The sequence below is a fragment of the Coptis chinensis genome, chromosome 6, assembly GCF_015680905.1.
Source record: "Coptis chinensis isolate HL-2020 chromosome 6, ASM1568090v1, whole genome shotgun sequence".
Classification (NCBI taxonomy): Eukaryota; Viridiplantae; Streptophyta; class Magnoliopsida; order Ranunculales; family Ranunculaceae; genus Coptis; species Coptis chinensis.
Window position 1 is genome coordinate 98,365,482 of NC_141461.1, and position 144,179 is coordinate 98,509,660.

Below are 144,179 nucleotides of genomic sequence, written 5' to 3' on the forward strand. Positions count from 1 at the left end.
ATTATTTCTACCTTGACACACATGACATGAAGTACAAATGCAATGATGCCAACGCCTTTGTAGATTTTTGAACTATAACTACAATAAGCATAAAGTAAATAGAATTGGAATCATGAAACAAATTTGGAAATTCCTACAATCCCTCTTATCATATCTATAGTATTCAAGTTTCCAAATTATTCGATCAAAAAGATATTGTTAAAGTGCTTCTTTGAACACTGCAATGAACTCGAAATTTACCAATGAACCTAATATATGGTGAGAGTCATACATATTTACAGTGATGAATTGTTAATGTAATGAAAATTGAACACTGCAATGAACACATACAAAAAGAAAGAACCAAAAAAAAAAAAAAAACAGACAAAGATGTAAGAGCATCAACAAAACTTACCACATGGTCTAAACATTATCATCGCCCACATGTCGTCCTTCTTCTCCTTCTACTTCCCCTTCTCCATGGTCTCCTCCTTCTCCTTGTCCGTCTCCAACTACAACTTCATCTTCATCTCCCTCTCCTTCACCCAACAATCTTTTACAGTTGCTATAAACTGATTTTTTCCCTGAGGTTGAGTTGAATTCCTGAATTTTCCCCAAGCTTTCCATTTTTTTGTCTTATAAAATGGATGTTCATTAGGATTAACACCCTCCATTGCTTATCGAAACAAACCATAAAGCTCTAGTTCTTCTTCAACCATAATAAGCCACTTCATTGAATCCTTCAGCTCTAATTCTGCTTCTTCCTTACTCATTGTTCCAATGGACTTCTAAGCCTCCCACTCCCTTCTCTTAAAAAACCAAGGTCTTGGTTTATTTGTACAACAACCCCAGAAATTTGCTTAAGAAGAGCATACAGTTTTATCTCATGGCATTTAGACATTTCAAAAAGTACTTTAACGATCTCTTTTTGATCGAATAATTGGAAATTCTTAAAAGCTTCGAAGCGGTTGGTTGAGAATAAGAAAACAACGCTTCTTTGATGGCCCAAAGACTAAGAGTTTAAGGAGTCCATCCACGACTTTTCTATTTATTTTCTCATAAATGTCCAACTAACAACTAATCACATGAGTGTAGATAAAACAACAATTAAATTTAATGCCCACAATACCCTTTAAAAAACTTTTTGAAATAAATGGTCACACATGATTGTTGGTCTATTCATAAACTAACAATGGTGGATTTTTATTCTGCATTTCTATCATAAATGTTTCTCGCATCTTCAAACATTTTTTATAATAAATTATAAAGAAAGGTAGAGACTAACAATATATTGTCATTTCTATCATAAATGTTTCTCGCATCTTCAAACATTTTTTTTTATAATAAATTATGAAGAAAGGTAGAGACTAACAATATATTGTCAGGGCAAATCATACAAATATTGAGACTTGCAATTTTGCCCCAAGGTGTAAATTTTTCAAAGTGATAAAACCCAAGATAAATAAATAAAAAGTGAGACAAACCGTAACATAAGTTGAATGAGAGGGTTGAAAACCAAATAAATTTTAATTGGAAAAGCCATAAAAGTAGGGAATGTTATGATGAAAACAGGTTAAGAGGTGTTTAGAAGAAGGTGAAGAAAATATTGGTAAGGAAGATTATGCGAAGTGAGAGCCCTCAAATGTGATGATGCCCTTGGCACTTTTGTTTAGGGATTGTTAAAAAATAAAAAACAACAACAACAACAACTAATCTTTAAAATCCAACTCGCTAGAACTCAAATGATAAATCTCTAAACACAAGTGAGATTTTATTTTTATTTTTTTATTTTTTATTTTATTTTTTATTTTTATTTTTTTCAATGGAGTCACTAGACTCAATCCATACCATTTGATATTGAGTCGTGATGAGGAGAGATTGATCGCTCCATGCCAAGGAGAGATCTAGTCTAATAGCCGTTAGCTAGGAAAATATCATATCTATAAAAGAGCTTCACTAGAAGTTAAAATTGTTTCGTGGGGCCATAATTGACAATATCATAACAAATTAAATAAAAAAACCAAAATAACTGAATGCCTACATGACTACATCTCTTCTAGAATGCCCATGGAAAGCTTCATCTTTTTTTCTATTAACTTTTTATTTGGTAAAAATCTAATGTTGAAGTAGTTCTAATGTTGAAATACTACTTATTAATCTAGCAAACCAAAACCCAATTTAAGAAAGAGGAGTTTGCAAAACAACACTCGAATTTAAAAGCTTATATATTGTGAGAATTGCAATTTTCTCGGATTGTTGATTTGTTACTACTTACTACAAGATTAATTTCTCGCACTTCTTAACGATAGTTGAAACATTTTTTGATGGTATATATAATAACAATAAACATGGAGGGAACTGGTTGTGGTATTGAAAGATATGTGTTTTGTTTAAATGGAGAAAAATACATAGAGGGAAGACTAAGAGCAAGAGACAGTAAAAAGAAGATGATGACGACTCATTGTCTTCGAGATGTGCGTCTATCTTATACCCCATATTAAAGTGCGCTCCATTTGGAGGAGAGATTGATCTCTCCTTATCACCGGCCTTTGATATTATATATAAAAAACTAATCATGTATTGCCAATGTTACTTACCTAAAAACAAGATATCATAATTGGAATTATTTGTACCTTGACACACATATGACATATGGCATGATGCCCACGCCTTTGTAGGTTTTTGTCACTACCAACTCTAAAGATCAACCTCGATATTACCAAATCCATCTCCCACGTGTAATAATCAATGACACAAACCTCGGGATTACCGTCTACTTCAGTGAAAGCTGACACTAACTCACACACACAACAACTGACTCTTTTTTTTTTTTTTCTCTCATCTCTTTTCTTAAAACACAAAAGTCCAAAAAACGGACGATTCGAAGCAGCAGAATAAAAAACTCTTTTCTTTTTCTTTTCTTATAATAAGAAAAAAAAAACGTTTTTTTTATCTCTCTTTGTATCGGAAACGTATCGTGTGTTTTTTTTATGTAGCAGTAATAATCGGAGAAATGAAGAAGTGGGCAATCGAGTGTTGAATCATTTTCAATCAAATTGAGCTTTGAGGTTGTGTTATTTTTATCATAATTTGATTCGATCATGGCAGTTGTTGAGAACACTGTAACCGAAACGGTACCGAAACATGAATCCAATCTTGAAAAAAACGATCTTGATGAGAATTCAGTGGTTGTTGATCATAAGAAAGTTCAAATGAATGGGACAAAGTATGGTTTTGGTAATTATGATGAGAAAGAAAATGGAACAAGAGATGAAATGAAGGATTTAGAAGAATTATTATCGAAATTGAATCCTATGGCTGAAGAATTTATACCAACTTCACTTGTTATGATCAATGGGAATAATAATAATCATGGATCGTTTCTGATGAATGGGAATTTTTATGGAATGCAGAACAAAATGGGCAATGGAAATGCTAATGGATATACTGGAAGAAGGGTATGATTATGAATTCTTTTTGTTTTCTTTTGATTGAATTGTTTTTTGTGTGTTTGTTTATGATTGGGTTTTTGTTTTGTTTTAGAAGAAGGGTAATTTTAATGGAAAGAGGAGGATGAATACTCGAACTAGTCAGGCACAAAGAGAAGATGTTATTAGGAGGACTGTTTATGTTTCTGACATTGATCAACAGGTAAAAATTTATTCTTTTTATTTAAGAATTTGTATTGATTGATTGGCTATTTTTGGAGTTAGGAATGTGCTGCATGTAATGTTATTTTTTATTGTGCTTTTTAGGTTACTGAAGAACAGCTTGCGATGCTTTTCATCAATTGCGGACATGTAATTATTTGTGTTTTATATGTCAAAGTGTTTAAGTGCATCTGGGTTATGCTAACCAGGCTTCACTTTTTTGAACAATTTTGTTTGTATTTTTGATATGAAGGTTGTTGACTGCCGCATTTGTGGAGATCCTAATTCTGTTCTCCGCTTTGCTTTTATCGAGTTCACTGATGAGGGTAAGGTTTGACATCTTAATAGCTTGTTTTAAGGCTGTGCATGGTATAAATGCAAGTTCATCGAATGTTTGTCGTGTAAAATCCCGAACCAAAAAATATTCTTAGGGTTTTGTCTGTGTCATGGTCTGTAATATTGCAATACTTCCCCAACATGTTTATTGACAGTATGGCACCTTGTTCCCAACACCGACATCGGCACGTTCGCCTGATGTTTTCATTGCTTTGTTCGTAATAGCTTGTTTTGAGGTGTGCATGGTATAAATGGAAACTTATCATATGCTTGTTGGGCAACATATGACTACCAAGGGATTTGGTTGTTTTATGGTCTGTAATACTGCAGTACTTCTTCCATTGTTCTCATTGTATGTATCCACAGGATGTGATATAGTCACCGACATTGACATCGACAACTGATACTTTGTGGAAACTTCCTGCATAGTCTTACCTTATATCCTGTTGTGTTTTTGTTCTTTTCTTATTTGTCGTTTTATTCTGAATGCCACATTACGACAATGGTTACCTTAAATACTTTACAGTACCAACTGTTATATTGTGTTCCATATGATTGCAGTATTAAAAAGGCATTAATGAAAATAGTTATCATCCATTTGTTCAGATATTTGTATAAAATCTGTGTCTTAGATTCTTGGAGATGAAGAGTCATATCTGTACAGTAGGGTTTACTTATTTCCTTATCTTGCATTTAGGTTTTGTTAAGTAGTCCTACTACCAAATGCTGTGATTCCACTCACGGCCAACATAGATTTGATCAAATTTTCTTTCCATGCCATGCAATTATTCTGAGATTTTATCCTGGACAGGACCGAAGCCTAAGTCCTCAAATCATGATATTCAACATGATTACGTGTAATTTGCTTTCGAATTTTTTTTTTTATATGAAGCACAAAACTATGGTGTAAATTTATGTTGGGTTTAATTTGATATTGTACTAAAAGTTTTATGAATCTGTTGGTTTTCCGCAATGCAGATGGGGCAAGGAACGCTTTGAGCTTAGCAGGGACAATGCTGGGATATTATCCTGTGAGGGTGCTTCCCTCCAAAACTGCCATTGCACCTGTTAACCCCACATTTTTGCCAAGGGTGAGGGAGTCTTGTTACTAAATATGTTCTTGTGTTTGGTTTATATTGTGACTCTACCTAAACGTCTGTTATGGTCTTCAGTCTGAGGATGAACGCGAGATGTGTGCAAGAACCATCTACTGTACAAATATTGATAAAAAGGTAGTTTCTGAATTCCATTAGAGATCTTAAATTTCGATGCAAGGTCTAAACTGCCTTCTTACGACCACTGTAGGTTACTCAAGCTGATGTGAAACTCTTCTTTGAGTCAGTCTGTGGAGAGGTCAGTGGATTCTTTTCTAACAATTAAACAAAAGCTTTCTCCGAGTTTACAACAGTTTTGAAATGGGTGTGTTGATGTGGAATATTTGGTGTAGGTTTATCGCTTAAGATTGCTGGGGGACTATCATCATTCTACTCGTATTGCCTTTGTCGAGTTTGTAATGGTACTTGCTTCCAACTCCTTATTTAGAATTTTCAACCGATACCATACATTTTATTCTCTTATAGTCAATTATTAATATATGTTTCATTTGGTGACCATCCTTAGACAATGATGGTATTCTGGTACACGTGGGGAAAAGTGAATATTAGTTGGTAACATTGTATATTTATGAAAATGAAAAGTTGGTAACATCTTATACAGTGGAAAGTTATTTAATAGTTTGACAAAATTGGAAATTTTCATGTCAATGATTTATGTGAAAAGTGTTGGAGGATTTCCTTATAATTAGATTTGTAGATAGTGGTAATATTTGTACTATTAACACGATATGTAAAGTATGTTTAGCATGTCAACTTCGAATATTGATATGCCTAATGTCCTTGATAAATAATTAAGTAGAAAAGGTTTTCCTGGGGATTTATCTGATTAGGAAACTATCCATGTAAATGTGATGCTTAACAACATGCTAATATGCTAAAGGAATTTACAACAAGAACATAAACGTAAGAGGAAATCTAAGCTAATTATACACGTCCATTATGAAGTAAGAGCCCTATCTTTAAAGCTCCAAAGAAGGAGGAGATTTGAATAATGAATATAATAATCTCCCTTTTGAAGTTCCTCAGTTGGCTAGTTTGACTTAAGTGTTGGTCAGTCACCAATCATTGCCAGATATTATACTAATAAAACATATGACTTTTTTTATATTGTAAAATCTAGGACACAGTTTCAAACAGTAGTCTCTTATTTAATTGTGCTGTATCGTTTTGGAGACTTCGTTTCTTATTGGAAAATGACGTATTTATGTAGCTTATCTGAGTAACAGAGTCTAACAAAACTTAGCACTTTACCTTTTTTTGCGTGGTGTGCTTCTTTGTAGCAGATTCTTACAGAAGACAATCTTAGGTAAACAATTTTGGGGTCAAACCTTGGATTATAGTCCTGTGTTCTAAAGCTGAGTCGGTAAATCATGTCCTTTTGAGTTGTCCTTTCTCCAGGCAGATTTGGTTGTATTTTGATGAGATCTCTGGATTAGTTTGGGTTAGTCCTGTTCGGGTAGTGGATTTCCTTAGTTATTAGTGTACATGGCCATTCTCTTCCAAAGGCCAATGTAGTTGGAATATGTCTCCGATTGCGATCACGTGGGGGATATGTTTCGAACATAACAGGCGAATTTTTGAGGTAAAGCAACGGATTCACAAAACCTCATCATAGATATAAAGGGCCTTCTTTGTTAGTAGAGTATAGTGTTTGTAGATTGAGAAGCGTCTATTACAGACACTTTGTGTCTAGAGGATGGGATATTATGTACAGAGATTCTTGGTTTGTGGGCTAGTAGTATGTTGTCTTTGAGGATGTCTTGTCTTTATTTTTGTTTATTTATTTATTGCAATTCCAGGTTTTCTCGACTTACTTTTTCGTTTCTAATAAAATGTTACATTATACGGATTTGAAAAAAGAGTTACGGTTCCCCTTATAAGTCATCTTATTATATGACATGAAGGAGTAACACATTGAAAGACACATGTTCATTCGGTGGCAGGGAAAAGAACTAATGGCTAATTCTGGTCAATTTACTCTTCCTGCCATGGACATATTACTTGCCAAAAATCAGATCATTTGAAGATTTCTAACCTTGTCAAAAGAGGATTGGAAATTTGAAACTTTTTTATCTGCTAGATAAGTCCTAAATGTAGAAACTGTTTGACAAAATTAGAAAAATTTGGATGTTATCCAGAAGTTTCGAATTTGTGGGTTCGTTTTGGAGACTGTCTTTTAGTGGAAAATTACATATCTACCTCCCCTCCATGTTAGGAAATCAGTACAAGCAGACCACTCGTTTACTACCTCATATAAATGCACTAGATGATTTTTTGTTAGTTTCTATTTTATGTGCTTGAAGACTCAGTATTCTGTTATTTTCAAATGGGCACTAGGAGTTAATTCTATACCTATTTATCCTTTTTTTTATAAGGATCTTTGAAATGCTATGCTGTATTGTAGTTGGAAAAATGACTTTTCTATTAAAGTCTATTTATAATCTCTTTGCCACGTGCTCGAAATCTCTCCTGACCATGCATGCGTAGCTGACGTCCATTTTTTTTTTCTTTTGGTTTCCTTGCACACCTCACGTTAAAATCTATATCACGAGCTACCCAAAATTCATAACGCTTTTCTAGCCAAATTATTTGGGGTTACAAGGTCCAAGTTTCTTTTTTAATCTGGGGTGGAGTATTAGATCCTGTTCTGACCATTGATAACCCGAGGAAAAGAAAACATATATAGTTTTTGTTAGCTTCTGCCCCATGTATGTCTCATGGTGAGTGTCATATATCTCCATTCATTGTCCTTGCACGTTGCGGGTCTGGTGTCACTTTTGTACAAGTTTTCTTTATTTGTGCATGTTTGGGGAGGGGGTCGGATTTCTAGGATCAGTGAGCGAGGTACTAGCTTCATGGTAGTAAAGGAATAAGATCAGGGGTGGCAGAGTTTAAGGGCAATAAGGAGATGCTGGTCGAAGGAGATGCCAGATACCGCTTGGTTACCTTGCTATCAAATGGGAAACTGTGATGGGCAGGATGCCATAAGTAGGATATTTGTTGTACTTCATGCATTGTCCTGTAACTCTTATCCTTTTGTTTTCCTTAGTATTCTCGGTTATTCTACATATTTTTTTTTTATTGGTTTGATATTTGTACAACTTGTTTAGGTAAACCAATGCCATTTGTGTCAGTAGATACTGAAGTTTTAAAGGGTCAATCGACATGGAAAAACACAGACATCATGAAATATCTTGAGACAATACTATAGTATTGTGAAATATCAGTAGATAACAATCATGATATTCTGCGATGTTTGTCAAAATTTCAATCAAAATTTTGGTATAACTGGGCTGACATCCGATCAAGTTAGAATAATGATTAGGGAGATCTCTGCCACATGTAGTTTGTTGGACCATTTGGATCAAGACGGCATCGGTATCATATTAAATTGGGAATGAGGGGCTTTAGTTTGGATTTTTGCGCAGTTTGAACTTGAATGGGGTTGTTTTGCATGGGTGCTATTTGTTTTTCTTGTTTAGGCTGCTCAATGAATGTTCTCTCTCACTGATACTTGCTATGATAGAAGTTTTGTTGTTTCATATACTTATATCAAGATCTTTCTTGAATATATCACGAGTAGAGTGTTCAGAGACTATGGCTCAATCTATTGCTATGATATCAAGGGCTTTGTTCTCTCACTGACACTTGTCTCATGAAGATTACCAAGATCTTTTTGTGAATATACTGAGTATAGAGAACCCAGCAAAAAAAAATATTGCGTATAATGCATAGAGTGTACATTGTGAATATAGTGCTTAGAGAGTGTACATAAAGTATGGAGTTCTTATGTACATGAGTTCATCTTTTGATCTAGATTGGGTGTTTCATTGTGCATGAATGTGTAGTTGTACATCTTAGCATGTTAGGGTCTTAAAAAGGAACTGCTGGAAATATCCACTCTTGTCCGTTATACACTTCATATTCTTAAAAGAGTCGCATCGACGGACACGTTGTGAATAAGATTTCAGACTAGGGTTTCTTCTATACCCTAAAATCTATCAACATATTTAGAACTCCATGATATGCCATTTTCGTAGTTATATATTTTGAAGGAGGTGTTTTGTAAAGTCTTGAGCACAAGAATTAGGTGTGTAATTAAAAAATAATAAAATTTTCTTTGTAATTAGCTGAGTCCTTGTGTCCAACTTTGTATAGGTTGCCGTGTCGGACAGTCCGTAACTATGTCAATGTGACTTTAGGGTTAGTTGGAAATTTCTGAGCAAATATGTATCTGCTAAAATTTTGTCCAAAAGAGAGTATGGGCATCTTTGACAATGCCTTGTGGTTGACCAGATAGTTCAATATTTCTCTCTTTAGACAAATATTTTGAATGAATCTAGAACAACAAATTATTTGGTGAATGCCCTGAAATTCTTTTTCCGTGCTATATATATGGTTTTCTAATGCTTTATTTTTGTCTTACAGGCAGAAAGTGCAATTGCTGCTCTTAACTGTAGCGGGGTAGTGCTTGGATCCTTGCCCATAAGGTCAGCTTCTTTTGCATCCTTCCGTCCTTTTCAACTATAACTGTTTTGTGTCTTCAAAACCTCTTGTTACTTCTTGGATCATTTGATCAGTTTTATGTGTACTGTTTGTCTGTCCAGGGTGAGCCCGTCAAAGACTCCAGTTCGACCTCGAGCACCTCGGGCTCCAATACAATGAGTTATGATTGGGGGTCTCCCAGACATATATACTCTCCATCTCATATTAGCCTGGGGCCTTTTGTTATAGGGGGATACTTTCTCTAGCATGTAGAGTTGGATGGAACTTTTGAGGCTTTGAAAAAGTTTAAGTTAATTATTAAAGATGAGAACTGTAGGATTGTCGCAAATGGGCACAGTAAATGGATTTAACTGTTTAAGACTCAAAGTACATGCTCAATGACCTGCTGAAAGTGTCTTGATAGTTAATTTATATGTAGTACCTATTTCAGTAGCTTTCTGTTCTCCTGTTTGTTTGATGTCTGTAATTGCTGCTGACGTGAATTAATTTCTAGGCGGTCGTCTAAAAAATTAGAATGTTTAGTATTTATTGATGAGCCCTATTGACGATGGAATTTGCTGGCTAATAGATCAGTCAAAGTTGGGAAGGGTTTGCCCATTTGGTTGATCAAGTGGATAGGAGTACAGAAATTTGCCCCGACCAAGTTGATTGGGGGAGTTCGACAAATCTATTATAGTAGGTAGTCTTGTCATGTAGAAAAGGTGGACTTCCATTCCGCCAGTGCTAAGCTAGATAAAACCTTGTGGCACAACATGGTATTTGCCCATGTGTCACAATACCAACGACCTGAAGCATTTTAAAGCCATTTCATCCACTTACAGAATTGAAGTTGACTTCCCATAATGCTGTCTTGGATACTTATTCTCATATTAGCTGTTATTGTCCTTAAATATTGTTTACTTCATTCTATCTTTTTATTCCGCACAACATAGAATGTCGGTTGCAGGCTAAGTAGTCCTCAAATGCTCAAACTATGACAATGAGGACAACAGAAAAAGGTCGAGAGGTAAAAGTTACACGCCGTAACGACTTCAGTTTGTTGATGTGGACTGTAGATGCTGTAGCAATTTGTTGCTGGGTAGCAGTTTATGGCTTATGCATCTGCACTAGCCACAAAGTAGTAGCCATGTTGGTCACGTCTCGACCAAACCGAACTTCAATTTCTTAGTGGGCCCAGCCTTTGGACTACGGGCTGACTTACAACTATATGGGTTTAAAATCCCGACCCAGCTCTAATTACTTGAAAATGGGCCAAGGCCGGGCCTGAGCCCGGGCCCGAGCCCAAAGGCTTCACAAAACCCACATAAGCGAAAATAAATGGAGATTGCTTATTCTCCAAGTTGCAGCAAGGTCTTCCTTCAAAAGCACAAAAAACCATATTCAAGTAACTCCAAAACTTCCACTCTTTTCGTAATTTTTTTTTCAAAATCTTAAAAATAGAAATGGTATTGGTACTAAGTTCATAAACCCTTTACTTCATAGTTTTTCTACTCGTTCATCTTTAAAACAAAACAAGGAACATGATGTCATGATGATCACATTTGTATAGCCGACATTGAATCAACGACATCAAAGAAGTCCAAGTCTTTGATGTCGTTGATTCGTGGGCTATGGCGTTACTCGTAATGTACAAAAGGCATCAAAATCTTTCCGGACGATGGTAGATGAGTTCCAGGTTCCAGATGCTGATTATGCTTTTGAGGAAGTGGTGAACCTAAAAGCAACAGATGCATACATGTTTCTGTGCTAGATGCATGGTTGGTAGAAAACAGTTACAACCTTGGCAGCAAACATATAAGATTTTGATTGAGAACATGTTGCTTCAGGGAAGTTTTAATGAAGGATTTATACTTCTCGGCTTGATGAGGGGAAGTTTTATCGATCATATCTTCAAGTATTGGACTGGGGTTGATGCTATTGCTATAAAAACATAACTTGGTTTTTAAATATTTATGAAAATGTCAATGCTTGGGTTTGAACCCATGGCCTATTCGTTGAATCCTGGGAGGTGTGTGCCAGAGGCTGTCGGCATCTATATCGGGGAATTTCACCTTCAGGACATTGTAATACCACAAGCCTCAACAATATCATTGCATTTTCTTATTGGTTCTTTGATTCTCTATATCTTACTGCTGCTGGATACCTGGTAACAGAGTATGAGTTTCCAAAGACGTCTAAGAGGTTTCCATGTTCTTCTGTAATTAAACGTATGATCCATGCATTTTTGAAGGCTGGAAGGTGTACTGAGCCAGAGAGTTTCTTCTCAAAGTGTCCAAGTTACATTCGTAACCGAGCTGATGTGGTGAATCTCTTTTGTGGCCATAAACCGCCTGTAAGTGCCTTTGCTACTTCTGTGACAACTTAGGCATGAATGGAACGCTATCTTCTAGCGTGAGGTTTCATCAGGATGACATTATCCGAAACACAAACACAATGTGAGTTGTCATTGACCTGCATTTTGTATCGGGCATTCACTTGCAGCATGATCGATTTTGTCTAGTTCAAGCAATGAATATTATCCCCGGTGTCTTTATGTATAGCATAAGCAAGTACTTAATCAATTGTTATTATTTTTTTTCCATAAAACTTAATCAATTGTTCTTTGCATATACTCATAATGAGTACGTCTTGACTTTTGCATGAACGTCATAAGACCATTTGAGTTTTGAGAAAGCGTGCAGAAATGAGCATGGACAGACTCTATCTGCATACACAGGAGGAGGCACCATCAGGTCAGTGATATATCAAGAATTAAAGGGTATTGAGAGATGTCTGGAAGAATACATTGATACAGGCTATAACAGAGTCATTGTTTCTTCTGATTCTATGAGGTAAGTGCAAATCATCAAGGAGAAAGAAGCTCCACCTTGGAATTATCTCAATATAGTTGCTATCATCAGGAAGGCACATTCGTAGACTAACTGAAATATCATAAAAAAATGCGTATAAGGGAGTAAATCGAGCTGCTGACCATCTAGCAAAATTTTCTAATTCTTTTCCTGGTGATCATTATAGTTTCATTCCCTCCACTATGTAATTCCTTAAATCAAATAGTAAATGAGGATGTAATAGTAACTAATCTAAGAGATTAATACAGGTCCCCCCAATACAGTGAAAAAACACACACGGTCAACCAAATTTGACTTTTTTTTTTATGTGTATTTAGGGGGAACCTGAAAAATGAAGTTTGTACAGTCAAGGTATAGTGGATAAAAAATAAAAATTACAAAGCTTTGAAATGATAATTTATGAGTGGATGCATAATATGAGGAATTTCCACGTCCAGCAATTTGTGGTGGCAGGTGGATAGGAGAAACCTTGATCACTCCAAAGCACTACGGAGCAGAATGCCTGCGCTGCATTACCACCCTCCACACAACAAGAAATGCGAAAATGAAGAAAGTGCAGCAAATTACACATACAGCGACTGCAAGTCCATCTGAAATAGCCAGGACAACATAAGAACCTGTTATAAATGCTACAACCATTGCAAATATGGCGCTTAAGGTGCAAAATGTTGCCACATTAAGCAGGAAAATGATATCTTCTTTCTTCACTAGACGTCTGGTACAAAAATGACACAATACAGCAAAGAGTGAGAACAGCAAGGCAAATGTATTTAATATCACAAATGCTTGGAAAGTTTTTTTTCTTGACAATACTGCTGTGCCACGATGTGGTCCATCACTTATATATCCTCCCGGTACTGTAATTCCTGCTGTGAATGAGACTGTGGCAATGAGGGCACTGACCAACAAGTCAAAATCACTTTGGTCCTTCAGTTCTTTCTCGCCCATTCTATCGCTGAAACCATAAATTCCAGCTTTTGCCTTATCATACTCAAAATTTATCTTCAAAAAAGGGAAAAATATTTTATTAGAATCTCAAAGTAGAACTGACAGAAGTTTGGGTTGTATGCTCATAACGACAGGTCAACAAAATAGCACAGAAAATTAAATCTCGCATATAATAGATTTAACACCGAAAGTAGTCATCAAACAACACTCCCAAAAATAGAATGGACTGTGTTTTGGTGCGCACCAGCCACCAGACCAGCACAATGAACTCCTATTTTTTTTTCATAAAACCAAGTTCAATGCAACCATTGCAAAAGCAATTTGCATCTGACACGGGTTGCCTGCTATTGTTAATTTGAATGCCATATTACAACATAGGTCTTCTGCTAGTAGATAATTTTATTAAATATACTATAACTATAAAGAGCCAGAACGCGCTTACATACTTAACTATTTGCGTTCCAAAATCTTGGTTGTTCGACACACTGTAAAATTAAAATGTGTCTTTTATCTTTTGTGGATATGATCTCCTATGCATGCATATGGATCATCCCCTAAACTATTGGAGAAATCTGAAAATTTCTACCCCATATGTTGGATTTACACAACGTTTATTATAACCATGAAACTCAGGGTACTCTTGGAATGGTAAAATAAACAAAATCCCATAGGGGATGATTCTTAGGGAGATGATCTATATTGACGAGGATTATATTCGAATGATAAAAGTCAGGTCGAAGCTCAAACAGCCTAAAGCAAACTTTTGAGTATACATAAAACTATAAAAGGGAGACGAGTTCTGACCCATATAGAGTAAACAAGCTCTATCATATAGTCACATCAGGACTTCAAAAAAAAAAAAAAAAATCTTGATAGGAGTTGAGATGTAGTTAGTATAAATGACTTACCGCATCTAAAACCTTTTGCCCATGCTTATTCACGGTATTCTTGTCCACTCTAGAATCATATAGAAGACATAACGCCAGGCTTTCGCTCCCACCTAATGCAGCAATATGCAAAGGGGTGTTTCCGTCGTTGTCTTGGACATTCCAAAAACTAGGAGGCACATCTTTTATTCCCAAAACACGCTTCACCACTTTGAGATGTTCTTGCTTAGCAGCAATATGAAGGAAATTCCGGCCTTTATTGTCGACAAGCTCAAAGCAAGATGGGCATAGTAGAATAATATCCCCTATAGCATCTAAATCTCCTTGATATGAAGCATGGTGAAGTAACGTCCACGAGTTGTCGCCTGTGCGTACTTCACTTTGATTTGGTTGCTTCTCTAATAGAAAGTTTCTTATCCCTGAAACATACAAACCAGAAAATATGAGAACTACACATTGGTGGATTAGGTTGGTAAGTCGGACTATATCAATACGTTATCCAATCCATGTTTTCAAATACACAGTCAGGTGCAAAAAAGACAACTAAAGCTGTATCTTCTATTTGTGCTCTCCCATGCAAGTTAGTCAGTTACTAACAAAAAACTATTGAGATTTGCGAAGTACATTACTTGAGTTTCCAGATGATCTGGCATTCTGCAAAGCAATCAGAAGCGGGGTTTCACGAGAACCATTAGGGCGATATTCAACAGAAGGATATGCTTCAATCAGCATTTTCACTGCTTCAAGAGAGTGCATTCTAACGGCCAAGTGCAAAGCGGTGTCCATGTCCTTATTGACAATCTCCGCCAGCTTCTTAGCGGTGTCGTTTCTAATGAACAAGTCCATTATCTCAAGGTTGTCATGTCTCACAGCCAAGTGCAAAGCCGAATCAGTGCTAGAGTCCTTAAACATCATCAACAGCTCTTTATTAGAGTCTCCTTCAATCAACAATTTCAGTATTTCGAAGTTTCCATTTTCTAGAGCCAAGCAGAAAACCTTCTTCTTCTTGTCATTAACCATCCTCAACAACTCCTTATCAGGGTCCGCTTCAATCAACAACCTCATGATCTCAAAGATACCACTCTCACTTTCCACAGCCAAGTGCAATGCAGTCTCCTGGTACTTATTAACCATCTTCAACAGCTCATGATCAACGTCTGCAGCAATCAACAATTTTACTGCCTCAAGGTTCTTTCTAATCACAGCTATGTGCAAAACCGTCTCCGTGGAATTATTAACCATCTTCAACAGCTCATGACCAGGGTCTGCTTCAATCAACAAGTGTACGGCCTCAAGGTTGTTTTTTATGACAGCTATGTGCAAAGCCGTCTCCATGCTCTTATTAACCATCATTAACAGCTTCTTATTAGGTACTACTCTCTCACCCCTTTCGATATCTGTTTCGGCGCCAGCACTAATGAAAAACTTGATCAACTTAACAACCCCATTATATGCACTATGATGTAGTACAGTATTCCCAATATAGCTTTGATGGTATAACAATGAAGGACATCTTTTAAAAATCTCTTTACAACAATCTAAATGATATCCAAATGTAGCAACAGCAAGAAGTGACTCACCATGTTCGTCTGTAGTGTTGATCAGAACATCCATTGGTACTACTTTGAAATAATCTGCATCTCCTGAGCTTGCGCGTCGCCTTGCAATTTCGCTCATGGTTTGTGCTTGATGATTATCAGTTTTTGCGTTTTGGGTAAGATGTGGTTTCCTAACGCAAATGTAACGATGCAATGAAGATATAAGATGTATGTATGTCAACGAAATGGGGAGTTGAAATTTGTATTATAAGATCTATAGGGGGTTGTCGGGTCTATTGTCTAGTGGTGTGGGGTTTTAGACTTTTAGTTTTCATTTTTTTTCTATCATTTGTCTCTTTTATAGATTTAGCACTCTTTTAATACTTACATACAAATTGTCTCCTGATGTCAGCTATCATTTTTTCTATCAAATTGTTTTTCTTTGTTAAGTTAATTGGCAATCTGTATGCATATGAAAAACAAGTTACATACACGAGGTTTGTTTAATTAGGAGTTTGTTTCCTAATTAACTGCTTAGCTTCAAATCTACAACAAGTGACATCAGAAGATTCCCATTTGGATCTCCAAGTGGGTCTGCCTGGACATTACAACTTGATCCTAAGTCCTAACAGGTCAGACTATGACTACGTATAATGTATGGCAGCTTGATCAGCTGCAAAGTTGACTTCACGCCAAGCACTTGACAACACCATCACATAACTTAGTCTAGACTTGTATCTTTTCCCACCTTGGTTGGACTTCCCATGGCACTTCTGAGGTACCAAAAGCCACTGCCATAATTGGTCATCTTAGCTCTTTAAAGGCTAGGCAAATTCCAGATTTAGAAAGGACGTACATGTGCTTGAGGTCGAGGGAGGGGTTTCTTTTTTGGTTACATCTCGAGTCTCAATATTAACAGAAATATAGTAAATGATGTCCAAATGTAGCATTTGCAAGAAGTGACTCACAATCTTGATCTGTAGTGCATAGTGATGAGAACCATAGTACAAAATATTCCGATATATCCCGATATTTGGGGATATCTATCCATATTCCAGAAAAAGATATATAAATATCACGATATGTTTAGAGATATATACGACTGCAAATATCGGTGATATTCAACTATATTTGCGATATTTTACGATATTTGGAGATATTTTACGATATTTGGGGATATTTTGTGTATATAATAATTTTATTTAATATTTATTATTATATTTTAAATAAATATAAATAATGTATCATGATATATCAAGAAATATCCACAATATCCACGATATTTTTCGATATTTTGGATATATCCACGATATTTGCATGTGAAACAATGTTAAATATCCCCAAAGAGGGGGATATATCCACGATACATATCTAGAAATTGAATATCGATAAATACCCATATCCTGATATTTTGTACTATGATGAGAACATCTATAGCTTCTCTACCTTGAAAAATATGTGTCGCCACTCTTGCGCACCGGATTGTGATTTTAGGAACTATTTGCTTGATGATTATCACTTTATGCTTGTTGGAATGTTGGGTACTAGTGAATGCCCGTGCCAGTCGGCACTCTAGACACATTGCTTTTGAACAACACCCCAAGAGACCATCTCTATGGTAGCATTGAATCGATGATATAACCATTTCCTACAGTTTTATACTTCATAATCATTTCATACGCATACTCAAGTGAGCTTAATTATTGCAATTCTATGCATTTCATTTCTCACAAACCAACTCATTACACATACCCTTACACATTCCCTTACACATTCATTAATTCAATACATATCAGAATGAGAATAATGAAAATAAAGGGAGAGAGTCTTCAATTAAGAGCATCATTATTTAAAAAAAAAAAAAAAAAAAAAAAAAATCCAGTAGAGTCTCCTTTGTATTTTCAACATTTCAAAAATCTAAATCCTGTCATAACCTGAAAATCAAACAATACAATTCTCATAGATCAACCATACCAAAATATATAACTTCATATTTATACATAACACAAATTGCTTCTAAAACTAAAAGACAACTCATTAAATATTAAAGAAGACTTTGCATAATTTTTCACCTGGGGCTAATTCTAGTAACGAAAGGAAAAAATAAAATAAAATAAAATAAAAACTCCACACCCACTGCTCAAGTTCTTCATTTCTCTCATTCTCTCCTCTATGCATACTGTTCACATCATTCTACTACCATATGGATAAATGCGCCATGGAGCAAAGACTACAATCATGTCGCTGAAAAATTATGGCAATTTAAATTGGTACCTGCAAACAAACCACATACACATGATTTTTTAGACTTTACACATTTAGCATATTGTTTACAAAAGAGATGGTTCTCAAAATAAAATACTCTCTATTATTATTTTTAAGTATCCATGCTATCATCAAAAAAATAACTATCATAAAAACTTACATAGCATATATATATATACAACATATTCTTTAATTTCTAAACCAATAAAAATAACATTCTTTAATTTCTCACTCACCTTTTCTCATTGGTATCGATGTCCTTAGAGAATAACTTCTGGGTATACGACATTTGTGGTACAATTTCTTGCATTAGGTGGAAGAAAAACGGATATTCTTTTTGAAGAAGTACATCTGGACATGGCCACATAGAGTTGCCCATGACTGAAAACCGGTGTCCTCAAATCAATGCCAACATATTTCACTGACTGGTCTTGCGACTTATTAATTGTCATGGCATAAGCTAGTCGAACAGGGAATTGTCGCCTTGATAGTTTGAAAGGCAACTCTAAATTTGAGGGAGCCAGAGATATTCTTGGGATGAGTAACGGATTTCCAACTTTCTCTCCAGTCAAAATTTTGGCTTGAAGGACTTTACTCGCACATTGAAGCACCATAAGTTGTGTCCCATTGCAAAGGCCATCTTTAGGTGCTATGTTCATGAGCAACATTATAAGGCATCCAGGTTTTAACTTGAGATTGAAAGGTGGTAAGCTAGAAGGGTCGAGGGAGTTCAGAAACTCAGTGGGATAGTGAGCCCCACTTGGATTATCAATATCATCTTCGATGATTTTATCTGCAGCCAAATACTCAAGCGCTTCGCCAGGAAACAAATTTAGTGCAACCTCATTAATTGCACTCACATCATCATTACGGGCAGCAAGAATAGTACGATCAATTAAGAAATTTGGAGACGGTGTGTCCATAACATCCAATTGGGGATAGACAGAGAAGATGAGTTCTTGGATATTGGTACACTTGCGTATTCCATTCGGCAATTGTACGCATTCTTTGGGGTTCGAACCAATCTAAATGAATCAAAGCAAAAAATGAATTCATTAGTTTCTAAAATAGTTCGTTTATATATGAAACTAATGGAGAAAAAAACATTCTAATTAGAAGGCATTAGTAGCACACCTCCAACAAAAAATCGGCGAATTCGACATTCTCGGACTCGCCATTTCAAGCCCGCATGTTTACGTACCAAGTGTAAAACTTCTAAATAACTCCAAAGGAAAGAGCGTCGTAGTGATGCACCAACAAATTGCTCTCTCTGGCCTAACGGTATAACAGGCAGTGTTTGTCTAAAATCACCACCAAGAACTATAGTGATACCACCAAATATCTTCTTGTTCGTTTCCACAAATATCTTGAAGTGTTCTATCCACAGCTTCAACACAGTATCTTTGTTGCATGGGCACCTCGTCCCAAACAATTAGTTTTGTTTATTTAAATAGGTCAGCAAGGTCAGAATGTTTAGTGAAGGTGCAAAAAGTGGTATCCATCACATCAATTGGAATTTTAAATGTAGAATGAGCAGTGCATCCACCAGACAATAACAAAGATGCAATTCCTGATGATGCCACCATGATGACAATAAGACCCATGCTGTGGCAGGCCTTTGCAATTGTATTATACAAAAAAGTTTTCCCTGTACCAGTTGCTCCATTCAAAATGAAAAGTTTGCCTTTGTCACCAAATACTGAATCAGTCACAGCAGTGTAAGTATGAAGTTGTTCGTCATTAAGATGACTCACATCAACTGCAACCTCTTCTCTTATGCCTTCATGCTGAAGTTGGCGTTGCTCCCAAATGAGCCTACTGCCAACAATTTTACTCCAATCCTCTTTTGGCTTTGGCATAGGCGGGAAATTTTCCAATGTCTTCCCATATTCTAAAAGGATTTGTTCCACCAGATATAAGCCGTAATCTGTTATTTGCTCATCAGTTGGATCTGGGATGTCGTGCTTTGTTCGAAGCCAGTGTCCAAGATCATCACATATACTCGATGCAAATTTGCTCCAAAGTAGATTTGGTCATAACAGATGACACTCTAAAAGAATTACACAAAACAACCTCCGCAGTTGATATCCAGTTTTCATTATCGCCGCCTCTTCTAGGCATTGTATCCACTCATCATCAGCTTTCAATAGCCCACGGGCAATACATGCTTCTTTGCATGTGTTGTACACGATATCACCGACTTTATAAAGATATGCAAAGGAGGTAGGCCCTTTTACAACAGTAAGTAGCAAGTGTAGATAAAACCACTCCCCGACATTAGGGCTTGCAAAATACATCCTACCAATGGAAGGTCCCTGAGTCCTAGGAGTCTACTCTTGAGAGTCTTTGTGGAAAACATAGTGTCGTGGAAATTCTTGATAAGTATATGCTCGTGCATCTGGAGCTTCAGCACAACGCTTAAAAAAGCTGTCAGTGTTGAAGTTTGGTCTCTGGCTCGGGCAAGAATTGCATCCATAGGCTCTTTGCTATTGAAAACAACCCAATGCATACCTTCCAAATGAAGCGCCAATCGTTGGACACTTGGAAACTCTTTATGCATTGGATTCTGAAATAAATGCCATGCAGCTTCTGTTGGTCCAATGTACCTTGCATCGATATATTGCTGAATCTCATCATTTGTTCCTGCCGCCACCACTATTGCTTTGTCATAGCCTTTGTAGATGTACTTGTTAATATATTTAATAGCTTGACACGATGCACAAACTTCAACATTGATATGGCAGTCAAACATTTCAGACAGATATGCATTGTAGGGAACAACATCTTTATTATCAACTTTAACCATTTTATTCTTCCTCTTCACAAAATATTTCTTGCCAGTGTCGCGCCTTCAGTAAATGGAGTACCCTTTTTTATCCATAATTGTTTCCTCCACAAATTCTTTTGGATAGCCTTTGGTGCATCGACCATTTTCCATATATGAAGCACTCGGATCTCGATCACCACAGGGGCTATGAACCATGCACTTCTTCACTGTTTCAAACAATACAGGGTGGGTGTCGGAGTCTGGGAATTTAGCACATACAAATTTATCCACTTGCTTACTGTTTCAGATCTTGTCATCATGCGCGAGAAATAAAAGGCAATGCATGTGTGGAAGACCGCGCTTCTGAAATTCAATGGTATAGACATATGCAACCACCCGACCGAAGATATCATTCTTCAAGATTTCTTTCATAATTGCTTTTTCGTTTCAGCTCGAATACCCGTGCAACTATTTCAGGCCGAAGTGTCGAAGTTTGTTGTTCCTTGAGAACATCTTTAATTTTTTGCTAATTAGGGTTTGCAGTCACCGTAAGAAAAATATTTGGGTGCTTATAATGCCAGGTGATAGCCATTGAATCCTGAAAAATCTCATACATGTGCCTTGGACTTCCAACATGCGAGGAAGGCAAAATGAACTGTTGGCCAATTTGATCAGAACTTAATCCCTCAAGTGCAACATCTGTCAAGCACTTGTACACATCCAAACGGATGGTGTCTTGATTTATTCTAATGTATCGCAGACGGTTCTGTTCATATGCAGCCCAAGCATCAACCAAAAATTCATGCAACAATTTACACCCCAGCAAGATGGATGAGTACTCTGTGGGTCGTTCAAACAAACGGTAGGCGTAATACAATAATTGGGTGAGTCTTGCATTGCTTGGAGCATTTCTCTTGACGTCCCACAACTTTAAATCAGGTGACCAACCCAAATCCCCATAAGGAAACATAAGAACATAATGCAAAGGAAAATAAGCGGGATAACATTCACTTATCCGTTCCAACTCATGCCCTCCTCTCAAGCGAAGTACAATATCACGCATGACATCAACCTTACTCCCATCTCCAAGGCAATATCACTGCGATCTCATCAGTTGTCGGAAGATTGTACCTTCGTCTATCCGAACGCGGATCATAATGTAGATGGACCAGAACACTGTTATTCTCAGAAGCATTTTCAGTTAAAACCTCAAATGCTTGCTTCTAGATATCACAAAACTTGTGGGTATGCAGAAGAGTTTCTTGTACAGTTTTCAACACTTCCCTTGACAAATTCGGGTTGCGATTGTGCCAGTGATCCAAAGCAGCTAGGGGATCATAAATATAAAGTTGTGAAAACTTAGGTTCCATCCCCGGATCAGGAAACAATGAACCGATTTGGTGCCACAACTCCCCATGAACAGTGAATGAGGTTGGACCACGTCCATGTAACACACGATCGTTAAATTTGCAACCAAGACTGGTAAAGGCATTACACACATTGTATTGCCGAATCTGCTCACGAAATAATCTTGCACGTTTATTAGATCCTTCGAATAAAGATTTAAGTGTGGTAGTGGAGAAAGAAGTGGTAGCTTAACTTTTCCTTGTAAACAGCAAGTTCCAAATAAAGGTCAGTTGCGCATTGATTTTGATAACTGTTCATCTTTCCAATGAAGGGCCGAACAAAATGGACAGAGAACATCCATCTTTCCCAAAAAGTGGCGGCGATTTGGAATAGGAAGCACATGGCCTCTATGAGGATTAAGAATTTCTTCTTCACATTCATCAAATCCAGTCATATCATGATCACTGCAAAAATAGACTTATGATATATCACGCTTTACGGTATGTTGAAACCTAACATAAGAGTGAGAATTTAAGCGCTTGATTTACATAGTGTTATCCTCACAACTTTGCATTGTGACATCTTCCGTGATAGATGAAGAGGACCCAACTTTGTACGTTGACCTCATCTTCTTAAAGGAATCTGAAATATAATTAGATATAATGTCTTTTTCCCTCCGTCTTCGATTTTGTTGTGCTATAGTCCTTTGATCGATATTTTTTTCTCTTCGAAGACGTTGTGCAATAGATCTCCGATTAGGAGGTGCAATAGAGCTTTGACTGGGAGATATAATAGATAAGAGATTGGGAGGCGCAGTAGATCTTCGATGATGAGAAATAACAGATAACACATTAATTAGGAGCCGCGGGAGATCATCGATTAGGAGGCACAACAGATAACCTATTAAGAGCCGCGGGAGATCTTCGATTAGGAGGCACGACAGATAACCTATTAAGAGTCGTGGGAGATTTTTGATTAGGATGCACAACAGATAACCTATTAGGACCCGCATATTAGATCTTCGATTATGAGGCACAACAATAGATAATCTATTCGAAGCCGCATTGGATATTCGATTAGGAGGCACAACAAATAAAATATTGGGAGTCGCAGTTGATCTTCGATTAGGAGGCACATATAGATTAGGAGACACAACATTTCTTCGATGTGGAGGCACATATACCAAATTGGGAGATTCAATAGGATGACGTGCTATGGAATTAACTGGGTGAACTAACGATTCCCTTCCTCTCTCTTCCATGCGCTCTTTAACCATGATTGTCTAGGAAGCATCAATTCGCAAAAATTTGGAAACATACAAAGTTAAATAATCAAAACGGAGCTCTAATCAAAGAGCACAGCGAAGACTCAAAGTAGTAAATTGTTGGATACCTAGTTAAAAAGCATCGAGATACAGTTATATAATTAAATGCAAATTATTCAAAAGATTAAATTCAACGTAAATAGAATGGTATGAAGAAGTTAAGGAAGACATAAAAACTCGAAATAAATAGCAAACTTACGGAATTGAAGAATCTTATCAAATTTAAAATCACGCATCATATTTAAACTGGAATGGAGAAAAAGATGAAATAGAATTTAGCAACGTGAATTCACATACACTACAAATCTATACAAAGAATCAATTAGAATACCCTATCAATTAGAATCAAACGAATTTAGAAATTTATGAAATTGAACTGTGAGTAAATACCTCAAGCAATAAGATAGGTATTGAACTCTGAGAGAAGTGAAGTTGCGGTAGGCAAGAGTGACCTGATTTTTTATTAAAACACCTAAAACTAAAGTTTCTTGGGGTCGAACCCGCAACCTGATGGAAACAAAGGCCTGAAAAACCAAGCAGAAGCCATTCTTACAATTAAAATCAGCGCACCACGAATCAAAACAATCACTTAACAAATCACAATATGCAAGCAGTACAATGTATCAACTAACACTAAGAAAAACAATCTCAAGTTAACAAATTTCAGATACGGTAGAACATTCTTCTTAATACCAATGCAAATATCCAAACAAAACAACCAAATAATACAACAATAATTCAAACAAAACACCTAAAGATGTAAAATTTCAACCATTTTCAAATAAATCACATCAAAACACCCAAATCTAACAACGAAATAGCAACCAGCTCATTTTAATCCAACCAATCAAACATTAAACAACAAAAACCAAGCTAAATTACAATCCAATCCAAATTTCCAATATCAAATCAAATCCAAAACCATTAAAAATGATATTCAATAGATAGATACTCAAATAGAGATTGTAATCGTACCTCTAAATTCTTTTGATCCTCAATCTGTTAACCTTTTTTCAAGGCAGAGTTTTGAAAACAATGGATGGAAAACAATGTATCGATCTTTTTTCCATTTGCATATATGGAAAACAATGTATTCCCATATATGAGTAGAGTAGTGAAAACTTTGAGGGTGAGGATTTGTGGTGTTGGCTTACTTTCGTCTTTTTTTTGGATAACCTTTGGCTTACTTTGGTTTTTTTTTTGGATAACCTTTGTCTGAGCAATTTAAATTTAAATGAGCGACACTTTAATAAGCTTGAACGCGCGACTTGGTGTAAGAGAAGCAGAAGCCCGTAAAAACCAAGCAGGAGCTGTTTTGTCCCTTTTCAGAAATTAAAATGAAACCCGCATCTCTACCGTTAGATCTTGCTCAAAATGATCTAGCCCTCTTAATACCAAAGCAAATATCCAAACAAAACAACCAAATAATACAACAATAATTCAAACAAAACACCTAAAGATGTAAAATTTCAACCATTTTTAAATAAATCACATCAAAACACCCAAATCTAACAACGAAATAGCAACCAGCTCATTTTAATCCAACCAATCAAACATTAAACAACAAAAACCAAGCTAAATTACAATCCAATCCAAATTTCCAATATCAAATCAGATCCAAAACCATTAAAAATGATATTCAATAGATAGATACTCAAATAGAGATTGTAATCGTACCTCTAAATTCTTTTGATCCTCAATCTGTTAACCTTTTTTCAAGGCAGAGTTTTGAAAACAATGCATGGAAAACAATGTATCGATCTTTTTTCCATTTGCATATATGAAAAACAATGTATTCCCATATATGAGTAGAGTAGTAAAAACTTTGAGGGTGAGGATTTGTGGTGTTGGCTTACTTTCGTCTTTTTTTTTGATAACCTTTGGCTTACTTTGGTTTTTTTTTTGGATAACCTTTGTCTGAGCAGTTTAAATTTAAATGAGCGACACTTTAATAAGCTTGAACGCGCGACTTGGTGTAAGAGAAGCAGAAGCCCGTAAAAACCAAGCGGGAGCTGTTTTGTCCCTTTTCATAAATTAAAATGAAACCCACATCTCTACCGTTAGATCTTGCTCAAAATGATCTAGACCATCCTTTATTATAATTTTGTCTTTTAGTGCTTAAAAAAACCCTATCTTATTATATAGATGGATCAAACTAATTGAAATTTGCACTATAACAGTAAAATCTTAATTCCAAGAACAAATAGTGGCGCGCATATGTGATAACATTTATGAGACATTTCATCCAACATTTCTCTTACAACACTTTTGAAAAACTGCTTAGCTATTAAAGAAGCTTAAAACCCAGAAAAATGTGGTTTCCTAGAGCCAAGGTAATGAAGAAACGAGGTACAAATGGGGAGTTGGAATTTGTATTAGGCAGTGGTCTCTTTCAATAAACTTTCACAGGTGAGACTTTTTCTTCAAGCCATCTATGAATTATATAAATATACTCAAACTACGTGCCATTAGGCAAAAAGTATATAGGGCGCAACAGTTTTGACCAATTTTTTTATTAAGCTCAACTAGAACATGACTCAAATTGTGTTCGACCTTTAGATGGATTATGCCAATAACACAAAATGCTTTCACTAAACAGAAAAGAACGACTCCTCAAATGTCAATAGTTGCTAGACTTCTAATAAACTGAATATAGTATTTTAGACTCAAATTTAGAGAAATATTGATAAGTTCGCGGATAGATTGAGAATGCTCTAATGCAAGAGACGTGGTAATGCCTACAACTAAAAATTACCAAAATAAAAAAAAAAAAAACACCTACAACTAAAGCAGAGGCTGACAAATTAGCTTGGCACATAATAATTTCTTCTCATGTGTTGTCCAAATACAACTAAAGCAGAGGCTGACAAAGTAGCTTGGCACATAATAATTTCTTCTCATGTGTTGTCCAAATATTAGAAATTAGAATAACTTCACTAGCTGAAGAACTACACCAAAGATGTCTTTCAATTCAAAGAAAATAAGTGTTTTCTCTTCCCTATATTATTGGAATTGACATCCATCCTAATTTGTTCACATCTTTCTCTCAATGCTTTGAAATGCCGTATGTGATCCGATACGCAACTTGAAGTTTTATTGCTCTTTGTGACTGCTTGCCTACTTCATTAGCATTTTTGGTGGTGTGTTTGGTACATAATAGTCCCAACCGAGTTCAAGCCTTCTATAGATACTCGAATTACACGCCATGGAAATATGGAATATACAAATGGCACAACATATTTACCTGATTAAATTATTTATATTTATTAAACTAAACCAGATACATGACTCACATTTTTTTTTTCTAAGTTAGTAATTTGTATTCAAATGAAAAGGTGTTACAAGAGTTTGGCTTAATTAGTTAAAATGGAAGACTACTAAATCGGGTCCATGACTCACATTGTGATTCTTCACATGGATCATATCAATACCATAAAAATTAAAAATAGTAATTCCGTAAAGTCTACAAACTCCGGCCTATGGGTCATTGTGAGCATCCCAAATACTTAGTGTGTTCCAAGGAGACTCTAATTCGCAACCGACTAGAAAGCTTAGTAGTGTAGTATATTTTAATCAACTCAGTCAAGTGCTGTTGTGCCTAATCTGAGAATCTCACTAACAGAACACCACTTCTTTGCTAACCACATTACTTCCAACAGAAAAAAATTAAAAAAATCATGACGCGCTCTCTTTTTGCTCTCCTCAAAGATGAGCAACGAAGAACAAACCGGTACCAAGCAAAAAAAGGAACAACAAACCGGTAACCGGTTATCCATACCCACCACCACTGGCTCAATCTAGCAACTACAACTCTAACCATAACCAGGTCCCACAGTGCAAAATAGCAATTACAACACAAAAACGACAAACACTAGTTACCTTTATACTACACCACCAACCAATTGCTACACCTCAAACCCTTATCCTGGGCACCCCCTTTATGCAACCCCAGACCCACATCGGACCACTCCTTTTCGTCGCATGATGATTATGCTAATCTCAATTTTCATATTCGTTGGGGCATTAAGTTTATATATATATATAAGCCTACTCTAATATATTAATAGAATTGACAATTTGACAATTTACACAAGTTCGAGTTTATGGAGAAATTGACATTTAACATAGTATCATAGCATTTGGTTTCTTAGAGGTCCCATTTTATCAAAATACGGGCTAAGTTATTTGCGTTGTCTCGGTCTGTAAATGTCTAATTTTATCCTATGGGATTAATAGGACATTACACCAATGATTTAAAACTTAGCTCTGGTTTTGGGTGAAGGAAAATGATGGTTTTGGTTGATGAAAATAGCTGCTCTTCGTGAGTAAAAGATGCTTACATAGCCAGCATTGTGCATGAGAGTGGAATCAAGAGTGATAGAATCAAGCCAACGTAGTTCTGAGAGTGGTTTTTATAAGCATTGAGGGTGTACATCTAGTAAGACACGTGTGGCCGGTTGTCTGGACAAATGTGCAGATGAGATGAGTAATAAAGTACAATGAGATGCAAAGCATGGAATCATTGTTAATAATGGAATGGTGGTGAATATAAAAGATTTGACGATATTAATTAATATATTTCTAAATAATATGCAATATATGTGGAAAATATGTTCTAGAATATTCTAAACTAGGAAAGATTATGATTTCCTATATTTTATTTTCTAGTCTAGAATATTCTAGAACATATTTTCCATACACCATATATTGTATATTATTTGGCAATATATTAATTGATATATATTGCCAAATTAATCTTTTATATTCTCCACCATTCCATTATTAACAATGATTCTATGCTCCGTATCTTATTGTATACTTAATTAATGAGCACGTGTGTAATAGCTTTAGGCGTTAGGTTGTTTGAGCTTGCATAGGGCGTAATGTCGGTAAGAACACTGTAATGATGGTAAATGGTTGTAATGATTTGAGTATTATAGCGGGTGGAGACCTAATTCTAATGCTAGCAATTATGAGAGTAGTAATTGATGCTTGATGTCACAAGATGAAGTCGAGTAACAAATCATTGATGTTGACGAGTGTGCGAGTCCAGGGCCGGCTCAAGCCAAAATGTGGCCTTAGAAGCCTTTATTTCCTAGGCCATCTATAATCACAAAAAAAAATCACTATATATTCACAATTTTATTATAAATTAATTAAGAGCAAAAATCTAGTATCATGACTCAAAATCGAACGAAAAAACGACAATAACGTAACCAAATAAACGTAAAAACTATAAATAAATAAAATAATAGATTCATATTGAAATTAAAAAAAAAAAATCAAATTTCACAAAAACTATGAATATTAGATGATGAATTGATGATTAACCGTTTAAAACTCAAAAGTAAAATTGACAAATGGTTAAACTTGAAATTGGTGAAATAGAACAAGTGAGAGAGAAAGATTTAATGAGAGAAGTGTAATGATAATTTCTTTAATTAAGACAGTTTAATTAAGAGATGAAGAAAATGCATAGAATGTAGAGATTCTTTCACTAAACGTGGGATTTTCCATTTGTTTTTATTTTTCTAATGAAACAATTTGATTAAATGAGCACACTCCGACAAAAACTGAAGTTACTACGCGTTTGTAGCCATTGGATTCATATTAATACATCGAGATGTCATTTGTGCTGTGGACTATTGGATTGTATACACTCCACATTAATTCACTCCGAAATTTAGTGCGTGGATAGAAAACCCATTTGTAAACAAATTGACTATCACATCTTTTTTTGGTGTTTTTTTTCTTTATAAAATTAGATAATAATAAACAAATATGTGAATAAATTAGGAAATATGAGGCCTTCCAAATATGAGGCCTTAGGCGTCGCTTAATTTCGTGATAAGGGTTGAGGCAAGATTATGCGTGTGGGGAGCAATATCCCCATTAAGGAACATTCTTGGGCATGGCTAATAAAGCGACCTCAAACGATCGACCTCCAAGACCGATCTGATTTAACTCTAACAAGTAGGTGGTGCTTAACAAAGATACTTCAATCACGAACACTTTGAGGAGACGTGGCAGCCCACCGATGTAATCATTGCCAAAATCTTATTTGTATTTCCCACCACCGGAAATAGGGACTACCGCTACCAACTCCCAATCATAGCATGACTTACACCAAAACCACTCCAAAGACTCATTCACGATCTCTACCCTACATTTGTACACAAAGGGTACGCGTTGTGCGAAGGATCTCCACTCCCGAGGAATCCTATAAATACCATCTACCGGAACTACGCTCGGACTGATTCTTCTCTCCCCAAAAAGGAAAAACGAGAAGATCGTGAGGCAGTTCGCTTAAACTAAATGACCTCGGTCCCAACCAAAGTACAAACCCATCTCATCTTCCTCTACTGTAATCAGGAGAAAACTAAAACGCTCCTTTACATTGGCGCCGTCTGTGGTTTCGATTACTGGAGAGCTATTTTAGATCAGTTAACACCTCTCTACCTCTCCAGCCCACGAAGCATGGTTAGCATCGAAGATCAAGTTCAGAACCTTGCCCACCAGTTGGGAATAACGAATGCGAGCATCTCCTTGCTCAGGGAGGAAAATGCTACGTTACGTGCTCAGGTGGATAGTTACCAGCAACAACAAGTCGGCAACGGAGCCGAACACAGCATCAATGACGTGAATCAGCAGCTCAACGAGTTATCCCAAAGGATTGGCCAAACCTCTGCGAAGAAAGACTCGACACAGATCGTGCACAAGATGCTTAAGACGTATCGCGCATCTCCGTTCACCGCAGAGGTCCTCAGTAAATCCTCTCCACACGACTTTATCCAGCCACGATTCCCTATGTACGACGGCAAAGACTACAGTCAAAGATGTGGCTCGCTATATTTGAGTTTGGCACTCTACGAATTTCACCCGAAGTTTGATTATCTCCACCGCAGATTATTTCCCCCACCTCAAGGATGGCGCTCGATGGTTCTTTTCATCGAGTCCGATTCTATAAACACTTTCGAACAACTTTATCGATTTGTTAGCCCAAGCCGATCGTCCAACAACGGCGGAAGAAGGCGATCTTGATTCTCCGTTTCAATTATCATTCAAGGAGGGCTTAAACTATTCGAGAATTCCTAGGGACGGTTCAAGGCGAAGGCTAGCGTGCATGGAAAGTGGCTTGAAAGAATCTTTTGCCACACCGCGGCTTTTTCTAATGCTTGCCGAGTGCTAAACGGCGACCTCGCTAGGTCGTTGATGAAGGAACGCCGGACATTAATCCGAGCTCTACGCCAGCGTGGACAAGTACATCAAGTTGCAGGAAACTTTAAAACTCCATGGTTTAGAAGAGAACCACGAATTATTTGAAGTCTCAGATCGTTCCACCCGGCACGGCCGCGCCTTTACGCTGCGCACCGGCGGCTTCGTGCAGGCAGATAATGCAGAGAATTCATCGTCCCGACATCGTTCCCCATCCACATCTTTGGATAAGATTAAGCGCCTCATTTTTCGGCCAAATATCAGGCAGCCCGCAGATCGACACGGCAAGCCTTTTGTGCATTTCATAAAGCAAAGTGTCATGAAACCGATGCATCTTTGGGGGCTCAAGCATTATCTCCAAGACCGGTGGAAGCCGGTTATATCAAACATTACACTAGCATTCCCGATGGCGACTGCGCCACAAGTTGATGGCTCGTCGGTAGTGCGTAGTCGATCTCCACCTCCCCGATCACCACCACGGGTGCGGACTCGTCCTCACGGTAGAGGGCGGCTCGCGGATCGTTCGCCACGAGAGAAGGCAACACTTCGTCCGATCGTGACAATGCTCGCGACTATTCATGTGATTACCTTTCCAGACGATTCTGTAACCTCTTCCCGAGAGAAAAGACGTCGGGTTGGCGCTCTTCAGGAAGTCTATCATTTTACTTCACAGGCAGCTCACGCCCCGCGTGGTTCAGGTCGCAGCGCAGGCGATATCACTTTCACAGAGGCCGATTTAAGTAAAGTCTGTCTTCCTCATAATGACGCATTGGTCGTTCATGTCAAAATCAGCCGACGGATGATCCGTCTGGCGTCCGATCGACCCCTGGCAGTTCCTGTGACATCTTATTTTACCACACCATGCAAGAGATGAACCTCCCCAAGTCCGTTCTCGTTGACCCAATCGCCCCCCTTTACGGGTTCAATGGCTCCAGAGCCGACCCCATTGGTGACATTATCTTACCAGTATCGGTGGGATCTCGAGAGGATAAGATTACCTGTAATACTCGGTTCTGCGTTTCGTGTTAGAAGTCGCCATACAATGCCATCCTCGGACGACGCTGGATTCATCAGATGCAGGCCGTACCATCTACTTTACATCAAGTTCTCCGTTTCCCAGGACCTCGAGGCATGATGGAGCTTCGAAGCAATCAACTTGAAGCGTACCATTGTAACCAGGTCAAATCAACAGACGCGACCGCCGGAATTGCTTCCCACCATACAGGATCCCTCCAACTACACAATGGCACGTGACTTAGTCGCAGAAGTCCAACCCCGAACTGCCAAGCAGAACGCTGGGGGCTCTTACAAGCAGAAGTTCTCTCCAATGCCGATACCTTTTCGCCCCCGAGTCCCTCGATGCGCCAGTCTTCGGACCTCTAAGCATCGAACCAACGCCGATTACCTTTGTCGCTTAAAGTTTCGAGATCGCCCCAGCTCATATCAAGCCACCACAATTGTCCGCCGCAACCGCTCCATCAATGTGCTTGCAGCCAGGGCCCCCCCTGTGTCGTGGATACCCGGCAGCGTTTGGAAGAAGGTCGCTCCACATTCGGTGACCCGGTCAGTCCCACCAGTGTTCGGGATCTCCTCCGATAGCGAGTCGCTAAGCAGTGCTTCGCCATCAGCTGTAAAGCCTCCAGCGGCAGAAAAAGAAAGAGTGAATCTTGGCACCGAAGACGACCCCAAGTTTGTGTATGTAGGGGCTAACCTCGACCCCACACTCAGATCACAACTTGTAAATTTCTTATCTATGAATAAAGATGTTTTGCTTGGTCGATATCGATGTGCGAATCGATCCTAACTTCGCATGCCACAAATTAAATGTGAACCCCAATGCTAGACCAGTTCGACAACGACCTCGTCAACTATCCCTGCGCTTTCAAAAAGCCATCAATGACGAGGTCGAAAAACTCAAGCAAGTCGGTTTTATCAGAAAGGTAGACTACCCCGAGTGGATTGCCAACATTGTCGCCGTCCCCAAAAAGAATGGCACGCCGCTTTACTTATCGTCGATTTCACAAATGTCAACCAGGCCACGCCTAAAGATAGCTTTCCTTGCCTCGAATTGACCAACTGGTCGACCAAACCTGTGGTCATGAACTCCTCTCCTTTATGGATGCGTACAGTGGGTACAACCAAATCCCACTCGCCGAGGAAGATCAAGAGAAGACTTCGTTCATCACGGAACAAGGGATCTATTGTTACAACGTCCTCCCGTTCGGTCTGAAGAACGCTGGAGCGACATACCAACGCCTGGTCACGGACATGTTCCAAGACATGTTAGGCGACACCATGGAGGTCTACATTGACGACATGGTGGTCAAAAGCAAAAAAGCGGGTGATCACCTCACCCACCTCGAACAAGCGTTCTCCAGACTACGCCGTACGGGCATGAAGCTGAACCCAGAAAAATGCCTCTTTGGGGCGTCCTCCGGCAAGTTTTTAGGGTATCAGGTGTCGCAGCGAGGGATCGAGGCAAATCCTGACCAGATCCGAGCGTTCTTAGATATGCCCGATCCACGCACAAAGAAACAAATACAAAAATTGTCAGGAATGGTCGCGGCGCTCAACCGATTCATATCAAGGGCCTCAGATAAGTGTAGACCGTTCCTACAGCTCCTCAAAAAAGGCGAGCCGTTCTCATGGAGCGATCAATGTCATCATGCATTCGCTACTCTCAAAGAGTATCTCACCACGCCTCCCGTCTTAGCCAAACCAGTACATGGAGAGACACCGGGCTTTATCCGTCAGATCCGATTTCGCCATCAGCTCGGTTCTTTAAAGAGGAGAACAATTCAGAGAAGCCGATCTACTTCACACGAGTAAGACACTCACGCCAGCCGAAAAGAATTACTCCTTCCCGAACGAAATGTACTCGCTTTGTTGTATTCCGCACGGAAATTCAGACCGTACTTCCAAGCACATCCAATCAAAGTTCTCACCGACCTTCCTTTGAAGAAAGTCCTTCATAAAGAAAACAAGACTACTCGAATGGCGGTTTGGGCGAAGAACTTCGGAGAACACCACATAGAGTTCGTCCCCCGCACTTCTCAGAAAGGTCAGGTCGTCGCTGATTTCCTCGCAGATTTCCCAGTCGAGGACCCCAACTGGGAACAAGAAACTGAGCTCCCAAACACGCAAACGCGAGTCAAATCGCCCTGGTCTCTCTTTGTGGATGGTTCGAGTAACCTCGGTGGAAGCGGCATCGGAGTCGTCTTAGTTTCCCCCGACGGAAATATGATTGAAAAGTCGGTTAAGATTGACTTTGCCACTTCCAACAATGAAGCGGAGTACGGCTAATCGGTTAGGGGACTAAGGATGGATTACCGCGGCTCGGTGTCGAAGAGCTCCAAGTCTTTAGTGACTCGCAACTGGTCGTTCGCCAGGTTGCAAAAGAGTACACTACCCACGAAGGTAATCTTTCCAAGTATCTTCAGGTCGTTCATCAGTTATTGCCTTCCTTTAAGCAGGTACATATACATCATTTCTTGCGTGAGGAGAACCGCCACGCAGATAGTTTAGCTTATTTGGCTACCCAGACCCCGAGCTGCGTTCCCCGACAAGTTCTCATTGAGGTAGTCGATCGACCTGCATACCAAGTCGACCACACCTTGATGATAAGCGACCTATTTCCTCTCTCCGCCAGTCAGTTGAGCCAAACATGGATGCAGCCCATCATCGATTATATCCAGCACGGAACGCTCCCTGAGGAGCGTACCAAGGCCCGGCAGGTCTCTTATCAAGCTCGGCGTTATTGTTTAGTCCAAAACAAGTTATTCAGGAAATCCGCTGGTGGCCCACACCTACGATGCATTACCCCAGAACAGGGTCAATTAATTTTTGCAGAAATCCACGAAGGAGAATGTGGAAATCACGCCGGCGGCCGCTCATTAGCTCACAAGGCCATCTCTCAAGGATATTTCTGGCCCCGGATGCAGATCGATGCTAAAGCATACGTCCTCAAATGTCTCAAATGCCAAACGCTCGCCACAATATCATCCAACCTCGCCGCGAATCGGCAAGATAGCGAGCCGGTAGCCATTTCACATGTGGGGCATGGACATTATGGGACCATTCATCGTAAGAAATCGGCTTCCGCTTTGTCCTAGCCGCCACCGACTACTTCACCAAGTGGGTCGAGGCCATTCCCTCGACACGTCAAAGAGTCCCATGTCCGCAGAACTTCATCGGACTCACATTATCACCAGATTTGGTTTACCACATACACTAGTAATGGACAATGGACCTCAATTCAAAGGCGAACACCAAAGAGTTCCTAGCCAAGTGGAAGATCATTCATCGCGTTCTACTCCAGTAAAGACGCATTTCGGAGTAATGGTCAAGGCGAGGAAGCCCGATAACAAAGCAATCTTGGAAAATTTGAAGAAAAAGATTGAGAAGAATAAGAGCCAATGGCCAAATCGGTTGGAAAACATTTTATGGGCTCACCGCGCGTGCTTCGGCTCCAATGCCGTGAAGTCGCCATTCTCCTTATGTTATGGCACGAAGCCGTAATTCCCAACCGAATCGACCGGACAAACAACTCGACGTAACTTGTCGAAGGGGCATAACGACTCCGTGTTATCCGCGAGACGCCGACCTCGCTGAAGAAAAGCGGGACTTAGTCTGCCGAGTCGAATTAAGCCTCTTATCAGCAAACTCTGAAGAACTCCTACAACAAGCGAGTTCATCCTAGGTCTTTTCAACCTGGCGACCTAGTGCTCAAAAAGACACAGGACGACTCCAAGTTAGCACCCGCATGGGAAGGCCCCTACATCGTAGAACGCGTCGTCGGCAATGGAGCATACTGGATACGAACCCAAGAGGGCAAGATGTTGCCTCGACCTTGGAATACTTATCTACTGAAAAATTTTTACCAATAGCGTCATCCATGTTGTATACATTTTGGTTCACATTAATGTCAAACACGTTTCAGGTGATATTTATTACAAGTTACTATCTTTATTTGTATTGGCAAGTCATCCCGTTTACACCGTGATCGCATTTCGGCCAACATGTTTTACTTGGCTCGCCACCCTCCCGAGAAGACATACTCGCCGCTGCGAACGGCTCTACGAGCACCGCGACTGGAGCTCAATGGCTACATAGCCCCTCAATTCTTGTTACGTCGAGGACCTATATTTCTAGGATCGACTACGAGAACGCTCTCCATGAAGCAGCTCTCTCTGAGCTCAATGGCTACATAGCCCCTCCAATTCTTGTTACGTCGAGGACCTATATTTCTAGGATCGACTACACGAGAACGCTCTCCGCGAGCACACAGCTCTCTGGAGCTCAATGGCTACATAGCCCCTCCAATTCTTGTTACGTCGAGGACCTATATTTCTAGGATCGACTACACGAGAACGCCTCTCCATGAGCACCAGCTCTCTACGAGCTCAATGGCTACATAGCCCTCCATTCTTGTTACGCCGAGGACCTATATTTCTAGGATCGACTACGAACGCTCTCTCGCTGGAGCACACACGACTCTACGGAGCTCAATGGCTACATAGCCCCTCCAATTCTTGTTACGCCGAGGGACCTATATTTCTAGGATCGACTACGAGAACGCTCTCATGAGCACCACGGCTCTACGGAGCTCAAATGGCTACATAGCCCTCCATTCTTGTTACGCCGAGGACCTATATTTCTAGGATCGACTACACGAGAATGCTCTCCTCATGAAACACAATAACTCTCCGGAGCTCATCGGCTACATAGCCTCCAATTCTTGTTACGCCGAGGGACCTATATTTCTAGGATCGACTACACGCGAACGCTCTCCGCGAGCACACAGCTCTCTGGAGCTCACTGGCTACATAGCCTCTCCAATTCTTGTTACGTCGAGAACCTCTATTTCTAGGATTCGACTACACGAGAACGCTCTCCAAGAACGCGCTCTCCGGCTCCAGCGGGCACGTAACCCATCCGGTTCCTGTCACATCAACGACCTATATTTCTAGGGTTGACTACTTAACAGGATGCATATTTATAAGATCAAGATGCTAGTTACACACAAATACACAGAAGCATGCATACACATCCAAAACAACGTTACATGACAATACGTCATCACAACTACGCCCACCCGATCCTTTGGGATTACCTGTGAAATCCAGATTGATGATCATTACAAAATTCACCAAGTCTTGAGCGCCACTTTCGTGGAAACCCGGTTCGCCCGAATGAAAATGTCGAATCTTTCGGGTGCAAGCCCGAAAACACAGCTCTATTGTTTGCTCGTGATAAGAGAGAGAAATGTAAAATACACTCACAACTTCAAATTTTAACAAATCCACGACGATCACCTTATCAATTCTCGGTAATGGCGTGCTTGTCTTCGGCTGCGCTTAGTCGAAGCGGTATGCCAAAGGCCGACCTCGGCATCACACGCATATCGGGCTTCTCTTCCTCGCACCGCAATCGTTCTCCTCGGTAGCGTCATACTTTTCGTCGTCCAGGGCGCATATCGATCTGAGGCTTGATTATCGCGCTTCTTCGTTTTTTTAGCCACCGCCGACATTTCTTCGCGATAAGCGATCCGCAGCGACCAATTCCTTTTCCACCTCCGTCATATCCGTCACGATCAAGACCGTTCTCAGCTAGCTACGTTCGGTACTTGGTGGACATATCATCCATTTCTTCTTGTCCACCCCCACGCAGCCGCGATCAACCCAACCTCCCGTCGCGGGTTACCACTAGTCTCGAACGGCTGTACGGCATCTTTCAAATTTTTATCATACCACGCAAGAAACTGCATGAACATAGTTAGAACACCGGACTTCGAAGTCGGAAGTCGGTTTTGCGACTTTAAGCTATCAAGAACTCACCAAACAAGCGGCCATATCCATCGTCCCGGTGAGTGTCCCCATGTCCTCGCCCTCAACTTACGCTTTATCTCCATCTAGCACAATCCCTTCGAGGCGTGAATTATTTATGGGGGCCGAGTGAAAGCTCTGATCCGGCGTTTCACCATCCGCTTCTTCCCCGTCTTTCCGGTAGTAGAATTCGCCTCCCCACATCCTTACATGGTGGGGCGAACTCTCACCAGAATCGGGCGACCTTTGACTTCGTTGCTTATTTCGGTCGGCGAATCATTTCGCCCACTTTCGGCGTGGCGACTCGAATACAATGCCACCGGCCAGGCGACTATCCCTCCTCGGTTGCGCTTATGACCGCCGGTCCTCCATCGGCCAACCTTTCTTCCCCGATCGCCATGAACATGGGGCTCAAACTCCATTTCCTCCATTGATGGGGACGTTTCTCACAAACGCACGGCATCTAGCCATACTACCCTAGCAGCAAAGTTACCACAGCAAAGTTAACGCTTATTCTAGGTATTTCTCAAACTGAATAACACACGTAGAGAAGAAGCCACATACCTGATGAACAAGCGGCGTAGACGGAAAAGCACAGGGCAAGAGCAGAACAAAGATGAGGAAGGAAAGCTTAGGCAAAACAATGACGTAACCTCTTGATGATATGTGAGCGGCGGTTTATATTCCCGAAACGCGTCTTTTCCTAAGTGCCTCATTATCACCTTGAGGGCCAAACGCGCCATCGCGCCATCATTATGTCCCATGAACCGCTTCGTCTCCCTACACGTGTCACGCGACGAACGGAACAACTTTGCGGTTAGGCGACCGGAATCTGAGTAATTCGACTGTGATCTCGAGGCGGACTCCGGTGATCGATGCTCACGCCGTCGGCCGTCGCGCCATAATCTAAAGCACTCAACAGGGGTGACTCCCCTCATTTTTACCAATCATAAGTAAGGAGGTCGCCACCACAATGGGCCTACCACGTTCCATCCTAAGTTGCATCATCCTACGTAACTATGAGTGAGCAAACGACTCAGACATACACACACAACACAACTATTTACCATCGCATGTAAACAAAGGAAGATCTGGTTTAATCGCTTTATCATACAGCTCAATGTTGAGCCGAGTTGCTGAGATTACTCAGGAAATCCAACCCGGCCCCACATGAGTTCGTCACATTCGGCTACCCCGAATCAGCACGAGACACCCACTTGTTCAGGATTACAGTACACAAATATAAGAAAGGCGAATGCCCGGGTGTTACCCTGTGAAAACCGGTTCTATTGTATCCAAAGATATAAGGCGATAAAAGACAAAGAACAAATTTTATGATTTCGTCCTCTCCAAATACGGTAACTACTCCTACACTTCCAAACGCTTCATCGACCTCTTCAAGATCTCTCGATCCCACAATAATCGCTATGCCATCCAACTCTAAGCTTCATCACCGTATCAGCGCAACTTTCATTTCGAGCCACCCCACCAAACGCGCGTAGACGCGAGGAAAATCGCCCCTAATGGCACCCCTCGAACCTCCTCCACCGAGGGGCGGACGCGCGACGGGGCGTGTTCCTCCTTCCATTATAGTCGACCTCGGTTCAACGAAGTCTGCGTCCGGCGCGGTCATAGCCCACGATTAAGCGTCCCGAGCAACCTTCTTGCGTAAAGCAAGGCATAATCGTTCGGCCTCCCAATTTCCGGTAGGCTGCTTTCGACATTATCTTCAACTCCTTCTAGCTTTTTGCCTCAAATTCTTTCGGCTCAGATCTTTCAACATCTTGGCGATTCAACGCTTCATGGCTCTCTTCAAATCTTCCGGTTCCCGTGCATCCATGGAAGGCCCCGGACATTTTTCAGCTCTTCACCAAATTTTCAAAGACCATTTCTATATCGATTCGCGAATCAGGCGATCTCTTTCAACTTCGAATCCACTCACCCACCGCGAACATACGGGGTTAAGACAACAACAATTTGCATAAGCAAGCAAAAGTACCTCGGATGTAGTTATAGCCATACCAAGCATTGCGCAATTTCCATTCGTCTCAAGTTGTCGCTTACCCGCTTCTCATCTAGCTCTCTGCGGTTGCCATCAAGAGCTATTTGTTCTAGCAAACAACCCGCTATCTTATTGGATCAAAAAGCTAGCCGATTAAGCCCGTTTCCGCGGTCATTGCGCCCATTTCGCCCGGATAGACAAAATGTCCTTCCGGATCGTCCCGAGCGACGCCGCTTTTCGCCAGCTTTACGTGGAGCCTTGGCCTTCTTCACGGATTGGGATCGCGATCGGCCCGGCCGAGGCGCTGGACCCACTCCAAAAGTGGCCAAGTCCATGACTGCTTTCGGTCGGGCCCACTACTGGCGAGATACCGCGGCCCGGCCGCACCACCATCAGATCCGCCCGTTGCTAGCAATCCATCTCCACGAGCATGTTGAGCTACTTTTCGCAGCTTCGTCAAGCGCCCCGCTTTCGAGACATCGCGTGGCCTCCTCCAGACCGCCTTTAGCACGAAAGCGATAAAACCATCGGCTCCAACTCTACGGGGAGCCTCGATCGAACCCCATTCGGGCCGACCGCCGATCCTCCAATTTCCCCGAAGCTTCCCCTAACGAGGCGGCGCTGCGCTCCTCGCACCGGCCGCCTCTCCTCTCGTGTTATCGGATCACTTCAGACGCTTCTCCATCACCCTTCGCCGTTCGACTTAGAGCCCGCTCCTTTTGCACCTTCTTCTTCTCTCGGATCGCATAGCCCCCCCTTTTCCTCAAAGAAATGAGCAAACTCACGGAAGCTTAGCTCGCTTTTGTTCCCGACTCAACCCGTCGCGAACCTTTCTATCTCCCCACGATCGGTTCGAAGTCATACGGGAATATCCGCAAACAAAACAAAGAGATGAACCGGTTAAGAAGAGCGTTGGCTCACCCACTAACACAACACGGGGAGACAATCCTACCCACCGGCTAGACTACACATCCTAGTTCGCGAACCTACATCCACTAGCATAGTAGTTGCCCACTAGCAACAACGGCCTCCTCGTCAGGGGCCTCATTGCTTACACCATCAAAGCCAGCAAGTAACGTCGGCATGGTTTGCAAGCTAAAGTTCGGGATTACTGGACCGCCTCATTACGTAATGCTCTATTATGTCCGGACACACCTATGTGGAATTCCGCTCGCGATTCAACGGATCGAACACCTTGAATAATCGCCGGTGTTGCCTAACGACCGACATGGAGACTTCCCACAATAACTTAAGAAGTCACAAACCAATTTCGAGAACGCAATTTGCATGAACGCCTCGGTGACCTTCACATATGATTACTCCACCATTCGAGGCTTGTACCCCTCACTACGAACATTTTCACTTTCGCCTAGGTTCAGTATATTTCCAGATCGGGTACATTAATCCCATACGCTTTCTTGATTCGGAAACGAAATTTGGCGGCCGGCCGATCTGCAGCTCTTAGAGGTCGGTCACTTTCTTGGCGTCGCCCTCCACCGACCGGGGCGTACTAGTCACCTCATTTCTCGACCCGGATCGGCTATTAACCTCCTCTACCCTAACTAACTTCTTCTTCCACTTCTGATCCCGATCATCACCGCCGGCTCAGCGAATCCTCATCATCTTCTTCTTCATACTCTCCCATTTCGGTGAAACCTCCCGTACCTCTTCGGAACGAGTGTCATCGAATCCGACATGGTAATATCACTTTATTCTCGAATCACCAAACCACAAACCCTATAACCTAACACTGACCTACCAACTTAATAAACCCCTTTGGAACGTGAAGAAAGCGAAAATGAAAAGAAAAAAGCAACAACGAAGCACTTCACCGCAAAAGCCCCCGCTTGCCGCTGCGGAAGAAGAAGTTCGGAAATGCCTTTTTGGTTGCCTCAATTTTAATTTTTGCACAACCGCTGTTCGGTTCCAAAAGTTATGATTGCGCCTATGATATAGCCCTGCCACGTGTCCAAGGACTGTCTTTTCATGACTTCGAATACCGCGGCGACCGCGATTCCTTTCCAACCGCTATGATTACATCGCGTGCGGTAGCGGGCAAAAATTTTCTTTCAAAAAACCACCTTTGCTACAAGTTTCCAACTCACCGCATCCCAAGCGGAACAATCTCGAGCTCGCTCATGCTTCACCAAGTGTTGAGTCTTTTCTCAGGCGGATCGCTGCATGAACTCCAAACCATTCTATCGAGGGGGGGTAGGGGAACAATATCCCCATTAAGGAACATTGCGGGCCGAAGCCAAAGCGACCTCAACGATCGACCTCCAAGACCGATCTGCGGCGACTCTAACAAGTAGGTGAATGCGAACAAAGATACTTCAAGATTTAACACTTTGCCGAGGAGACGGCGCGCCCACCGGATGTAATCATTGCCAAAATCTTATTTGTATTTCCCACCACCGGAAATAGGGACTACCAGCGCCAACTCCCAATCATAGCATGACTTACACCAAAACCACTCCAAAGACTCATTCACGATCTCTACCCTACATTTTGTACACAAAAGGTACATGTTGTTCGAAGGATCTCCACTCCTGAATCCTATAAATACCATCTATTTGGAACTACGTCGGACTGATTCTTCTCTCCCAAAAAGGAAAAACGAGAGAAGATCATTAGGCGGTTAAACTTCACAAACGACCTCGGTCCCAACCAAAGTACAAACCCATCTCATCTTCCTCTACTGTAATCAGGAGAAAACTAAAACGCTCCTTTACACTGTGCGAATTATTGAGTTTGACGAATGTTCCTATGTCCTGAGTCATTATGAGTAGGTGGAGTGGTTGTAATCGACTTAGAGTAGAAAGCCCCTTAAGGGTCTTATGTGGGAGAGTTATGGAGTAAGAAAATGGAAGGGGAGAAGAAATTAGGGATGGTTAATTTTAATGTGAGGTTGAGAGCGAGGTTGGCTAAGGTTTAGGTCCAGCAGTATTGGCTAATTCTGAATTAGGGACGTTGGCTGGTGGACTGAAGAAATGCCATGTCAATGAATTTCACATGGATCACATGCATTTCACAAAAGGAGTGAGGTGCGGGTAATTCGGGTAAAACTAGTCTTCCTTGTGGACGGAGCTCCGGCCTACGGGGCATTTTGAGCGTCTCCACTAACTTAAGAGTGTCCCAATGAGACTCTAATTCGTAACCGACCAGAAAGGGATGTTGTGTCTAATCTGAGTATCTCACTAATAATAAGTTTCTTAGACTCTTAAAGAAGTTCTACTGTATAAGTTTGACTAGAACATGCAATATGAACAAAAACCAATAGCAAGTTAAAACTTGTAAGTGGCCGGTGAGCTGAGACTCCTGCAAGTGTCATGCACGTAAGCATTTGAATCTGTTACTAAAATTCGTACAGTCACAGATTATATTCGTGCCCCTCAACATCATATTCTACGTAGTACGTAGTAGTGTACGTAGTACTATGCCGCCAACCTTGTATGGCTCTAGTTCTTCCAAACCCCAACTCAAAGTCTCAAACCGACCATTGACCTCAACTTAGCCTTAACCATTAAAGTCAAAATAGTCACTAAGAGATACGCGGCCATGGAACACGATTCAGAACACTATTGAGTATTGACACCTACTTGTTTAGTACTTAGGCCGAGTCCAATAGTGCATCACACCTCTATCTCCATTCTATAAAAAAAACAGTGTTTTAAGGATGGGGAGTCAATTTTGGTGTCTAATAGTTCAGATCATTCTACGCTATTTTGACCGGCGGAATTTAAAAAAAAACATACATTTCACGCCACTTCAAGTGGCGTTATTTGGATTTTTACAAACTACGCCACTTCAAATGGCGCAGTATGAAAATATATTTTGCATTTCACACCACTTCAAGTGACGCCGTTTGAATTTTTACAAATCACACCATTTCAATTCACGCGGAATGCACTCTTCATTCCTCAATAATACTCTCTATAAAGATACAAAAATAAAAAACCACCCCCATTCTCTTTGCTTATGAGGAAATAGGAGCCATTGCACTCAGAATTAGTCAGAATGTTTTTAATTTAAGTTGATTAAGCCACATAGAATTGACCAAAGGAAAAACGCGTCACGTCACTAATCTTTGTGAAAAAAACATGATTGACTGGAAACCAAAGTACAACCAAAAACTCAATCCCAATAAAACGTGAGAAACGAGATTACCCCTAATATAAAATCTAGTGTTATTATCTCCCACTTCTCCACCAACAAATATATTGCATTGGTGCCAAATGTTGAGCTACTAGTACAAAAAAAAATAAGATTGGGCCTAGTGTTATCTGTTACCATTCATCTTCACCTCTAAATCCTTATCCTAAAAATCTTCTTTTTTTCCAAACAGATTATATTTTTTTTTGTCTTCTTCTATTTCTCATATATCTTCTTCTTTTTCTCTTTGCTTCAGTGCCTTGAGTGAGTTTGGATTGAAGAAGCCCTTGAATCATTGTGCTTTAATTGTTTATTAGTTTTGATTCAATTGAGGGTTTCTGCTACTTTTAAACGTTTAAAGGTATTATCTTTACTGTTTTTAAGGTCTGGGGCGGAACAATATTGTGTTAAATTTGAGTCAACTGAATTGTTTATGTGGTTTATAATGGCTTTGGTATCAACGTTGGTGGAATTTTATGAGAATCAAACAGTTTGGGGAGTTTTGGAACAGTTGGTATTGTATGTAGGGCCTTTGTGGGTTGCATTGTTAATTGGGATTGTTATTGGATGGGTTTGGAGGCCTAAATGGGTGTGTTTGTCAGTTTCAAAAGACTCTTCGTTGTCTTTTGGTTCGATTTCGCAGTTTTCATTGAGTTCTAGCTCTATACCAAGCTTGAATTCATTGAAGAAGATGCAGTTGCCAAGTATTGTATCTTGGGTAACGGATGATAGTGCAGAAAAGGAGACATTATGTACCTCGGAACAGACTTCGGACACGGATTGCAGGTAGTTGACTTACTCTTGAGTCTCAGTTTCGTTTCGTTGTTATTGAATTAGGTAGAAATGTTTAATAGTTTATACTACTAAGTAGTGTCTAGAGTAAATTTGAATGAAATTGTGTTGGTTTGATATGGTTACTTGGGGATATTTGTGACATTGTGTTGGTTATTTTGTCTTGCCAGTTTGTCGCAACAAGAAAAACCAGTTGTTGTCACGAGAGAAGATTTAGAGCATTTATGCCAACTTGTGGAGGTGAAAGATGGAGGTCCGGCATGGATACAGATGATGGATCGTTCTACAACGACCATGGCCTATCAAGCTTGGAGGAGAGATCCTGAGGTAAAAGCTTTGACCATTAATCTTTTGGTGATTCACTATACTAGAGAAACTGCAATGTGATTAGAGATTCTCAGATTCTTCTATCTTGTAAAGTATGTTGTTTTTGTGGGTAATATTGTTGTAATTTGCGGTTTTGGTTTGATGGTATTCTAGACGGGTCCGCCACAATATCGTAGCAGAACTGTGTACGAGGATGTTACCCCAGAGTTGATGAGAGACTTCTTTTGGGATGATGAATTCCGAGCAAAGTGGGACGACATGTTAATACATTGCACGACATTGGAGGAGTGCCCCACTACGGGAGCCATGGTTGTCCATTGGATTCGCAAGGTAGGAGGAGTTGATTTCTCTACTTTTATGGATTAATTATGTTATTGGGAGTCCTCATATTATTCTATGTTGTTTTTTGTGGTACAGTTTCCGTTCTTCTGTAGTGACAGGGAATACATAATTGGCCGTCGGATTTGGGAATCTGGAAGATCGTATTACTGCATCACGAAGGTATAGAAACATGTATCCGTTTCTAGAATTCTAGGAGTTGTTATCATGCTCTTTGAATTGATTGTGGACTATGGTATAGGATATCTATTTGTCTTTACTATGGGTTTAGACTGTTTGAGTTTTCACTTTATAAGAAGCTTAAGAGTGGAATTTAAGTTAGATGATGAGTTTTAAGAATACAAGGAACTAGTCAGCGATGCGAGCTTCGTAAGCACGAAAATTTGAAAATCACGCTTCTTAGGGATCTCCCTTGATTCCTCTGGAGTCTTACACTGAGGACTGAGCTACTACTTCTATTGCTTATCTCTTTAGTTTTCTGCCTATCTGTTATCGATTTACTCACTTGGAATCCCGTCTTTGTGGATTCCCATTAGGAATGGTTTCGTTTATTTAGTAATTACCATCCTTTTATTGTTTTGATTGTATCATATGTTCGTTCACATATGTGCTTAAACTGGAAGACGTGTGCCATGATTAATGGCGAGCTAAATGAAAGCACCAAGCAATAATATGTGGAAAAAAAAGGAAGGAAATTTGAAAAGGGGCTGCAATCTCTAAGAATCCTACAGCCTCTGCCTGTAACATCTTATTTATTTATCTGAGAAAACTCACGCGGGCACCGGAGGACTAAGATGTAATAACTCTATTTTATGTTGATAACAAAGAAACAAACAATAGAAATGACTGCAAACGATTCCACCTTAGGAAAATGCCTTAGCTGCCAATGGGTCTGCTGCTTAATCCTATCTTTGTTGTTGTGAGATATGGAAGTTTTTATCTTATTTTAAATAGACAATTCAAATTTGTGGATTTGATTTCTCAAGGGGACAAGATGTACAAAGAACATGTAATGCTGCAGATGTAACTTTTAATCCCTCGTGAAACGTCAATTGGATTACCTACTTTGTTTTCATATTGTCAATACATTGAAAACAAGTGTCATATCATCATGCTTCTAACACTTGAAAAATTCCCTGAAATTTCTGGACATACCTCTGCTTCTCACCATACCTGGATTTTCTCTATATCCATCTTGAAGAAGTAAGCACACTATCATTTTAAGTGTAGAGATGGTATGTAAATGAGAGGAATTTCCCCACCACACCTGGATTTTATCTACTCAATTAAAGTAAGCACATTTTCTTCTTTGACCATGAAATGGTATGTAAACAAGGGACAGCGGACTTTTTTATTTTATTTTTATGTTGTTTTAACATTATGATAACCACCATCTAATAAAGTATCATGCAAGTGTTAAATTATGTTTCTCCTCTTTTGATGATACGTTAAATGATACGAGTCTTCATGTTTCAGGGAATTCCATGCTCCACTATAGCAAGACGTAACAAACCCAGACGTGTTGATCTTTACTATTCAAGTTGGTGCATACGGGCAGGTAACTTGATCATTACTTTCAAGTGATGTATGTGAACATTCAGCCTAACTGATTTCGGTTTTCCAATTATTTCTCTGCTTGTTTCGGTTTCCTATGATACGTGGAATAATGTGAAGGATAATGGGCTGCAAATCTAGGGTGTATTATATCATGGTGTTCTAGGAGGTTTTTTTTGTCGTGTCCAAGTGGGTGTCAGTACAACACATCAGTGTGTATATATGTTACCTAAATAATTATTTAATTTTTGTGGTCTTCAGTCTGCACAACTCTTTATTATTTTGTCTGCTGTTATAATTTGCCGTATACCACACCGGTCCTAATGAACACCAAATAAATTTATTACCCCTTCTCCCTTTGGGTAATTACATCCTTAAAGACAAAATCTCATTTAAAAAGATAACAAACAGTTTATATTCCTCTCTTTTTTTTTCGTTAAAATTTATATTCCTCTTTGTTTCTCTCTTTTTCTTAACAATAACTGATCTGTCATCTTCTACATGTATCAGTGGAATCAAATAGAGGTGATGGCCAGCTGACTGCATGTGAGGTGATACTCTTCCATCATGAAGATATGGGCATCCCAAGGGAAATTGCAAAGCTTGGTGTTCGACAGGGGATGTGGGGTGCTGTTAAGAAGATTGAACCAGGCCTACGTGCATATCAAAAGCATAGAGCATCAGAAGCTTCTCTCTCTAGATGTGCCTTCATGGCTCAGATCAACACCAAGATAAATGCAGACTACTTGAGATCCTTGGAAGGCACAAGTGGTTCATCAGAGGGTGAATCTTCTACATCAAATGAGAAACAACTGGGGAGAAATATACCCAAGCTTTTGGTTGTTGGTGGAGCTGTTGTTCTTGCTTGTAGCCTTGACCGAGGGCTCTTAACGAAGGCAGTTATATTTGGAGTAGCTAGAAGGTTTGCGAAAATTGGGAGGACTTTGTGATTAAGGTGTAAAACTTGCAGTTACTCAGTCACTGAGCGATGTTGGAATCAGTTCCCTCTTCTACAAAATTGAGGGTGTATTTGTGTTCTTTTTTAATTCAATCAGGTATGGTGCCACAACAAATCGGAAGATAGAGAAGAAAGAAGTCTCAACTGTGGATTGTTGTCGTTGATGTATACTTTCGCCACACTCCAATTTTCTATCAACTATTTATCTCAATCTGCATGTTCGGGTACAGTATACTTAGTGCTGGAAATAAAAGGGAATCTGGTGCTTAAGTTCTGAGTTGTGACTGACAAAATGCTGGTAGCATACATGCTGAGAAGGGTTAGAGGGCTTCTATCTGTATTTACTTCTTGTAATTGATTCTGGCATCTCGGGACCTTGTCATGATTGTAAGGCTAGTTTCCCTAAAGTTCTTACTGTAATAAAATTTTGTATTTTTAGAATCTAGCTCTGATATATTGGTTTTCTACTTTAGTTGTTGTTACTTACTAGATCAATCTTAAGCCACTACAGTAAAATAGAGAAGTTATCATTGGTGGTGAATGGTTAGGGGCTTAGGGCTTAAGGAATGTTAGGATTACAATTACACAAAAAGTACTTTTTACAGCTTAGTACGCTTGCAGCTGAGACGGAGATAGGGGGTCTGGGGAGGTGGTTTGGTGGAGTAACTCTCTCCTCTTCTTCCCGACTCGTGTTTTCCAGGAATCTTGAATCATTTGAATCAACCACAACAATGTTTGTTAAGTAATAAACGAAACATGCTCATAAAAACAAATAACTTGTTTGAGGAAAGTTTCATATCTTGTGGCTTTTCTTCTTCAGTTTCTTTCTCCAAAAATAACGTTGCATTACTTTGTTCTGTGTGTATCGTATTATGAATGGCTGTAGAGTGTAGAGTACTCTTTTTCGTCTTATCTTAATGAATATAGCATTTTAGTTCGGCCAAATAATTCTTATGGGCCTTTTGTTTTCGCGTTGCTTGCTTAGATTGCTTTTGTTATCAGCAAATGTGAATATAAACACACACTAACAGTAGATTCAAAACCTTAAGTACAGAGGCACCAGGCCACCACACTTGTGTAAAAAAGGATAATAATATAATTTCCGGTGACGGAAACAAGAAAAACTAGTAAATATATAAACAAAGGAAGATAGTAATTGTCAAAGTCATTGGTCCATCGCAGAAGTACATCTGGGATTATATCAACTTGCTAATAGCTGAGGCAAGGTTCTGAAGCAGGATAAATCTGTGGCTTGAAAGACTGAAAAGGGATCTCCAAATCCTACTAACAGCAATTAAACTGCCATAGGATACTAAGACACTATATAACCTGAGAACCAACACAAAAACATCGACAACTCCACCAGCGGTAATCACATAAGTTGTCAGCATCCACACTGAAAACAATGCTACTAATTACCACCACCTTGCCACACTAATAACAAAGTTCCAGAAACAGACACCAATGATGATGTTATATCTTTGTCAATTGTCATTGTCAGTCCACCACTTCACCTCACCCAAATGCAAAAGAAACAAGAAAGAGCTTCAGAATTGAGTTTGGATTTACTTTCGATCCATTTTTTTGTCTCTCAAGCATAAAAAAAAGAAAAAAAAAAAACGTGATGGGCTTGGGCTGGTGGGAGTAGCTGAAGCAACAATAGGTAGGCTCTACGCATCAGCCCCGCAACTTCCACCAGGATGTTGGTAACTCGATACTCAGTTGTCTCAACAGGCGCTACAGGGAATGAATTACACATTGTCATCGTATGACCCTGATGTTGGGGATTATACCAATACCAATCGGTTCCCCCACTACACAGATAACTTGTATGAACACACTTCAACTCCAGATAAATCTCAAATACCACAAACTACCTATACTAACATGCCTTTTCATTAAACAACTATTAACAACGGATAATAATGTAAGCAAGTAAAAGCAAACCCACAACACAAAGATTTTACCGTGGTTCGCCAATGATGCCTACTTCCACAAGAGCGGTTCTTAATAAAGTGGGAAAGAAGATTACAATCAATCTACACTTCTCTCACCTTACTAGATCACTCTTATCTCTTTACTGGGGGTTGTCTCTCGTAAAGGTTCTCTCTTTGTTTTAGTCGGATTCCAATCTTCCCGACTTGTTTGGTTCTTAGTCTTAGGTTTTTCAAAACCTTGATTTTGGTTTTTCTCCAAAACCAAATTCAGCGAATCTTGAAAGAAAAGGCCCACGAAATTAGACTCGGCCGAAAGCACGCTTCCCATGTGGAGCGCCGAAGTCGCGCTTAAGACACTGGAAGCCGAGCGGGTTGCCCCTATGGCGCGCTGGTCGCCTCTATTCTCTGGAACCGAGCCGAAGTCATCATCATCCGTGGTGGCGCCGCCTCGACATTTCCAACGCCGAATCGGCGGTTTCTCTCCGACTCTGTTTTCTCTTCTCATGTGAGAGGGATAACTCCAACAATCTCCCTCCGACGGACCTCCATGCAATTGCCAAATCATCAGAGGAGGTGTGCCGCCATTCCAATAATAGACAACAAACATCAAACTTACCTTTCGGTAAGACTTTGGTCATCATATCCGACCCGTTCTTGTCGGTATGGATCTTCTCGATACACAAATGCTTGTCTTCGAAAGTACTTCTCTAATCCAATGATAACGACGCGTGTATGTGCTTTGGATCTAGAATGAAAACTTCGGATTCTTGCTCAAGTGGATGGCGCCTCGACCATCACATTAACTACAAACTGTTTTTCGCTTTAGCCCTATTTCGTCGAAGAACCTCTTCATCCATAGCAACTCTTTGCAACACTCGGTGGTCGCAAATATACTCGCTTCAGAAGTGGAGAGGGCAACACACTTTTGCAACTTAGATTGCCAAGAAGCGCCCCCCCCAAAAGTAACCCGGATAACCGGAGGTGGACTTCATCGAGTCAACATCACCGCCATAATCCGCGATCGATGTAGCCTTCAAGTAAGGGCTTACTTCCACCAAAGCACAAACATGATTTGGAAGTGCCTTTGAGATATCTCAATATCCATTTAACACCTTCCCAATGTTCTTTACCGGATTTGTGTAAATCGCTTTACAACCCCAACGGCGAAAAGCAATATCCGGTCTAGTACACACCATGGCATATATCAAAGCGCCACTGCGGATGCATAAGGAATCTTTTTCCATCCGACTCGCTTTCATGCTCACCCCCTTAGGACACATCTCTTTGGTCATGAACCGCCACCAAGCGGATAACCGACGGGCAGCGCTTGATCCATGTTGAATCTCTTCAACACCTTTCTCAATGTAGCTTTCTTGAAAGCCACAACTTTCCACTCTTTTACATCACGAAGTGATCCGTGATCCCAAGTATCTTTTTTTGACCCAAATCCTTCATCTCAAAGGACTTACTCAAGTCTTTCTTCAGCTTGGATATCTTGTTGATGTTTGGGGCCAACTATCAACATATCATCCACATACAAAGAATAGCACAATGAAATCCCCATCCGAAATCTCCGAACAAACACACAATGATCGGAAGCGGACTTCTTGTATCCTTGCTTCGCCATAAAGGAATCAAACTTTATGTACCCAGCGTCTCGGTGCTTGCTTCAACCCATACAAGCTCTTTATCGGCTTTGCATACTAGGGTGCTCCTTGCCTTTGACCTCTCAAACCCCTCGGTTGGTCCATGTAGACATCTTCTTCAAGGTCTCCATGAAGAAAAGTCGTCTTAACATCTAGCCGCTTTCAACCTCTAGGTTCATACTTGCGGTCATACCCAATACCACCCGGATAGAAGTCATCTTTACTACAGAGAGAAAATCTCATCAAAGTCAATCCTTTTTTTTTGACCGAATCCCTTCACAACAAGGCGAGCTTTATGCCTTGGGTGAGGATTGTTCTCCCTCATGCTTGACTTTGTATATCCACTTATTCTTGAGAACTTTTCTCCCCGTGGGTTTCTCAACTAACTCATAAGTGTGATTCTTATGCAAAGAATCCATCTCGTCATGCATGGCCTTCAACCACTTTTCTTTGTCTGTACCTTCAAGTGCCTCTTGATAGTACATAGGTTCTCCACCATCCGATAGTAGCACGACGTATGTGGTGGATACCGGTTGAAGCTATTCTCCTCTGTCGGACCTCCTTGCCCCATCCGGCCGGTGCCTCGGTGAGGTTGCACTTCCGCTTGCTCGGTAGTGGTTCATGCATCTCATCCGCATCTTCTATACCAATAGGTTCTATCCCATCATGAGCAATAGAATTCTCATCATGAGCTTCAAACTCATGGTTCTCTCAGATTCTCAATGCCTTACGACGTTCCACGGTAGGGAACTCGGGGTTCAATCAACAAGATCATTGGTGAAAGCCCCGTAGCTTCTCACCCTCCTCAAAGTCCGCTATGGTTTGGTCTTGTAAGAACACAACATCTCGACCCGGATTACCTTCTTGTTAATCGGATCATAGAGTTTGTAACCAAACTTTTCATCTCCATAACCCGAGAAAAATGCATCGCTTGGCTTTTGTCATCAAGCTTGGATCTCTCATCCTTCGGAATATGCACAAATGCCCTGCACCCAAATACCCTCAAGTATCCATAATCAACATCTCTGCCTGACCATACTCTCTCTGGATAATCACTATTCAGAGGCTTTGCCGGCGACAGGTTGATCACATGCACTACCAGATGCGCATTGCTTCTACCCAGTAGCTTCTAGGTAGCTTAGAGTGAGATAGCATGCATCTCATCCTCTCTACAATGGTACGGTTCATTCTCTCTGCTATTCCATTCTGTTGCGGTGTCTTGGGAACGGTCCGCATGATTTAATCCCATGACTCGCAATACTCTTCAAATGGCCCAATGTACTCACCCCCATTATCCGGCGAATACACTTCAACAACTTCTCTCTCTCTTTCCACCATCTTGTGGAATTTCTCAAACACGCCAAGTACTTCATCCTTGGTCCCGGACTATAGGCCCATATCTTTCTTGACGATCATCAATGAATGTCAAGAAGTACGGCTCCCGGTGGGACTTTACTCTCATAGGACCACATAAGTCCGGTGCACTAGTTCGAGGGCGTTGTCCTTTTCGTGAGACGGGAATCTTTGGAAAGGCACCGTGTTGCTTTTCCTACCAAACAATGAGTACACGTGATTTAAATGTGTACCTTTAATGTCCGGCACGCCTTTTGCTTAGCAAGAACTTCCATCCTTTTTATGCCCATGTGACACGGTCTAGGTGCGGTGCCATTCGGATGAAGCTTCTTCTTCGCCAAGATTCGCTTACGCTTTACACAAACTAGCCCGTGTTTTGTAAAGAGAGCAAGTTTTCTTTCCTCCTGGCCGCTACAATGGAACCTCTCGCTTTCGGTTTTCATACCCCGTTACCAAACGAAGTTTACAAAGCCATCGTCATCTAATTTCCGGCCGAAATTAGGCTTAACCGTATGTCGGGGACATGTCTTACATCCTGAGTGTCAAGGTGTAGCCGACATTGGGTTTCTACATGAACATCTCCAATGCCTATAATCTTGAGACTCCATCGTTACCCATCCTTACTTCACCATATTCACCCACCGTAGGTAGTGAAGAATCCCCGCGATTGTGGCGTGATAGGATGCTCCTGTATCTATCACCCACTCAGATATCGACATGAGGTACTAAGACAAAGACACACCACAATCGACACAATTCCCACTCAGGTCGCCGACTAGTGCGGTAGTATCTCACCTGTGTTTTTCGTTCCTCTACACCATGTCTTCATGTACACGGTTATTCTTCTCATCCCTCTTTGTTCGCGACTCATATCTGAAGTGGTCTTTGGTGGCACAATAGTAACATTGCCTCTCCGCCTTTAGAGTTCTAGCTTCACCCCTAGATTTTACTTACGTCATCACCTCTAGAGCGAGATGGTTTTCTCGCTCGACCTCTCCCCCGTTTCTCGTGAAAAGGATCTCTCGAGAGAGAGAGCTGCTTTCCTTCCTCTTCTAGTCTCCTCATTCAACAAAGACGTGGTAGCCATCTCCATGGTAACAATTCCATCCTTGGCTCGCTCCATAGAGAAACCGCTAATGTCTCCCAACTTTCGGGTAGAGAGCCTAATAGAAACAAAGCCTCAACTTCGTCTCCCAAATTGATCTTCATCAAATGCATCTGATTGATGATATTCTGTACTTCATTAAGATGCTCAGACATTGAAGAACCTTCTTGGTACTTCGTGTCTGCAAACTTCTTAACGACTAGCACTTTGTTTCCACCCGACTTCCTCTCATAAAGGTCTTCGAGTTTCTTCCATAGACTCAAGGCTGTAGTCTCTTGGGCCACATGGTGAAAGACACTGTCGTCAATCCACTGTCGAATGTATCCAATCGCTTCGTCAAGCTTTTTCCACTCAAATTTCATCGGGCCTTTTCTCGGTTTTACTCCCCTCATTCTCAATGGGAAGTGCCAAGTCCTTGCAGTATAGCAAGTCTTCCATCTTGGCTTTCCAGATGGTGTAGTTCTTCCTATTCAGACTCATCATACGAGTGTTCACGGAATGGTCCATCTCTACAAGTTATTTAACCTCAAATCTTCTCTCAGGAATTTCGTCAAACACCTTCTGACCAAGATTCGGATAACACCCTAGGCTATTCTAACCAAGGCTCTGATACCACTTGTTGGGGATTATACCAATACCAATCGGTTCCCCCACTACACAGATAACTTGTATGAACACACTTCAACTCGGATAAATCTCAAATACCACAAACTACCTATACTAACATGCCCAACTCGCTAAACAACTATTAACAAACGGATAATAATGTAAAAGCGGTAAAAGCAAACCACAACACAAAGATTTACCGTGGTTCGCCAATGATGCCTACTTCCACAAGAGCCGGTTCTTAATAAAGTGGGAAGGAAGATTACAATCTCTCCTACAGTCTCACCTTACTAGATTACTCTTATCTCTTTACGTGGTTGTCTCTCCGTAAAGGTTCTCTCTTTGTTTTAGTCTAGATTCCAATCTTTTTCGACTTGTTTGGTTCTTAGTCTTAGGTTTTTCAAAACCTTGATTTTGCTTTTTTTTTCTCCAAAACCAAATTCGCTGGAATCTTGTAAAGAAAAAGCCCACGAAATTAGACTGAGCCTGGAAGCGCCTTATGTGAACGCTGAAGTCGCCGCTTAAGACACCGGAAGCCGAAGCGCTGGTCGCCCCTCTATGGCGCTGGGTCGCCCTATTCTATCGGAACCCCGGAATGAGTCGCGCCCTTATCGGCCTTGGTATCTCGACATTTCCAACGCCGAATTCGCCCGTTTCTCTCCAGCTCTGTTTTCTCTCCTCATGTGAGGGATAACTCCAACACCCGATGCCAATACTTTCGAAGTTTTAACCTTGTCATATCATCACGACCACTAAATGCAGTATTGTATCTGCACTTTTGTCATTTAAGAGAATAAGAGGAAGAAGACTTGGATGATCCAAGAAACACAATAACAAATAACCATCCATAATCCATACCAAAACTCAATATCAAACTAACCATCCATAATACATACCAAACTCTGCCAAATATAAACGTTAAACCTCCGCCAACCGGATTCCAATTAATGGTATATAAACAATAAATTCACACTAGACAATAACTACACATCAACTAATTGTGTAAAACACTTAACAATTTATTCGTGCCAAATTCAACTACACAAGTCCACATCAAAATCAATTATAACAAGACAAGTTTCTTACAGAAATGTTGAAACAATATGAAAAATTACCAGATTACCCTTTGTTGAAAATCCGAGTCATTACAATTTAGAACAATTCATATTTTTTTCTCGAACAGATATCGAAATATATTTTTCCTCATAATGTATTACAAAACATATAAATCCATACTTTATCTTATAATATGTACTATATTAGAACGGTTAACTCAAATAAATAAAAATGAAGTTGTTACCTTATACTGGTGGTGGATTTTCTAAAGCAAACCTAGGAAGAGGTTGATTTCCTAAAATTTATTCAAGAGTGATTGTTTCAGGAGTGCACCTATATATTTCATGAAACCTTAGCATGAGTTTTACAAAGACTCAAATAGTTTTGCATAAAGTCATTAAGACTATTAACAAACCTAAACTTATCCTAATCCAGCATAAAACTTTTAAAAGTCTCTTATACTTCTATTCATCTAAAACAAAAACCCATGTTTCAAACTCTATCAAAACAATGATGCTTGCATTTTCGATCCATTGGTACCATTCTTCACAATGGATTTTAACAGCCACTCACAGTTAAAATCATGATTTTGCCCCACAAAGTTACATTTTCCATGTGATAGATTGAAAGGTGAATGATGAGGGAGAATAATCATAACAGAATCTGGAAAAGAGGGTTAAAAGCAAAAAATGTTTTAATCGATGAACAGTATTTTGGTGAGTATTCCCGCCTATCAGGCGAGGTAACCCGGGTTCGATCCCCGGCAACAGTGCCATTTGATAAACACGATTTTCTAATGAAAACAAGTATTTTGGAATATTTTAAAACTAAAAAAGTAATATACCAAAGATTTATAACAATTCATATTTTTCTCCAATAAAGATTGAAATATACTTTCCCTCATAATGTATTACAAAACATATAAATCCCTATTTTATCTCATAATATGTACTATATTAGAACGGTTAACTCAAATAAGTAAAAATGAAGTTGTTACTTTTTGTTGGTGGTGGATCATCTAAAGCAAAAACTCATGCTTCAAACCCTATCAAAACAATAATGCCTGCATTTTGATCCATTGGTATCATTCTTCCCAATGGAACCGAAAATATATGATAGAGGTGAGTGCAAACAGACCACTCACAGTTAAACTCATCTTTTACCCCCACAAAACTACATTTTCCATGTGATAGATCGAAAAATGAATGATGAGGGAGATGAACCATAACATAATCTGGAAAATAGGGTTGAAAGCAAAAAATGTTTTAATCGATGAACAATATTTTGGTGAGTATTCCCGCCTATCACGCAGAGTGACCCGGGTTCGATCCCCGGCAGCAGCGCCATTTGATAAACATGATTTTCTAACGAAAAACAAGTCTTTTGAAATATTTTAAAACTAAAAATATAATATATCAAAGATTTATAACAATTCCTATTTTTTTCTCTAACAGAGAATGAAATATACTGTTCCTAATAATATGTTACAAAACATATAAATTACTACTTTATTTTGATGTAGACTTTTTATTTATTTTGATAGAAAAGTCGTGGATGGACTCCTTAAACTCTTAGTCTTTGGGCCATCAAAGAAGCGTTATTTTCTTATTCTCAACCAACCACTTCGAAGCTTCTAAGAATTTCCAATTATTCGATCAAAAAGAGATTGTTAAAGTGCTTCTTGGAAGGTATAAATGCCATGAGATTAAAGTTTGTGCTCTTCTCAAACAAATTTCTGAGGGTTGTATAGATAAACCAAGACCTTGGTTTTTTAAGAGAAGGGAGTGGGAGGCTTGGAAGGCCATTGAAACAATGAGTAAGATGAGAATAGTCGTTTCAATTTTCTCATGTACTTTTCAAAACGATTGTCAAGTGCTACGACTTCAAGAGCCACAACTACAACTACAATAAGAATAAAGTATATAGAATTGGAATTATGAAACGAATTTGGAAATCCCTACAATCCCTATTATCAAATCTGTAGTATCCAAGTATTCAACAGAGATCAAATATAAATAAGTAAAAAATGAAATTGTTACCTTGTTAAACTCATGATTTTGCCCCACAAAGCTACATTTTCCATATGATAGATCGAAAGGTGAATGATGAAGGGAGATGAACCATAACAAAATCTGGAAAAGAGGGTTGAAAGCAAAAAGTGTTTTAATCAATGAAAAGTATTTTGGTGAGTATTTCCGCCTATCACGTGAGGTGACCCGAGTTTGATCTCCGGCAGCGGCGTCATTTGATAAATACGATTTTGTAATGAAAACAAGTCTTTTTGAATATTTTAAACTAAAAATGTAATCTACCAAAGATTTATAACAATTTCTATTTTTTCTCCAATAGTGATCGAAATATATATACTTTTCCTCATAATGTGTTACAAAACATATAAATCCCTAATTTATCTCATAATATGTACTATATTAAAACGGTTAACTCAAATAAGTAAAAATGAAGTTATTACCTTTTTATGTCGATTTTTTTTTTTTTCAGGTTTGTTAGATTCTTTTATTCTTTTTTGTGGTATTGTTATTTATGTGAGTTGGAGATTTTTTTTCGAAACGCGATTTGGTGGTGTATTATTTTTATGCTCCTACTTGCTATTGTTCATAATATTGTTCATGACACTATTTACCAAAGTTATTATTAACCGAGTTGTTAAGTTATTTACCGCAATCTAGTGAGATTATCGTTTGTTCTATTCCTTTGGTTTTGTTGGTGAGCTCTCAATCTCTTGGCTGACTTGATTTGTTTTTGGCTGAGAGATATGGGTCAAAGTTTCTCCTACTCTCAACTTGTACGATTTGGTAGGACTCCCTGATGATTATTGGTTGGTTGATAAGCATTTTCGTTTATAAGGGTTTGCTCACTTTTATGGTTCAGCTTGTAAGGGTTTAACTCCTTTTTATGTCGTGGTGTTAAGTTCTCTGGTGTTTCATAGGTTTTTTTTAGCCCTCTTATTGAGGAGCATATCATATGTTGTTGTCATTGTCAGTTCAGCTTAATTTTCAGGATTTGATTCTTTTTTTATGTCGCAGTGGTGCCGAGTATTATGATGTTTCATAGACTTTTACTATCTCTTATATTGAACCCATTATTTTTTATATATGGTGCCATTATATGTTGTGACAAGATGCTTATAGAGAATTATTTCGTTATATGTCTTTGAATTTGAGGGGAAGTATTGGAAGTATTTGCTTCTGCATTATATATCAAGTGATGTTGGAAGTTTTGGTATAAGGTGCTCAAAGCATCATCAACGTGTTTCTATATTTTTTTGTGACACCTCAGTGTTTTTAGTCCATCAAAATTTCTAAAAACAAGTCAAGCACCAACGCCGTTTGGACAAAATTTGGGGTTTTTATTTTAGATGGGAATAGTTGTCCCGTTCCAAATTAAATTTGTTTTAAACGGCAAAAGTTGTCCCGTCCCTGTTGAAACAATTTTTTTTTAAAACACGCGCATTCTCAAGCTTCCAATACCATTTCCCCATAGGAACAGGCGAGATAAACTCAAGCCCCTTCCCTTCAATCACCAAATCAATATTCGTTTTTCAACCAAATTTCTTTCTGTTTTTTGCAATGGATCAACATCGTTGAGCTGGACGTAAGAAGAGTATTTTGCGTGGGTCGGGGAGTTCAAATCCTCGGGAAAACGAGGGTGAACTTCGTACCGAAAATGATTTCAATTTTTAACGGAGATTGAATATTGTTGATCATCCGACGTTGGCTCCCGATCCAAACAAGCATATTTTGTGTTTATATAACACCGACGTAAGTATGAGTTTATGAACGTTGTTCAATTGATTTTTATTTAAAATCGTGTTTAGAATTTATTGTATATTAACTGTTTGATTAAATGCCTCAACGTGTAGAAAATGAGTTCGATGAAATGGAGATGCGCAATGCCGAGCATTAAAGACTTTTGAAGTCACCTAGTGGAAAGAAGGGACGATATGGCGCACGTAAGAGCTCAAATTTTGGGAACACCTTTAGGTCCACTGATATCGTGTACGAACATTCGGACTGATCGTTCACTGATATTTGCATTGGTGGAACGATGGTGGCACACCACGCACACTTTTCACCTTCCATGTGGTGAGATTGGTATCACACCACTTGACTTTACAATGCTGACGGGTTTAAGTGTGGGAGAGAAGAAGCCAATTTTGTTTGATTCAAGTATCGAAGATGATTTTGAAAGATTGAGAACTCTACTGCCTTCGTTGTTTGATTTTGAAGGCAGACTTGTTCCATAGAATATGGATGGCAGATACATTTTGAACCTTCCCATCAGAGAAATATTCATGCACCGATTAGATTATGAATATTGTTTAGAACATGAAGTTAACGCCTTATACTTGGACCTAAACTCTGTGGAAGAGGATGAGGTTATATTTTTTGGGCCAAGTGGGTTTTACAACAGGAAATTTGGGATTCGGGCTGGTTGGTTAGCGTCTTTGGTAGACCTTGATAACTTGGATGATTTTGACTGGGGAGGTGCTTTCATGGCACATCTATATACAGGGCTTGATTTGTTTGTACAAACAAATGAAATGGGGAAGCAATACAACGGAATTACTTGGATACTACATGTAATTCAATAAGATTTAACTTTTAAGATATAAGTTTTTATTTTGTTAGTTAAATATTATATAATTTAAATTAGATACACTTTCATTTGATTATTTCAATACTGGTGGTATGGGTATTTGGCTTGCTTAAACCCTATACTGAAAGAGGATTGGGATAAGGACTTATGGCCTCGCCCATAGGGATGGGGCTGAGACGGTCATGCTAGATTAAGGGATGAGGTCCATAATGATCTTCAAGCTGCTAGGATCCAAATAGAGACGAAAAGTGTGAGATATATTGTTTGGAGTCCGTGGCAAGGTTCTCAATTTGAAAATATGCATATCTATCATCATAGTATTCTAATGTCGTTAAAAAGATTCATATTGCAATCCCCTGATATACATGCTTGGTTCCTTGGAGATAGGGTGACTATGCAGATCTAGACCATTGGATATAGATATATTCCTTCTCCCCCACCCACAGATATACGTACTATGGATATATCAGAGAATTTGATTGAACGGTATCGCGTTGAGAGTGCCTGGCCGAGTTTTACTAATTATGTTGATGTGAACTCCACTCTTGATTATGACACTTATTGACGGAAAGTTTCTAGGGGAAGCCTATCTGGGGGTCCACTTTATAGAGGTACAAACATGGATGTCGCAACTAGTCAGAGTTTTAGACGAGATGTCGAATTCCCAGAACCTACAAGTTCCACAAGAACATTTGGAGTCTATCATGGTTATACACCCCCACCTAGTGATCCATACGACCCATGCTGGTCATACCGCATTGTTAGTTCTCAGGGAATGGAGAGCACATTTCACTTGGAGCTTTCGGTGCTTGTACCTGACTTACAATAGTTTAATGAGGTATATTTATATTTCATTATGTTAAGTTAAACACACTATGTATATTTAACTTAGATACGATATTGACACAATGCAGGAAACAGTGCGTGCTCGATTATCAGATGAAATGCAAATCAACCAGGGGCTTCGAGCTAGTTTAATTGAGCACACTCAACAGTATTATGGCTATTTAGACGAAGAACAAACGCAAAGAGCAAACGCTGAGCATATGATTGTTGAGATGACAAACGAATTGGTAGCCTTGGTAATTTTATTATATGTTTTACATTTTCATTTTTTTTTTTATATATCAAATTTTAGATTTTAATTGCATTTGTTGATGTTTCAGAGAATAGCTACTGATATCATGCAGCAAAACAGTGCTCCTAATAAGATAGGGCGAAAACGGAGAGGGAGTGGCCAGAGCAGTGCTCCATAGTGCTATATTGCACTATTTTGTAATAATTTAGTGATGTCATTGTTGTTGTTGTTGGTTGTTGTTGTTTTTTAGGGTTTGAACAGGTTTTTTAGAATTTTAACAGGTTAGGTATATGAATTATGTTGATTAAACAAAGGAGGCTATGTCTAATTTTTTTATGCATTAAATTAATTATTACATTACGTTAATTTAAAGTCAAAATATTTGGGGGCTAGTGAATATATTCATTGCGTTAAGTATTACATTGTTTTAATTATTGATGAAGGTATTGATGAATGGAAAGATACATTGGTAGGGTATTTCTTAGATAAGAGAATGAGATTCCCTTTTTGTTTTGAAATTACGGAAACAAAGGATTTGGAATCTATACACTTGTTTTTTGTTTTTATGATTGAAGACAAATGGTGTTGGAAATCTTCATTGGGAACAATGTAGTTAGGTCTTGGTCTAATAATTGAATGGGTCAAAGGAACAATACTAACACCATTGCATAATATGGGCAAAAATCTTCAAAGTCCCAAAAGAATTAATGGACTAAGAATGGGCTCTCATATTTGGGTTTGATTGGTGAGCCACTCTGTATGGACGACTTAACATCGGAGAAAAAAAGATCGACTTTTCTAAGGTTCGTAGAACCATTCCCCTGCTTTTGATTTTCCCAAATTAAAACTCAAACTCGAGGGGTAAATATGTGTACTGGATGTGGAGCACCCTTGAAGCCACCTCTTGCACCATTTGTTGTCGGTTTGGGCATCAACAACCAAATGCCCCGCTTCCCCACCTCAGTCCGGGTCCCTAGGCCAAGAAATTTAGGAATTAAGAAAGGGCATTTCAGCTACGTTAGGAATTTTCATTTCTGAAATATCTAATGCCGGGCCGCTTTGATTCGCAATTCTCTTGGTGTAGCCGCTGCTATAGTTCAATTCGACATGTCTCGATGTTGTTCAAATATTGTCAATACTGAATTTGCAAGACCTAATCTTTACAAGTGGTATCCTCTCGAAGTTCATCGCGGAATTACATGGAGTCACAACTGGTCAAGCATCAGCCCCATGATGAGGGGCCTTCTTTAGCCAACTCCGACACTCCATGTTAGGAGCTCGAGAGACTTGGTAGTGAGAGAGCATAGTATACCTACCGTATTGGACCTACCAATACAAAGGCACCGAAAGAAAAGTTACTCCTCTTAGCCAACTCCCAAATAGTAGAGAAATAAACATGTATGAAGGGTTAGTTGTTGGAAATGAGGATGTAGAAGGCGATCTCTCGAGAGAGTGAATGAGTTGTTTGGGGATACGATATAAGGGCTCCAACGGTTGCATTGCCTAAAGCACATCAAAGTAGTGTCTTCGAGAATCCATGGACTCTTGTGAAGCCAAAAAGAAGCAAAAGGATCCAAGAGCGTTCTTCAGGAGAAATAGAGCCTACACTTGCAATGATGAAGAAGGTTAAGTCGTTAACCAAAAACAAAAAGATGAGACATCTTGAGGACTACACAAAAGAGTTTTGGGATGACACTATGGGACTTACTTATGTGTATTGTGCTTGCGAAGGTTTCTTTTGTAATTATGAGAAAGCGCAGATCTTAGGAAAGATCATCCTAAGATTGTAAAGGAAATCATGACTAGGAAGTAGGATTCCTAGCTCTACTTTCTTAGAGTTCGATTGTAGCATGTCTAGTGATCTCAAGTATGTTAGGCTTATAGTATGTCGTTTTGCGTCTTTGTGTGCCTCCTTTTAATGATCTAACTCTTAGGGAGGCTTGTAAGGTTACCCTTTTGCAATATAAACCGGTGGGGGTCTGCCTTAACCCCATAACTTTTTCAAAAAAAAAAAATTATTACAACAAGTTTAGAATCTATACATGTTTTTTGTTATGTAGACAAAGAAATTCTCATATGAACAATCAAGCCCATGTGAACGTGACTAATAAGCCCATGGGCCTCCAAGCCAAAACTGCATTGCATAATAAGGGAAAAATACACTAAAACAAAGGGATCAATTTATACGTTATACGTTGGCATTATTCCCAAGGGGGATCAATTTATATCCGTTGGCATTTATTCCCAACGGATATATTTCTATCCGTTGGGCCTTTGCCTATATATTCAAAGTCATTTTCATTTCTAATCTTTTCAACTTCAACTTAAAATCAAAATTGTCCACATTTTACACCTAAGATTTGTCGATTGGTATAAGAAAGTTGGTCATACTTCACGTCCATACATTAACAAAACAAAACCCGAACAATTTTATGATGATAAGTCAAAAATGATGATGGAACATTGGAAGACAAACTTAATGTGATGTTGATGATTGTCCCTCAAATATCAACATCTATCATTCAAAAAATTTACAATATGTCATTTTTAATTAGATTTCTGTCCTAGGTGTGGCTTGTGCAATCAATACAATCCTTTAATGTGTGGTGAAAAAACAAGTCGTACCTCTTAGAATTTAAGTGTAGGATATGTAATATTTGTACGTTGTTTAATTCTGTAGTGTATTATCTTTAATTGTTTTGTATTTTTAATTCCGTAGAATTTTATAAAATGTTTTGTATTTTTATTTTAAATTAAGTTGTAATATTTTGTAATGTTTTTCATTTCTAGTTGAGTTGATTTGTTTTTAATTTCAACTTATAAACAAACACATTTTTTCAAGAAAATATACTTTCATTAAAACAAAATACAATTTTATTTAAACAAAAACATACACGTAAATAATAAAAACAGATTACAACATAAAACTTAAATAAATTAGTACGCTAAAACATAATCTAATACCACTCAAGTACATGTACAAGAATATGTATTGAATAGTAGATAAACTAATAGTAGATAAATTGCTGTGGGAATGAATTGAAAATATGTATTTATCCTAAACGTTGGGGAAAAACAAATAAGCTAAAGAGACAGAAAACAAATTACAAACCAAACTGCTCAAGTAGAAAATCTAATTTATAACGCATTATGAGCTTAGATAATTGTGTCATGCTAACCCTGAATTTAAAAGCTTTAGGTAGATAGATAAATTAAGTGTTGACCATGACAGTATTAAACTTGTGCAGTGCCTTCTGTGAACTTGGGATCCTCGCATCTGTACTTGCCATCAGGACCAATTCCAAAACCTTTTGGGTCTGCAAAGACATTCTCTAATAGCTGGCTTCGGGGTGGTAAAGGGCTGGCTTCGGCAAATTCCACAGCTTCCTCAATTAATTCATCAATCTTCTTGTCTATGGTCTTCAAGTCGGCTTCAGTGGCCAAATTGTTCTCGAATATATATTTCTTTAAGGCCGCAATGGGGCATCTTGTATTGTAGTGATTCTTCTCACCTGAACATTCAGAAATTTGAAATTGAGAATTTGTTAAAAACAAAATATTATAAAGACTTTGAACAAGAAAATCAAGCACGCTCCATATGTATTCTAGCCAAACCACAATGATAAGTAATGTTACTCAATAGCAAAACAAGAATCAGAAGGCAAGGTTAAAACAGAAGATAAACATGTCTACTGAAGATTTGAACAACATTTACAAAGTAGCAGAGACTGGGCCAGGAAGCTGAGCTTAGAGGGGCAATAAATTTTGAGGGGCGAAACATTACAGTTTTAAGGAATTCTTATACTAATAGTAATATAACATAGTAGTTGGGGGGGACATGATACTGAAAGAACACATGCGGGTAACCATCTTCATGCAATACGTCCACAAAAGACTCCCAAGCACTAGCAACACACTACTCAATCTCCCTTCAAACATTAAGGTACTAAGTAATCAAAATCAAAGACTAAGCTCGAGTTTGGTTCATATTTGAGTAGAAGGATCCAGATCCCATGGATAACTACAGAAAGAAATAAAGAACAAGAGGGAACCATCTGTTTATAGCATCAATTCTCTTTTCTTCTGATTCAGAAAGGAAAGAAAATTCCCTTCGTTTAGATGAAAAGTTGTTTTTCCTATATGGCTAAAAGAAGTTGCATTTTTGTGTCAACAGCACAAACAAAAAATGATTCCATGAATTAAACACAGCCTACTAGCAATTCCTACTCCACCAATATTAATAAGGACACCATCTCTAACTGCATTTCTACAAAAGCAACATCCACCTATTTTGCTTCCTTGTGGTCTAAATCAAATCTCCAAGCTTTTTATCTTGAGCAATATGGCGGATATTTTTCAAAATCTCATCTAGTAATACTACCTCAATTGTGAGTTAACATACATCCTTTTAACTAACACATAACCATCTACTCCCATTTGTTCATACATAATGCAATTTCCTAGTTACTCTTTTTTCCGTAAAATCTATCAAATAACGCAGTAGGAAAAAAATGAACGCCTTGAGGATTCCCATTGTGAGGATGAAAAAGGCTCTGTGCATCGTTTGCTATCTGGTACTAGTAAGTTTAGTGTACAGAAGGGCTTCGCATAACATCAGAAAGTAGGGGAAGGGGGGGTATCATTCACTTGTTTGAACTATTTAAGGGCTTCTACCTAGCCTACTTATCCTCTCACTTCCACTACAACAAGCCAACAGATATAAATATATTAGTAACACGCATTCGAAGCAGACAATTTGTCTTTGAAGAAAAATACTATAATCTTAGTTCGATCCTATCCAAATCGTTTCGTTGGGTCTTTGAAACTGAAGGGAAAGACTAAATAGAGGCACAACAGCAGGCTTCTATAGAAAATGCATAAATTATCCTTGAGAGTATATCAGGCTTCTAATCAAAATTCTTCCTCACACGAAGAATCAGATGCAAACTAGGGATGACCTGTTGGATTGTAAATATAACCCAAAGTTCCACCATTTCACAAGGCAAAGTGACCCCCTCCCCCATCCCCTAGTTGACAAGCCACACTATTTTCATTTACAATGAATCCAAAATTTAATTAACTTGGTGCAAACCTGTAATGTACCTTAGCTTAAAATATTTACTCGGAGAAGCAAAAACCACATAATCAGACACTGTTTGAAAATAGATGGACTAAAACCGTATATAACAGCAACAACAAAATTGAAATGCAATTGCTTACCAGCATCACGAAGCTCATCGGGATCGGCCAATGAATGTCCCCTAAACCTGTAGGTCTCGCATTCAATCAAACTAGGCCCTTCCCCTCTTCTAGCCCTTCCAATTGCCTCCTTTGCTACTTCTCTCACTTTCAAAACATCCATTCCATCAACATGGACACCCGGCATTCCGAAAGCTGGTCCCTTCTTGTAAATTTCGGGATCCGAAGTTGCCCTCAAATGCGACATTCCAATTGCCCACAAATTATTCTCCACAACAAACACAATAGGCAACTTCCACAACTGTGCCATATTCAAACACTCAAAGAACTGCCCATTGTTACAGGTCCCATCACCAAAAAACGCCAATGTAACGTGATCACAATCGGCCTCTTTCAAAACCTCCCTCTTATACTTAGAGGTGAATGCAGCACCAGTAGCAACAGGAATGCCTTCACCAATGAAAGCAAACCCACCAAGCACATTATGCTCTTTGGAGAACATATGCATGGATCCACCCTGACCTCTACAACACCCAGTCTTCTTCCCAAAAAGCTCACTCATAACAGCACTCGCAGGTACCCCTTTACTCAAAGCATGAACATGATCACGATAAGTACTAACAACAGAATCCTCCTGCTTCAAAAGCTTAATAAAACCAGTTGAAACAGCTTCCTGCCCATTATAAAGATGGACAAAACCAAACATTTTCCCTCTGTAATACATCTGTGCACACATGTCCTCAAATGTTCTCCCTAATACCATATCCTCATAAAGCACCAAGCCTTCTTCTTTAGTAATCAACTACACATAACAACATCATATTATTACAAATTGATATCAAAATAACAAGATCTAACAAAGGGGGCGTTAAAAATTTACCAAATTTGACGCAGGGCCAGTTGTTTTAACCTTCTTTTCCTTAACAACATCAGAAACAGCTACAACAGATGATCTCCGAAGAAAATTTGAAGAGTTGGTTGATGAATTGAAGCGAAATTTGTGAGTAGAACCAATAAAAGAAGATGGCTTTTGATTAATTGGATGAAAAAGAGGCTTTTCTTGAGATCTTGAAGTGGGAAAAGAAAGGGGTTGGATTGTTCTAATAGCTGAAAATGAAGAAGCCATTGTGATGAGTGTGTGTGTATAGAAATAGAGAGAATTAGGAGAAGAGAAAAAAAGGAATGGGGAGAAGATATAGGGAAAAAGAGGACGGAGAAAACAAGGAGAGGGAGTGTGGGAGTGACCGTCAAGAAAATTTATTTTTTTTTTTTTTTTTTTTTGATGGATGAAAGGTGGGAAGAGAAAACCAACCAACTGTTTTCTCAGCATGTGACTTGCACGTGTGTGTTTATCTGTTTTTAGACTTTTAGATAACATCCAAGTCATCATGGTCTTCAATCTTCATTATAGTTGGAGGTCCACAAGCACACAATGTTAGCTACATTTTATTTTCCACCACATTGTTTACATTCACAATATGATGAAAATATGGCTTATTAGTATACTGCATTGTAGTGGGGCGTGAGCAGAGAAGGAGTAGAGAAGAGAATAGTGGGCGGGGAGAGGTCGGTTATTGTTTACGTGATTCACAATATGATAAAAATATGGCTTACTAGTATACTGCATTGTAATGGGGGTGTGAGCGGAGAAAGAGTAGAGAAGAGAATAGTGGGCGGGGAGAGATCAGTTGGGAGAGAGAGGGGTTCTAAACCAACTTGATTAAAAAGTTGACAGGGTAGTCAATAATTGGACAAAAAGATTATGTATGTACAATGTGAGTCAGTCGTCTCTGACATATAGAAGATTTTACACTGAAGACGATGAGAAGTACAAAGTTGGGAATTCATCACCTGTTTTTGTTGTGAAGCTGTTCTCTGGCAGTTTACAGTAGATTGCACATTTGCACGAGCCTGGTTTAAAATTTTTTCAAGTTTAAACAAGTGACTCCTATATCATATATCAATACGTTTTAAAGCATACAATTATCCCAAAAATCATTCTACAAATCTACACTGAGCAAAACTGCATGGTATGTGTAGAATGAGGAAGCACCTTTATACACCTTACGGGCGGATCATTTTGCAAAACTAAATCAACTTGTGCATCTTCAATACAAAATTCCAGGTCTCCCTCCCACTCATGGAGCCCTCCCTGGATACACTATACTGCACACAAACAGCTACTGGTATTTACATGAACTAAAAAAATATACAACTCCGTATACTATCCCGTTGTTTAACAGGTTTTGGTCTTGTTGCGTGGACAGTAGGTACTGTCGTTGGCGACTTAACTGAAAAAACGTGTTCTTCTTACTTTCTTGGTTTTCTTTTTATGTTTTTGTTGATTGTTTGTGGTATGTGAGTGCTGGAGCTTGGGTATGTTCAATTTTGTCATGGAGCACCACTGGCTCTTGGATTGTCTGGGTGTACGTCCACTGAATTACTTGTATCACTCTCTAGTCTTCAACTTGATGTTATCGCTTCCTTGCCATGTCATTACCTGAAACGCCATGCCAATATGTAAATATAATTGAAAACAGCAATTGACAAAGACAGTTAAAAGAAAACCATTTTGATCAGAGAAAGCTAAAATTTACCAAAAATACTAGATTTTGAAGGGAAGCGAAGTGATGCCTTCTTCATTCTCAGCTCCCTCAGTTGCCTACTTGACTTTTCAGTTTTTGCACTAGTACTACTACTTTCACCTGCCAAAACATTAGTTCGTTTCTGTACTTTCTCGTGGTAAACTGCAGGTGGTGCAAGCCTCAGATGAGGTAAACTTTCTATTTGGAAAGACCTCTGTGATTTTCCAAGATTATTCAACATTTCAAACTGCATATTACAGATAGAGAAAAATGCAGTGATTAAGCAGTAGAAAGACAAGTGAGGAATAAGAATCGCCTTTTTAGCAGATAACATATACTCACCCGGGAGATTTGTGGAGCCGCATATGGTTTCTCTACTAGATCAGATTCATATGGATGTTGCACAGTGTTATTCCCTTGGGCTTGTTGAGACCTTGACACCGAATACTCGACCAATCTGTCTTCATTAAGGACAGACTTGTTTCTAGACGCTCGCGTATTCTTCTTGGGCACACAAACAGGACATCCACCTTCATACCCATTCGACGACTCGCTTTCCTGAAGTTCGCACCATAGATGGGTTGTATGACCACAACTAAATACACGAATGCCTGATGCTGAAGATTCCTTGGTTAGAGGGGAACTGCATATATGACAGAGTAGATTCTGTGGAGCATATCCATGAGAAGCTCCCTTTTTGAGTAAGCTCATGGTATAAAAAGTATCATCTTCAATCAAGGATTTTGCAGTGTCCTGACATTGTAGAAAACAAGTCAAAATGATGAGACACATGAGTTTTGCATGAGCGGAACACTATTATTACATGAATGGAAAAAGTTAGAGAGTTGAAAAAGTTCAAAACATGAAAAACATTAGTGACTAGTGTAAAGTTGTAAACAAACAAGAGTTAAATAAAGCTCAGCAACCTACAAGAATATACTAAAATAAGCTACCATGTTCTACAATTACAGAGTCTACAAGTAAGCATTAATGGTTTACGAAAATCAGCAATTTAAAGATATGAGCTACAACACTCAAATCTCTATAAATGGGTCCTTCTATCCGTTTCAGTTCGATAAGACATATACAGGCACGTAACTGCAAGGATACCGATTGGACACTTCGGCCACCTCTCGCAGTCTCGCTTGGACACTTCAGGCACCTTTTCAACTGACATCACCAAAGATTGAATATCAAGTGTAAACAGCACTTAGAGTTATTAACATTTTGCACTTATGTTACCAAAGTAATGAAGCACTTTATATCACCTATTTTGACTCAATTTGTTTCACCGTGGGCATATATATAGTAAGTGATATAACTAGATTATGTGGATGTGTCTGCCATTTAAAACATTATACCCTGAGTAATTTGTATCATAAGAAACAAGTGCCCATTTCCTAGTTTCTAGAAAACCCAATTGCCACACGTGTTTTTGTCTGTATGCATAGGTCAGTAAAGTAAATATGCATAACTCATACTTCAATCCGGGAAAAGGAAATAAAATGAAGTAGCTTACCAAAATTCGTTTCTCGAAGCCATATGTTCCCAACATGCCCAGTATTATAAGCTTAAAGTCACCAAAGACCTGACTACTATTATCAGAGAGGAGCTTAGTCATGATTGTGGGAAGGTGCACATATCCACTAAGCATTCCCTCAACGATTTCCTTGAGGAACTGAGCGAACAGTTTACGCAAAATATGAGATACTCCATGCGACTTTGGGATCCTCCAATTATCAATTGATTCTTCTTTAACATCAAAAGTTGCTGCTAGCGTGCCAGAAATATTTCCTTTAGAAACAACTTTATCATCAGATGGGTCTCGCAGAGGTTCACAAAACCTGTACTGAAACTAATACAGTTATTTCAGAAAAGGAAGAGAAGACACAAATGAAATACATAAAGCACCTACTATATTAACACGTCTCACTCATGGAGTCATGGTGATGAAAGTGTGTGTGTGGAAGCATGGCAGATAAATGTGTTCGAGATTTGGAGGCAGAAAAAAACATCAAAATACGTTTACACTTTACAATAAGTGAAGTTAACAGGGTCTGTTGAACAAGCTACAGCTAGTGTGTGTGACACACATGTACAAAGAACACAAATAGAGAAGCAAGAAAAAGCAAAATCAAGACATGCAAACACTGATACTGATACTATAAAGGGGAGGAGAGAAATCATTTTCAGTTTTCATGTGCTACAAGTTTAGAGCTAAGTCGCATTGACACAGTACGCGTGTTGGTGTCCGACACAGGGACCTAAATGAAGTTGGACACTGCAACACAGCTTATTAAAACAAAAAATATTTATATTCTTTAGTTACACAACTAATTCTTAGGCTCAAAACCTTACAAAGCGCCTCCTTGCGAATAAATAACAATGTGAGTGGCATATCATGGGGTCCTAACTATGTCAAATGAAAATAAAAACAAAAAAAAGAATGAAAGAAAAGAAAGTGTGATCAATGGAGAGAGAGTTCCGTTACACCTAGCCATGTTATAGGTCCAATTGACTCAAATTGTTCTTCTCTTGTTGTGTGTTAAGGAACAATTAATTTCTTGCATTTGTAATTAATTGTTGAAGGTAATTTAAAAGTTTTGTGCTAGCGTCAACTAAATCCTCATCTAGGGAGGGATAATGCTTCTTTGTAATTGAACCTCTCCCTAATCATACTGTTAGGGAGGATTGTAAGCTTGTAAGCTCTTTGCTTGTTTTAATAACTACTATATCAAGAGATTATTTTCTTAGTCTTTCAGTGTATAGAAGACATCCTAGTTTGAAATCACATCTACAACATGTGTGTCCGACACAAGTGTCTGTATGTCTGCGGCCCAAGACGGATTTATTTAAGAATATGAAGTGTCCATGTTATTTAAGGTTTAGAGGTACCTATCCAAGATCTTTCTATGATACCTTCAATGAAAAAAAATTCTCCTGTAAGCACCAGAAAGCACAATACCAAGTAACATGGTTTCACACCTGGTTCTGGCATCAGAGTTTCAAAAACTCCATAAATTCAATGTTCTGGTGAGGACAAGGTTAGAAGTTGGGGCTAACTAATACGATATTATTAATTCCATGTTCATTGAGAAAAGGGATCTGTTTCATGGATGCATGGGGATAATGTCTATTAGAAACTGGGACTAAATGAAAACTTCAAGTAAAAGTAAGACAAATTTGTAAGCACTGCTCCAGATCTTAGGAGCAGATATTTTGCATAATATGCAAAGACAAGTATCATGTATGGTGGCTCAGAACATGTGAGAAATTAGGGTTATAGATATCCAACTTACGAATCAAGCAACTGGAACCACAAGAACTCCGACTCCTCAGGATCTAAACGCTTTGAGTTCCTCTGGCATATGCCAATAGATGAATGTAATGTTTCACGTACAACGGTTACCTAAATTTCTCAAAGATCAATCATACAGCATCATGAATTTTATACATAATGCCCATCATTTTAAAAAGCTCGGTTGTTCTACGAACCTCTTCAATCTTTAAAACACTATTGAAAAGTTGCATCTCTGAGTAGCTACTGGAACTATTATCAGCAACTATTTTTTCCACAGCATAATTAAGCATGTGAAATTTTTCATTGAGACCAGAAAGAGTGAGTAATTGAGCACCCCCAACATCACCAACTCTTTCTAGCAAAAAAGCAGCCGCATCTATGACCTTATATTCCTGGCACAATCGCAAACAATGCTCCAACCTATAGTTTTCAAAAGTCTGTAGGAACTTGAGAACTGAATTGCGCTCAAACTGACACAATAGCTGCAGAAGAAACGAAACGTGTTGAAGATAGACACTTATGGTAATAATAATGGGATAAATAGGCTTAATCAATGAACTTGAAGAAATAGATTAATCTAAATATTGAAGAAGAAAAAAAGGAACAGATAGAAAACATAAAGTGGTGAGAGTTAGTGCAGAAGCAATTAGACAAACAGAGCATTTGATACTTCTTGGACTGTTGAATTTTACAGATGATAGGAACTAGCATGCAAAAAGTTGGTGGTGAGAGGAAGAGATGGGATTGGCCACAGAGCATCAGACAATAAATTGAACGCAAAGAGTCAGTGGTGAGAGGAAGGAAATGAGATAGTCTTTCCAGCAACTTTTTTTTTTTTTTTCAACATTCCTTTGATACCAAACTACTAGTGTACGTTAAAACAACTTGTCAAAAAGTACCATCAAATAAATCAATGGATTTGGGCCAAGCCAATCCCATCTCCAAAAGGGAATGGCAATCCAGTCACAATGAGCCTTATTATACAAGATACAAGACTTCTTGTTTCTGTTTTATATGCATAGCAAATAAGTTCTTAGTCCAAAAGAGTTCTATTGATGGGAGCCATTTCCAGATGACGTATCGTTTCTCAATGATATTGAAAAGTAAAAGAATATCTAAAACTACAACTAAGGAAAGACACACCAAATAGCACAATGTTGTAAGATGAATAGGAGTAGGACACTATATTTGCATGCACATTTAGAAATGCCCTCGTACAAGTCAAGATGCCAGTCAAAATTCGGGCATGAAAGAAACCCAATATCTTAATAGAGTTCAAATTATAGAGATGGGGATACTGTGTCCAATTTACAATTAATAGTGGATGATTGTACCCGAAGTTCAACTCACAGCAAAGAACAGAAATGGGGTTTGAACGGTGATAGAAAAAGAGAGATAAAGTAACTGATGTATATGTATACAGGTCTGTATTGACGTACACAAGTCTGCATATTCAAAAAAATAAAAGCAAACTCACTTTTCACTCAGTAAACTAACGATTCAAAATCAAATTGGGTTTTGTACACTTATTTTTGAAACATCATCAGTATAATCACTACAGAGAATGAAAAGAACATTGTTAAGAAAATACTCAACCATGAAAGAAGCTGGAGGATAGAAAATAAAAAACAAAATTTCTAAACCTACAAATGTTAAATTTATAATCGTTTTCTGAAAAAATCTCACCGCAAGATAAAGTTCTATATCTTCATCACTTAAATAGACTGGATTTTGTCGTACAAGCTTTGGGAAATCAGACATCCTTTCCAAGTAAAGCTCCACTTCATTTGATTGATCCTTCAGCTTAATCCCATTTTGAAGACCTAGAGCATAACACTTCTCCAACGAAGAAAAATTGAGTGTGCCAGACAAATGAACCTCAATGGTTGCCTTTAAGTAAAGAAAAAGGCTTCTTGGATGAGACCTAAGTTCAGATAGGATATGTTCGCTTTCTTTACTGAAATAGTCAAATATCAACAGGTAAGCTCCCTCTCTGCAAATAGAGAATGTACAATGTAATGAGTGTCGTTAACCAGTAAAAGAAACATTCAAGCACTTTTGATCAATAAAGAAATATATAGATCTTTACCTAAAAAAGAAAAAACCAAAACTTCACCTGCTCAAGTTAAACAACTCAGGAATTCGAGTAATGACAGCTGAACGGAAAGAAACAGATTCAGCATCTCTCAGCTGTAGTAACATGCTGTTGATAAAAGAAAACGCATGGATAGGCTCATCTAGATCCTTCATATAGCTGTCTAAAGCAGCAACATACTGACATCTCTTAGTATGTACATAGCTACAAACCTGTAGATTCATATAACCAACTTAATGAAAAAATGGATGACAAAATCGGAATTTTCATAACAAAACATGAGAAACATCATTCCAAAGCGAATACTGTAAAGGAAAGTGGTATCCAATACCACACAGACTTCACATTATGCCAATACCTGATAAAAATGCACCTTCTCACAGAGATGTAGCACATAAGAAGAATTCCAGTCTGTTTCAGGCACCACTCTCAAAAGGGTCAGCATTTGCTTCTCTCTTCTTTTAGATGAGTCAATTTTCTGACTGGAAAATAAAGAATTTTCTGATGTCAAGTACTTCAATATAAGGTTTAACATTTTTTTAGTAATAGTAGCTTTTTCGTGGGCAACAAAGTAAGCAATAAACTCAAGAAGATGGCCTATGTCTTTCTTTGAAGACCATATTTCTTTAAATTCCAATTCAGAAGTGTCAGATGTGCCATCGTCACCAGATAAGCCCGTATCAAGAAGTGTAATCAAAGTATTAACTGTGTTTTGGACCATCAGATTGAAATCTTCTATGTTGTTTCCACTCTCATTGTCGTCCTCCAAATTTGCATCAGTCAAACGATGACCAGACACCGAGTCTTCTTCTAGAAAAGCGAACTTCAAAACTTCTAAAGTTGACTCAGTATCTAAATGTAAGAGATAGAAAAGGTTTGGGCAAACTCCAGTCCGTGATTTCAGACTAGCTGCAACTTCTGATTTCATTTCATCTGAATCTTCTAGTAGAAACTGCAGAAGTTCTCTCCTAAGCGAGGGCAAGCGAGTGGCTGGAAGAATACCATGTCCTGCAAGGTAGATATATCAAAGGCTTCATGTCACCAGAGGTATGTGATGCTTGAGTGTGACAGATACCACAATGCAGCAAATGTATACCTGGAGGGAAAGCAAGTCCAGAAAAGCAGTACTTCAGATAAACAAGCATCCTATACCTGTTTCATAAACCCATTCAAAGAAATAGTCAATCAAACAGTGGGAATGGAGTAGCAACAAATATAACTTGAGAACTCATAACACAGAATATTTGGATTCTGACAAGTTTACTATACATGAGGAAGAGAAGGTAGATTGTTTTATTTTCCCAGTTTCAACCAAAAGAGAGAGACTTTAGTTCCTTTAATTCTGTCAATTGATCACAAAGTACCTATAAAAATATTTCATCAATTCCGTTCCAGAGTTTCTTTCTAAACCATTTTTCTTCCGTCAAAGTCAATAAACTCGAAAGTGGAAATAGTTATAGTTGTTTCTATGTCTCCCACATTCAGATGGGAAAGCATTGTGTTCTGAGGTCTTCTTGTAGTTGTGTTTGTTTTCTATGTTTTTCCTCCCTTATACTATGAGCTTAACTGAAACTCTCGCCATTTTGTTTACTAAAATATTTTTTTGATGATATATATATTTTTCCAAATGAACTATGAATTGCAAATTACCTTACTCATTTGCAACTACGAATATTAACATGAGGTGAAGGAGTTACAATCAAACAAGAATGTAATAAGGTAAGAATCAATTCCAAATTATATTGATGGTCGAATTTTAGAGAGATAGATAGAGAACAGTTGAGCAACATACCCAATAGCAGCAGCATTTTCTTTTTTGCTATTCTGTAAAACCAGTAAAAGCTCTTCCAAAGGTGCCTTAAAATCATCTAAACCTTTATTGAAGAGATAAATGAGAGCACCATGCAGTCCATGCTCACGGCATAACCTAACTACCTGCAAAAATACATGAAATAATAATTTGATAAGTACCTTTAAAACTTTAACATGACAAAACAAGTCAGCTAACCAAATGTTAAAAGCTAAGCATAAAACATACTCACATGATTCAACCAAAACTTACAATCTATACAGCTAAAATACCTGATTGAAATCCAATGAAGAAATGTCCATGTGAAGAACGCACTGTTCAACTCGTTGCAACCACCCTTTACTGCTGTAATGTTCTACCAGTGCTTGCATTATCTATAGATCGATGAAAGCCAAATGTCAAAACTTGAAACATCACTTAGTTTAATTAGCTTTCAACAAAATTAAGCAGACATAACTACCTCAGGAGGTAAACAGCCAAGCATGTCCTTCAGTATATATGGTTCCAGAAGCTCCAAGAACGTACCTGGTCCAATAGAGAGTAATAAGGCACATATATGATCATCAGAAAGGCAACCTCTGATGCTCTTGAAGTGGAAAGCAGATAAGTGTTAACACACTCTTTTTTCCATGATCCATAAAATTAATTTAAAAAGGAGGAACATATTCTTAACAATTAGGTGTAACTCAGGCCATTAAAGAGAAAAGTCATAAAAGGGAAAGCATAGGTTAAACAAGTATGATACCTTCATGTTGGACAGCCACAAATTTTGAGAAGATCTCATCAAATAGGATGTCAATCCTCTTTACATGGACACAAAATTCTACTGCGACACCACCAACACGGGCATATTGATCTTCCATTTCTGACTGCACTGAACTTCTTTTAGTCTCAGGCTTTTGCTCTAGTTCCTCCTTTCCAATTTGATTGCAGAATGCCACTGAGATATAGGAAAACACTTCATCTACATACGATAAAATCAAATCTACCAGATAAGACATTATGGCCTCTCTTATGGCATCCAGGGTTCTGGGAAGATCAATAACACCATGTGCATGACCATCATAGAGCCGCATTGCCATGTCCAATGCCCCCATCCAGTCACCCGCCTTTCGTAGAACTTGAATGCGTTCCTTCCAAGGGAGAAGGCGAGAAACCACAAGATCAACAGGTCCTAGAACGTATATAGTAGCACCTCTTACAGCCAAACAATTGTGATAAGCCTTCTCAGGATTGCCAAAAACATTAGAGAAGTAAGTGTGATACGCAATGAAGTCATCTGCACCCAAACCATCTAGAGGGTAACTCGTTCTGTGAAGCTCATTTCCCTCCTTTGAATATAAACAAAATTGTCTTCTCACTGTAAGAATTACCATCATCTGCACAAGAAGAAAACGAAATGAACTATCTGGTCTTCAGTGAGTGTAACTTTCCCATATTAACGAGCCAAAGAACCCATCTAGGAGGATGTCCATATGCATATATCATAAGACAAGTATGGAAACATATCAGGGGTGAAACTGATGGGGAACAAGGGTGTAAAAAGAGATGAAAGGATGCAGAGATCCTCAAAGGGAAATGAGGATTGAAAAAGAAGAAGATTGAAGAATAAGAATTTTAAAATTTGAAGAGGATAATAGGTTTTGAGAGATTGATGATTTGAATGAATAATAATTGGATGATCAAAACAACTAACATTTGGCCTCCCTATATAGATTAGCCAAAATTAAGAAACAAGAAAGAAACTGGACTTCTAATTCTAATGAAACTCAAAATAAGACACTACTTTAATAAATCTACTTCCTAATTTTATTAATATCAAACCGAAACAAAATTATTCTAATTCAACCTTATTGTCCTATATCAGAAACTCTACAGGAGTACAGGTTGCATGCAGAAGCCATTTACGGAAGAGACTAAGAGAAACAATCACACTAACCTGGTCATCTAACCATGCCACACCAATTGCTGCACTATCAAGAGTCCATTCCCTGTATACTTTCAGCTCCGACTTCACCAACTTTGCAACTTGAACTTTTTGATCCCATGCTATAGCAAGCAATGAAGCTCTCTCTGATGTCTCTCCAGCCATATATTCTGTCCCCGAATCAAAAGTTAAACAACACACTAACATGTCATCTGAAACTCACTAATCTGATTTTGTTCTTACCAGGTGAAGAATTTTGTGAAAATTGTGGGCATTTCCATGCCGTATAAGGTATAAAACCATCACGAACCCCATCTGGCCTAGAAAGTTGGGCATATACTTCCAACTTGGGACTGAACCGTACCTATAGTAAACACAAGTAGCTTAGACAGGTTAAGGGCATTCAAGTTTCTACAAAGCTTCAACAGACATTAAAATTGGCAATTTTATTTTGCATAACTAATGATTCCATACCACCAGAGCAGTTTGATCAGTGACAAATATGACCACACCTTCTTCAACCAAAGAAGATCCTTCCTTGAAAAGTGAACCTCCAACAACACCTCCCATCATGCTACCAATACCACTATGAGAAGCTGAAACATTCCCCGTAGCAGCTGTCAAACTCCCGGAGTCTTCAATGATGAGAGGAGAAGCAGATAGTACAATTCCAGTTTTTTGGCCATCAAGAAGACACTACTCGACAAAAAAACAAAGAAACTGTCATTTCATGGACATAATTGTTGACAAACTAAAATTAGGTACAACTTATAGATCTCACCATAAGGTGATCCACCAAATGTAATATACAATATTATTGACACAAATAAAGGGAGAACTTTCCAAACCTTTGTTGTTATGGAAAAATGATTAACCAAGGGAACAATTGAGAAGGCGTGTAAGAGGACAAGTCCTTTACAATCGCCAGTAACTGCTTTAAACTGACGGGTTGCTTGAGAATATTGCCCTAGAAACAGCGTGTGTACTACTGGCGCTGTATGTTCACCAGTAATTACTTTTGCCATTGCTACCTTCTGCACATCCCAAAGTACTATCTGACCATTACCATATCCTGCTAATAGCAAGTCCCCTTGCTGATTGAAACACATGGAAGTTACAGGGGAGTGACCTTGTGAAGCAAGCAACAACATCTGCAATATACCCAAGCGTATCTTTATGTAATAAGTTGCGGAAGTAAATAAAGCAACTGAACAGGCATAACATATACATGATGCATAGACTCATTAACTCATTCCCAACTTGTAAGGGATTTTATTTAACTGAAGTTCTAGTACTGTAAAGGTGTGAGATGCACCCGACTTCTGTAAAATGGGTACCTAAATTACGTTCCCGGAAATGCCACCATTATGGATATCCGTCTCAAAGAGAATCTCTTTTCTCTTTTCATTTTACTTGTTCTCTTAGTCCCTTATATGAGCAACAAAATCAAATTTCATTTTCAAAGAACAAACACAACATTTACTAAGTGAGAATCATATACTCAGGATAGATGATATCAATTACCAACTATCATTTCAATCATGAGATCAAAGATTATAGATGCATTAGCTAAATGCTTACATTATATTAGATAATAATAACACTAACCAATGGAAATTAGAAGAAGAAAGTTAATACAATCAGAACTCAGAAGAAGGCATCTACAACATAAAAATGAAGACAGTCCTCAAAATAACTGGAAGGATGAGTATTAACCCATAGTCCATACAACATAAGCTGAGAGTAACCTTAGCATCCATTTTGTCAGCATTCTGAGCAGAGTATTTACACGGCACAACAAGAATGAGCCCTTTTGACATGCCCACAGCAATGAAGTTGGCATGAACAGCTAAAACTTTAGGAGAACCATGATCACGCCTGAAAGCTTGAGAGGATATGGTTCTTGTAATCGCATTATTGGCATCAATATGTAAGTACCCAACTGCAGGTGGCCCCCTTCGGATACCCTCAAGCCTCATTGGTTGAGCTGCAGCACCTTCCTCCCAATGCAACCCAGAATAAGCGTGTTTTTTCTCCAGTTCTTCAGCTAACTCTAACGGCTTCAAAGATGTGCGTGATTTCCTGCCTGACTTTTTACCTCCCTTCTTACTATCCAATTGGCCTACTTTATCCTCAACAACTTCCATAATCTCACTTTTCGAACTAGTGTCATCTACTGCAAGACTGACTTCTCCATTTTCAGTATCACCTCCCTCATTCTGGTCTAAGTCAGACACTTCCGATCTCACTAACAATGAATCTTCTTCATTACTCTTTTCCTCGTTTGCAGGATTTTCATATGACGAAACTGAAGACGGCAATGTAGATATCACATTCAACTCTTCAGCATTTTCACTCTCATCACTGAGCTTGTTAAATTGTTCGACATTATCCATGGAAGACAAAACCATAATGTTCTCATCCGCGTTTATATTATCATTAGCCCCACTAGACGAAGTGGTGTCTTCTGAAACTATAGAATCCTTCTTCTTTAAACTTTCCTCAGTCCCTAACTCAGCTTTATCCAATCCAGCAGCTTTTCCTTGCTCTTCAAACGTGTCTTTTACATAACATGATTCATTACTCTCATGTGAAATCTCAATACCTTCCTCCGTACTTAAAAGTGCACCAACTACTGATTCCTCCATAACATTTGTTATAATAGTGTCATCAATTTTTTCACTACATTCTTCTGTTTTACTATCTAATTCAAATTGAACATTAGTTAAAACATCACCTGAATCCAACTCTTCAGTATGTACAATTTTCTGCAATGCAGCAGCAGCATCACTAACCGCTCTCCTCCTCGATTTAATTGCCGCAGCATGACTACTAACAGACCTCGAAGCCGCGGCAGCAGCAGCAAGTGCAGCACCAGGCTTTGCATTCCCAAGTTTCACACCTCCTCCTCCTCCAAACAATTGAGGCAATGTACTACTACTACTACTACTACCAATACTACTACTCCTTCCTAATGATAAATAAGGATTGCCCAAATACTTCCCTGACTTAACTACTGATTTGGGCGTTTCCTCATTACTCAAAATTGGTTCAATTGAAGAAGTGCGTATCAAATTAACACTATTTGAAGACTTGTGCTTCTCTTTAATTGTTGAAATTTGATCATTGGAAGTAGTTTGAGGATTGGGAATCAAAAAAATCTCATCTTTAAACAAAATATCGTCTTTAGAACGAGAATTATCGGGTTTTTCGTGAGATTTTGTGGGATTGAAAGAAGGAGAAGAAGGAGGGGAAGAAGAAGAGGAGGAATTAGAGTCGTTGAGGATTTCATCAATTGTTCTGTGAGGGGTGTTTTGGTAATTGTCATCTGAATCTTCATCATCATCAGTAGTGAGTTGGGATTGAAGGAAGGAATCGAGGTCCAGCTCCATTGGAGATTTGTTTATTATTATTAAGTTTATACTTTGTTTCTCATGTTTTAAGATCAAGGAAATTTTTTCATTGTTTTTGCAAGCAGAGAAGATGATGACTTGTTGTTTCAGCATAAAATTTCAGCGAAATATCGCGGTATATAGTTGATATCAAGTCAGTTATATAGCCACCTGCTTTGCATTTTAAAATGCATATTGGTGTATACCAAAACATCAACACACCCATGCAATTTTAACTCGTAATACGAAACTTATTTGAAGACGCAGATGCATGCATTTTAATATGCAGTGGGTTCGACCAGTGGCGGAGCCAAGGGGGGCCAGGGTACGCCCTGGCTCACCCTCAATTTTCCGAAAAAAAAAATATACTATCAGTTGAACAAAAAAAAAAAAAAAACAAACAAACAAACAAACAAAATAAAAGGGGAAAAAATACACCATAAACTCAAACAAAATAAACCCCTCAAGCACTCCACTTCTCCTTCTTAACTCCATTCTCAATTATTATACTAAAAAGTTTCTACTCTTCTTGACTTCTTGTGGAGTAACTAGGTAAGACTCACATTATTTAGTTTCTTGTTTTCTTTTTGATCTTTTTGTACTGATTCCTATACCATATTATTTAATGGCAACTCTTACTTAATTTCTTGTCATGAATTTACTAAATACTTAGGTTTGCAAACTGTAAGGGCAATTTTGTATGTTGTCTATTTCGTTGTCTTTAGGAGGTTGTATTTAGGAGTTTTTAGGGGAGTCAATGTGTTCTAGTGTTAATTATGGTTGTCATTATTGTGACTGCCGACTGAGACCTGAGGTGTATTTAATTAAATGGTGGAGTTTACTTTTTTTAGTCAATAGAGGTTGTGTTAGGGACTTAGGGACGAGTTTTTATGCCAGATGCAAGATCCCAGCATATTGGTGTTCCTTATGAAGATTGAAGATGTTCCAACCCATGCTAGGGTGTTGAAAAATAATGACTGTAAATAGGTCCTTATGTGGTATGTGGATATGATGACTTTTGGTCAAAGATTGTGGAAATGGACTCGTTACTCGTTAGTGAAATTGGTAAACTCCGTATGTGATCTTGGTTAATGGGACGTTTGGTAGCTGCTTCTATAGGTGTTCAAGAAGGAATTTGCACTGTGATCTTGTTCTACTAGCGTTTTCATTATATATTTGTTCAGTGGTGGGTTTTAAAATGTTAAAATGCTCCTATTGAGATCTTTTACTCGCAACAATACCGCCGCTTGCCAGTCCGGCCTCAAGTTTCCTCAAGTTTAAAGGGTTGTATACCTTAGCGTTGGCATTTACCCTCACCATATTCAATATTGTCTAGTTGTTGTGTTTTTGTTTTCTACGGCTCTTGCCCTCTTCTCTAGACATTACATTTTAGAGACTCTTGATCCAATGTTCCTATTGTATTATTTTATAAGATATTTGATATTCAAAATATAGTTATTTTGTGGTTGGGTTAAGTTTGAATTATTAGTTAAAAGAAATTAGTTATTATTAATTATTTTTTTGTATGTTTGGTTGTTTGGGTGGCTCACCCTCACTCAAATTCCTGGCTCCGCCTACGAGTCTGTTTAGAGGTCTAGAAAGAGAATAAAGATAAACCCTAAACCAATAGACCATAAGCCTAAGCCTAAACCTAAAACCTAATAACTATATATATATTTAAATTCAATTATTTTTATTTTTGAAAATATTCAATAATTATGTAAGAGTAAAAAAAATAATAAAATGGTTACAAAACCTAATAACTAAATTGTCCAACTTTTTCCCGTGTACAAGTTTGTTTTAAACTATTTTAAAAAAATAAATAAAAGTAAATCTATAAAATAACATTTCTTAATCTTTTAAGTATAATTTTTTTCTAAAACAGACTCTCTAACCCAATTTCTTGATTGTTAGATAACATATTCTCATGCACTTTTCAGTTCTCTCTCCCCATTCCAACAAAATTTGAGCTCTCATCTCATGTCTTCTTCAATCAATCTCTCCAAGACAAACTCTTTTTCTTTCAAACTTCAACAATATTTGCAAGGGTTTTAGAGTGTTTTGCAAGGAAGAAGAAGAAAATGGGTGTGTGGAAAGCGGTGAAATGTATCAATACATTGATGTCTCTCAAGTCTCGATACCTTGGCATGAGCAACATTAATGTCAATGCATACCAAGCCATCCTCCCTATTTTTATGAGTCAACCACATTCCTGTTGACCACTTTTGCAGCAGGAGACGAACTTCCAAGGTAACCTTATTTCTACTCGCATTTCATTTTATAGATAAGAAAAATTACGCAAGTTGTCATTACCCAATTTCTTTTATATATTTGTAATTATCCAAGTAATTATATAGATATAAACAATTAAGTGTTTGTTGGACCTTTTTTTGTACAACCAAGTTGTATTCTATATTCCTAACAAGAAACTGACAAATAAAATTTTGTTATGCTCTCAACTAATTCAGACAAACATAATTTTGGGTGTCTCAAGATCATTATCGCTTAATGTCATAATTTTGGGTATTCTACAAGCAGCAGGGTGGACATTTTTTATGTACAACAAAGTTACACAGTATAATATACCCCCCCATTGAACTGTTTGTCTTACCAATGAATTGTTTGTCCTACGTGTCAACAATTCTGTTATGCCCCCAACTAACAAAACAAAATCTCCCGCTCTTTATTTCTCCTTTATTTCTTCTCTGTTAACATAATAAGGGGTTTTGAGCTCTCTCCTCGTTTTCATTCTTTATCTCTATAATTTACTCCTCAAACTTAAAGTTTCTTGCTGAGAATTCTAATAATGGCGGATAAAGACAGGAATAAGGTACAATTCTTTGTTACTATTAGTTGGAAACTTCTTCTAGCTAGCTTATTTGACATTGAACTCAAGATCACTAATTTTCTTGACGAACTTCCATTAATGAGCTGGAAATCTGTTTCTTGTTCATGTTTTGAAAACTAATCAAACTTCTTGTTACTTGTTATTAACAATTTAATCGTTAATTTAAATATATGAATGAGATTCTTGATTCCTTATGACTAGTTGATAATTTTTCTGGAATGATCTTTTGATGAGTTAATTTCTTCTTTGAATCTAGCTTGTTCTAGTTTTGGAAAAATTTAGCATTCATCTTTTGTTGAATTATTTTGTGAGGTTAATGATGAAAAATAGGTAATGATTGCATATGCTTGTTTATGGAGTTCTGACTTCACTTTCACATAAATTATTCATGGTCATCTTGTTACTTCTAATGCACTCGGTTTTCCATGGAAATGGTTTTGCTAAGAGACGACTTAAGTTGTTTGGGATTGAATGCTCTGTAGCTAGGATGTAGCATAAAACTCATAATTCCAATTCTTGGATTGGACTCACTTCCCAAATTCATCACCATGAGAAGGACCAACTAACACATCTATGTTCCTACATCATTCGGACTTTTAGAGTACATATAACATTTGTTTTCTCCTCACATTATAGTAACTAGTCAGTTTGCAACGGATACTTACCAAGTAGATTGAAACAGGGCCACCCCTGAGTTTCAAGGGGCCCTATGCGAGCTTTTGAAAACTGAGTCCTATGTAAAAATAAAAAATAAAAATAACTCACATATTTTATTTATTATTATTTTTTTTGCACCCAAGTCACTTCATTAAAAATAACTCACAAAACAATTAGAGTCCTAATGAGGAGAGATTGATCTCTCCACGCAAAGGAGAGATCTATTTCAACAACCGTTGGATGGGAGCTGATTTGATCTGAAAACAGAAAGATTACAACTGGCAATGACCAAAATAGAATAGATAAATGCAAAAAAGACCATTTAATCCCCGCATCTAGCTTCTTTCCCTTTATCTTTTTAAGATAGATCAATCTTCCTCATCTTTGTTCTTTTCTATTTTTTGTAATGAACTGTAATGAAAATAATGTACAACGAGAAGGAATTCATCAACAAGATGAATACGGATTCCATTAGTACTGATTAAAAGGCAAATATTTCATCAAGAGGTTCAACAAAAAAAATAAATAAAGACAAAGTATTATACAACTAAAATTATAAATTTATTCATCTCTTCAATCTTTCAACAGATATGAATACATGAACAATCTGTTCAAGTCTTCATTGAGTTTGTTAAAAATCAAGACCCATTTGCTCAAGTCTTTATGATTTTTTCCCTTTTTGAAAAATGCTCAGTATAAGATGACGGGTTTAAAAGGTCATTATTCATTTCTCTTTATTTATATTCTTTTGGTTTGGTTTTGTGAGCCACGCACAATGTCCTTTAATTTCGAGATATGATCCCATGCCTATCTAAAGATTGCTATTTGATGCGCTCTAAATTTAGAGAGATCAATCTCTCCTTATCATTTGCCAAACAATTAACCTGATACTTTCATTTAAAGTTATGAACTATGAACAAACCAATAAACAAAAGAAACCCATATACATAGTATTTAATCTAAACTATATATTTAAAAAATATAAATTTACCATAAACTAAAACCATGTGGAAAAAAAAGAAAAATAAATATTACTTGTTGAATTTTGACTTTTGAGAACATATTCTTTTTTGTTTTAGTGTGATAACCTTCAATTTAGAATTTGGAAACGAGCTTTGGGTTTTGAGAACGAAATCCACCTTCAATTTAGAAACGAATCATTGTTTAGGATGAGCTATCTGATTTAAACAAACAAAATAATGGGCTGGGCTATCTAATTATTTCGGATATCTATTTATATGAATGGGCTTTTGTTTGGGGTTTGGCTATCTAATGCAAATGGATCCGATATTTTTTTGCCCTAAAACCTTTATAACATTATAGTGTGCTTATGATAGGACGGGCCCTAGTTTTTAGTTTTTATTTGGGGGCTATGCAAAGGCTTTAGCAGCATAGGCCTAGGGGTGGCCTGGATCGAAATGAAGGATGAATTATTCCTGTCTGTTATTTCATTTTAGAACTTGCATGGTGTTTTATGGTGGAAGATGTAGTACAATTATGATAGGAGCAAGTCCTGCAAATACCAAAGCTATTATGAATACTAGTTTCCTGACACGTGTCTACGCCATGTGTGCGGGCAGTTATCTTGGGCAGTGGCAATATTGCAAATATTTATAAAACTGAGGGCAGTGTACTAATTTTTGAGCCACGTGTGCGGGCAGTTATTTTGGGCAGAGGCAATATCACAAATATTTATAAAACTAAGGGCAGTGTACTAATTTTCGAGAGAAACGTCTGAATTTTACTTGACAATCTTACCCCTCACTCATCTATGTTTTTACACAATACTCTTTTGACGGTGGTCGTAATAATTAAAACCATGCAGGCGTATAATTGGAAAGAGACACTGTTTACGGAATCATTCTCTTTAAAGTAGTTAGATAGTAGTCTAACTCTAAATTTTTGCGTATGGTATCAGGATGAGGGTTCATGCATGACAAAGTTGAAGGCATTGACGTATACGTTATTCATCTAGGTTTGGTTTACGTACTGCATATAGCTTTCGACTTTACATTTGTGCATCATATCGTCCTTTTCTTTGTTTACTGAGATTTCAATTTGTGTGTTTTATTAGAGGATAAAAGACAGAATCGCTGGTTTGATTTTACTAAAGTGCACCGAATTTGTTCAAATGCACATAAGCTTCGTGGACCAAAAAGGGGGATATATCCATGATACATATCCATAAATCAGGGATCGATATTTTACCATATCCCGATATTTTGTACTATGCGCTGGACTATTGATTATGTGTGGGAGTAAGTATCAAGATTTCGCAACAACTGGATATATATCGGGCAACGACATTAGGAATACGACATTCACATAGTGGTTTCTCTTTGCCTCGGAAAAAAAAAAGTCGAAAAAAAAGTCGAAAAATCACATGGGACGTCCGGAAAAAAAAACGACAAATTTCAAAAAACACACAAGACGGAATAAAACATCTCGTCCAAAGTTCATAACTAGGGAATTATCTCGGCAGCAAGTTTTTACCTCGTTGTTACTTAGTTAGAAGTCACCCCTTTTGTCACCCTTGCATTGGGGCATTGTTTTTTGCCTCAAAGGGGTGACAAGTTGCTATTTTCCCTCATAGTGACTTGCATTGGGAATGCTCTAAGAACCTCTTTTTTATGATACTTCAGCTGCCATAGAATGTTGTAAGAACCTCTCTTTACGAGTTCCTAGAATCCTAGTTAGTATGTTCCTAGTCATGATATTCATAAGTCGATTGGATGTAAAAGTGATGTTCTAAGAAGATTGGACAGAAATTGGGAGGACATAATACAAGTATACAACTCATATTATTAAAGATTCCTTTCAGGAACCTTTTCAAGGTAAAGCTTTATTTGCAAGCGATGGAACATGTTAATCTCGACACTTAAATTGAGAATTCTCATGTCGCTTAGTCTCCAATCTCAATCTCAACTACCAATGCTTATCTCCTCAACAACTGCTAAATCTGGTATCAAGTATTTCTCCTTCAGTCTAGGGGCGGCCCTGAGTTTCAAGGGTTCCTAGGCAAGTTCCTAAAATGGGAACGATGGTCAAAAAAAATCTCAAAATATTTAGTTGTTATTAAATCTCAAAATATTTAGTATTTGCACTGTTAAAATTATTAACTTAATTCAAAAGGTAGAAAATATAACATATGAGAACTATAAAAGGAGCAAGAAAATAGTCTAGATGGCCAATTTTGAGCCAAAATCACCCTAGGACAACCCTTTTTTAAAATCGCTCATAAAGACAATTTTCGGGTGAAAATAACCCGTAAGGACAAATAGTTCGGATTTGAAATAAATATTTTCCGATTTTACCATTTATGTCATTTTGGTATACCTTATGTTGATATATGAACAATAATTGTTCATACTCCAATAAGTGTATTTACTGATCATACATTATGTTGAGGTATGAACAATGATTATTTATAACTCATGTTGAGGTTCATACTCTAATATGTGTTTTTACTGATAATACATTATGTTGAGGTATGAACAGTGATAGTTCATAGCTCATAATTGATGTATGAACAAGCTCAAATTGAGTCCTAACTCCTAACAATTTATATAATTTGAGACTTTCTATAATTCCAGTTTCCTTCCGGGTCACGTTTAGAAATCTCCTCTTCCTTGCTGTAACTCATATTCTTCACACAAAATCTTCTTAGCAAGTAGCACAGCTCACGACTCAAGTTGCCTACTAAACCACTTTGGTCCTTTGTACGAGGTTGCTTTCAATGAACTGGAATTGTAACAACTTCAAACTTTGTCAAATTGTCGTTAGAGATTATTTCAGAAATTCCTAAGTTCCATCTCAAATCTCAACAACATATAAAATAAGCAACTAACCGAGTTGAAGGAAGAACGGAGTTGGCAAGCAATAATAAATAAGCAAACAACCACAACGACCATAACATATATATATACTCTAGATAGAATTTCACCTTAGATAAGATTTTACTTAACTAACAACTAGATAGGATTTTACTCTAGATAGAATTTCACCTTAGATAAGATTTTACTTAGAATGGGAATGTACCTAGACTATTTTTTATTTTTCATTTGTTTTGTATAAATAGTTGTGAAAGGTTTATTATTGATCAATAAGAGAAAATCGCCATTTTACATTCAAGATGAAATTTATTTTGAGACCTGTTTTTAGAACCACTTTATAATAGTGAAAAAAAAATTCTCCCTGCAAAATATTATTAAGAGAACTTTATACTTTGGGTAGGGAAATGGCTTTGCACACTAAGGCACGAATTTGCGGGACATGGTTTACCAAAAGATCGGTCAATAGAAACTTGTTACATTGTTGCTGAATGTGTGACGGTAATTCAGTAGCTGACCAATGAACATATGATATATCAGAAGAAGCGCAGTGGCTGCACAAATCTGATGAGCGAAATATCAGGTATTTTGTTTTTCCCACGAGTCGAAAGGTCTACTAGGGAAGAAGTCCACATGTAGAGATCACACAAGGAACTCCAAACTGTAGGCGAAGGAATCTGGGGGTGCTTAAAGGTTTTGGAATGAGTAACTAATCTTTCATCTGTTCCAGGAGCATGGAATTTAATGTGTTGGATCTTCCCGACCATATTCTGTCTCTCATTGCTGATAAGTTTATTCATAGTAAAGACTACGTCCGATTTGGTGCTGTTTGTCATTCATGGCGATCCGTTTATATTGAAAACCAACGCAGTTTGCCACGCCAACTTCCATTCCTCATGCTTTCAACCGAACAAAACCTTGATGACGAAACACGCTGTATCTACAGCCTCACCGAGAAAAAGGTTAGCAATTTCCTAGTACCAGACTACCAGTGCCCCTGAATTTGTCATGTTGTGGTTCGAGTCATGGATGGTTGGTGACACTGAGTAGAAATTATAATATTAGTCTATTAAATCCATTCATGTCAGCCAATAATGTGATCGAACTTCCACCTTTAGGCTTTAACAACTTTTGAAATTAAGAACTTTCAACAGTACCCACTTGGTATCTACGATTTTCTTTTAAAGGTTATTTTGTCCGCTGACCCTGCATCAAACCTAAATTATGTTGCTATTTGGCAATATATGGTGGCTTGGAAAGATTAGCCTTCTTCAGGCCTGGGGATAAAACTTGGACTGACTTATCCCCAACAAGTATTTTGGATGTCATTTACTAGAGAGATCAGTTTTGTGCTGTCAACCGTGCTGGACAAGTGTTCGCTTGCGATTTGAATGGTCGTCATGCCAAGGTATCAACAGTTGCCTCGCCCGTTGAAGCTTTCAGTGTACGGAGGTATCTAGTGGAATCGGACGGGAACTTGTTGCAAGTTTTAAGAGGCACCTATTCTAATAGGTACGCCGAGTTCAAGTTTAACTTTGGGGTTTAACTTTGGGGTTTTCAAGTTGGATCTGATTCGGAATAAGTGGATTAAGATGGAGAACCTACATGGCTCTGTGTTGTTTCTAGGTGACAATTCTTCTTTGTCACTATCAGCTTCAGACTTTCCCGAATGCAAGCCGAATTCTGTATATTTTACACATGATCATTATGAAGGCAACGACTCTAAAGTAAAAATAATTGGACCTCTTGAAATGGGAGTCTACAGCTTTGAACATGGCACGGTTGAACCTCATTACCGGCTGCAACTTGAGTATGTTGTTCCAGTCCCAATCTGGATTGAGCCTCCAAAGGTGGTGGTTAAGTCTGCTCCTTTGGACGCCATCATGGCTGCAAACTCCAAAAGGAAGAACGCCAGGCCACCTCTATGTGTTCCCACAAAATCTAATCAGAGGTGCAAAATTACTAATGGTAATTAAGCATCCCTCTTCTCCAGCTTACCGCCCATGATTTCCGAAAATGGTCACCAAGTGGATAAAAGGAAAGATTACGTAAGAGCATGCTTCGTTATGGAGCCTTCTTTGTATGTATGACCTTATCATTTTATCTTCATTGTTGTGCGCACGTACGCTTTTTAAAGATAACCACCAGGTAGTGGGATGAGTATATGACTCTATCTTTAGCCGATTTTGGATAAGTATGGGACTCTATCCTAGCCGATTTTGAGGATGGTATAGATCCTTATAAATATTTTGGATCACATATTGATTATCCCAAAACGATTTTGAGGACTCTCCCTTTAATGGTGCTAGTTTTTCTAGTTAAGTTGAGAAGAACATATTGATTATCCCAAAAACGAGCAAATCTCACTCTTCCTTTAATGGTGCTAGTTTTTCTAGTTAAGTTGAGAAGAAGAAGATTTCGAGTGTGCCAATAACATCAGCTTCTCTGGTAGATCAAAGTTTGGAACTTGAGAAGAAGAATTGAAAATTGAAAGTCGTGACCAAAGATTTTCGAGAATACGATAAGTTTGGATCTAGAGTTTTCATTTAAGCGATTTACTTTATGCATGTGATATAGCATAATTGTTTATATCGTAGGAATCATGTATATGCAAGATTTATACCAATGTAAAACCGATATCTCATACATGATTCCTACTTATATATACAATTATGCTATTTATGCAAGCTTTGATCTACTTTGGAGAAGCCGATGTTCCAAGCTTTGATCACACTCAAGATCTTATTATTCTCAACTTAGCTAGAGTCAAGTTCCAACCACGAATGGGAAGCAACCTTTGTTCACGAACTAAGAACCAAAAACTGACAATGGTTAGCAATAGAGGTTACCACCTATAGAATCTCCACGAAAAACTAGCTTCTTCTTTAGAAAACGTTGGAGGCCACCATTAAAGGGAGAGAGAGATTTGCTCGTTTTTGGGATAATCAATATGTGAAGGGGGGGGGGGGGGTTATATTTATAGAGCTCTCTCACTTCCTCAAAATCTACTAGGATAGAGTCCCATACTTATCCAAAATCGGCTAAGGATAGAGTCTTATACTCATCCTAATACCTGGTGGTTATCTTTATCCTTGTGGTTTATCCTTATCTTGGTGGGCGTTTATCCATACCCGGCCTTATTTCCAACATCTCCTACTTGCCCACAACGGCGAAGAAGGTTTCTAAGAGAGGCGTTTAAGTATAATGCTCAGCCATTCGTGTGTCTCACACGACAAATAGTTCGTGTGACCCTAGCACACGTATCATGATATCTGTAAAGTAGCAAGTCACAATGAAAAGCACGACACAGTGATCTACCATGAAAGTGATCTTAAAGAAGACGAATTTGGAAACCTAATATCCAGAGCGTGTGTGTATACCCCAAGATCTATTTGTTTCATCACTTTGACAAATAGCACTTATCCCTATGAGTCCACACCATAAAGTCAAAAACGTATCACATGATTCACAATTATCATCAATTGTCCTGGCCAGGTAGAATCCCAGTGATTGTGTGATAAACCTTCAGTTCTTTTACCTTTTGCATGCAAGTCATTGTCGTCAGAGTTCTACCAACTTCCTAGTATGCATCCAGTCAGCCTTTTAGTAAGAGCTTGTGGGGACCAAACCAAAGTTACGAGTAGTCCTCTTATTTTCTTGACAAATTCAAAAGTTCAAGGAGGGTACCATTCGATATGTCTTAAACAAAAAACCTATCAATTGAGCTCACATAGCAAGAATTTTTAGGGATATTTATTTTCTTGCTCTCAGGTGGTCAACTATACATATGTTGTGTGAAAACATGTCATGGCAAGAGTATCTAATTTGTTTACTCAACAATAGATATCTGTATGTCCATTCATACCATGCAAGTGTTGTCATCCCTAATGACAATTCCAAGGATACTTTGCTTCCACTTGGCAACAACCGTTTGTAGGTTTAGACAGAATCTTCCCTACGAAGCCTATTTCTTCTTATCCAATTATAAGAAGAGGCATGACTCGACACTAGGTCCACCCTTCCCATAAGGTTTAGTGACTTGTCAAGCTAAACTCCCACTGTTTAAAATGGAAGTGATTGTTCATGTGAGTGAACCAGTCAACCCTACTGACACACATATGAGATGATAAACAGTATAATGAGAATGCAATCAATCTGGAAATAATGCATGTTTATTCATTAAACAATCAAAGTGTTCTTAGCATAATCACATCCTCTTTAACCCAAACATTTTTACATATGCAAGGAAGAGTTCCTTTGGAATAGGTTTGGTCAATGGATCCGCAACCATCTGATCAGTGGATATATGTTGTAGAACCACTTTCTTCTTCAGTATCATTTGTCGTACGTAGTGGTACTTTAACTCTATATAGCATATACAAGAGCAGCCATGCTGTCAGTCCAGATGTGAACTGGTTCAGCAGCTTTTGAGAACACTGACAAGTGTTTGATGAATCGTCTAAGCCACACAGCCTCCTGTGTGGCAGAGCAGCATGCAATATACTCAGCTTCCATAGTTGAAAGTGCTATGGAAGTTTGCTTCTTGCTGCTCCAGGATATAGCACCTCCATTCATTATGTAGGTATATCCTGAAGTTGACTTCCTCTCATCAAGGTCTCCAGCCCAGTCGGCATTGGAGTACCCAATCAACTTAAGATCTTTCCCTTGGTAGACAAGCGAGTAGTCCACGGTGCCTTTGAGATGCCTCATTATCTTCTTGACAGCCTTCCAGTGTGCGACCCTAGGATTTGTTTGGAACCTTGATACTAACCCAACTGCATAGCAGATGTCTGGCCTTGTATACAACATTGCATACATAAGGCTTCCGACTGCGCTTGAGTATGGTACATTTTTCATAGCTTGAGTTTCAGTAGGATACTTGGGAGACATTTCAGAACTCAAAGACTCTCCTAGACTTACTGGGAGATCCATTTGCAGCGGAAGGTTATTGACGTAATAACTGAGACAGAAGCAAAACCTACCTCCGAAGGATTAACACAAGCTGCTTATACTGCTGCACTTAGGAAGTACAATGAGTATACAAGCAAAGACAATGTTGCCCGAATTGCCATCCTTGGCACCATGAGGAATGACTTCATGATGCGGTATGATGGCCTTGGATAGGCTAAAGAGCTATGGGAAGCAGTAAAGGCGGACCTTGGGGGTACGACTACTGCACAGCTGAGAAGGCTACAAATGAGCTTTGATAAATTTATCAAGCTGCCTCATACCTCTATGACACAACATTGCGCGGTGATGAGGAACATGGTTGCTGAGTTAGCCTAAGCAGGACAGGTCCTGTCAAATGAACAGCAAATTCAAGTTGTCATTAGGTCTTTACCTAAAACTTGGGAACAATTTCGTCTTATCTTGACGCATGACGACAATATCACAAACTTTGCACAGGTGCAAAGGAAATGTGAGCTTGAGGGACAAGGCTTCTCAATGAAAAGCTTGAGGAACAAAGGCTTCTCAAACTGAAGCAAATGTTGTCAAATCCAAAAAGAGGAAGGCTCCTTGGAACAAGAAAAGTGGAAAAGGGAAAGGCAAGGAAAAGGCCAAGCCTGACCCACAGCAAAAGAAACCTAGGAAGTCGATAGACATGACTAGTGTCGAATGCTTCTGTTGTCATCAGATGGGACACTATGCTAGGGCATTGTCCTTCTCCTGAGGTAAGTTTTACTTTAAGTACTGTCAATGTGTTAAGTATTGTCATGTTGTCGGATTCATCACAATATTGGATTGTAGATTCAGCAGCGACAGACCACATAAGCCGGGATAGGTCCCTGTTTGAAGATGTCCGAAAACTTCCACAAGGAACTCGGAGAGTCCACAAGGGAAACCAAAGTGTAGCTGATGTTTTGGGCACAAGCACTTGTAGGTTGGATTTTGCGAGTGGGAGATCCATCCTTATTGTAGAAGTACTCTTTGTACCCTTAATTAGGAGAAATATTTTATCAGTTTTGAAATTACTTTAAGAATCCTATGTATTTAATTTTTTCCAGAACTCGCTTGAGATATTTTTGAATAACAGTTTGATAGGTCATGCTTATTTAATGAATTCTTTTATGACATTACACTTAGCACAAACTGAAGTTTTTATGTCTAAAATGGTTGGTTGCCAATTGTGGCATGCTAGACTAGGACATATTGGACACAGTAGGATAGACCGTTTAGCAAGGGGAGGGTTGTTAGGTAACTTAACCTCTATTAAAATGGAAACCTATGAAAGTTGTCTTGCTGGAAAGGCCACCAAGAAACTTTTGGGAAAGCCCAAAGGGCAACTTATCATTTACAACTTATTCACTCAGACATCTGTGGACCAATGAATGTAACAGCAAGGCATGCGGCTTTGTATTTCATTACCTTCACAGATGACTATACACGTTATGGGACCGTGTACTTGATGTCTCACAAATCAGACGCCTTGGACTGTTTTAAAAAGTACAAGAACCTTGTTGAGAATCAACTTGATAGGACAATAAAGGCCTTAAGAACTGACCGCAGACGTGAGTATCTTTTTCACGATGAGTTTAAGGAACTCGTGAAAATAAAGGTATAGCTAGACGACTAACTATTCCTTATACCCCTCGCCAGAGAATGGTGTCTCTGAGAGAAGGAATAGAACTCTGCTGGACATGGTTAGGTCTATGATGGCTCAGGCTAACTTGCCCATCTCATTTTGGGGTGATGCATTATTAACGGCTGCACACATACTTAACCTAGTTCCTTCAAACTTTGTTGACAAAACACCCTATGAACTATGGACTGGTAGACAACCCGTTTTGAACTACCTTATACCATGGGGGTGTACCGCCTTTGTCACTTCTCAAAATCGAGAATTTGGGAAGTTAAGTGCTCCTGGAAAGAAGTGTGTCTTTATAAGATACAATGAGCCTTCTAAGGGGTATATCTTCCTAGGGGAGGATACTCAAGGGCATGTCACAGAAATAGAAGCACGTAATGTCAGATTCTTAGAGGATCAATACCTAATGAAGGGTGAGGTTGATAAAGATCTACGACTTTACGAAGTTGACAACCTTATAACTGCTGTTGAACAAGGTGAAGATGAAACTTTCATCAACCCTGATTCCAGTGACAATGGCATTGGTCAACTGATTGGTCAATCCCAACCTCGTAAGAGATTTAGAGGCCATATCCCCAACGTTGGTTTGAGATTGAAGGGGAGATAAATATGACCAATGCACTTACAGAAATATCTGATGAACTTAAAACGTTCAAGGAGGTTATTTCTGGGCCCAATTCAAGTAAGTGGAAGGAAGCTATGAAGGAAGAATTGGAGTCGATGAAGAAAAATAAAGTATGGGACTTAGTTGATCTACCTCCAAACAGGAGATCTATTGGGAACAGGTGGGTTCTCAAGATCAAGAAAAATGCGGAAGGGAACATAGACAAATTCAAAGCTAGGCTTGTTGCAAAAGGTAACACCCAAAAAAGAAGGAATATACTATGAGGACACCTTCTCACCAGTAGTGAGATTTGCCTCCATACGTCTCCTCTTGTCAATGGTTGCCCACTTAGATTTAGAGCTTTACCAAATGGATGTCAAAACTGCTTTTCTCAATGGAGAATTGCAAGAGGAAATCAATATGGATCAACCCACTGGTTTTTCAATCAAGGGTCAGGAACACAAAGTGTGTAAACTGAACATATCCATATATGGTTTAAAACAGGCCTCTAAATAGTGGAATTTGGGATCCATGAAGCTATGCTTCAAGACAAATTCGAAATGGTAAATGAGGACCATTGCGTATATGTTAAGACATCTAAAAATGGTTTTGTGATTCTATCTCTATATGTGGATGACATTTTGTTAGCAGGTAACAACAAGGCATTGATAAATTCCACTAAGGAGAGGATGTCATTAAACTTCGAAATGAAGGACATGGATGAAGCTAGTTATGTCTTAGGAGTTAAAAAAACTCGGGATCGGCCCAAACGCTTGTTGTCTTTGTCTCAGGAGACATACATCAAGAAGGTTTTGGAAAGATTCAACATGACTGATTGCAAGCACATGGATCTCCCTGTAAGTTTAGGAGAGTCTTTGAGTTCTGAAATGTCTCCCAAGTATCCTACTAAAACTCAGGCTATGAAAAATGTACCATACTCAAGCGCAGTCAGAAACTTTAGGTATGCAATGTTGTGTACAAGGCCAGACATCTGCTATGCAGTTGGGTTAGTATCAAGGTTCCAAACAAATCCTGGGGTCGCACACTGGAAGGCTGTCAAGAAGATAATGAGGCATCTCAAAGGCACCGTGGACTACTCGCTTGTCTACCAAGGGAAAGATCTTAAGTTGATTGGGTATTCCGATGCCGACTGGGCTGGAGATCTTGATGAGAGGAAGTCAACTTCAGGATATACCTACATAATGAATGGAGGTGCTATATCTTGGAGCAGCAAGAAGCAAACTTCCATAGCACTTTCAACTATGGAAGCTGAGTATATTGCATTCTGCTCTGCCACACAGGAGGCTGTGTGGCTCAGACGATTCATCAAACACTTGTCAATGTTCTCAAGAGCTGCTGAACCAGTTCACATCTGGACTGACAACATGGCTGCTCTTGCATATGCTAAAGATCCAAAGTACCATGGAAGAACCAAGCATATAGAGTTAAAGTACCACTACGTACGACAAATGATACTGAAGAAGAAAGTGGTTCTACAACATATATCCACTGATCAGATGGTTGCGGATCCATTGACCAAACCTATTCCAAAGGAACTCTTCCTTGCACATGTAAAAATATTTGGGTTAAAGAGGATGTGATTATGTTAAGAACACTTTGATTGTTTAATGAATAAACGTGCATTCTTTCCAGATAGATTGCATTCTCATTATACTGTTTATCATCTCATATGTATGTCAGTAGGGCTGACTGGTTCACTCACATGAACAGTCACTTCCATTTTAAATAGTGGGAGTTTAGCTTGACAAGTCACTAAACCTTATGGGAAGGGTGGACCTAGTGCCGAGTCATGCCCCTTCTTATAATTGGATAAGAAGAAACAGGCTTCGTAGGGAAGATTCTGTCTAAACCTATAAACGGTTGTTGCCAAGTGGGAGCAAAGTATCCTTGGAATTGTCATTAGGGATGACAACACTTGCATGGTATGAGTAGACATACAGATATCTATTATTGAGTAAACAAATTAGATATACTTGCCATGACATGTTTTCACACAACATGTGTATAGTTGACCACCTGAGAGCAAGAAAATAAATATCCCTAAAAATTCTTGCTATGTGAGCTCAATTGATAGGTTTTTTGTTTAAGAGATATCGAATAGTACCCTCCTTGAACTTTTGACCTTATCAAGAAAATAAGAGGACTACTCGTAACTTTGGTTTGCTCCCCACAAGCTCTTACTAAAATTTATTTGGACCGCATGCATGGGAAGTTGGTAGAACTCTGACGACAATTACTTGCGTGCAAAGGGTAAAAGAACTGAAGGTTTATCACACAATCACTGGGATTCTACCTGGCCAGGACAATTGATGATAATTGTGAATCATGTGATACGTTTTTGACTTTATGGTGTGGACTCATAGGGATAAGTGCTATTTGTCAAAGTGATGAAACAAATAGATCTTGGGGTATACACACATGCTCTGGATATTAGGTTTCCAGATTCGTCTTCTTTAAGATCACTTTCATGGTAGATCACTGTGTCGTCGTGTTTTTCATTGCGACTTGCTACTTCACAGATATCATGATACGTGTGCTAGGGTCACACGAACTATTTGCCGTGTGAGACACACGAATGGCTGAGCATTCTACTTAAACGCTTCTCTTAGAAACCTTCTTCGCTATTGTGGGCAAGTGGGAGATGTTGGAAATAAGGCCGGGTCAGACCTGATATGGATAAACGCCCACCAAGATTAAGGATAAACCACTGGGATAAGGATAACCACCAGGTATTGGGATGAGTATAGGACTCTATCCTTAGCCGATTTTGGATAAGTATGGGACTCTATCCTAGCAGATTTTGAGGAGGTGAGAGAGCTCTATAAATAGACCCCCCCTCTCACATATTGATTATCCCAAAAACGAGCAAATCTCTCTCTCCCTTTAATGGTGGCCTTCAACGTTTTCTAAAGAAGAAGCTAGTTTTTCATGGAGATTCCATAGGTGGTAACCTCCATTGCTAACCATTGTCAGTTCTTGGTTCTTGGATCGTGAACAAAGGTTGCTTCCTGTTTGTGGTTGGAACTTGACTCTAGCTAAGTTGAGAAGAAGAAGATCTTGAGTGTGCCAAGAACATCAGCTTCTCCGGTAGATCAAAGCTTGGAACTTCGAATTGAAAGTCGTGACCAAGGATGCACGATCTTCTATTTCCAAGCTCATTTACTTTATGCATGTGATATAGCGTAATTGTACATATCGTAAGAATCATGCATGAGATATCGGTAAAAACCCTACAGATTGGAAACTTCAGTGTTTTGTTGAGACTTTTATTCATCGTTGTCTTGTTTCTATAGTATGAAATTGATCAATTCAAGTTGAACAAAGTTGATGATCTGTTTAAGTTGCTTTCTTATGATAATTCATCCAATTAAATTTATTCATTTGATTTCTTGACTTTAAGGATATATTCTAAGTGCAAATTGACAGGCCTCTTAGGAGTTTTCTAATTTAGTTGTTGTTCTGTCTTAAGGACTAGAACTTTTATATAATGTTATTTACTAATCTCCCTAATATATTTCAGCTCTAATGTCATGCCAACGTATTATGAGCTTTTCACGAGTATAGTATCAATACGTGGGTTGTTGTTCGATCTCTATACTATATTATAAGTTGTTCAGTAAAAAGGGATGGAGTTGACTGAGAAAAAAGGGATGAATTCTTGAAACCACAAGGCGGACACTTCTTTTTGTTATTTCAATTGCAATTTTTTCCCCTGCCATCGTAACTGAAACTGGTATACAATCGCAACACAGAGCACCCAAATGAATGATGGGCAAACAAAATTCATATATTCATTATCTACGTTAACATTGTCAAGTAAAGTAGCATTTATTACAAACAGAATACTTAGCACTTAGGAATATAGGAACCAAACTTTGCCATGAAACTCGCCGTGGTAGTTTGCATTGCCTCTAGCTTTTGATCCTACCCACCTGCATGTCTTTCAGCCTCCTGAGGACCATGTCTTTCAGCCTCCTGAGCACGTCTCTTAGCCTCTCAAGCACGTCTTTCAGCCTCTTGAGCACGTCATTCAGCCTCCTGAGCACGTCTTTCCGCCTCCTGAGCATGACTCACAGCCTCCGCAGAAGTCCTTGATGGTTGATGGTTGCCTCTGGAAGAGGAAATAGAAAATGGTGCCACCCCAGGACCAAAGCCGTGGATGTAACCAGCAGTGCCGCCCTGACATTTTGGTGGCCTAAAGCAAGACAATAGAATGTGGCCCTATATGCGTTAATGTTATCATTTTTTTTTTTAACTTGTGTTATTCAATATAATCCAAGAGAGAGCGAGTGAAGTGATTTTGTTATTTGACAGAAGAGTCACTACAACATAAATGGCATTTCCCATCACTTAAAAAGTGATGTCAAAAGTATAAGACATTACTTTTGAGAGTGATGTGAATGGTGGCGACGTGAAAAGTCAGGGTTTTCCACATCACTTTTTAAACGATGTCGACAAGTGATGTTACTTCACATCACTTTTTAATTGATGTCCACAAGTGATGTTATAACTTTGCATAACTTTTTAATCGATGTCCACAAGTGATGTTATAACGTTTAACATCATTTTTTAAATGAAATCAATAAGGCCGATTAACATCACTTAGGAAGTGATGTTTCATTCAGATTCCAAATTACTTGTAAAGTGATGTGAAATAACTCTATAAATCACTTTAAAAGTGATATCCCATTTATCAAAATAATAATAAAATATAATAAAAAAAAAAACAAAATTGCCAATATCATCCCAATATAATACCATTTTCCTGGTCATTTATCATCAAATAAAGTTGAAATATATCTTAAAATCACATTCATCACACAAATATCGTCTCCAATTACAAATATTACACTATATACAAAAAATTGTAACGAGCCAACATATACCAACAAAATCTAATCTGCAGTACCGAAATGAGCCAAAGAGAACCACAATCATCCAACCAAGAACCTATCACAGCCTGGCTTGATGCAATCAATTTAATCCAAGAATCTATCACAGCCTAACAAATCACTCTGTTTTCTTTTTTCTGCAATATGAAACATTGTACTAGAAAGTCAATGCACATTTTATAAAAGGAAAATAAACAGACGGAACATCCGCACAATATAGTACCTGAATGACAAAGGAAGTTCTACAGAAGACAGTTACTTGTGTTCAAGATCAGGTTCAGCTCTGTGCCAAAATGTATTGGAAATAACTTGTATAGTAGAACTTAAGATGAATGAGACAAAACTCTTAAAGACAATATAAACAAGAAACCATGTGTGTTCAACGTTCATTCACTTAATAGAATATATACCCATTCAGTAAGACACTGCTAACCCTTGGGCCTGCTAATATCCACAACTTTTCGTCCTGTAAAGACCTTATTTTCACCAACTAGTTGCAAAAGATTAATGGGTATCCAAAAAACCAGAGCATTATCTACAGCAATATATTGGATGTGCTAGATAAATGGTTGTTTATCCACAAGCATTAAAGAAATTATAACCCAACACCAATTGTTAGATATGTAAAAAGGCTGAAAACTATGACAACATAAATTTTTTATTTTAAGATTTTGGTCTTGAATAAAGCAAAAAACAAAAGGAAATTAGATACAAATGTGAACTCCTACTAAGTCTATATAAATGAATGAATTCCATATCAGTGGCTCAAAATCATGGGTAATGAGGATATTGTTTGGATGCATATCACGGTAGACGATGCATCCTACTCTACATTCCTCATGAAGGTATCGCAACCCTCTAGCAGCTCCAACTGCAATTTTTTGTCGTGCAGCCCATTCCAATCTTTGCCGATTACACCCTGCATAAAACCTTTTTTGTTATGGACCAATTCAAGCAATATGCTGAACCAGAACTAAGAAAGAGTGATATTCATATAACAGAGGTGACTTTTTCCCAATGATAAAGAAATCTACAAATTTTAATCAGCATACGCAAAATGCTGCCACAATTTTGAAATTGAAGGATAAGGAAAAGCTTTAGGTCCAAAAGAATTCTCTAGTGCCTCTATACTATCATATTTCTTTCTATAACAATGTAGGAGGCTTCATTCATGAACTAGTTGGACAAATAATTATTTCTTCACATATTAACTTTCTTCCAAAATAATTATTTTTAAGATAGAGCCTATACAACAATGATCAAATAAGACATGATGCCATTAACGATATCAACACGTCAAGCTTGCTGGCGACAGGAGCACATGTTTAATACCATGCATGAGTTGATTATTCGTACTAAAGTGCAGGTGATGTAGCTAAAACAAATATAAGCCAAGCTTCCACAATGTATGTTGATAAGCACCCAAAAGTGTATTATGAAACCCCATTGAGACATATAAATTTGGTTAATTATGTGTTTAATAATCATGAAATAAATATGTTTTCATATTTTTGCATGTATTTGCAGTAAACATGGAAATATTGGTTAAACCTGCGATAAAGCACGAGGAACAGCGTATATATGAATTCTTCCAAATCCGCACAGAAGCATCAAACTTCCAAAGCTCCTACCTCTCGAACCAGGACTCCGAATGCGACAAGAGAGCTGCTCAGACAATCAGGGCGATGAACTCTACGCATAGGCGGAAAGTTGTAAAACTGCCCAAATACCGGACCACCACTGAACTGCACATTGACCCACTATGCGGGGTCACAAGATTGGATGAGTCATCAATCATGGAGCATGTCAAGACAAAAATAACAAATTATTGGTGCAAAGTTGACACCTTGCATGTAATAAATTAGATTAGGTGTTAATAGTGAAAAAAAGGAAATGTGTCACTTTGTTTTAATGTGGTGGATAAAACTGAAGTAAATGTGGTTTGATGTTTCACGTGGGAGGAAATGAGATTTCTCTCAAATGGAGAAGAAAATAGACAAGGGTGGGGGACACTCCATTTACTCCCTTGACTTATTTTTCTTACATGGTATTATTTTAGTTCCTTAGTCATTTGGATTTTTTAGTTTTTAGTTTTTGTAAGAAAGCTTGTAATAGTTTTAATGGAGGAAACATTTGTTTTCTTCTAGAAAATAAAAAGCAAGTGAGTTTGATTGTTTATCTTCTTCCTCTTTCTCTCTCTTTTTGTTTTTCTAGTTGTAATTTCCTTGTCCCAAGGATCATGAGCTAACTTCCCTTTTGGAGAGTTAATCCAACTCATGTGAGGGAAAAACAATTGTTGTTGGTTTGGTAGGTTGTTAGGAAGAACAACTAGCTCTACATCCTATCCCAAAATGATAGTTGGTGTAGTGTCTAGTTAGGAATCAAAGCAATGAGCTTAGAGATAAGTCATTGCTTGGTTCCACTTGCTAGCATGTATGAGCTTTTAAGTGAGCCATACATGCTAGGGATCAAGTTTTCTTCCATTAGGGGCTTGTCTATGAGTCTAGGAAGAATCAATAAACTTTTCAAATCAACAACTAAATGTTAGTTTCACATGAGGAGGATTAGCTCTCCATTTTTTTTTCTTTAGTAATTTGTCTTTTGTATTAAGTGCATGATTTCAAACTTTAATATTTTTTTTTAATGTTGTGTAGGAAAGAAACCTAGCATTAGTAATATAACCTTACTCATTAGTTCCCTAAGAGTAACAAACAATTTGTAGTTGTCCTAGACTTTAGGTTGGTTTGAATCTTTACTTTAGCTCTACGAAAACGAAAATCGTGAGTAAGGAACTTTGAGTTGCTTTTGTACCAAATTAGAGATTCTAATCTCTAACGTAAGGAAAAGTTAATATCAAAATGGCGCCGCTGCTGTTCTAAAGCCATAGGACTTGTGCTACAGATAGGAAGTTGCATCAAGGGGGAACCCCCATTCTCTTCCTTCCTTTCCTTTTCGTTCGTTCTTACGTTTTTTGTCAAATTTCGTATTTTTGTCTCGCAATAGACCTGTAAGCTCACGGATTTTTCGTTGCACTTCCAGGTACCAAAAGTTAGGACTGGGAACGTACACTACAGGAGATTATAAGACTTCTGTAAAAATTTGAACTCATTGTGGATTGCTTGACACGTCTTGCTGGTGTGAAGTTGCGATCCATTTGGTTTATTTGCTTGTTTGCTGCCCTGTTCAACCACCAGCATCCACTGGTACACCCTGATCTATATCCAGGCCTAACTATCTGGCACTGTACATGATAATTCGACTCTCTTTTGGGATTAATCGCGTCGACGGATTGAAACGTCTGTTTCAGTTCAAAGGCGGACTAGCGGGAAGCTACAGGTTCCAAATTTTCAGTGTTATTTTTATTTTTCGTTTTTTCTGCATGAATGCCATGTACGTAGTTATTATAAATTAGTTTATGGATTATTATTTACGTCTTAGGCTAGAAATATGCATGAATCATATTAATACGCCCGTAAATATTTATATGCGATTAAGTGGGTATGAATTGCATATTAATGTATATGTACATACCAATGGTACTATTTTGCATGGTTATCTATATTTATATGTATAAGTGTCTATTATTGCATGTTTAGTATTCTCTACTATACCTACACGGTATTGTCTAAATAAGTCGATTTTGTCAAGAAAGAGGAGAACATTCCAACGAGGGTTAAAATCTGAGTTGGGTAAGTTGTTTCTAAACCCTACGGGATAAAGCTGCTCTCTATATGACACTCGCAATCTCAATGAGTATTGTCGAAATCGAATTATTATGCAATACAAGAGTCGTATTTTAGTTTAGGTATAATACTTTGCATGTTTAGTTTTGTCGTATTATTCTGCGTATGTATACTATATTCGCATGCTAATGTATTTAGATACATATGAGTGATTCAAATTTGCCTGCTACTGTTGATATACGTTTACGTAATATCGATTTACAAATTAAGCATATACATATTCATCGATGTATATTTGCCCATGACATTATGGAAATATTTATCGATGATACAAACTTGCCTATTCAGATAGCTATCATTATGAGTAGAGTATCTTCACATGCTACTGCACCTAGTATTGTATGAGTAGATCGTATTTGCATGTTTGTATTTTTTAACCCTTGCAAAAATCTTAAAAAAATAATAATAATAATAATTATTATTATTAATTAAAATTAATACCGCCTTTGCATAAATTTTAATTCCATAAATCTTAATCATATTCCAATGGTGTCTAGGAAACTTGAAAGATTGAGGTTACTTAATTAGAACCCGTGCTTGCACGGAAAGCCTCCCTCATATCTCTCTTTGTGACGGTTGTTGGTTTTTATGCACACGTATTCTAGCTTCATCGCTTTCACGTTAGCGTTTTTAGGCATATGTTGTTAAACTCTAATGCTTAAGATAATAATAAAATTCGAGCCCTACTAAATTCCTACGTAAGTTAGATCTAATTTTATGCTTGCATGAGATTAAGGTCTGCGGTTCCACTAAAGAAATTGAACATACCTATCGTCGAAAAAATACGATAAGCAATTGCGTAAGTTCTCACCTAAAATTGTTCTTCTTCGCTAATTACCTTAATCACAATCCTTCGCCGCCATCAACTTCGTCATTATGGCCGACGATCCTCCACCAGCCAGAGAAGCCCTCTCGGACTTCTATATCTTTGCATTTACGGGAAGGACCTTCTTCCCCGCGATCAAACTTGAGGACATTGTCGGTGATTTTCAGTATCCCACCAAACGCTTTCAGTTTGTTACCTATATATCATGGTTTGGAGCACGAAAAACCTTACAATCATCTTCGAAGTTTCAACAAGTGGCAACAACATTTCACCATCCAGTCTCTAAGGAACAACTCTTGCTTCTTTGTTTCCATTCACTTTAGTGGAAAAAGCGTCAATCGGCTAGCGGGGACAACAACCATACAAATCCATAGATACATGGAATAGACTAGTTCAAGCTTTCATGCTTCAGTTTTTACACTCGAAAAACAACCGAAATGCTTGTAGAAAATTCAATTCTTTTCGCCAAAATCCTCATGAATCCTTTACGAAGCATGGAGTCATTTTATCGATCTTCGTTAGAATGTCCTTATCACCAACCAACGGACAAAGTTGTCCTTGTTCGTTCATTCTTTAATGGTCTTTCTAATCATCAAAAAGAAACTCTTGATATAATGAACGGCGGTTGCTTCATGGACAAAGGAGCTACCGCTTATACTTTTCTTGAAAAACAAGCGAAAAAAGGTACACACTGGGGTAAACATCGAAGTCGTCTCGGTCATCAAAGGACAATGTTACAAAGGCCACATATATTTTTGAGGTAAAACCCGATCCCGAAATAAAAAATTTGATAGAATCCCTAACTAAAAAAGTAGATGCCCTTGCAGTTCAAGTAAACGATCAACTACCAAAACCAGTCATGAACGTTGACACCGCCCCTTGTGTCCTTTGTCTTAGTCTTGACCATCCTGATGCATATTGTCCCTTGTTATATGCTTCCCCTACTCAACAATCGGAGGAGGCATGTGCATTCAACATTCCCAATGCACCGTGGAGACAACATCCGAATTTCGCTTGGCGCCAAAATAACCAACAAATGGGGGCTCCTCCAGGTTTCGCTAATCCACCTGTTCGACCTACCAACAATTTTATTCCATACCGCCAAGGAAATAATCAACAATACCAACAAGGTCAATTTCAAAATAATTCCAATGCTAACTATCAAACCAACCGCAGCCTTGTTCCAGCTAATCCAGATCCCAACTATAATCAATAACTTCTCAAAGAATAATCGTGAACTACTACCATTTGCAGACAACCGCAAGAACCCGCGTTTTGGATAGGACAACCGAGACTTTCTTAGCTTACATGAACCAACAGTCTCAAATTTTAACGTCTATTCAACAATCACTTCAATAATTGGCGCAAGAAAAGAGTCAGGAAGGCGTGTTTCTGCACAAGGCAGCTTCCAAACCCTAAACCGCAAACACACCTTTGAACTCACTAATGCCCCGGTACAAGCACCCCAACCAAGGTGAGGTGCATGCAATCACTACTCTACAACTGGAAAAACTATAGACAATCGGTCGTATGCGGATGATCAACCAAAGGAAAAAGAGGGTTCCAAGGAATCTATTTCTAATAATGAACCTACGGAAGATTCCCCGGATCCAACAAAGTTAACACCTCGAATGTAGGAAACAAACAAGTAGACCCCTTTGCCAATTTCCTTTAAGGCATCGCTTTTCTCGCGACGCTTTGGCAAAGAATAAACCCGATGAGAATTTTCTTTGAAATTCGGAGAGACTTTTCAAAATTTAACAATCAACTTACCTTTTCGATGCCTTAAAACTATTACCAAAACATGCAAAATTTCTGAAAGATATGTGCACCACAAAAAAGAGAACTAATGTTCCTCAACAAGCGTTCCTCATTTGAACGGTTTCCTTCCATCACCAACACAATGGTATAGTAAAATACAAGGACCGCTAGACCAACGGTTCCATGCACCTTAGGTGACAAATACACGGCCATCGCGACTACTAGACCTAGGAGCTAGTGTGAACTTACTTCCATATTATTTATTTAAACAACTAGGTTTTCATGAGCTCAAACCTACCACCATGACTCTACAGTTAGCCGATCGTTCCATAAAGTATCCAAAAGGAATTGTGGAAAACGTCCTTGTTAAAGTCCAAGATTTCTTCTATCCTGTAGACTTTGTTATTTTGGATACAGAAGTTGCATGTGATTCCATTCCTATAATCTTAGGACGTCCGTTCCTCACCACTGCTAATGCTCTTATTAACTGTAGAGATGGTTCCATGACCATGTCCTTCAAAAATCTTTCGGTCGAGGTGAATGTGTTCAAGTTGATGAAACAACTTCCAGAGCCTGACATTGATGGTGAGGTCAACAGGGTAGACAGCATTCCGCAAGAGTATTTCACAAACTCTTTTCACGAAGATGAAGTGTACCAATTTCTTTCCTTTAGCTTAATCGAGTTTGAGGACGATGATTATACACAAGAAGTAAATGAGTTATTAGAGTCAGTACCATTATTTGACCCTACAACAGTGATGTCAAGTAACTTGGATGATCATCAATCTGTTTACTGCATGGATGATGACCTTCCTCAAGAATCTTTAATACCCACTCCCCCCCACGATTTAAAACCTCTTCCTTCGGAATTAAAATACGTACAACTTGATGCCGATGGTCGTCACCCAGTTATTATTTCTTCACAATTGACTGACGATCAGGAAGCTCGTTTAATTAATGTCATTCAACAACATCGTTCTGCTATTGGATGGTCCCTCGATGACATTAAAAGCATTGAACCTAATATGTGCACCCATCGCATACACCTGGAAGAAAATGCTAAGACGTCGCGTGAACCGCAGCGTCGCCTAAACCCTACCATGAAAGATGTGGTCCGAGAGGAAGTGTTAAAATTACTAGATGCGGGTATTATTTACCCTATCTATGATAGTGTTTGGGTGAGTCCTGTACACGTGGTTCCAAAGAAATCGGCATTACGGTTGTTGAAATGATAAAGATGAATGCATTTTCGCCAGATCCGATAGAAATGGCTTAATATGCATTGACTATCGCAAACTTAATTCCGTCACTCGTAAGGATCACTTTCCACTTCTATTCATCGTTCAGATGCTCGAACGTTTAGCCGGTCATGCCTATTACTGTTTTCTTGATGGTTATTTAGGTTATTTTCAGATAGTCATAGACCCTGCTGATCAAGAAAAGACAACGTTCACCTGTCCATTTGGTACATTTGCATATAGACGAATGCCTTTCGGCCTTTGCAATGCACCTGGTACTTTCCAACGCTGCATGCTTCATATTTTCAGTGATATGGTTGAACGGTTTATGGAAGTATTCATGGACGACTTCTCAATATATGGAGATTCTTTCGATATTGTCTATCAAATCTTGAAAAGGTCTTTACACGTTGTGAAGAGAAAAACCTTGTTCTTAATTGGGAAAAATGTCATTTCATGGTTACTAAAGGAATAGTTTTAGGACACATCGTTTCAAAGGATGGAATCGAAGTCAACAAAGCTAAGATAGAAAAAATTGCTTCACTTCCTATACCAAAATAGTTCGAGACATTCAGCGGCGATTCTTAGGACACGCAGATTTCTATAGGAGATTTATTCAAGATTTCTCAAAGGTTGCTAGACCTTTAACCAATCTCCCCGCTTAAAGATGCCGCTTTTGATTTCAGTTTGATTTGCAAACAAGCCTTTGAGATATTAAAACTGCATTAACCATCGCTCCCATAATTCAACCACCGATTGGTCTAAACCTTTTGAATTAATGTGTGACGCGCGTATGCTATGCTATTGAGCTATACTAGGGCAACGCCGGAGAAGATAAGCCGTTTGTCATTTACTATGCGAGTAAAACCCTTAATGAAGCTCAACGTAACTATACCACCACCGAGAAAGAGTTTCTCACCGTTTTATATCGTTGGATAAGTTTAAAATCCTTACCTAGTGTGTTCTCCAACTATTGTCTACACATGACCATCTACGCGGCACCGTTATCTATTAGCGAAAAAGATGCAAAACAAAGGTTGATCCGATGGATTCTCCTTTTGCAAAGAGTTTACTCTCGAAATTAGAGATAAAAAGGTTGCAAAAATGTGGTTGCGGACCATTTATCAAGACTTGTCGATTGATGTTGATATCGATACCGAACCTATCGTGATTCCTTCCGGATGAACACTTGTACTCTATTTTTTCGCCCCTTGGTGCGCCCGACATAGTAAATTACTTAGTTACCGAGGAAGTCCCTTTATCTTGGTCTCGTAATGACCGGAAAAAGTTTTAATCCACTATGAAATTCTATTTCGGGATGATCCCTACCTCTTCAAGTATTGTTCGGACCAACTAATCCGCCCGTTGCATTCCCCGACCGGGAACACAACGATGTGTTATCCTTCCGCCATGAACAATCTTGTGGTGGTCATTTTAGTGGTAAGAAAAACTGCGGCCAAGGTTCTACAATGTGGTTTTATTGGCCAACACTTGTTTAGAGATGCACATGAGCATTGCAAAGCATGCAATCGCTGCCGCCAGATTAGGTCGCATTACTCAACACAATATGATGCCCTTAAATCCCATTCTAATTGTGGAAATCTTTGATGTATGGGGCATCGACTTCATGGGTCCATTTCCAAATTCTCATGGCTTCCTATACATACTTGTAGCAGTTGACTATGTGTCAAAATGGATTGAGGCATTGGCATGTCGTGCTAACGATCATAAAACGGTCGTTTTGTTCGTAAAAGAAAATATTTTCTCTTGATTTGGTGTTCCAAAAGCTATAATTAGTGACGGAGGAAAACATTTCTGCAATAAAATTTTTGAATCATTAATAAAGAAATATGGAGTCACGCACAAAGTGGCAACTCCATATCATCCTCAAACCAGTGGTCAAGTAGAAGTCTCTAATTGAGAAATCAAATCCATTTTGGAAAAAACTGTCAATCCATCTAGGAAAGACTGGTCTCTACGATTATCTGATGCCTTGTGGGCATACAAAACAGCTTTTAAGACACCTATAGGGATGTCTCCGTATCGCCTCGTTTTTGGAAAACCTTGTCATCTGTCGGTTGAACTTGAGCACCGTGCTCTATGGGCCATCAAAAGCCTCAATTATAACACTAACGTGGCAGGCGAAAAGAGAAAATTACAGTTAAATGAGCTTGAGGAAATTGGGAGTGATGCCTATGATCTCTCGAAATCCTATAAAGCCAACATGAAAAGAGTGCATGACAAGCACATATTGAGAAAAGAATTCAAAGTCGGTCAAAAAGTTTTGATATACAACTCAAGATTACACATTTTTCCAGAAAAATTAAAAACTCGATGGTCTGGTCCCTTCACTGTCTCTACTGTCACCCCTTATGGGGCTATCTCTGTGAAAAACGTAAATGATGGTAGCGAATTTCAAGTAAATGGCCAGCGCCTTAAACATTATCATGAGTTGCGCTCTCCAGATGTCGAAGAGACTATTCTCAATGATCCAGTCTATACAGACTAATAGATTCGTTGGTGTACTTCTTTCCATGTATTTAAACAGGAAAAGTATGCCATTAGGGTAGCCGGGCCCTCTTCTATTTTCTTTTCTAAAAATCCCTAGAGTGTGTGGTTGCAAGCGCCGGAACCTTAGTCCACAAAACTCTACTTCAGAACTGAGTATAAATGTCTTCTGATAATCGAGCAAACGTGCCTCCTGGAAAACAATGGGTACCAAAAATTTCAAATCCTTCTTTCTCTTCCCTTTTCTATTCTCTTCCTTGTGAACTCCAACTCATCATTTGGTGTAAATCTCACCCATATCGAATTGGTAATGGTCGTAGTACTTTTGCTCGAAAGCGACGTGCGCGAAGGATGGGGTGGTGTATGAATTGTCAACAACAACTTACATCCCGTGTCTTGATCTATTATCGAGATGAGCGGTATAAGGTATATTATTGTCTGACACCGCAGCAGCAGGATAAACTTCGTCATCGCCCCGTTATTCCCACAGGTTGGGAATCGTCTTGAGAATCTGACGTTAAAAGACTCACATTCGTCTTGAGGATCTGACGTTAAAAGACTCACATTCGTCTTGAGGATCGGCGTTAAAAGACTCACATTCGTCTTGAGGATCGGCGTAAAAGACTCAACATGTATATTTTTTTTTTTTTTTATTAGCACCCAAAGCATGGTGCCCAAAGAGAGTCGTGATATGCACCATCGGACATTTCCTAGTTTAAATGCGGGCAATGGATTCCACCGTGCCAACCCGATCGGTTTTCTATGTGGATGTTTTGAGCGGTTTGAGGCTATACCATATGTACTAAGGGTAATATTATTATTAGACCATTGCACATTGGTCGGGGATGGTATGCCGATCTGAACCTAGGCCCCCAAAACATAAAGGTTAAGCCCACGGCCGGCTGGATTGGGTTCGCCTGAGCCGACATGAAAGTTGCCTGAGTTAAGCTGTTGTGATGTGTTGTTTTATTTGGACTTCCGGTGTTGTTGACACGTTCCTCTCGACTTGTACATTTATATATAAATGTGTACATAAATAAACACCATAAAAATAATAATAATAATAAAAAAATGTTGAATGTGATTTTGTCATATTCTAGTGGATGGCATTTTTAATGCCGATCGTTTTGATATCTCTTCCGTTCAATTTGGAGTTAAAACGAATCGAATTTCCACGTTTAAAATTTCGGAACATTTCGGGACATAGGGGGAATTTTTGGACTTCATTTGGGCTTGGGCCAAAAATTTGACCCGACCCAAAATCACGGATCCGTATAAAAAACCCACGCGTCCACCCCTCTCATTTCTTCCCCCTCAAAATCCGGATCTTGGTCTCCCCACACACGCCACAAGATTTCTCGCCAACAGATGAATTTGACCACAAGACGCTGGCCAAAGTCCTCCAAACTGAAACCCCTTTCCTCCAGCACCATCTCCTCCACCAATCCTAGCTATTTCCACCCTCAAAAGATCATCTACACCGCGCTATGGCAGCACGAAGGAGAATCACAGTTGAGCAAAATTTCGAAAATCTCTACAATTCCGGGATGTTTCACCCATTTTTCGATGAAGAAATTGCTAGTAGAGAGTGGGAATATCTATTGCACCAAATTTCAGCTCAGTACTCCGAAGATTTAGTGTTGAAATTTTACAACAATGGAGGTTTCGGGGTGGCGAATTTTGGATTACGATTGGATGGGTTGGAGCGTGAACTCACGTTGGAGTTGATTTCGAATACCGCATTGATTCGATAAACTCTAATAGTCCGACCACTGTTATTGTCGAGTATCCGACCACGAGGGATTTTATGTTTGACACGCTTTCGAGGGAGAGTACAACACCGCTCGACCGAGAGTGTACCAAAGATTCGGGCGTAACCAACCAATTAGCCGCTTTCAATGGGGGCGCATAACGTCATTGGAACTTCAAAGACGCGTCGGCGTGAACAAGACTTTCTTGCACTGCTGTGGATCCTCGTTGATTGAGAGGAGGAAGAACACTTTCGTATGGTCCATTTCGGGCCATATTCTACGACCGTGTCAAACGGTTAGCTCTTCTTCTTGCGTACTTGTTACTCGGCTTATGTTTAACTTAGGGTTTCAAATCCACTACTCCTTTCATTGAAACAAGGTCTTTCGAGAATTTTGGAATTTTTGAGACTTGTGTTTTAGACCACTAGGACCGGTAGCTAGAGATGACATTGAGCATGATAACGTACCTCCTCCTCCTCCTTCACCACCCATTTGTTTTAATGAAGATACCATCGCGAATCAATACTCCTATGGAAGCCTTGAGGCACATGAATACTAGTATCTTGCGCGGGATGTTTCTTCGCCGGGGAAGAGATGCTTACTTCCCAAAATGACTTCCAAAGCAAGAAATGCGAAATCGCCAAGGCCGTTTCGAGGAGAATGATGATGGCAAATCAGCGGCAATTCAAGATCGGTTGCTTTCTGATCTATAAGCCACATTCGGACCGGTCATTTCGGCTGAAGTTCGTCAGTGGCGGGCCGTAGAAACCGGGTTCATCTTCTACTAACCGGGAGGATTCGATGAGTCGTTTTTATTTTCCTTGGCTTAGCAATGACTATGTCATTTATTTCCCTTATGCATTGCATTTTTATTTTTCTAGTGATACAAAAAATTATATATCGGTTGATTTCTCATAATTTTGTATCTCCAGATGGTTTGAATGAGAAATTATTTATGTTATGCACGTAGTGTACTTCCTCATATATTCCTTGATGCATGGGCCTACTCTCAAAGCCCAACGGTCAGACACCAACGGCCTGATCCAAACGGTCAGATGCCCAACGGTCAGAAATCTACTTATAAATACAACTCTCCTTTTCCACTTTCACTCAACCCCTTTCTCTCATTCTCCACAAATTCTTCTTCACAAATCCTCAATTTCTTGAACATAATGAATCCAATAGAGCGATGGGAAAAGGAGCAACGCGAATGGGCTATCACAATATTCATGATAACAGTGTTTATCATTATTCTGCTGTCACTCATACATAACATGATCCAGAACATCTAGATCTATGTAACCATCTCTTTGTCTTTTGTTTTGTATATTAGTATGGTGTGTTAAATAATTCTCACATTTGTACGGGTTACATATTAAATGGAGAAGCTTCGTATTAAATATTTGTGCATATTAGTTGTTTTTTCTTAAAATAAATAAATAAATAAATAAATAAACAAACCATAACAAAGAAACACCTTACAAAACTCACCAAAATAATTAATTGATACTCATGGTCGAGAGAGAAGATAAGCGACGCTACAAGATAATGATAACCCTTGTCACACATGCATTTCGATCCATATTTTATTCTTGATTTATGATCATCATTCTGAAATTACGTGTAAGTCTAACTACCCTGTGAAACTTTCATCCGTTTTTTAACATTAACATTGACCCACCTCATTAATTGTCTTTGGAAATCTGACATGACAAGCCTTACTATGGATCCCCATTGATGTTGTTCATTATCACATGGGTCATTAACTACACTTGGAATCCAGTTTGGTACAGACTCATTGATTGGCTATAAATCTCTTCTTTTTCAGCCATTCTTATTCAAACATTTTCACTCTCCTTCCCTCGTAATACTACCAATGGATCAACCAAGAAAAATAACGGTGAACAAGACTACACGAAAACTTTCGAAGATGGCCGGTTTTCTCCTTATTTTGACACCGAAATCATACGTCGCGGATGGACGCCTCTTCTATATCATTCAGCAGCTAGTTATTCCCGAGATTTGGTTTTGATGTTCTACCAATTTAGCGGATCTGAAAATGGAAAATTCTACTTCAATGCCTATGGACGACGATCGGAGTTGACTAAGGACATGCTCTCCGACATACTTCAAATCCCAGTGAATACCCAGGAGTCCCTTTTTCAAGAGTCATCATTTGATTCCACCAAATCTTTACTACTAGCTACCGTATCTCATGACGAAGACGGAAATACACATCACAGTGTTCTTCAACGCTATTTGAAATAGAATCAACGTGTTGTGCTTCACTGGTTGGGACACAATGTGGTAGGTACGTCACACCAATCAGAAGTCACAAAGCCTCAACTTCACCTACTTTGGATTTTGCAGACTCAAAGAGATGATTTTTGTCTAATGCAACACCTCTGGAGCGTAATCACCAAGAAAACAAGAAGGTCAGCACCTCTACCCACTTTAGTCAAGCACAAATTATGATGCGTTGGGGTTATCCAATAATTTCTCCGAGACACCCTTCAAAGATCACATATAAATGTACTCAAAACAGACTACTCCGTTGGTTTTAGACTCGATACAAAGATAGATGAAAAGACGACCCAAGCTTTAAATCGACCATGTCTTTGATGAAAATGCCATGTTTAATATTTTTAATCCTATGGAAGGCATTCAACTTCTTCATCGGGGGCTTGAGGGAACTACACTTCGTCAAAATATCATCATTACAACTCTTAAGGATTTCCAAGAACGTCAAGCAATGCATGATGTTGAGCGGATCTTTATTTTTCCTCGAAAAGCATTGTGAGGAACTAATGGGAATTCATTCTCGGTCATTGCGAGAATCACGCTCTCCTTATGGAGAATCAAACCGCACTCTCTGCCCGACCAAGGGACATTCGGATGCATTTCGGCCAACAAATAGAAGACCTAAGCGGCGATGCGGTGTAAAATATGCATCTCCAAGATCAACATAAGAATCCATGATATTACTAAGTCAATAAGTATATAATCTTATATGTTATTACGCTTTTTCCGTCGTGACTATGTATTTTGTCTTATCTTTTTGTCTTCTTTTGTATGCAATGCTTAGTAGGATTGTCATCGTTTCCGTTGTGACTAATATAATTTTAACATGTGCTTCTGAGGAGTCTATTTTCTTACATACTCATTTTTCCATCCAGTTTTGAAAAATTCTGTGTATCGTTACCCATTTCTTTACTTCATCCACCATGGCATCTTCATCAAACATTGCATCTTCATCATCCATGGTACCTCCCCAAACTCATTCCCCGAAAGCAATCATTTCAGATCTATGATGGATTCCAATGCCTATGGCCATCTCTTCCATGATTACATCACAAACATTGGGTGGTCTTCCCTAATTCTTCAACCCCGACCAAACTTATTCTCGAGTTTGGGCTGCATACTTTTATGCTAATATGGAAGACACACCAGCATTCACCATGCGCATGGTTTCTACTTAGGCGGGTTCACAATCCGAGTTGGTGACACACCCTCATATCTTTTTCGAACAACAACTTGCCCTAACTTTGAACCTTCCATACCTACTCCGTTGGTTTTAACCTCTTTGCATCTTGGCATTACATCTATCATAATTCTTACCGATTTCCTTTTTAGTGGCAAGCGTTTAGCGACTCTTATGGTGATGGTCTTGAGATCAAGCGAGAAGGAGATGGCCATGTGCCATGGCGACATCACCATTCCATTAGCAAGCATGACCATGAACATGGGGACTGCAATGTTATTTGTACTCTTGAACATTATGGGAGATTGGCATTTTTCTACCGCCAATGAGGTTTTTCGTCGTATTCGTGCACTAGCTTCCGGGGTGGTCATGCATTATTTAACATTTTAGGTTGTGTTATCTCCAACCTGAAACGAGCTTCACTTTCGGGGATCGATTATATACTTTTACCGATCCACCGCTTGCGGATCATGAAGACACATTTCCCACGGTTTGCGGCTATTTTTCATGATTGGGGTCAAGGTGGATTCCATGTGCCCAAAAAAAGAATCATTCGGCTCATTGAGGTTTCGTTAATGGAAGCGTCATTTCGATACACCGAGGCATGTTCGATGTTACCCAAAGGACGAAAAGATGAAGACCAATTTGAGGGAATCCGAGACAAAAAGAATGAGCAGAAATTTGGCGGACTATTATCTATCAAGGCGATGCTAAGGAAATGCATTTTCTTAAAGAGGACCGGACCTTCACATCTATTTGGATGGTAAACTTGCGCTTGCCATTGTACATATATCTAGATAAACCTCATGTTTGGTGTGCTATTGGTTGTCATGTTTCGTATGCTATTGTTTTTCATTATTTCGTGTGCTATGTATCGTGTGCTATGTTTAGTGTGCTATTGAACATTTTCTTGTTCTTTCTGAATAATATATTATGATCTCCAACCTCTCTGTTCCAGCAATCTAGCCCTAATTTTGCTCACGGCTCTCAGGTACTTTCTCTCTTTATTTATTGATCCTTCGAGGACTAAGCATCATTCTGTTTGGGGGTGCTTTAAACCCAGAGCAAAAAAATTAGGCATCTTGTAGCCCGTATATTGTTTTTATTTTCATATTAATAATTGTACTTAGTGACAAAGTCTTGTTTCCTTTTCAATGATGAAAATTGTCTAGAAATCTCACATTAGTATCCGAATTAGGATTTGTTTTTAAGAAACTTTAGATAATACGCTTGCAATAGTTTATACATCTTTTCATGAATATTCATGTACTGAGTATCATCGATTGTACATGGCAGTAAGTTTCTGGAACCAATCACTACACCAAAACAGGCTATTTGCAACGGCAAAAAACCGTTGCGAATAATTTTCGCAACGCTTTTTAAGTGTTGCAAATAGGGCGTCGGTAAAGTGTTGGAAATATTTGCAACGGTTAAAAAGCGTTGCCAAACGAAAATTTTAAAAGTTAACGGTTATTAACCGTTACACGGTTATTAACCGTTCAGAGTGACAATTACTAACGGTTAAAAGCGTTGCAAAAGAAATTTTCCAACGGTTATTAACCGTTGCAGAGCAGAAAGTGACTATTACTAACGGTTAAAAGCGTATGCGTAGTTTGATTTGTAACGATTATTGATGATGCTTTAATATTTATTTTTGCTTTTTGCAACGGTTTACAACCGTTAATAATATGTTGATATTGTAAAAAATTATTTTTATTTTTTTTCTTGCCCTAAACTCGCGCACCTCACGGTTTCATATAGAAACAAAGAAAAATACCAATGCTTTTTCATACCATTTGACAAGTAAAATAAACACAAGCAAACGCCTGAAAAAAACATATAATATTCATTGAATCATATATATAACTTCAAAAGAGTTTTGAGGGTTACAAATTCAGATTTACTAAGAGTTACAAATTTCTATACGATTTTCCAAGCAATTCCAAATCTTCAAAATGCAATAACAAGCATTAGTGACAATGACTTCACTCAATATAAATCCTAGTGCCGCTCCACAAAGCCCATCTAATTCCAAAAAAATCACAAAACAAATAATGAACTCAGAAAAACAATCATACTAATTAAATTCATGTAATCAAACACACCCTAGTTCTCAAGCCACTTTATAAACAAATCAAGAGAGAAGGACACAAAAGCAAATAGATTCCTATATCAACGACTCATTGTATATTTAGAACATACCACTTTTTACCTTCAAACATAACTTCTCATAAGTCATATCTATCCAAAAAAAAATACTTAACCATTGAATATCACCAAATAACCAACGGTGATTAGTATTTGAAGAAATAATTAGTGTTGATGCAAATGATGAATATCTTTGTATTATCTGTGAGGGCTTTGCCGAAATACTGGTACGCATGGTATCCCACGGTAATTAGATCGGACCAATATAAAGCAACTAGTGCAATACTGAGAAGTCGACACACTTTCGGATAATAGAAATGAAAATAAAATATGAAGTTTTCAATAAAATGTCGAACCTTGACTTGATTGTAAACTTAAATATTCCTAGTACATATGAAATACTTGACCACTATTGAGTTTATATTTTTGGAAATAACTACTTGAGAAAAGGCAATTATAAAGAAAATAAAACAGTGAGAAAAAACCAAGCAATACCTTGGAAGCAAAAAAAACGAGATCAAGTTATGAGAAAGTGAGTAACTCCATGCTTATATTGTTTTGTAGTAAGAAAGAACAGTTCTCCATCACATCTAGCCCCGGGCTTTATCAATATATCCAGCCTAAAGTGGAACGTTGAGACCTCCAACTGGTAAGGTCTAAAAGAACTGGGAAAACAATGAATAGAGATTAGTACAAGAAAATAGTAAAACACTTCCAATCTACAAATAAGATGCTCCATAGTATATATTTAGTGCCTCGACATACATCTATGAGCAAAAGAATAAACTGAGGTTGGGTAATCTAGCAACATCTCATAACCTAAAGTAAGAGTTGCTCCAGGGGAAGAATTTAGGCTAGAAAGATTCAATCTCAAAGCGATACTAAAGATTAGGCAGAAGCGGAACTAGAACTTGAATTCTTCGCCCCTCCTCTGTACCACCATACCAAGCAAGAACAAGGGGTTCTATTATAAGTTAATTAGTTGACGGAGCTATCTCGGATATCTCGAGTAAGGAGGCGAGGCGGTTTTATAGTTATAGTTCTATTTCTAGGAAGGAAGAGACTATCGGGGAAGCTCACCTCGCCGGACCCTATAGGCAAGTAGCAAGAAAGAGCACAGGAACTATATCAATCTTCGCTTGCCTTGCTTGGGGCTTGGTGGGATTCCTCGCTATCAATCAATAGAAGAAAGGAGCAAAGGAAAGGACGGAATCGACCATAAAAGCAACTACTGAGCTACCGCGAAAGCCGTATAGCGTTAGCGCATCCGTTTTCTTGTTGAGTGAAAACCTTGTTTCATCAAATTGCACCTATATAAGATGGACGTAACTACACTCAACAAGCAAGGGGACTACAAAAGGCTAGTTCGGAACCACACAAGAAGCATGTTCTGGCCCCCTATCGATAAATGGAAGGGGCGCTTACTTTTTTTTTATACCGGGGGAATAGCGAGATTTCAATCGACGAGATAAGAAGGTCGGGTTATAGATTTCAGCCTTTTGAGGCCGGTTTTCGCGATCCGCGGGGAATGTGGTTTGACCACTTTCTTTCAACATTAATTACTACTTTCTTTCTGCGATTCAATCTATTTCACTTGGCCACCCTACCCGAACTTCGGGAATTAAGGAAGCTGTTTGCACTGTAAACGTAGTGTAGGGAAAGAATGGTACGGAAGGAACCTAAAAGGGGGATTTCTTCTTAAGGAAGGATAATCGGAATGTACCACCGAGAAAGTAGACTCGAATAAGTGTCGAAGTTGGAGTAGCCTTTATAGAGAGCGGCACCGTAGTGCGCTTGTCATCTGTTCTCGAAGTTTGAAGGGTGGGTCAAGCGGGGCTTGAATTCCGTGTAGTCAAGCAAGCTCGCGTAGGAGCAACTAGGCTAACTCCCCGTCAAGCAAAGATCTGAAGGGAGAATAAGTGTTCTTCTATTAAGAATCTATATTCAATAGGATCATATGAATTGCATTCCGTGGATATCGATCGGGACTAAACCAGAGATTCATTGAGCTGTGAAAGCATATGAGGCTCATCATCGCTTCAAAGAAGATGCCACTCCTATTCATGAGTTGTTGGCAAAAGCAAGTTAGTAGCACATGTGGGAGGCGCGATCAGTAGTAATGGTTAAGACATGCCGGTCGAAGGTTGTTTTCTTTTCGGCGATGCTAGTTGAATGTAGTTCTTTCACTATAGGTGGTAGGGTGGTTTGCCCCTCACACTCTCTTGAAGTAAAACACGGCAGGAGGATGCCGCTGCGCAAACGAACAAAGGGTAGGTAGGCCCGATTCACCAAGCCAATCTAGATGAAAGAAAGAAACTACGGCATGCAACTACGGCTCGATCTTCTTTCCGCGATCATCCCTTTTCTTCCTCCGCTTATCGGGCTAAGCGCGGTGGTCGTAGATCGAGTTAGCTTTCGATAGTTGCTTCTTTGCTTGTTGTGTCATTTGCTTAGGTGGAAAATGAATCAAGTAACTATTCTACTAGCTAAAGTGCTTCTGATAATCCAACAAATAATTCTATTATACGTGGGTAACTTCCTAACAAGTAAAGGGTGGTCGTAGATCGAGTTAGCTCGATCTTTTGAGGGATGGATCGGGGGAGGGAATAGAGTAATGAGCTAGCCTTATTGAACCTGACTTTCTGAGAATGAGACCGAGTAGGTTTAAAGGAAACCGCAAGCAAGCACCTTTAGAAGGAGCTAGCCCGACTATAACTATACCTAGCAACCGCGAGCCTATGCCACTAGGCGAGCCTATCAAGCCCCTCAATTCCTCGCTTTTCGACTTTCCATCGAATATGCCACGCTACTACAAACAAGATGAAAAACGCACCGTACTATAGATTACATGTCCTCAGTTTATTGGGTATAAACAAATCTTACACAAGAGGAGGTCTAATATAAATATATAATAAATACTTAAATAGTAATCAATAAAAAAATGGCATAGTTACGTGTCCTCATCATATCATACTATATTGTATCATACAACGATAAAATAATGTAACCATATTGGGTACAGATGCTGCTATATATTTCGGTGGAAGAAAGTAATCAAGGGCACACAGAGGTGAGAAAAAAGTACCAACAATATTAAACTGAAACTTCTTAGCAGAATACCATAATGTGCATAAGTTGCAAACAAAGTGCAAATCTCGACATATAGTGTTTAAAAATAATATTTTTTTCCATTGCAACTTTTCCTTTTCTACTCCAACTGGAATAGTGGCAGATTATTTGAAAAGATGTGTGGCCGTGTTAAAGGGACAATGAGGCCACGAGATTTTACACTACAATTTCTACCTTGACCTCCCCTTTGACAACATAGGGGCTGCTTAAAGTGCCGTGCTTGCAAACACAAGCATTTATTGTAACTAGTACTTTATGTATTTTATTTTCATTGATTTTCCTTCTTATTAAAAAAACAAAGCCATCTCATCCTACAAACAATGTTTCATAATCATTAGATAAACAAAAAGGGTGCACCAAAGTCGGTTTTCAAACCGCATATTCTTTATAGTCAACTATAAGAAAATTTTGTGTTATTACCTTTTTAAGACACCAAAAGTGCGAAATTCATCTTCAAGCTCTCGTTCAGTAACCCTTGGATTCAAATTCCCCACATACACACGCGACATATTTTTCCACCCCTACTGTAAATATAAACGCATAATATTACTTTTATAATATTAGTAAATTAAAATTGAAATCCAAAGTCGAAACCAGCTGTTAATATTTGATTTAGAAATCAGAATCTATTTTATTTACCTTGTATGCCACCGCGGGAGGATTCTCTGCCGCAGTCCAGAGGCAGTGAGCGCTGCCGCCGGCGACGTATGGCTCTGCCGCCTCCATCCCATCTCGGCCCCATCTCGGTGGTCCATCTTCATCACATGGCTAGTGTTCACCATCAATTTGTGTTACATTTGTTATTTCATGGTTTTATTGTTTTATTAGTTGGATTTTAATTCGCTTGTTAAATTTTAAATATTAATGTGTTTTTGTTTATGCTCATTGGATTTAAATTTTAGTTTAATATAATTGGTTATTTTCAATCCGCTTTGTTTTATCATTAATCTCACCTTCCCTAATTTGTTTGGGGTGGTAATATTTTATACCCAGCATAATTCGCTATATGATCATCTTCCTCGTAAAGTTATGTTGAGTAATTTGAGAATTTGATGATATCGCATATCTATGATTATGTGTGGTGGTAAGTATGAAATCTGGGGCGAGTTTAGAAGTTACTTATTCTAAATCCGGTATAAAAGATACCGAGTTGTTATAAAATCAAGAATATGGTTTGTTTAGTTTTTCGGTTTGGAATTATTCTATTTCCGAATTGCCTTAAAACAATTTGCAACTTGCGATTAAGTTTTAGGCTTCGAACCTATTTAAACTCCTCCATTCTACACTCATTAAACCACACTACACCCCACCATCATCCTCGCCTTTTCACTCCAAGCTTTTTCCTTCTTTTTCCTCTTAAACTTCTCATTCAAAGAGCTTTTACGAAAGCACACTGCGTACCGATGAAGCACTCCGGCCTATACACTTCCAGAAATTTACTCCAGCCAGTAGCGACCAAAAACCGTAATTCCAAAAACACTGAAGCGTCGCGACCCTACCCTCCGGTACACCGCGAAAATTTCCAATTTTCCGCGTCAGTTCCGGGATTTTTGGCCGCTTCAAAGAGTAGTTGAGATGACATCTCCTATAGTCATACGAACAGTCTTTTCGAAGACGTGTTGGGGAACCGGACCTATGGACATTGGTTCGACATAGGATCCTGCGGAGTTAGGATGGCTGCCATCTAGGTAAGTGATGGCGATTCATATTCGGCGCGACTTACCGCTTATTTCCCAATGCCACGTTTAGATTCTATTATGTCGATGGATGGAACAAGAATTCTCCATCGGTAGTCGAAATATGACCGACACTAGAATTCAATAAAAATGTGGTGGCTTTGGTTTCAGGATTACCAATACCTCGATCTGTTCACACATGGGCATATATGACCCGATAATGCATACCTTTTATGATTATACATATTTCCATGAGTATTATGGAGGAGGGGTATTTGAAAATGGACCAGGCGATATAGTATTGCCCTTTGGTAGCCTCGTCCCCTAAACGTAGGTACCACCATGTTATTCATCCCGATGAATATTTTGGGGAATGGCAGTTCATTTCACAAATAATACTTGGGTGACATTTTTCTCAGCTTTTAGGCGGAGGCACGCCCCATATGACATTCCCCGAAGTTTTAGTCGCTAGTCTTAAGAGAGCCCAAAGCATGAGGCGTAAGTATCTTCTTATGCCCTGTTTTGGTAAAGCCGTGCGACATCGTGGTTGTTTACCCCAGATTCGCGCCCCACCACACATATTGGAAAAGGTTGAAGTCATAGAGACCCACCAATTGGGTGGTTCGCCATCATGAATTATGACTTGGCCGGATGGCAGGTGCAGCCTCAATTAGTGGTCAACATCCCATCCGTACAACACTTAACAAAAGTTAGCATTAGTAGATGATAAATGCATGCAAGCTTGGCAAATTATAATGGCCCCGGGATCTTGAGGAACCTCATCTCTTTGATGAGGAGGAGGATGCTTAAGCGAAGGAGATAAGGTAAGTTTTAACTCTGTTAGAGTCCGCTTATGTCCCAAGCAATTTGATTCTTGTTAACCCATAACGGGTGGAACTCTTATAGAGTTCATACGTTTTATTTCCTATATTAGTATGTTCTAACCTTGTTTTGCAGATGTTCCAGAATTTCACGATTTCCATGGTATTTTTCTACCTCTTTTATTTTAAATGCTTTGAGCACAAAGCATCTTCTTTGTTTAGGGGGCATAGAAACACGTGTAATTAAGCGCATCCGTTAGGATATAGATATGTATAATATGCATTTGTTTTCAAGTTAAAAATTTCAAAATATAAATAAATAAGTTTATGCTATACACTTAGAATATTGGTATTGTTTTCTTTCTCTCTATGCTCTTAACAATCTAGAAGTCTCACGAGCTTTTGCATCGTAATAATTGCTAGAAACTTAGGTTAATATGTAGGTAATAATCTTTGCATCTATCTATAAATTTATTACATGAAAGTATCTATGATTGTTAGCAGTAAGTTTTGAATTCTGGAGCTAGAGTAATTATTCTACAAATTCAGTGAGAATATAGCCCAAAGCTTTATATGAGCCAAACATTGAGAAATGACACAAGGGAGAAGTAAAATCCGGATAGAGAAATCACACGTCCACTTGCTTGATCACTATGCCATATCCTAAGCTTAGAATTTAGGCCCTCTTTGGATCGATATAGCCACAAATTCAAACCTATGAATTATTTTCCGCTAGTCTCCCCTCCGAGGTCTTTTCTTTAGCCTTTCATAAACCACAATTCCTTTTCGCTTACAAAAACAAAACAAAATAAAAAAAAATCAACTTACCCAATCTAGAATAAGTCCGAGAATAGAATGAGTGAAGAAAGAAGAAGAGAAAACCTCGTGTAAACAAAAATTAGTTAGTTGCTTTAGAAAAGAAAAGAAGTCGATCCAAGGAAAAAGAAAAAAATAGAAATAAATAAAATCTCCAAAAAATAGAATAAAAGGGAGTCAAAAGCTAAAGAAAAGGAAAAAGAAAAAATATGGCTAAGGATGGAAACAAAGCATAGAAGCAAAAGAAAATAACAAGGTTTCTAAGTTACATAATATGAATACTCTATTATCTCGGACTTGTCCTTTGAATATCCATTTCCTTCCTTCTTAAGCCATCTCCTAATCCCCACAACACCTAATAAAGACCTCTAGCTTAATTAGGAATAGGTTAGTGTGTGATAGTAAGTGGCAGATGTGTTTGATCGACCGCTTCCTTTGTTTGTCATTGAGATTGTAAGGTAAAGTGTGCCCACTGCACACCGGAGTAAAAACTCTGAGCGGAAAAAATCGAGTGGTTTTGTCTTGACATTTATGTGAGGACCTACTTAAGAACGCTTATTCCGAAGTTTTCATAAACCAACCTGCTAGGCATTTCATAGTATTACTCATAGTATATATATTTGTATCATAGATGATTGATTATTATGCATATATTAGTTTAGGTTTTTGACTTGGTTATTCTTATTCAATTGCTAGTGAGATGTATAGATAGTTGAGACATGAATGAGGAAATAATAGTTTTATTTCTTAGTCGTTGTAGTATAGATGAAGTTTGTGAGTACCTTCACTGGAAAACTCTCACGAGGCTATAACTCATCCACTAGGGAATTCCTAGTGGTTTAAGGCTTTGTTGCATATGGTCAATGCAATCGCACTCAGCGAAACGAGAGTAGTTAGAACTCCATTTTTGGTCACTTATTCTAATTTCTCAAATTTGCTTGAGGACAAGCAAAATGCTGTTTGGGGGTGGTTTGATAAGAGCCCAAAACTATAGTTTTAACCCCTTAACAATCGTACTTTTAGACCAATTATGTGAATAATAAGTAAGAGATAATACTGATTACGTGTTTTTATGCATTTCAGGCTTCAAAGTCCATTATATGCAGAAATGTGCCACTTTAGCGAGATAAAGGAGCAAAGATCGGTTGCTAAGGAGTTCTGTGATTAAAGACCAATTTTCAAGAAGACAAAGCCTCCGAAAGCCCGGGTAAAAGATGAAAAGTCAAAGTCCACGCGGGCGTAAATAGTGCACAAAGTCAACGAACTTCCAAGACCATATCTTTAGACTCAGACCTCGAATTGGGCCTACCTTACGCCAAAACGGTACCGCTCGGAAAGATATTTCCAATGGTCTAAGCCTTGGCCCAACCAGAGGAGCAAAAGTGGACAAAAAGTCTGTCGAAGTCAACTACAAACTGAAGACGCCTTTTTGATCGAAAGATTGGTTTTGGGCCCGATTCTGCGGTTCAAACATAGATCCAAGCCCATGCACGATTTTTGATCTGAACATATAAAACCAAAGCTTAACTCTTTGTTAATGGTAGCTAATTAGACCTAAAAAATATAGATAATTCTAGATCTAGATTTAAGTGTTTTAATTTAGTTTAGCTTCAATTCAATTCTTGTTTTAGATTAAACTCTTAGAATCATTGTTTTAATTAGTTTGATAAATAAAATAGCTAGTTGTCAATTTTGATTTTGTCATTTCAAATTATAGATCTAGTTTTAATTCTTGTTGATTATCATTTATGAGTTGTTAAATTAGATTGAAGTATTGTTAGTTAAATTAGTCAAGTTAGAATTTTGATATGATGTTTAGTTATAATAATATGGGAAATGATGGTTTTGATGAATCAAGGCTAAACCTCCATTAGAGGGGTTGATGAAGCCTTGATGAAAGCTTAGTTGTATAAGTGTAAATCGCTTATAAGTCTATTCCATTCTAGAAGTCGTTTTCGCCATGAGAATGGGTAAACGACCTCACATGCTAGTTATAATTGGTAGAAATGCCATGTTAATTAGGGATTAGAACGAGCAATTCTTACAAGAAGAACGTAGAATTGATTACAAATAGTCTATGCTAGGCGATTAAGTTGGATTCGAGGTGAAATCAATTCCCTCTAATTCTTTACCTAGATTCACATTCAGTATTCAGTATCATTTCGTTATTCGTAACTTGTTAATTTCATTCACCTCGTAGTATAGAATTCCCCTCGTAAACCTCTCATTAAACTTAAGACCGATTAGTTAACGATGAAATCATTCCATGCTAGAGGACTAGGAGTGGAACGAATTTGTTACTCCACTCTATTTCGATAGAATTGAGAGTAGAAAACTTGATAAATATAGACACGTAAAAGTTTTAGTTTACTTACGTTTTGAGTTTCATCGTTCATTTCGTAGGTTAACGATCATTTTTATCTTTATCACCATTCAAAGATATAATTGAAATTGCTCAATCTACAAAAAACTGTGATGAACCTGAGAGGCCCACCACAGAGGCATTGCTAGCCATGTTCTTGGAATCTTTGCAGAAAATTCAGGATTTAAGTGAGCGTAAATGGAAAATTGATGAGAGAGAGTATCATATCTTGAGAAGATGAACTCTATATTTAAGGATGAATAACAGACTTCTACCCGTAAAAATCGGTTGCTAGAGAATCAAATTTTAAAGAAGTTTTGGAAAAACAACAAAATCTAGAAACCTGAAATGAGTCTTCCGGGCGTAAAGTGGACGATATTGATAAGAAGCATTGCACTATTGAAGCCTCTTCTACACCATCATTGTCTAACGAGAGAAGTATGTGAACCGGTCTACCGCACCACCTTGAGCCGTCAAATACCGGACATCCATTATCATTATTGTGGTGGTAAAGGGCACATCGATACTATTGTCCCTTAGAAAAAAGATTTTCGTCAATCTTCTATACAGAGGAACCACAAGGCCTATCACATAATCACCGCGACCTAAATAGTTCAAGGTAGAGAAGCAACTTCACTCAGCAATCTTTCCCCGTGATATCAAGGAGTGTTTTTGACAACCCACAAGGTGAGACCTCCTCGTCCTCCAAACAATCGCCGATTTAGGTAAGAAAAATCTGATCTCCTCACCCAAATTGATAATGCATGATATATAGTCTTAGGGATCCGACTTAAAAAGACCTTTAAAAAATCTTTGTAAAGGAAATGTTCTTATTTTTGGGATTAATTTTGAATTTCAGCATCAATGGTAACATCTTCCCTTTTTCTCATTCATTTCATTTATTTAATTTCTATACATCGAGGACAATGCATATGTTAAGCTCGGGGAGGTGTACTTTGAGAAATGAATTTCAAAATTAGTTTTCAAAAACAAAAATATTTTTGTTTCTATATCAAGAGCATGAAAAAAAAAAAAATGAATTTTAATGATGAGTCTAGGATATAGATTCTATAATCGCTTAGTGTTGAGTTTGATAGATAGTTGATATTATTGATTTTATTACCGCTAGACTATTTATTATGCTCGAACATAGTTCTTGTTGATAGAATTCTTTATCAAGGCACCACCATAAGACTTGGTCAATTTAGTGTACTTTTTGCTAGAAGAGAGATTTAAACCCCTAGTAAACTCAAAGTAGAATTTTTAGACTTAGCTCGTTGAGACTTGAGCTTTATACAAATTCTTTGGAGAGTTCTTACAAAAATCCAAGTCTTAGTGACTCAACATCTTTCAGTTCTTTATGTTGTTGTAATATAGTCTCATTATTTGTTAATTTGGTTAATCACTGGTGACATCAACTGGGAGATAGCCATTAGGTCTTGTAGTCTATTCGAAACAAAGTATCATACTGATAAGTCAAGTAGTGAACCCATTCAGCCTTTATCCCACCTAGTAGGACCATCATGTTAAACCCTTTTGAGCCATACAATAAGCCATTTTCTTTCATAAAACCCTTTACCCTTTACCCAACTCCAAACAAGGAGTATAGCCAAAATCTTTATCAGCCATACCCATATGTTTCTGAGAATACGAGGGCACAAGGAGAAAGAAAAAGAGCACAAAAGGAAGATTACAAGGAAATATCGTGGAAATACAATGAAAACCATCATTCTGTTTCTAAGTGAACGAAGCTAGTGGAAAACAAGCATATCCAGACTAATCAAGGATATACCAATGAAAAAATGAAAAAAAAAAAAAAAAAAAAAAAAGAAGAAGAAAGAAGTTGAATAGAATGGATGGAAAAGCTAAGACAAAGGAAGGATTTTTCTCTCAAGAATACGAAATTTGAAGAAATCTTCCAAAGAATGAAGCAAAGCCCTTAGTATTTTTTTAGAAACAACCTTTGAATCCTTTTTTTACCTTTTAATTTCATTCAAAAACCAATATCCAAGCCAAGTTACAACCCACGACTTATCACTACAAGATGTTACGGTCTAGAATAGTGAGAGAATGCTAAAGTGAAGGACCCGACACTTCATATGTTATTAACATTCTTTCCATGAGACTACCGTAATCTAGAAGTCCTGTTTTTTTCAGGTAGTATGTGGATGTTCAGATTCATTATTTTTTTTCCCCACACCCCCGGTAAAATAGTAGACCATCTTCTAAGAGATTCTTTCCTAAGAGATTGAAAGTCGAGATTATCTGTCTAAAGGTAAACTAGGGATTCCATTTCTTGAATAGGAAAGTATAGGAGATTGACTAAGTACACACATAAACCTTGATTGAGAATTTTGTCAATTTTTACTATCTCCCATCATAATCTATGAGTCTTTGCAGCAATGTAGTTAGCAATGGAGACTATCTATTAGAGTAAGCACTAAGTGGGTAAGGAATTTCTCTCTCTGAAAAATACTATTATTCTTGAACATGTTATTGATTGATTTTGTGGGTATATCACCTGAAAACCCTCACGAGACTATAAATCGTCCTTTTTGGGGAACTTAAAGGTTTAAAGTCTTGTTGCATATGGTAAATGCAATTGCGATGCCTGCGAAAATGAGTTAGGATTTTATTTTTGTTATTAGGATGTGATTTTGATCACTTATCTATTTTTTATCTTATTTGCTAAGAGACTAGCAAAAGGCTAGTTGGGAGTTGTGATTAGTGCTCAAAAAGTGCAATTTAACCCTCGATTATGCCTCTTGTTTAGCCATCTTAGTAAACTAATAGTATTTGTAAGTTATGTTTTATGATTCTACTGGTGAAAGAGAGAGTTTTGTGGAATATTAGAGAAAAAAATGGTAAAACAGAGCAATTCGGAGCATTAAGAATCACATGGGATGCCCGTGGACAATCATGAAGAAGGCCAAGGAATTGAAGCTATTAAAGATGTGACTTGGACCTATTTTAAAGCCTATTTGGAAGCCCAAGGCCAAAGGACTCGTTGCTTGGACCAAAGCCTGCAAAAGAGGATAGAAGGATAGAGCAGAAGAGACAAAATAGACTTCCGCGCCCGATGCATGGATCGCGCATCCGCACGCATTGCTCAGATCCCAGATGCATGGATCGTAAGGCCCGTGACGCATGAAACGACAATCGTGAGCCAATTCCTTCTCAGTTTTGGAGATGAAGTTGGACTCGAAGAAGTCTATTTGTATTAGGAAACAAATGGCTGTTTGGAATGCTTCTAGAACTCATTGTAACCCCTATAAATAGAGGACCTAAGTGCCTCATGTAATTTGCCAATTCACTTATATTCTTGTCTCCAGAACTTGAGGCAGAGAGAGATTAATAATAAAAGATTCGGTTTTAACTAGCCTAGTCTTAATAAATTAGTATTTTCTAGTCTTATATTCTTCGACTCTTCTTCTCGTTTTTCGTGTTCTTCCTTCTTTATGGAAGGCTAATCTTCTCCTTCGAGGGAGGAGATGAAGCCAGTGCTTAAAGTTTAATGATTCTTCTGGTTCATGATATTCTTCAATTAGGTTAGTTCTTTATGTTTTTAGTTATTAGTTCCATTGCCCACACCAGGGGATGGAAGTATAGAATAGGGTTTATGTTTTGCATGCTAGTGTTCTTTACTTTTCTTCTAGTAGTATAGTTCCTTAATGTTAGGGAAGTATTCTTTGTGTTGCCTTAGAAGCGGGTAGCTCAGGGAGTGGCTGCCTAGGGAAGTATTCTTTTGTGTTTGCCTTAAGTGGTGATTCATTGAATGGCACCTTATTAGGAAGTACTCCTTGATGTTGCTCCTGCGAATACATTGAATGGCTAGCCGAGCTTACATAAAAAGAAAGAAGATATTAATAGCATAAACATAGGAACAACCTTAAGTAGAGTTATTCGCTAATCCATGTTTAGTCCAAGAAGGCATCGGCACTCGCCGATTGCCTAATTGTAGTCTACTTGTAAGAACAACCATGAAGCGCAAAGGTCATATAGTTCAAAAAGTATTGGTGGATTCTAATCTCTTGAATTCCCCTCTCTTATAAATTATCAATAGTTTAGTTTAGTTTAGTTTAGCATTAGAATCTACAATATCTATAATAATAGTTTTTAATCCCTCAAACCCCCTTTCTAGTCCTGTCCTTCATATAAACATACACTTAAAAGTGGAACGATACCCTACTCATCCTTTACTTATTGAGGGATAATTAGGTTTTGATATGCTTCTATTTTGTTCAACGACCATCATCTATCTACATCATCTATCTACATCATCTATATCATCCACATCCCATACCATCTACACACATAAAAAAGAGGCAAGGTCAGTGATAATCAAGCAAGTGGACGTGTGGTCTTTCTATTCGGACATCCTTTGTGTCATCACTCAGTAATCATTCAGATGAGGCTTTTGGCCAGATTCTCACAGGATATGGAACTTAATTGTTCTAACCTTGGCTTTGGAAACTCACTGCTATATACAAACAATTGTTGATGCATGCCATTCATGAAAAGATGTAGAAACTATTGTACGTATATTAATTAGTCTAAGTATGAAGAACAAGTCCTTACTCTATTGCTATAATGAGACTTCTAAACTTTTTATTCATCATAGAAAAAGGAAACAAGACTTTTAATACTAAACAGAAAAAAATATTTTGGTCTTTTTGATAAAATTTTAGAAAGGAAGAAATATACTATGATATCTACTATATAGAAAATGCCTAGTTTTTGCAAAATATTACTATACCACCCCTAAATAGAACTATGATTTGTTCTCAAAGTATGAAGATATAAGGAAAGATATTACCATAGAAACATGAGCAAAAATGGCGATACACACCAGATTCTGTTCTTCATGATGAAAATACTCCACCCACAAATAAGTTTGGGGAGTGGGTTGTTTGATATATAACGAGAAATACATGGTTTATTATATTAGGATAACTATTCTACTATAAAATCTTTTTGGTTTTTATATTTCTGAAAACATATATGATGCGAGAAGATCTAACATGCATGCATGATTATTATTACACTAACGATATAAAGTCACGAAAACATAAAGTATGTAAATAACTATCTATATAGACACATATGAAATGTGTGTGTGTGTGTGTGTGTTTTAATAATTGTTTTTCTCAATCTAAAGGTATCTTTAACCATAAAGAGGTTTTGATAGAAAGATAAAATTATATGTTGATCCGATATCATTTTGGTTACTCCGGGCTTATAATTTTCATTTTTATATCCTCGTGGTTTTGAAAACTATGTAGATGTTATAAAGAGACTCATACTCAAAAAAAGTGATTGAAAACAAACCGTAACATGTATTTTAAGCAACTTTCAGATCGACTCTTTATTGAACCCAATCTAGTCAAACCGTGGCTTCAAGCATGTGTGTTGGGGTTTTATTGTCTAAGACATAATGGAAGGGTTTAGCTTATTGGACACTAGTGGGTGGGGAACTAGGGTCTTTTGGTAGATTTTGGTAGTTATGGTTAAAATAGGATGGGAACCAATGCTCGCTTCGATTGTTGTAGGTACATTGTCCTTGTCCGAATGTATTTGATGGTTGACGCGGAACAAAGAGCAAGGGACAATTGGTATCTATATGGTTTAAGCTTAGACAGAAAGTGCATCGTGATATGGGCAACCCTTAGTAACATATAACTGATCCTCAAACCGCCCTTAGAAGAATGGAGATTGCGTACTTCTAAAGGTTGGTATATGTGGAATCCATTGCCCGTGTTTTTGGTTTTAGAAAATCACATAACTCTTTTCATAATGAGAACGGAGAAAAATAACTATTTTGACAAAGAAATGTAAAATAAAGAAAAAATAAATTGGTATACTCAAGCTCTATAGGATCACACTTTTACTCAAACGACAAGTAAAAAGTGTTTTACAAAGAAAATGCAAGATATACGTGGACTAAGGTTCCAAAGACTTACAGCCACACACTCCAAATGTAGGGTCCGGTTATTTTAGGATGCACTCCCATGGAATGCATCGAGAAAACATGATATGAATCTTTTATAGTCGATATTCAAGACTATATATGGGGTCGCTTTTAAGTCAAATTCCCAAGACTATACATATGAGATGGATGATATGTTGTTAACTATATACTAATAATCTAAACAGTTGGGGATCTTTATTGAAAAACATATGAAAATATACACCCCCAAATAGAATGAAATGATATATTTGGAGGGTAAGACGCAAAATGATAAGATGTTGTTTTTTTGTGTAACCCATCATGAAACTTATGCAATAACCCTACTTGTTTAAATTGTCCAAAAGAGGAGAGAAGTTGGTAGTATATGTCCTTCATGAGGCTCAATTGAGGGGGAATAGGACATACCAGGTTTCTCAACTACTGAAATGATGAATTCTTGTGTTTTTACAAAGTCTCATTACTGGGAAGGTTTATAAAATTATGAATGATCTCAAAGGCAATTGGCTTTAGTGTGAATTTAAGGTTTCTTTGAAATGTTTTCGTGGTAGTGCATTCCTCAAAAATTGGTGGATTTTTTATGAATGGAGGTTGGATTTCAAGAGGTGTTAAAATGGGATGGTGATGGTTGGGTGGTGGTTCTTCACATGATCTTGAGGACTCAGAGAATTCTTCATCTAGTTTTGGCATTTCCACAAGATTGTGGTTCATATTTGTAATAGTAAGGATGTCACAAATTTGTTCCATCGATAAGTCTTTAACGGCCAAACTAAATTGAAATCCACTTTCTACCATAGATTTTATTCCCTCTTTTCCAAGCACTTCATTTTCTTTGTCATCTCTGTCTAGATCTTCATAAATTTTCTCAATGCCATTTTCTAAATGTGTTGAGTCCAGTACATGCTCTTTAGTTTCTTCTGCCGGAGTTTTCTCATTTATGGGTGATGATGTATTAAGGCATATAAGAGAAATTGTGACTTCAGGCATATAATCTTTGTCATAATAGCTGGAATTCCCATTACACCATAACAGGCTATTTGCAATGGCAAAAACCCGTTGCTAATCATTTTCGCAACGCTTTTTAAGCGTTGCAAATATGACGTGGGTAAAGTGTTGGAAATTTTTGCAATGGTTAATAAGCGTTGCAAACAGAAATTTCCAATGGTTATTAACCGTTGCAAACAGAAATTTCAAACGTTTATTAACCATTGCAATAATGATTTGTAACGCTTTTTATAACTATTTCGTACATAAATTTAAAACCTCTGCAACGGTTTTTTGATTTTACAAACGCCTTTTAAGCTTTAGTAATTTGTTAAAAATATTCCCAACGGTTCTTAACCGTTGCAAAGTTGTTAGTTAATTTTTAAAAAAAAATTAATTTAAAAGTCGTTTGTAATGGTTATAAACCATTGCTGATGGGTTGCTAATAAAAAAAATATAATTTCTCATATTTTGTAGCGAGGCCAGCTAAACCTACAAAAAATGAATGGCATCCACAATTTCGTGTCACTGAATACCCATAAAAATGAAAAATTAAATAACCACATGTTAAGAATAGATATGCAAATTTAGACAGGAAAATCACAATTAGGACACCTCTTGCCATAGCAGTGGCATGAGAGACTGCCAATCATCTCTCTTTCTTTTTTGTCATGGAGATAGATCTCTTTGAAAAGAGAGATAATTAGATGTAGAATGACATAAATGTTAAGACACCATATTTAGCAAATAATAAACCCTCCAAAGGTTCTCCCATTTATTTCTTCAAAAAGAACTGACCATCTATACAGAATACCCTTGAATCCCAGAATGGTACCCCACCCAATCAAGCACTTCCTATTCTCCAAGGATACCCCAAAGAATTGAAATCCACTTCTATTCCCATCTGATGTATGTATTTGTTTTGTCAACTAGAAAAAAAAAATACCAAAAAAAAAATGGAGAAAAGAAAAATAATTGGAATCATCTCATAATGTATTTCCATCCACACAAAGAGCTTATAAGAATAAAAGGTATGTTTTAGCCCCTAACCAAAGATTTGCATCTTCTAGATTATCATATCTAAAATGATTCTTAACCTAGGAGCCCTACATGTACTATTACATGGCAAATAAAGAGTTCCAACCCATTCATATCCCAAAATTGATTCTTACATGACTGTGCATTGTTCTCTGTAAATTGGGAATAGGTCGCACCAATCAACTATCTGATCACATACACACTATTTGGTCACAATGGCAAATGATTGGTATACTGACTATGGCTAAATATAGACAACAAAGAACAGTCAAAAGAGCCCATTTAAAGTTTGTTAAGCAGCAAGGCCTGAATTTTATATATTGAAAAGAAAATCTTATGAACATTTCGGGCTTTGAGCCACCACAAGTCCACGACTTTGTACAAGAAAACGAAAGAAAGGCATACCTTAGAAGGATTTTGATTAAATAGTAAGTCTTTCAATAATGACTTGTTGAGATCAATAGCAGTGGGAAGACAATCATTTCCATTTGCATAATTAAATATCTGAGCATGTCTCATCAGATCATTTGAATTTGCCTGTAAAACAAATAGAATACAAAAGTCACTAATAACAATGATATTGTGGTTCCACATACATAAATACCTTAACATAAAACTATGTTCGACATATCATAGTAAGTCAAAAACCTCAAAGTTATATAACATTACCCTTGTAGTCCTGAAAAACAAAACTAAATGAATGACCCAAAGACCAAAATTATTGATAACCTTGACATATTAGTATACTACTACAAGCAAATACAAAAACTGAACAAACATTTAACTATAATCATCCCCTTGGACTTTTAAATAGGATATCAAGGTTGTCAATGTGAGTAACAACGAGGGATACCGCCTAAAGAGAACAAAAGACCATTTGCTTTGTTAAACAAGAGTATATGAAGTGTACAAATACTTAGATGTTTTGGAGGTGAAATGTACTTGTCAATTGAAGAAATTCACATTTACCTGATTCATAGCTACATATGCATAACCCGTATGAATAAATACTCATGCTACCAAAGAACAAGTTCTGGAACTTCTTCAAAAGGTACCTTCATATATATTATTTTAATATCCATCAACTACATTTTACATTATGAATTAACATATACTACTAACAACCCAATATAATTATGATGATGGATGCTTGCTTAAGGAATGGAGACTGAATAAGATAATTATTACACTGTATGGATGATACACTCAGTAAACTACTACTCACAAAATCAATCAATCGTGTCCTTAGAATATATGATATAGAGTCTTATTAGCTGGATGTCAATGGAATTGTGTCAAGGGAAGTAACAAGCTAACAAGCTTATGCATGGGTAATATACCTTTGGATCTGTATTATAATAAGTGTTACAGTAAATGTATTTTCTTTCCATTGACACACATTGTCCTCGAGATATTAAGCATGCAATCCACATAGATATTCAATGAACAACATATATCTTATAAAATGAGTGTAACCAACCATCTTTAGATTGACTAGAGCACCCAAATAGAAAGGACAAGTACTTTCTCTTCTACGGTTGCAAATTGAAAATGTCAAAGATACCTCGAATAACTAACCTTGAAGTATATGGTATCAATCATCGCGAAAACGACAAATAAGAAAAAAATAGCACGTCAATCGATATGAGAAAACAAAAGAAGATGGTTGGTAGCTGTTGTAAAAAATGTTTTACAAAATTAATGACTAATATTATTTTACTAGTAAGTTTAGAATGATCAATTGAGCATGCTACTTGGATCAGTTTATCCTTCACATTCTGTACAAAAAAGATAACTAAAGATAAATAAGTTTGGAACTTCAAGTCTCTAGAGTACTCATGAAAAATTGGATGTACTGGCAAAACAAAGGATGTGTTGACTCGCATATGATGCTTTCAAATAGTGGTCCGTTAACTTAGATATGGTTGATTGATGCATCAATATAAGACTGCACACCACAAGACCTAATCTTGTTATGTAAAGGAAAAGGTTCCCACAACTAATTGGGAAAAGACAAACGTAGAGATGTTAGTCCAAGGATACAACAGTTGAAGAGCCATCCTCGATGCATAAGCTATACGCCTTAGGACGTCAACTTTATCTAATACATAATTGAAGGTTAAGTTACGAAATAAGTACAAATAAACACATTCAACACAAAGTTCAGAAAAATGATTTACGAAAACCATAACATGATATCTAAGATACTACTGAAATGTTATTATTTCATAAAAGTTAACTGGTTAAGCACTTAATGTCTTAATCCCATGTTGAGACTAGTAATCCCACATTGGGAGTCTAACAACAAGTAAGTCAAAATACAAATCATGGGGAAACTCGACTTATCACCAATTAAATTTTGAGTTGGATCCCCAAATTTAATAGTTAATTCCTTCGAAACTCAAGATATGCGCTCTTGGAAACATTTTAGCAAGGCTATCAATGAAATTTGAGGCAAAATGGTATAAACCTAGATAAAGAAAACAAGTCACTGAGCAGTCCCTGAATTTAGATATGTAAGTTTGAAGAACATGCAAATACCTCTCGTTCTGCATACGTAAGCTCCTCTGATGGTGTACCACCTTCTCCACGAAAATAGAGAAGCTCAGCTTGCAATTGCTCAACTTGGCTACGCATTCTTTGCATTTGAGCTGTCATTGGGTCACGATTTATCTACATAAAGCAAGAAAACAATGACACTTAGTTGAATAACATGGTAGAGTAGATGTATTTATATGCATTTTTCTCAAAATCACGACTTACGCTTGCTTTGTTCTGAATGTTGCGAGAACGATTCACATACTTTAAGGTGTTCAGTGTCTCTTCCACATTTGAATCGGCAAGACTTACACAAGCTAGTTAAACAACATATAATATATGAGAAGAAACCTAATTACACACCTCTAAAATAATTAAATAAGTGAGATCCAATCAGAAAAGGTTCAGATGACTATACTCTGAGAAAGTAAACTCACCAATCATCACTGTCTTGTTGTTTCCACCAAGGGAATCTATAGGAGAGTTTGTTGAAAGATACGGCATGAACGCAGAAGGTAAAGGTGAAAAACTCTTGTGGATCAATTCTGTTGATTCTGCACAAGATTGCTTAGTAGTTAAACCAAATGCACCTGATTGAATTGCACAACCCCAATAGCGCAATGCAGATTTGACGGATGTTGGGCTGTTTGGGTCAATCATTAGGTAGCAGCCAAACTTTGATGGTTCAAGAAAGGAACCATAGACCTGATGCAGTACAACATTGCCACAAGCTTATTAAAGTAAATTCATATGAAAAAAGAATTCATCCAAAACAGAAGAGTGATACACAACATAGCACAAATGTACCTCTAGAATCCAGTCAATATCATCCCATATTTCAACACTCATTTTCCCATTAAGACGCTAATCCTCCAATACCATTTAACCTCAAAGCTTCATCTACTGGTCCTCAAAGAGCGATGGAGCAGTCAATCTCCCAACATCCATCTTTTCAGCGATGTTCTATAAATATTTCAAATACCATCTACGCAGGCAGTCCACTTGGCGGCCCACGTAAGATAATTAAAAAAGTGAGAGTAGTCAAGTTGGTAAGAAAAAGGAAAACCCTAACTATCATACCAATCATCCTTAATGTCTCCTCATTGTTGATTCCATCATATATAATTATGTCAAATTTTGATTGTGGCTGGTTTCTCTTAGTTGCAGTCATTCCTAAGAACCCTACAAACCCGGTTAAGTTCCAAGGCAGCAAAAAAAGTGAATACATCCTAGGTAACACCCCAAGCTCTTCACCCACAACCTAATAATTATAGAGTAAAGGGGTGTAAGCAAAACAATACAAATAAAGGGACTAATCTAGGCTAACTTGACTTTTGACAGATGTTAGTTTCATATAATAAAATGAGATCATTACGTACCCACCCCTTCAAGAACACCTTGGGTCAATTTAAGCCTAGCATCTGCTTACTTCAGCTGGTTAAGAGGTCCAAATAGCATCTACACATATATTAGTCTGTACTGAGTCCTATTGATGGAAATGTAACTTTTAAACTGAATAAAACAGGAAGAAAGGAAGCAACACACACACTTTAGTGGTCTTTAGCCTAACAGCCGAGAGGTTGCTTTTTCATACAGTAGGAGAGGTACCAATCTTACAACCCATGAGATATTCAACATTCAATTTTAGATAAGAATAATGATGGTGGAACCAGCTACCAAAAACCACTCACACGAAGTATTAGACTTCTAATTAACTAAAGGACTTGCAAATTTGCACCATATGAACAACAACAAAGCTTGCAATTTTATTGGGTAAAAGTGAACCAACCAAAGCCTCAAATATACAAATAACACAAATAAGGAAATCTAAAAAACAAATCATACCGGTGAATTCGTTCTTCAGTCTAATCACACCATCCACACGAACTAACATTCATCCATCCATTTATTTTTCAACAATAAATAAATGCAATAATTATTTATTCATCACAAAACTATAAAATAACTCCATATTAAAAAAAATTTAAAAAAAAAATAAAAAAAAAATAGTTCACCTAAAGAGCTTCAACTTGATATCCAATCTTCGAAATCTCCTTTTGAATCAAACAAATCCTACTTTGAAAAAATCAACAAACTAATTACTAACAAAAAAAGAAACCCTTATATTCCTTACAAATATTGAAAAAACAAATTTGGGGAAAATAAAACCCCTTGAGCTAAAATAGAAGAATCATTTAGCGACAATTCAACTTCAAATCCTTTAAGTTCTTGTTCAAAGACTTTCTTTTAATCCTTTAGCTTCTTCAAGATGTTCGTTAGTTAGATCTAATGTAGATCTCAGTTCTTCAATTCTCTTCTTCAATCCAGCTCCTCTTCATTCTATTAAAATCAATTGAACAAGAAGAAGAAGAAGAAGGAAAAAAAAATAGATGAAGTTACGATTTAAATTACCTCCTTGAGATTTCTCAGTAGCGAAATCACGAATTAGGGTACCAATCTTATAATACTTCTTCTTTAAAATCGACGATTTTCTGGTGGTGGACGATAACCTAAAAATCAAAATCCCAAACCCGAACCTAAAACCGAAATCAAAGCTTTGAAATTTAATATGTATAATGAGGAAAAAAAAGAAATCCAAGCTTTGAACTTTATTTGGTTTTTTTTGTGGTAAAAGACTAACCTCAATTCGGTAATGGGGGGATTGAGAGAAGATAAGGGAGTGGAAGAAAGAGGGTAGCGGCAGTGAGAGGGAGAGGAGAGAAAAAGAGGTTATGTTTTACGTTCTTTATGTTTCGACGAAATAACGAGCACGATTTTATTTTGTCTCCCTCTTTCACCCAAAATTTCAAGTTTCTAACACTTACCCTATGGTTTGCTCTAATTTGAAAGCGTTAGCAATTAATTCTTAAAATTCCTCCGAATTAAAGCAACACTTATCAACATTCGCAGCGCTTATATAGCGTAGGCAACTTACCAACGATAAAAAAGTGTTACAAAGCAAAAAAGGTACGTGTTGCAAATAGGCCATTATGGTGTAGTGTCCCACGATAGTCATGGTGAGGTTGATAGGTTTCTAACTGGTCATGTGTATCAGGATGTGCTTTAGCAATAGGCTTTGTTATAGTAACACCTTGTTTCTCTTGTTGGATGGGTTATGGACTAGTTGGAAGAATATTAGTCTCAGATGTGGCATTATTTGAATCGGATTGGAGAAAATATAAGGTAGTTGCTATTTGCTGAGTTAGTATTGTTTGCTTGGCCATTTCCTCGTAGAGTTGGTATGTGATGGATGGTGGAGTAGGATATGAATTTGATATGGATGGTGATGTGAATGGTAATGGGTTTTGGGTGAAATTATACTCTAACTGACCATATGGATAGATGAATGGTGGTTGACTATTTTTGGTGGAACTCCATAAATTGTCGACATGATTAGAAAACTCTTGAGTGTATGGGGTACTAGGGAAGTTTGAAAATTGAGGTTCATAATCGTAAGGATTTCTCATAGTAGACTCGAATTCAGAATATGATAGACAATGTGATAACCAGTGATAAGGACTACCGCAAAAAGAACAAGGTTCTGGGTTTGCATTGTAACTTCGTGATGGTTGCAATGCATATTGATAAGACATGAATGCTCAATCAATGATGATGCACAAACAGTAGAAATTCTTTTTTTTTTTTTGGATTTTTGAAAATATTTTCTTGGTCTATAGATTATTATGCCCTGTTCAAAGGAACAATTGGGCGCGAGACTAGGATGACTCTACTACACGTCTCAGAAGAGTAGGCAGTCACTTCACCAAGTGGTGTGCTACCAAGAATCTCACTCACGATGAATCTGGGGGAAGGGAGTGAGGAAGGTAGTTGGTCCACCAAAATCTGGTAACCGATTACTCTAAATCCTTGTGGCTATCTGTTTTGTCTTTTTTCTTTAGAAGTGTGACTACTTTGGGCTCTAGTTAATTGATTTTAATTCAATGTTTTTGGTCTAGGGCTTTCAAGAATCAAGCAACGTCCAATTTACCTACATTAGTAAATGACTTCCCAATGGCTGTTATGTGGCTCGGGTTCAACTTTATGAGCGAATGTAAATTGCAGTGCAGAAATTAAATTTCAAACAATCATGTAAGCATACTTGAACACCCAAGGTATCCTCTTACTTGGGCTTTGAGGAGGTTTAGAATTTTCCTCTCAAGCCGTGCTTACACGCTGCTTGAGGAGAAGACGACGTTGGTTGGCGTGTGATCTGAGAATCAGGCCCAACCTTTCGAGTTTTACCCTGTTTTAAGTTATAATAAAGGCCCACTTAAAAAGCCCACAAGTTGGGTTTTTGATAAGTTATACAACTTTGCCTTCAATGGCCTAAACTTAAAACTAAACTAATATTATACTAATCTAATAGATTAACTAGTTTTAGATTGATACTTTAGATTAACTAGAGTCAAATGGACTTAAAGTGTTGATTACTAAGTTAATTCAAAGTGTGTGAGCTATGATTCACAACTTACCTCACATACTTGAACTTTCCAAGGCAATTAAAACTCTAATCCCTTGGTAAGTATATAACTTAAACCAAGTTTAACTCATGTTCATCATAAGGATCGGAATCAATCAAAAACTAATTTTTCCTAATTTTTTTTTTAGTTTTCTTTTTCCTTCTAACTATTACAAACAAAGAATTTACCTGAGAACCGTGAACAAAATTAGGGCTAGACATCTGTAACAGAAAGTTATTCTAACATATTATATTATACAAAAAGAAAAAACGATGGCACACCAAACACAACTATATATGGTTACATATATATACATAGTGGCCTAATCAAATTTTATTAACCACCGAATACAATCATTCTCTCATCATCTTGAGTGAAATGCATTTTCTTAGCATCGCGCCAATAGATAATGGTTTGCCAAATGGTGCTCCATTGTGGTACTCCTAATTCGTTCAAATGTGTCAACATATCATCGTCGTCAGGGAAGCATCGGACATTCTGCAGGTACCATGAAGACCATCCACGCCATGCCCTAAACCTCAATGAACAAATGATTTTGTTCACAGGGCATATAGAATATACCTTAACCCAGTCGTTAAAAGTGGCCGAAAACTATGGAAAATGTGTCCTCATAATTAGGCATGTGGTTACAGGTAAAAGTAAATAATTGTTCCAAAAAATGCAGCTCTTTTCAAATTTGAGATAACACAGTGTGTAATATCAAAGAGTGTATAACCTTGAGCAAGAGCATTAAAGACTACACAGGTAGTGTCATTGGCAGTAGAAAAATGTGAATCTTCCATAATGTTTAGAATGACAAACAACATTGCATTCCCTACGTTCATGGTCATGCTTGCTAAGGGAATGGTGGTTTCTGGCCATCTACCAAGTGCAGCTCCTTAACTTCTTCCATCTATGCGAGACCATCAGAATATGTCCACCAAAAATTAGGCCATGAAAAGGAATGATATGAGTTCTAATTGATGTATGACCATGTTGTCGCAAGCTCGTGATAAGGAAGATCCAAAGTTAGGGCAAGCTTTAGCTCAGAGAAGACATGTTGCGTGCCACCAACTGTGATCGTGAACCCTTATAGGAAGAAACCTTGTGCATGGTTGAATTCTTGTGTGTCTTCCATATTGGCATAAAAATATGCAGCCAAACTTGGAGAATAAGTTTGGTCAGGTTGAAGAACTAGGGAAGACCAATCGATGTTAGTGATGTAGTCACGGAAGTGAATGCCATAATAAGCAGGGGAGTCCATCATAGCACGCTTGGAATGATTGGTCAGGAATGATTTTTGGAATTGCCATGCTTGATGAAGATGGTCCCTGTTGGAATAGAGAGAGGCATGACTTATAGCAGGGAATCCTGACAAACTATCAATCAGCATGATGAGAAGTCTAAAAAGAAATAATCACGTTGCGTGAAACAACGAGAAGGTCCCACCATAAGGGAATCAAGTATGTCCTCCATGCTATATGATAAAGTGGAACAAAGAGAATAATCCAATAATGTCTATCGGGATGGATGAAAGAGTATGGAAGAAGATAAAAAAATATAAACAATAGCTTAAAATTTGTTTGAAATGATGGTTTATTGATAACCTAATGGGCATACTAACCTTAACTACTGTTTGACAAGAGAAAACACAAAAAGCCAAAAGAGTTTGACTATGAAAGAAAACTTCCTAAGAAAGAACTAAAAACCTAATTTTAAAAAGAGGAAAATGATCATGGGCGAGGATGACGATTGTTATGTGGAAGCAAATTGTGCACAAGACTGTTGAGTTGATGATTCTGCTGGGCGAGCTGTTGCTGAAGTTCCCCTTGATTTGGGGATATCATGGTTTGGTTCTCCAGTAGGGGAGCATGATTTTGCCAAGTTCTGTGAGTGGTTTTCCAAGATTCCCTCCTGTTCAACACCATACATCGACTGACGTTCTTGGAAGTCCAGAAGATTTGTGATGTTGTTTTCCTGACGTGCATGCAGTTCTCGCATGCCTTTGTGAATAAATTGAAGGCCTGCCATCGAATTAAAAATATTGTGCAGGGCATCCTCATCAAAAAAGTTTTTGAAGGAGGGAACTTGTTCTTGAGTGTCTTTGTCGTCAGC

The 144,179-nt window shown here is 38.1% G+C and overlaps 7 protein-coding genes and 2 long non-coding RNA genes across 13 annotated transcripts; 2 read left to right on the forward strand and 7 right to left on the reverse strand.

The window, feature by feature from the left end:
• The first annotated feature begins 2,622 nt into the window (after window positions 1-2,622).
• LOC147495987 (polyadenylate-binding protein-interacting protein 11-like) lies at window positions 2,623-10,018 on the forward strand. Of its 2 annotated transcripts, none has more exons than XM_086564765.1 (10): window positions 2,623-3,437; window positions 3,523-3,630; window positions 3,735-3,779; window positions 3,883-3,955; window positions 4,944-5,056; window positions 5,138-5,197; window positions 5,271-5,318; window positions 5,413-5,481; window positions 9,509-9,570; window positions 9,688-10,018. In XM_086564765.1, the coding sequence occupies exons 1-10, from the start codon at window positions 3,081-3,083 to the stop codon at window positions 9,743-9,745; spliced, it is 993 nt and encodes a 330-aa protein (XP_086420891.1). In that variant the 5' UTR covers window positions 2,623-3,080; the 3' UTR covers window positions 9,746-10,018. The 2 variants fall into 2 exon arrangements, with proteins under 2 accessions (XP_086420891.1, XP_086420892.1); XM_086564766.1 differs by having other exon boundaries at window positions 2,785-3,437; window positions 3,526-3,630.
• Window positions 10,019-12,652: 2,634 nt separating this feature from the next.
• LOC147495988 (uncharacterized) lies at window positions 12,653-16,081 on the reverse strand. 2 transcript variants are annotated; one of them, XM_086564768.1, is made up of 4 exons: window positions 15,851-16,001; window positions 14,900-15,684; window positions 14,292-14,689; window positions 12,653-13,437 (listed from the first exon to the last, which is right to left on the reverse strand). In XM_086564768.1, the coding sequence occupies exons 2-4, from the start codon at window positions 15,621-15,623 to the stop codon at window positions 12,922-12,924; spliced, it is 1,638 nt and encodes a 545-aa protein (XP_086420894.1). In that variant the 5' UTR covers window positions 15,624-15,684; window positions 15,851-16,001; the 3' UTR covers window positions 12,653-12,921. The 2 variants fall into 2 exon arrangements, with proteins under 2 accessions (XP_086420894.1, XP_086420893.1); XM_086564767.1 differs by having other exon boundaries at window positions 12,716-13,437; window positions 14,900-16,081.
• Window positions 16,082-18,060: 1,979 nt separating this feature from the next.
• On the reverse strand, window positions 18,061-18,996 carry LOC147495989 (uncharacterized). Its single transcript, XM_086568504.1, has 2 exons — window positions 18,500-18,996; window positions 18,061-18,082 (listed from the first exon to the last, which is right to left on the reverse strand). The coding sequence occupies exons 1-2, from the start codon at window positions 18,994-18,996 to the stop codon at window positions 18,061-18,063; spliced, it is 519 nt and encodes a 172-aa protein (XP_086424630.1).
• A 2,370-nt stretch (window positions 18,997-21,366) lies between these two features.
• LOC147495990 (uncharacterized) lies at window positions 21,367-21,903 on the reverse strand. The gene has a single exon (XM_086568505.1). The coding sequence runs from the start codon at window positions 21,901-21,903 to the stop codon at window positions 21,367-21,369; it is 537 nt and encodes a 178-aa protein (XP_086424631.1).
• A 21,759-nt stretch (window positions 21,904-43,662) lies between these two features.
• CP5 (Polyketide cyclase/dehydrase and lipid transport superfamily protein) lies at window positions 43,663-48,119 on the forward strand. The gene is made up of 6 exons (XM_086564769.1): window positions 43,663-44,490; window positions 44,667-44,823; window positions 44,977-45,153; window positions 45,241-45,324; window positions 46,639-46,720; window positions 47,227-48,119. The coding sequence occupies exons 1-6, from the start codon at window positions 44,138-44,140 to the stop codon at window positions 47,664-47,666; spliced, it is 1,293 nt and encodes a 430-aa protein (XP_086420895.1). The 5' UTR covers window positions 43,663-44,137; the 3' UTR covers window positions 47,667-48,119.
• Window positions 48,120-49,124: 1,005 nt separating this feature from the next.
• LOC147495992 (uncharacterized) lies at window positions 49,125-55,158 on the reverse strand. The gene is made up of 2 exons (XR_015200115.1): window positions 55,025-55,158; window positions 49,125-49,448 (listed from the first exon to the last, which is right to left on the reverse strand). It is a non-coding gene; the product is annotated as an uncharacterized LOC147495992 (long non-coding RNA).
• A 9,034-nt stretch (window positions 55,159-64,192) lies between these two features.
• Window positions 64,193-67,609, reverse strand: LOC147495993 (pyruvate dehydrogenase E1 alpha). The gene is made up of 3 exons (XM_086564771.1): window positions 67,152-67,609; window positions 66,293-67,073; window positions 64,193-64,584 (listed from the first exon to the last, which is right to left on the reverse strand). The coding sequence occupies exons 1-3, from the start codon at window positions 67,599-67,601 to the stop codon at window positions 64,307-64,309; spliced, it is 1,509 nt and encodes a 502-aa protein (XP_086420897.1). The 5' UTR covers window positions 67,602-67,609; the 3' UTR covers window positions 64,193-64,306.
• A 626-nt stretch (window positions 67,610-68,235) lies between these two features.
• On the reverse strand, window positions 68,236-81,472 carry SETH5 (transducin family protein / WD-40 repeat family protein). Of its 3 annotated transcripts, none has more exons than XR_015197908.1 (19): window positions 79,738-81,472; window positions 78,838-79,140; window positions 78,464-78,685; window positions 78,233-78,353; window positions 78,002-78,159; window positions 76,808-77,441; window positions 76,523-76,587; window positions 76,335-76,436; window positions 76,045-76,187; window positions 75,349-75,404; window positions 74,611-75,260; window positions 74,274-74,464; window positions 73,844-74,150; window positions 72,352-72,639; window positions 72,156-72,265; window positions 70,376-70,711; window positions 69,199-69,609; window positions 68,869-69,103; window positions 68,236-68,771 (listed from the first exon to the last, which is right to left on the reverse strand). XR_015197908.1 is itself a non-coding variant. In XM_086564770.1 (19 exons), exons 1-19 carry the CDS (start codon window positions 81,379-81,381, stop codon window positions 68,746-68,748), a joined length of 5,991 nt encoding a protein of 1,996 aa, XP_086420896.1. In that variant the 5' UTR covers window positions 81,382-81,468; the 3' UTR covers window positions 68,236-68,745. The 3 variants fall into 3 exon arrangements, 1 of the variants encoding a protein (XP_086420896.1); XR_015197909.1 differs by having other exon boundaries at window positions 70,376-70,705; window positions 79,738-81,471; XM_086564770.1 differs by having other exon boundaries at window positions 70,376-70,700; window positions 79,738-81,468.
• Window positions 81,473-117,961: 36,489 nt separating this feature from the next.
• Window positions 117,962-122,007, reverse strand: LOC147495995 (uncharacterized). Its single transcript, XR_015199386.1, has 3 exons — window positions 121,825-122,007; window positions 118,771-118,940; window positions 117,962-118,152 (listed from the first exon to the last, which is right to left on the reverse strand). It is a non-coding gene; the product is annotated as an uncharacterized LOC147495995 (long non-coding RNA).
• Window positions 122,008-144,179: the final 22,172 nt, after the last annotated feature.

Bases quoted from the DNA above. Each gene is read 5' to 3' on its own strand.
- LOC147495989 (XM_086568504.1), bottom strand. From the start codon at position 18,996: ATGGACACACCGTCTCCAAATTTCTTAATTGATCGTACTATTCTTGCT. The intron at 18,083-18,499 runs GTCAGTGAAATA...GTTTGTTTGCAG, and splicing joins ATTAATAAGTCGCAAGACCA to GTACCAATTTAAATTGCCAT.
- LOC147495988 (XM_086564767.1), bottom strand. From the start codon at position 15,947: ATGAGCGAAATTGCAAGGCGACGCGCAAGCTCAGGAGATGCAGATTAT. The intron at 14,690-14,899 runs GTAATGTACTTC...TGTATGTTTCAG, and splicing joins CAGATCATCTGGAAACTCAA to GGATAAGAAACTTTCTATTA. The intron at 13,438-14,291 runs GTAAGTCATTTA...CCTTTTTTGAAG, and splicing joins GGCAAAAGGTTTTAGATGCG to ATAAATTTTGAGTATGATAA.
- CP5 (XM_086564769.1), top strand. From the start codon at position 44,138: ATGTGGTTTATAATGGCTTTGGTATCAACGTTGGTGGAATTTTATGAG. The intron at 44,824-44,976 runs GTAAAAGCTTTG...ATGGTATTCTAG, and splicing joins CTTGGAGGAGAGATCCTGAG to ACGGGTCCGCCACAATATCG. The intron at 45,154-45,240 runs GTAGGAGGAGTT...TTTGTGGTACAG, and splicing joins TTGTCCATTGGATTCGCAAG to TTTCCGTTCTTCTGTAGTGA.
- LOC147495993 (XM_086564771.1), bottom strand. From the start codon at position 67,601: ATGCTGAGAAAACAGTTGGTTGGTTTTCTCTTCCCACCTTTCATCCAT. The intron at 67,074-67,151 runs GTAAATTTTTAA...TGTTATGTGTAG, and splicing joins CTGGCCCTGCGTCAAATTTG to TTGATTACTAAAGAAGAAGG. The intron at 64,585-66,292 runs GTAAGCAATTGC...CTGAATGTTCAG, and splicing joins CGATGAGCTTCGTGATGCTG to GTGAGAAGAATCACTACAAT.
- SETH5 (XM_086564770.1), bottom strand. From the start codon at position 81,381: ATGGAGCTGGACCTCGATTCCTTCCTTCAATCCCAACTCACTACTGAT. The intron at 78,686-78,837 runs GTTTGGAAAGTT...TTTGTCGAGTAG, and splicing joins ATTTTTCCATAACAACAAAG to TGTCTTCTTGATGGCCAAAA. The intron at 76,588-76,807 runs GTATCATACTTG...CTATTGGACCAG, and splicing joins TGTGGCTGTCCAACATGAAG to GTACGTTCTTGGAGCTTCTG.
- LOC147495990 (XM_086568505.1), bottom strand. From the start codon at position 21,903: ATGCGTGATATTGTACTTCGCTTGAGAGGAGGGCATGAGTTGGAACGG.
- LOC147495987 (XM_086564765.1), top strand. From the start codon at position 3,081: ATGGCAGTTGTTGAGAACACTGTAACCGAAACGGTACCGAAACATGAA. The intron at 5,057-5,137 runs GTGAGGGAGTCT...TATGGTCTTCAG, and splicing joins ACCCCACATTTTTGCCAAGG to TCTGAGGATGAACGCGAGAT. The intron at 5,482-9,508 runs GTACTTGCTTCC...TTTGTCTTACAG, and splicing joins CCTTTGTCGAGTTTGTAATG to GCAGAAAGTGCAATTGCTGC.